Source organism: Hemitrygon akajei, chromosome 10 (assembly GCF_048418815.1).
Source record: "Hemitrygon akajei chromosome 10, sHemAka1.3, whole genome shotgun sequence".
Taxonomy (NCBI): domain Eukaryota; kingdom Metazoa; phylum Chordata; class Chondrichthyes; order Myliobatiformes; family Dasyatidae; genus Hemitrygon; species Hemitrygon akajei.
Window position 1 is genome coordinate 55904070 of NC_133133.1, and position 122542 is coordinate 56026611.

At 40.5% G+C, this 122542-nt stretch overlaps 3 protein-coding genes across 7 annotated transcripts; 1 reads left to right on the plus strand and 2 right to left on the minus strand.

Annotated features, from left to right (window-relative positions):
* Nucleotides 1-11549: 11549 nt before the first annotated feature.
* LOC140734072 (amine oxidase [flavin-containing]-like) lies at nucleotides 11550-76934 on the minus strand. 4 transcript variants are annotated; one of them, XM_073057654.1, is made up of 16 exons: nucleotides 76568-76934; nucleotides 68563-68657; nucleotides 65754-65891; nucleotides 51098-51202; nucleotides 49939-50030; nucleotides 48752-48893; nucleotides 47574-47723; nucleotides 44707-44866; nucleotides 38721-38817; nucleotides 31488-31541; nucleotides 29648-29705; nucleotides 28427-28524; nucleotides 24091-24202; nucleotides 23644-23706; nucleotides 14434-14576; nucleotides 11550-11864 (listed from the first exon to the last, which is right to left on the minus strand). In XM_073057654.1, exons 1-16 carry the CDS (start codon nucleotides 76614-76616, stop codon nucleotides 11861-11863), a joined length of 1560 nt encoding a protein of 519 aa, XP_072913755.1. In that variant the 5' UTR covers nucleotides 76617-76934; the 3' UTR covers nucleotides 11550-11860. The 4 variants fall into 4 exon arrangements, with proteins under 4 accessions (XP_072913755.1, XP_072913754.1, XP_072913756.1 ...); XM_073057653.1 differs by having other exon boundaries at nucleotides 11550-11893; XM_073057655.1 differs by lacking the exon at nucleotides 14434-14576.
* A 7719-nt stretch (nucleotides 76935-84653) lies between these two features.
* brcc3 (BRCA1/BRCA2-containing complex, subunit 3) lies at nucleotides 84654-110305 on the minus strand. The gene is made up of 8 exons (XM_073058330.1): nucleotides 110087-110305; nucleotides 100759-100879; nucleotides 100100-100186; nucleotides 96365-96453; nucleotides 95732-95787; nucleotides 95233-95364; nucleotides 90833-90876; nucleotides 84654-85284 (listed from the first exon to the last, which is right to left on the minus strand). Exons 1-8 carry the CDS (start codon nucleotides 110189-110191, stop codon nucleotides 85133-85135), a joined length of 786 nt encoding a protein of 261 aa, XP_072914431.1. The 5' UTR covers nucleotides 110192-110305; the 3' UTR covers nucleotides 84654-85132.
* On the plus strand, nucleotides 109896-114749 carry cmc4 (C-x(9)-C motif containing 4 homolog (S. cerevisiae)). 2 transcript variants are annotated; one of them, XM_073058333.1, is made up of 3 exons: nucleotides 109896-110170; nucleotides 113592-113656; nucleotides 114418-114749. In XM_073058333.1, the coding sequence occupies exons 2-3, from the start codon at nucleotides 113599-113601 to the stop codon at nucleotides 114537-114539; spliced, it is 180 nt and encodes a 59-aa protein (XP_072914434.1). In that variant the 5' UTR covers nucleotides 109896-110170; nucleotides 113592-113598; the 3' UTR covers nucleotides 114540-114749. The 2 variants fall into 2 exon arrangements, with proteins under 2 accessions (XP_072914434.1, XP_072914433.1); XM_073058332.1 differs by lacking the exon at nucleotides 109896-110170 and adding an exon at nucleotides 110277-110560.
* The last annotated feature ends 7793 nt before the right edge of the window (nucleotides 114750-122542 follow it).

The following is a 122542-nucleotide window of genomic DNA, read 5'->3' on the forward strand; positions in this document are numbered from 1 at the left end:
AATTGTTCGGCACAGCCAAGAAGGGCCAAAAGGCCTGTTTCTGTGCTGTAATGTTATATGGTTCTATGGCTATATAAGAGTTGAACTGGGTCACTTGGCTCATCTAGTCTGCTGCACCATTCCATTTGAACGTGGCTGATTTAATATCCCTCTCATCCCCATTCTCCTGCCTTCTCCCCATAACCTTTGACACTGTTACTAATCAAGAACCTACCAACTTCTGTTTTAAGTGTACCCACTGATTTGGACTCCACAGCCGTCTGTTGCAATGGATTCTACAGATTCACCCCCCTCAAGCTAAAGAAATTCTTCCTCATCTCTGTTTCAAGTGTTGTCCTTCTGTTCCAAGGCTCTCTGCCCTCTGGTCCTTGACACTCCCACAATTGGAAACGTCCTCTCCATATCCACTCTACCTCAATCTTCCAGCATCTGGCAGATTTCAATGAGATTTGCCCTCGTTCTTCTAAAGTCCATTGAGGGGTAGGTAGTGGAAAGAGTGATAATCTTTGAGAACTTGGGTTTCAACACTTCCGAGGATCTCTCTTGGGCCCAACACACTGATGCAGTCACCATGAGAGCACCCCAGCTGCTCAGTGGATCTGGTATGTCACCAAAGCCTTTTTGCAATTTTCTCTACGTATGCTGAAGAGCATTCTGAGTAGTTTCATCACAGCCTGGAATGGAGGCTCCAATGCACAGGACTGCAGAGAGTTGTAGACTCTGCCAGTCCACCACGGGCACAATTTTCTCCGCTATCCCATGAAAACTACCTCATTGTTCCTTTTTTGCAGTATTGATTTATTTTGTAATATTTAATTTTTTATATCTTTGCATTGTACTGCTGCCACACAAAACAACAAATCTGCCATCATGTAAGACAGTGATAATAAACTTGATTTTGATTCTGAATCTAAATTCAAGTAGACATCTTCCCTATTATACTTGGAATCAGTTCTCTGAGAGTTACTTGCAATGTGATTTATGCTGTTATTACAATAGAATTTGCCAATGGCCTACAGTGAAATTTATATGCCAGTTTTCTGAGAGAACCACTTACGTAACTGTTAGCAGATGCATTGATAAAAAACATATCACAACAGTCAGATCTCTGCCACTGATTCTGGCTCTGTGATCAGAAGGGATGGGGGGAGAAGAGGAGAGCTGTGGTGATAGGGGACTCACTGGGGGAACAGAAAGGAGGTTATGTGGGCAAGAATGGGATTTCCTGGGCTGTATGTTGCCTCCTGGGTGCCAGGGTCCAGGATGACTTAGATTGAGGCCTCAGGATTCTTAAATAGGAAGGTGAACAGCCAAAGGTTGTGGTCCATTTAGGTACCAATGACAGGGGTAGGATGAATGATCAGGTTCTACTAAGGGAGCTGATGGAGCAAGGTGCTAAGTTAAAGGACAGGATGTCCAGGGTGCTGATCACTGGATCACTGCCTGTGCCATGTGCTAGTGGGCCAGGAAATGGAAGATCATACAGTTTAACACATGGCTAAGGAATTGGTGTAGGAGGGAGGGCATAAGGTTTTGGACCATTGGGTATGTTGGAGCGATTTTTTGGTTTGGCGCATTTACATTTTCATGATAAAGATGTCTCCAAGTTCACGGAAGGGGTCATGAGCTTCATCCAGAAGTGCATCCAAAAATCCCCCAAAAATCAATCGGGGTCTATGCAAACCAGAAACCCTGGATCAACAGTTCCATTCGAGCTCCACCTACCACGCGAGACAGAGCTTACGTTGCCGGTAATCAGCAGGAGCTCAGGAAATGCAGGGACGATCTGCGCAAAGTCATCAAGGCAGCAAAACGACAGTACGGGGACAAGGTCCAGACACAGCTCTCCACCAACAACACACGCAGCTTATGGCAAAGTCTGCACACCATCGCAGACTTCAAAGCTGAACACAGTGGTGCTGCCAACATCGCTGCCTCTCTCCCAGATGAGCTAAATCTTTTTTACGCTCGGTTCGATGTCGCCAACACTGAGCCCCCGAAGAGAGCCGCTGATGCAACCTGCACCTTAGTCATCTTTGAGGCTGAGGAACGCAGATGTTTCCAATGAGTGAACAGTCACAAGGCTGCTGGCCGGACGGCGTCCCCCAGGTGGGTACTCAGGATGTGCACGACACAACTGGCAAGTATGTTTACAGACATTTTTAATCTCTCCCTCTCCCAGTGTAGAGTGCCCTCCTGCTTCAAAACATCCACCATTATCCCTATACTTAAAAAGACTAAGGTAACATGTCTGAATGACTGGCGTCCTGTCGCACTCACCTCAATAATAAGCAAATGCTTTGAGAGGCTGGTCAAGGATTACATCTGCAGCATGCTACCACACAAACTGGAAAATTCACACACCAACACAACCAATCAACAGATGATGCATTAGCCACAGTTCTACACACTGTTCTTACACATCTGGAGAAGTGGAGTGCTTATGTGAAAATGCTGTTCGTGGACTACAGTTCTGCATTCAACACCATAATTCTCTCCGAGATTGACAAGAAGCTCAGAGATCTCGGCCTTCACCCTGCCTTGTGTAGCTGGATCCTGGACTTTCTGTCAAACTGCCAACAGGTAGTAAGATGGGCTCCCTCTCCTCTGCCCCTCTGACCTGCAACACTGGAGCCCCCAAGGGCTGTTCCTAAGCTCCCTCCTTTACTCTCTGTACACCCGTGCCTATGTTGCCACCCACAGCTCCAATCTGTTAATTAAATTTGCAGATAATACTATGTTGATTGACCTTATCTCAAATAATAACGAGGCAGCCTACAGAGAAGAAGTCATCACTCTGACACAGTGGTGTTAAGAAAACAACCTCTCCCTCAATGTTGCACAAACAAAGGAGCTGGTTGTGAACTACAGGAGCAATGGAGGTGGGCTAACCCCTATTGACATCAATGGATCTGGGGTTGGGAGGGTGAACAGCATTAAGTTCCTCAGTATACACATCACCAAGGACCTCACTTAGTCTATACATGCTGGCTGCGTGGTGAAAAAGGCACAACAGCGCCTCTTTCACCTCAGACAGTTGAGGAAGTTCGGAATGAGTCTCCAAATCCTAAGGACTTTCTACAGGGGCACAATTGAGTGCATCCTGACTGGCTGCATCACTGTCTGGTATGGGAACTGTACCTCCCTCAATTGCAGGACTCTGCAAAGAGTGGTGCAGACAGCCCAGCGCATCTGTAGATGTGAACTTCCCATGATTCAGGACACTTACAGTGACAGGTGCGTAAAAAGGGCCCGAAGGATCATTGGGGACCCAAGTCATCCCAACCACAAACTGTTCCAGCTGCTACCATCCGGGAACCAGTACCGCAGCATTAAAGCCAGGACCAACAGGCTCCAGGACAGCTTCTTCCACCAGGCCATCAGTCTGATTAATTCACGTTGATATAATTGTATTTCTAAGCTATATTGACTGTTTTGTTGTATATCTTACTATTTATTAGAAATTAATATAATTTTCACATTGCACATTCAGATGGAGACGTAACGTAAAGATTTTTACTCCTCGTGTATGTGAAGTATGTAAGAAATAAAGTCAATTCAATTCAATTAAATGACTTTGGCTACCGGTCTTTACACCTGAATACAGTATGTATTGTGTATTAAATTTGGAATGCAGTTCTGAAAGTGCCTAAAAGTATCCCTAAAAGTGTGAATCCCAGACCAGACAATGCTAATTAAAATTAATTTGGATGTCTGGTGTGCATGTGAATTGGGAGGTATTAAATTTGAGTGTAGTTTCAAAGAAAGCATTGACCATACTTTGTAAATATGGAATTGTCCTTTGATATTTAGCACATACAATATCAAGCCCCACACAGGGCCAGCCAGACTTTTTGACCGAAAGCGTCTCAACATGATGCCTGCTGTACCATGTGTTGTCGGATAAAGAAGCTGCTTCATACCTACCAGTACTGTTCTCCGGTGATTTCATTCACACAACAATTGGGCTCCCTTCCAGGGAAGGCAGGACCTGTGCAGAAGAGAGGGTTTGCACCTGAACTGGTGGGGAACTAATATCCTCGCGGGAAGGTTTGCTAGTGCTGCATTGTGGAGGGGTTGGTTTAAACTACAGTTGCAGGGGGTTGAGAACCAGAGTGCCAGAACAGATAGTGGAGAAGCTGTGGAGGCAGATGTTGTGAAGACCTCAGACAAAATCAAAAGGTCGGTGTAATTAGTGTCCTGAGCTGCGTATATTTCCATGCAAGAAGCATCGCAGGGAAGGCAGATGAGCTCAGCGCATGGAACAAAACAGCAATTATGAAATTGTAGCCATTAGTGAGACTACACTGCAAGAGGGGCAGGACTGGCAGGTCCAGGGTTCTGTTGTTTTAGACAGGACAGAGCAGGAGGCATTAAAGGGGGAGGGGTGGTATTACTACTCAGGGAAAATGTCACGGCAGTGCTCAGTCAGGACAGACTGGAGAACTCGTGTAGCAAGGCTTTATGGTTGGAACTAAGAAGTAAGAAAGGAATGACTATGTTAAAAGGGCCACATTATAGACCATTCCAACAGTCCACGGGATTTAGAGGAACAAATTTGTAGAGAGATCACAGACTGTTGCAGGAAACATAAAATTGTTAACAGTCGGTGATTTTAATCTTCCACATGTTGACTCGGTCTCCCGTACGGTAGCAGGACTAGATGGGATAGAGTTTGTCAAATGTATTCAGGAAAGTTCCCTTAGCAGTACAGTACATAAAAGTCCTAATGAGAGAGAGAGTGTGATACTTGATCTGCTATTAGGGAATGAGACAGGGCAGGTGACAAAAGTTTGTGTAAAGGAACACTTTGAAACTAGTGACCATAATGCCATGAGTTTCAAAATAAATATGGAAAAAGATAGGTCTGGTCTGCAGGTTGAGACTTTAAATTGGAGAAAGGCCAGTTTTTATGGTATCAGAAAGGATCTGTCAAGTATGGATTCCTGGCAAAGGTGAACTAGGTAAGTGAGAGGCCTTACCTGGGAACAACAGACTGGTGAGTCTCACGTCAATTGTATGGAAATTGCTGGAGAAAATTATTAGGGATAGGATACAGAGCATTTGGAAATCCATGGCCTAATTAGGGAGAGCCTGTATGGCTTTGTGTGTGGCAGGTCGTATCTTACCAACTCGTTTGAGTTTTTGACAAGTTGACAAGAGTGATTGTTGAAGATAGGGCAGTAGATGTTGTCTACATGGATTTTAGTAGGGCATCATTTGAGTAAGTTCCTCATAGGAAGCTAATACAGAATATTATGATGTATGGGGTCCACGGCAAATTGGCCGTTTGGGTTCAGAACTGACTTGTGCTTAGAAGACAGAAGGTAGTAGTTGAAGGGATTTATTTGAGCTGGAGGTCTATAATTAGTAGTGTTCTGCAGGGATCTGTGCTGCTTGTGATGTATATAAATGACCTGGATGAAAATGTAGATGGGTGGATTAGTAAGTTTGTAGATGATACCAAGACTGGTAGAGTTGTGGATAGTGTAGAAGACTGGCAAAGAATAAACGCAATACAGATCAGTTGCAGATATGGGCAGAGAAATGGCAGATGGAGATAATGTGAGATACCTCAGATAAATGTGAGGTGTTGCACCTTCGTAGGGCTAATGCAAGGAGACAGCATATTGTTAAGGGCAAGATCCTTAACAGTGTTGCTGAGCAGAGAGATCTTGGGATCCAAGTTCATAGCTACTTGAAAATGGCTACGCAGTTCGATAAGGTGATTAAGAAGGTTTATGGAAAAGTTGTGGATAGTTGAGGGATTGAATTCAAAAGTCAGGAAGTTATGTTGCAACTTTATAAAACTCTGGTTAGACAACATCTGAAGTATTACATACAGTCCTGGTCGCCCCTCTGTAGGAAGGATGTTGAGGCTTTGGAGAGGGTGCAGAAGAGTTTTACCAGGATGCTGCCTGGTTTACAGGGCATGTGCTATCAGGAGAGGTTGGATAAACTTGGGCTGTTTTCTCTGGAGCGCTGGAGGCTGAGGAGCGATCTGATAGAGGTCTATAAGATTATGTGAGATACCACCTAACAGTGGTAGTGAGGTTGGGGATGGCATTAAACAGGAAAATAGAAATGTGTGCAATAAAGGAACAGTAGTTATAATGGGTGACTTCAATCTACATATAGATTGGGTGAACCAAATTGGTAAGGGTGCTGAGGTAGAGGATTTCTTGGAATGTATGTGGGATGGTTTTCTGAACCAACATGTTGAGGAACCAACTAGAGAGCAGGCCATTCTAGATTGGGTATTGAGCAATGAGGAAGGGTGAGTTAGCAATCTTGTCGTGCGAGGCCCCTTGGGTAAGAGTGACCATAATATGGTGGAATTCTTCATTAAGATGGAGGGTGACATAGTTAATTCAGAAACAAAGGTTCTGAACTTAAAGAAAGGTAACTTTAAAGGTATGAGACGTGAATAAGCTAAGATAGACTGGCAAATGATACTTAAAGGGTTGACGGTGGATATGCAATGGCAAGCATTTAAAGATCGCATGGATGAACTACAACAATTGTTCATCCCAGTTTGGCAAAAGAATAAACCTGGGAAGGTAGTGCACCCGTGGCTGACGAGGGAAATTAGGGATAGTATCAAGTTCAAAGAAGAAACATATAAATTAGCAAAAAAAAGTGGCACACCTAAGGACTGGGAGAAATTCAGAGACCAACAGAGGAGGACAAAGGGCTTAATTAGGAAAGGGAAAAAAGATTATGAGAGAAAGCTGGCAGGGAACATAAAAGCTGACTGTAAAAGCTTTTATAGATATGTGAAAAGAAAAAGATTGGTCAAGACAAATGTAGGTCCCTTACAGTCAGAAACAGGTGAATTGATCATAGGGAACAAAGACATGGCAGACCAATTGAATAACTACTTTGGTTCTGTCTTCACTAAGGAGGACATAAATAATCTTCTGGAAATAGTAAGGGACCAAGGGTCTAGTGAGATGGTGGAACTGAGGGAAATACATGTTAGTAGGGAAGTGGTGTTAGGTAAATTGAAGGGATTAAAGGCAGATAAATCCCCAGGGCCAGATGGTCTGCATCCCAGAGTGCTTAAGGAAGTAGCCCAAGAAATAATGGATGCATTAGTGATAATTTTTCAAAACTCCATAGATTCTGGATTAGTTCCTGAGGATTGGAGGGTGGTTAATGTAACCCCACTTTTTAAAAAAGGAGGGAGAGAGAAACCGGGGAATTATAGACCGGTTAGTCTGACATCGGTGGTGGGGAAAATGCTAGAGTCGGTTATCATTTGGAAACATTTGGAAAGAGCACATTGCCACATTTGGAAAGAGGTGAAATCATCGGACAAAGTCAGCATGGATTTGTGAAAGGAAAATCATGTCTGACGAATCTTATAGAATTTTTTGAAGATGTAACTAGTGGAGTGGATAGGGGAGAGCCAGTGGATGTGGTATATTTAGATTTTCAAAAGGCTTTTGACAAGGTCCCACACAGGAGATTAGTGTGCAAACTTAAAGCACACGGTATTGGGGGTATGGTATTGATGTGGATAGAGAATTGGTTGGCAGACAGGAAGCAAAGAGTGGGAGTAAACGGGACCTTTTCAGAATGGCAGGCAGTGACTAGTGGGGTACCGCAAGGCTCAGTGCTGGGACCCCAGTTGTTTACAATATATATTAATGATTTAGATGAGGAAATTAAATGCAGCATCTCCAAGTTTGTGGATGACACGAAACTGGGTGGCGGTGTTAGCTGTGAGGAGGATGCTAAGAGGATGCAGGGTGACTTGGTGACTTGGATAGGTTAGGTGAGTGGGCAAATTCATGGCAAATGCAATTTAATGTGGATAAATGTGAGGTTATCCACTTTGGTTGCAAGAACAGGAAAACAGATTATTATCTGAACGGTGGCTGATTAGGAAAAGGGGAGATGCAACGAGACCTGGGTGTCATTGTACACCAGTCATTGAAGGTGGACATGCAGGTACAGCAGGCAGTGAAAAAGGCAAATGTTATGTTGGCATTCATAGCAAAAGGATTTGAGTACAGGAGTAGGGAGGTTCTACTGCAGTTGTGCAAGGCCTTGGTGAGCCCGCACCTAGAATATTGTGTGCAGTTTTGGTCCCCTAATCTGAGGAAAGACATTCTTGCCATAGAGGGAGTACAGAGAAGGTTCACCAGATTGATTCCTGGGATGGCAGGACTTTCATATGAAGAAAGACTGGATCGACTAGGCTTATACTCACTGGAATTTAGAAGATTGAGGGGGGATCTTATTGAAACGTATAAAATTCTAAAGGGATTGGACAGGCTAGATGCAGGAAGATTGTTTCCGATGTTGGGGAAGTCCAGAACGAGGGGTCACAGTTTAAGGATAAAGGGGAAGCCTTTTAGGACCGAGATGAAGAAAAACTTCTTCACACAGAGAGTGGTGAATCTGTGGAATTCTCTGCCACAGGAAACAGTTGAGGCCGGTTCATTGGCTATATTTAAGAGGAAGTTAGATATGGCCCTTGTGGCTAAAGGGATCAGGGGGTATGGAGAGAAAGCAGGTACAGGGTTCTGAGTTGGATGATCAGCCATGATCATACTGAATGGCGGTGCAGGCTTGAAGGGCCAAATGGCCTACTCCTGCACCTATTTTCTATGTTTCTATATACAGTAGATAGAGTAGACGGGAAATATCTATTTCCCAGGGTTGAAATGTCTAATACCAGAGGGCACGCATTGGTGAGTGAGGGGATTTTCAGGGGGGATGTGAGGGGTAAGTTTTTACTCAGAGAGTGGTTGATGCCTGGAATGTGTTGCCTGGTATGGTGGTGGAGGCAAATGCATTAGAGGCTTTTAAGAAACGTTTCAATAGACACATGGATGTAGGGAAGATGGAGAGATATGGACATTGTGTAGGTAGGAGGGATTTGATTTGCTTTTTAGCTGGTTCGGCACAACATTGTGGGCTGAATGGCCTGTTGCTATGCTCTATTCATCTATGTTCTATAAGAAATGCAAGAGTACACTTAAGAAAGAAATCACAAAGGCTAAAAGGCATGATGTTGCCCTAGCAGACAAAGTGAAGGAAAATCCTCAGGGATTCTATGGATGTGTTAAGAACAAAAGGATTGCAAGAGGTAAAATTGATCCTCTGAAAGATCAGAGTGGTAATCTACTTGTGGAGCCAAGACAGATGAAGGAGATTTTAAATGGATTTTTTGCATCTGTATTTCCTCAGGAGATGTGAGGCAAAGCAGCAGTGTGGTCAGAGGCCCTGTACAGATTACAGAGCAGGAGTTGTTTGCTGTTTTGAGGCAAGTAGGGTGGACAATTACCCAGGCCCTGACAAGGTATTCCCTCAGACCCTGTGGGAGGCAAGAGCAGAAATTGCAATGGACCTAGCAGAGATACTTAGTGACAGGTGAGCTACTGGAGGATTGGAGGATAGGTAATGTTGTTCTGCAGTTTAACAAAGGCACTAAAAATAAATGAGGAAATTATAGGCAGGTGAGCCTGACATTAGTAGCAGGAAAGTATTGAAAGGTTTTCTAAGGGACCAATATGTGAGTATTTGGATAGACATGGACTGATTAGGGATAGTCAGCATGGCTTTGTGCATGATTGGTCATGTCTAACCAAATGCATAGAATTTTTTGAAGAAGTTACCAGGAAAGTTGATGAAGACAAGGCAGTGGATGTTGTCTACATGAACTTTAGCAAGGTATTTGACAAGCTCCCGCATGGGAGGTTGGTCAAGAAGGTTCAGTTGCTCGGCATTCAAGATGAGGTAGTAAACTGGATTAGACACTGGCTTTGTGGGAGAAGCCAAAGAGTGATAGTAGATAGTTGCCTCGCTGACTGGAGGCCTGTGACTAATAGAGTGCCGCAGGGATCTTTGCTGGGTCAGTTGTTGTTTGTCTTGGATGATAATGTGGTTAACTGGATCAGCAAATTTGTGGATGACACCAAACTTGTGGTGTAGTGGACAGCAAAGAAGACTATCAGAGATGGCAGTGGGATCTGTTCAGCTGCATAAGTGGGCTGAAAAATGGCAGGTGGAATTTAATGCAGACAAGAGGGAGGTGTTGCACTGTGGAAGGGCCAACCAGGATCGGTCTGACACATAAGTAGTAGGGCACTGAGGAGTACAATAGAACAAAGGGATCTGAGAATACAGGTCCTTAATTCATTGAAAGTGGCAGTGTACGTAGACAGTGTTTGGCACATTGGCCTTCATAAAGTGTCAAGTATAGGAAATGGGATATTATGTTGGAATTGTATAAGATGTTGGTGAGGCCTAATTTGGAGCATCGTGTGTGGTTTTTGTCATTGACCTACTGAAAATATGTAAATAAGATTGAAAGAGTACAGAAAAAAGTTTCAGTGATGTTATTGGGACTGAGCTATAAGGAAAGATTTAATAGGTTAAGACTTTCTTCCATGGAATGTACAAGATTGAGGGAAGATTTGACAGAATAGTACAAAATTATGAGGCATTTAGATAGAATAAATGTATCAGGCTTTTTCCATAACTAGAGGTCATGGGTTAAGGGTAAAAGGTGCATACATGAGGGAAAACGTCTTCACTCAGAGGGCTGTGAGATTGTGGAATGAGCTGCCAGCACAAGTGGTGCATGCAAGCTCGATTTCAATGTTTGAGAAGTTTAGATAGGTACATGGATGATAGGGGTATGGAGGGTTATAGGTTGATGGGGGTAGGCAGTTTACATAGTTCGGCATGGACTAGATGGGCCAAAGGGCCTGTTTCTATGATTTTATGACTATAAATTGGATATAAGCAACTGAACTACCAGCACAGTAGAGTTCATCCATTTAAAAGTGTTTTTCAGCAATGTTCTGAGACACAAACAAAACGAACAGGAACAGATCAGCTCTTCTTTTTGTCCCTGATACAGCTTCATTGTAAGTTTAACAAAATGTTGACTGTGGTTAGACAGAATTATCATCATTCAGTTGCTCTCTGTACTGAGGGTCAGGGAGGGGAGTGTCCAATGGAAGAATTCAGGCAGTTATAAATTAAAATCAGGAAACTGAAGATGCTGGAGATGTGAATTAAAAAATGCAAGAAACACTCAGATGAGGAGCATTGATGGGAGTAGAAACGGAGTTAAATGCTTCAGCTCTTGTACCCTTCCAAAGACCTTAAAATTTAATTCCACTTTTCTTTGCATGGATGCTGCCTGACCTGCAGATTATTTCCAGTATTTTCATTCTATATAGTGGGAAGCCTCTGTCAACTCCACAACAAGCTGGAAGTCAGGAAGAGGAGAACCCCAAGTGTATGTTCCACTAGTTTCAAGACTACCACCCATGGTGACTGGAGGCAAGTGACCTCATACACTCGTGGCGATTCTCTCACTTCAACGATTGCAAACCAGTGCTACAAGATGCCCATTGTATTGTTGAGTGAATTCAAATTTCTTACGGCATAGAGAGGAGATGTATGACAAGTAATAACTGCGGAGTCCCTGGTTCCTAGTATGGAGGTAACATGGTGGAGAGTGAAAACTAACCAGATGCGTTTTGAAAGCTACAGGAAAGAAATATGATCCATTACATCAAAGGCACAGTGGGGCAAAACTTTATTTTTTTAAATCTAATAACGATGCAACACGTTTGATCTACAAAATGTGTATCTCTTTCAGAAAGACACTAGCGATCCAAAATGTATATATGTTTTAAAACACCCAACATCAAAGGAGGTCTGATGTGGAGAGGTAGTGTTGAAAATGGTGGCAGACATCATCAGTATTCACACAGACAAAACTGCACACTATGGATGGATTTGCAGGACAGGTCATCATCTCCATTGGAAGTTTCCACTCAATAGTCAGCTTAGCCGTCCTGCTATTGATGACATGTTGACTCAAATCCAGTTACCTGATTGGAGAATTAAGTTATCAGAAAATCTGAAGGAAAAAGGAGACAACTGAAGCAAAGAATTTTACTTATCAACACTCAGTAGTAGACATATTTAATTCTTCCAGTAAGTTTTCCTTACTAGTTTTGTTAAAACCATCACATGTGATTTTCACATGTGAGTGTAGACAATGAAGGACCTGATGCAGTGCTCACATGAAGTACAGAGAGATGCATCTTCCAACTAGTGTCACTGAGTCCATGGATCTTCTTCCATGTGCTCGAGGGAAGAACGAGACCCAGCCTTTCCAATGTAATGATGAATTGGTGCACAGTCACTGTCAGCTTTAGATGAATGTTTAACTGGGAGAATGGGTCACTGGGGTCAGAGGGGGGTAAAGAGAAACTGTTCTATTGGAAAGGACTGTACCTGGATTTCTCCTGAGAACAAAATTCTAGTGAACTGAATAACTAAGGAAATAAATCAGGCTTTAATCCAAAAATGGGGAGGGGAAAGTCATCACAAGGAAGGTAGATGAGTGGATGGAACTGCAAAAGAGGAATGAGGAAGGAGCGGAGGTAAGTAATTAGGGTAAGAATAACAAGATCGCATCAGTAAGGAAATTTGTTTGCATGATTTTTTCTCTCTGCGCACTGGGTGTTTGATGGTCTTTTTTTAAAAAAAAAAAATAGGTTCTTTTGGGATTTATTTGTTTTGTGGCTTCCTCTAAGGAGCCAAATCCCAAGATTGTGTAATATACAGTATACATACTTCGATAATAAATAAACTTTGAACTCTGAGCAAAAGTGCATTAACAAATAGAGTTCAGGCATAAAACAAGGAAATAAGACAAGTGGATCAATAGTACAAAATAAAATTGTTGCAATCTCCATAAAGGTTAAAAATAAAATCAGAAGATCCTATATCTAAATACATGACGCATTCATTGCAAGGTGTAAAAAATAATGACTCAAATAGGTTTCGACAGATATGATAAGGTTATAGCTAAAGATGATTGAGGATAGAGCAAAATCCCCAAAAATGTTCAACATAAGAAAGGTCATGCAAAATGCAAAAGGAAGTGGGCAGTTAATTTAATGAAGATTGAAGTTGGTGCAGGATTGGCTTATGTAAACTAATATGTTGAGCGGTGCAACTACGAAACAACTATCCTGGACTGGTCGGTGTGCAATGAGGAAGAGATAATTAATTGCATGAATACAAGAAAGAGTCTGTCGATGCTGGAAATCTGAAGCAACACACAAAAAGGTACTGGAGGAATTTGGCAGGTCAGGCAACATATACAGAAGGAAATTAGCAAGTTAATATTTTGGCATGAAACCTTTCATCAGGACTGGAAAGAAAGAGGTCAGAAGCCTAATTAATCAGTTTTTTAGTTTGGGTCCATTAGGAAACATTGGACATAACATGAGAGAAATTTTCATTTAGAAGGAAAGTAAAGTAATTCAATCCAAATCTAGGGTCTTGCATTTGAAGAAAGACATTTGCAAAGGTGTAAGGAGTGAGTTCACTATGATTGGTTGAGGAACTTCCTTGAAAGAATTGGTAGCGATGGCAATAGCTAACATTTAAGGAATGTACACAGGATCTCAAAAGTTATCCATTTTGACTACTGTAAAAATACTTGAGGGTGAGCAACCAAACCATGGCTTATCAGAGAACTTTGGGATAATATTAAATTCAAAGGGAAAATATGACGGATTGCTAGACAAAGTAGCAAACCTGAGGATTGGTGATACTCATCGATAAATAAGCTAAGCTGTGTCAAATCGATTTCTATGTAATCATATGAGAGGCCATCAATTTTAGACCTAAAATGAACAGAACCATGCAGTTTGTAAATACTGAAAGGCTTGAAGTGACATTAAAAAAAACTTGGGGATTCTTGTGCACTGATAATTAAAATAGGCAGGTGCTGAATATGATCAAAAAGTCTAATGGAAAGTTAGTCGTTATATTCAGATTACAAGAAGGTAAAAGTTATGCTTAAGTTATACAAAACTTCAGTTAAAGTACACCCCCAGTATTTGGGGCTGTCAAACCTCCACCTGAGGGAAAGTTGTTAGCGGAAATGCTGCATTGACTTGAGATAGCAATAAACCCTATACAAACGGGGTGTCTATTCCCGAGAGTTTTGAAGAATAAGCGGTGATTTGATTGAATTTTTCAAGATATCATAGGAGAAAGAAGGGGGTAAAGCTGCTAGAGAGTTTTTTGTTTAAACTATTGTCAAACTATTAGAGCCAAATATTCAGAATGAAAGTTGGGAAAAGTTTCCACAAAACAAACACTGGTATAAGATGTCTGCTAGAAATAAAAAAAAGATGCTAAGTCAATTGTCAACTTAAAATTTAACATTCATTTCACCAACTGCATTATAAAGGAGGACTTGGGTTCCAGATCAGCCAAATGTTTGAATAGCCGAACAGGGTCAGGTTTAATGATGTACTTCTGTTCCCATAGTTTCTCTTGAGAAGCTCAAAGCCTGGCATCATTGATACGTTTTATTAGGTAATCCTGGTAACAACAGGTTTCTCTTCATTTGACAATTACAATGTGATTTCTCACCCTCTATGCAAACACATTTTTCTGGCTATGACCGCAATAACTACTGTCAGGCAAGTGGAAAAGCCGAGCAGCTGCAAGAATACTGGCACGGAGGGTAGGTGTCGCATCCAGAGAGTCGTGGTGAATGGTCGACTTGGAACTTCCTGCATGTAAACAGTGAAAAAACTATTATCCTCCCTGATCAGCAACTAGGTCTGATTGTTCTTCTATTACAATAAGTTCCAACTCTCATTGTCATCTCATTGGTATATTTCTTTATATAAAGTATCAAAGCAAACTACTAACACAATAAAATTATATTACCAAAGTCTTAAAATTATTCAAGTACGTTTCACATATGTAAGACTTTTCAAAAAACATTACTTAGTGGATTAATTTCTAAGTGTGGTCACTGTACTCTGTGCCAGATCTATAACCCTAAAGCTCAACTTCTCTGCCATTCACTGTATGCTGCCTTTCTAAGTTTGCTTTAAATCCGAAGGCTTCTTATCGTTCCGATCTACTGTATAAAATATGAACAGATAATTCGTTCCTTGGGATATTGGCTATGAAAAAGAATGTTGCTAAGATCGAAAGAAAGGTCTGCTTGCTCTTTGAGCGTTTTAAAATTCATTTTATGGATTTGGATATTACTGACAATGCCAGCATTTGTTGCCCATCCATAAAAGGCCTTGAGGACTGGTGCTGAGACACGGTCTTAAAAAGACAAGTCTTTCCGGTGAAAATAGTCCTACAGTGCTGCTAGGGAAGGAGTCCAGGGCTTAGGCCAGCACCAATGAATATATTTCCTAACCAGAATGGAGGTAAACCTGCAGGTGGCGGCGTTATCATTGTCCTTCTTAGTGGTTGACGTCAATGGTTTGGGAGATGCTGTGAAGTAGTTCAGATGAATAAGCACAGTGGATTTTATAGATGACACACAATACAGTTACACTGCACTTGTGATAGAGGAGGTGAATGGGTTGCGTGCTCAGTCCACCGCTGTTCACTCTGCTGACCCACGACTGTGCTGCAACACACAGCTCGAACCATATCATCAAGTTCGCCGATGACACGATCGTGGTGGGTCTCATCAGCAAGAACGACGAGTCAGCTTACAGAGAGGAGGTGCAATGGCTAACGGACTGGTGCAGAGCCAACAACCTGTCTCTTAATGTGACCAAAACAAAAGAGATGGTTGTTGACTTCAGGAGGGCACAGAGCCACCACTCCCCGCTGAACATCGACGGCTCCTCGGTAGAGATCGTAAAGAGCACCAAATTTCTTGGTGTTCACCTAACGGAGAATCTCACCTGTTCCCTCAACACCAGCTCCATAGCAAAGAAAGCCCAGCAGCGTCTCTACTTTTTGCGAAGGCTAAGGAAAGTCCATCTCCCTCCCCCCACCCTCATCACATTCTACAGGGGTTGTATTGAGAGCATCCTGAGCAGCTGCATCACTGCCTGGTTCGGAAATCGCACCACCTCGGATTGCAAGACCCTGCAGCGGATAGTGAGGTCAGCTGAGAAGATCATCGGGGTCTCTCTTCCTGCCATCATGGACATTTACACTACATGCTGCATCCGCAAAGGAAACAGCATTATGAAGGACCCCATGCACCCCTCATACAATCTCTTCTCCCTCCTGCCATCTGGGAAAAGGCTCCGAAGCATTCGGGCTCTCACGACCAGACTATGTAACAGTTTCTTCCCCCAAACTATCAGACTCCTCAATACCCAAAACCTGGACTGACACCTTGCCCTACTGTCCTGTTTATTATTTATTGCAATGCCTGCACTGTTTTTGTGCACTTTATGCAGTCCAGTGTAGGTCTGTAGTCCAGTGTAGCTTTCTCTGTGTTTTTTTTTTATTACATAGTTCAGTCTAGTTTTTGTACTGTGTCATGTAACACCATGGTCCTGAAAAACGTTGTCTCATTTTTACTATGCACTGTACCAGCAGTTATGGTCGAAATGACAATAAGAGTTGATTTGACTTGACTGTTTAGGATGAAGGCAATCAAGCATACCTCTTTGACTTCAATATTATTCAAATTACTGAGGATGTACTTCACTCAATTGGAGGGTATTTTATTACACTCCTAAATTTTGTAAATGTTAGGAAGTTTTTTTTTGGTGTTGGGGGAGCCACTCAGCAGAGCATAACCAACCTCTGACCTGCTCTAATTTCACGGGGCCTTTGAATTTACAAGAATATAGCAAGTTTTAATTAATTCTTAATTTCCCAGTTTTGCAATGAATGTCAGTGGGAGTGGAATGCTGGGTCATAAAGGCTTGAATGTGCAACACAGCGAGAGAGAAATGAATACTGTACCTTAAGCTAATTTGGTGTGTGCTTGATTGTAATCATAGATAGAGGTTCAATCTTCTGGTGCTGTGATGTGTTAAGTTAGCAAGATTTCCCCTGTGACAGCATTTGGTTCCTCCAGATGCTTTGGTTTTCTCACTCTTGAGAAATTGATGTGGGTTGGTTTGTTAACCTGCCATTGCAAATTTCCCCTGCTCCAAAGTGGGTGTAGCAATAGTAATAGAATCTGGGCAAGCTGACAGGAATATAAAGGGTATAAAATGGGATGATTGCCCGATGATCAGCATGGACTCAGAGAGTCATGGATCACTACAGCACACAAACAGGCCCTTCAACCCATCTGGTCCATGCCAAATTATTAATCAGTCTAATTTCATCAGTCTGCACTGGAACCATAGCCCACACATCCATGTACCCATCCAAATTTCTCCAAAATGTTGAAATTGAAGCTGCATCTACTATTTCCGCTGGCAGCTCATTCCACACTCTCACCAACCTCTGAGTGAAGAAGTTCCCCCTCATAGACCCCTTAAACATTTCATCTTTCACCCTTAACACATGACTTCTAGTTCTAGTCTCACCGGACCTCAATGGAAAAAGCCTGCTTGTATTTACCCTATCTATAACCCCAATAATTTTGTATACCTCTATCAAATCTCCCTTCAATCTTCTATGTTCTAGGAATAAAGTCCTAATCTATCTAACCTTTCTTTATAATTCAGTTCCTCAAGTCCTGGCAACATTCTTGTAAATTTGCTATGTACTCTTTCAATCTTATTTACCTCTTTCCTGTGGGGAAGAGACAATACTCAAAATGAGGACTTGTCAGTACCTTATACAATGTCAACATAACATCCTGACTCCTGTATTCACTACTTTGATTTATGAAGGCCAATGTGCCAAAAGTTTTCTTTATGACCCAATCTACCTGTGACAGCATTTTCAAGGGAATTATGGACCTGTATTCTGATACCCCTCTGCTCTAACGCACTCCTCAGTGCCTGACCTCCCACCATGTAAGACCTATCCTGCTTTGTCCTCCCAAGGTGCAACACCTAACACTTATCTGCATTAAATTCCACCAGCCATTTTACTAGCTGGTCCAGATCTCGCTGCAAGCTTTGGTAGCCTTCTTCACTGTTCACTATAGCCCCAATCTAGGTGTCATCCGCAATTTGCTGATTCAGTTAACCACACTATCATCCACATCTATACAGGTGAACCCTGTGGCCCAGCACTAGCCACAGTCAGAGAAATAACCATGCAACCGTCTACTACCACTGTCTGGTTTCTCCTGTGAAGCCAATGTCTAATCCAATTTACTACCTCATTCTGAATGCCTAGCAACAAAGTTGCTTGACCAGCCTTCTATGTGTGAACTTGTCAAAGGCCTTGCTAAATCCATATAGACAACATCCACTGCCTTGCCTTCATCAGCTTTCCTGATAACCTCCTCAAAAAACTCCCAGTAGTACAGACACAGTGTGTATTCACATTGATCTCAACAGGCCAGGCAGCATCTAAGGGAAAGAGTACAGTCCATGTTTCTGGCCGAGGCCCTTCATCAGGACTGGAGAAAAAAACGATGAGGAGTCAGAGTAAGGTGGGGGGAGAGGAGGAAGAAATGAAGGTGATGGGTGAAACCAGGAGGGTGAAGGGTGAACTAAAGAGCTGGGAAGTTGATTGGTGAAAGAGATACAGGGCTGGAGATGGGGGGATCTGATAGGAGAGGACAGAAGGAAGAAAAAGGGGGAGGAGCACCAGAGGGAGATGAAGGCCAGGTAAGGAGATAAGTAAGGTGAGAGAAGGAAATGGGAATAGCAAATGGTGAAGGAGTGGGGGGGGGGGGCATTACCAGAAGTTCAAGAAATCGATGTTCATGCCATCAGGTTGGAGGCTACCCAGACAGAATATAAAATGTTGTTCCTCGAACCTGAGTGTTGTCTGATCGCGATAGTAGAGAAGGCCGTGGACTGACATGTTGAAATAGGAATGGGAAGTGGAATTAAAATGGGTGGCCACTGGGAGATCCCGCTTTTTCTGGCGGACGGAATGTAGGTGCTTGGCGAAGCGGTCTCCCAATCTATGTTGGGTTTCACCGCTATACAAGAAGGCACACTGGAGCACCAGATACAGTAGATGATTCCAACAGACTCACAGGTGAAGTATCACCTCACCTGGAAGGACTGTTTGGGGCCTGAATGATAGTGAGGGAGAAGGTGTCGGGCAGGTGTAGCACATGTTCCGCTTGCAAGGATAAGTACCAGGAGGGAGATCAGTGGGGAGGGACAATTGGACAAGGGAGTCAAGTAGGGAATGATCCAGCAGAAGCAGAAAGTGAAGAGAAGGATGGTGGGATCCCAATGGAGATGATGGAGGTTATGGAGAATTATGTGCTGGATGTGGAGGCTGGTGGGGTGATAGGTGAGGACAAGATGAACCCATCACTGGTGGGGTGGTGGGAGGATGGAGTGAGAGCAGATGTGTGTGAAAAACTCTAAGGTTGGTTAGACACGACCTACCATGCACAAAGACATGCTGACTATCCCTAATCTGTCCCTGCCTATCCAAATACCTATATATTTGGTCCTATAGAATGCCTTCCAATAACTCACACACTACTGATATCTGGCTCACTAGTTTATAGTTTCCTGGTTTATTTTTAGAGCCTTTCTTAAACAACAGATTAACATTAGCCATTCCCCAATCCTCTGGAACCCCACCCATAACTAAGGACATTTTAAGTATCTTTGCTGAGGTCCCTGCAACTTCTGCACTTGTCTCCCACAGGGTCCGAGCGAACACCTTGTCAGGCCCTGGGGATTTATCCACCCTAATTTGCTTCAAGTCTGCAAACATCTCATCCTCTGTGCTCGATGACTCTGACTCATTAAAGGGCTCCAAAACAGAACATTTGCTTTTAGATTACTCCACATTCACCGCATCAGTCTATTCATTTACATTGCCATTGAAGCAGCAAGTTCAATGAGACGGCTCTCCTGGAGTGCAAGTGAGAGGATTCAGGGATTGAACCATAACATTATTGCGTAATTTCTGAACACACATCCCCATCAGAAGACAGCTTCATAAGTATAATATATAATTAAAATATAGAGGCAGTGTTAAGACTTAAGCTACCTGCAATTCACACTTATATCAACCCATTTTGAAGCGGGAAGAACAGCAGCAGAAACAACAGCTAGATTTATAAAAGTTCCAAAATGCTTCACTTGGCAGTCATCTAAATTCCACTATGATCTTTGAGTGACAACAAAAAAAACAAACCAAATAAAGAGGTGCATTGTAAGGAGCATATTAAAGAAAATATATAAAAATAGAAAATGATGGAAATACTCAGCAGGTCAGACAGCAACTGTGGAGAGGTAGACCAGCATTGATGTTTCAGGCTGATGGCTTTTCATCAGGTGAAGGTTTCTCATGAAAATCCATCAACCAGGTGTCAAGATGGCACTGGTGAACTATGGCAATGTGTTCCGGGCTAGTTACATAACTTCTAAATATTGTTCTGAATTACTCTTACTGTAATCTTCAGCCTGTAATTTCCCTTTAAAGTAATATACTTTTGAGCCATCTGAATGAACTAGCGATTTCATAAACTTCTGAAAGACTCAGTGGATTTAACTCTCAAGCATGGAGGTATGGCACTTTTATCACCACGTCCAAAGGAGAGGCAGGAGGGGAAGCCTCCAAGCCAGAATGAACCACCGAGGAATGAAACTCCCTGTACCCAGCACCTTGTTAGCAAATGTACAATCGCAGATGAACAAGATTGAGGATCTATGGGTAAGATTGCCACATTGGCAGGATAAAAGGAATTGCTGTGTTCTGTGTTTCATGGAGACACATGAACCCCGGATGTGTTCACCCTGGACACGTCGGATATATTGGTAAGACCCAAGGGCTTCTTGACAGACAGGATAGACCAGACTGCTGATATGGAGAAGTCAAAAAGTGGGGATTTGTATTACATGATAAACTCTTTGCAGTTTATCAGATGCAGCAAACTTGTTATACTCTCGTTCCCTTGATCTGCACCACCTGATGATTAAGTGCCATCCATTCTATTTACCAAGGGAGTTCTTCTCCATGATCCTAACCAAAATATACATACTGTCAAAGGCAGATGTTAAACAAGCACTCGACGCTTTGTATGCTGTGATTAGCAAACAAGAAACAGCCTAACCTAATGCCTTTCAAATCATAGTCAGTGACTATGATCAGGCTTGTTTGAAGAAGCCTCTGCCTAATTATCATCAACATATTACCTGCAGCACCAGGGATCCCAAAATACTCGAGCACTAGTTCAATATGATTAGGAATGCCTACTGTTCTATGCCAAGACTACATTTCAGGATATCTGATCAGATCACTTGGGTGTCCTACTCCTACCTACATACAGGCAGAGGCTAAAGAGCAAGGCTCCAGAGATAAGGACAACCTTGGTTGGTGGTCATGGGAAGTTGAGGAGTGGCTATTGGGATTTCTTTGATTCAGTAGACTGGGCCCATTAGAGGATCTGAATGAATGTTCAAGGACCCATTAGAGGATCTGAATGAATACACCATGATTGTCATGAACTTTATAACAATAAATAATTCAGAGTCTTTTCTAACCAGAAGCCCTGATGAACCAAGAGATCCACAATCTGCCAGATCAGTGGCATTCAGGTCTGGAGACCAAGAGGTCCAGGTACAATCATGGAAAACTATCTCACATGTGAAATAGCAATTCCAGACCAGATGTGAATCACTGAAGGATGCTTGACAGCTGTGGCAGGGCTTGAATGCTATCATCTCCTACAAAGTGAAACCAAGTGACATAGGTGGCAACAAGAATTTGCTCCCCGATGAGTTCAATGTCTTTTATGCTCGCTTTGACCAACAAAGCATGGAGGCATCTTCACAAACTCCCACAGCCCCCTATGACCCTCTGATTTCAGTCACTGAGGCTGACATGAGAGCATCTTTCAGGGGGGAGAACCTACAGAAAGTATCCAGCCCGGATGGTGCACCTGGTCAAGCAATAAACACCTGTGCTGATCAGCTAGCTGGAGTGTTCACCGGTATCTTTAATCTTTCGCTTCAGCAGTTTGAGGTACTCACCTATTTCATTCAGGCTTCAATTATATCAGTGTCTAAGAAGAACATGGTAACCTGCCTCAATAACTTTCAACCAGTAGCATTTACATCCACTGTGATGAAGTACTTTGACAGGTTGGTGATGAAACATATTAACTCCTGCCTGAGAAGCAACTTAGATCTACTCCATTTTGCCTATTGTCCCAACAGATCAACAGCAGATGTCATTTCATCAGCTTTACGCTTAACCCTGGAACACCTGGACAGTGAGGATGCATACATCAGGATGCTCTTCATTGACTACAGCTTTGCATTCAATACTATCATCCCCTTAAAACTATCAACAAGCTTCAAGACCTTGGCCTCAATACCTTCATGTGCAACTGGATCCTTAATTTCCTCACTTGCAGACCCCTCAGTTTGAATTGACAACAATATCTCCTCCACAATCTCCATCAGCACAGATGCATCACAAGGCCGTGTGCTTAGCCCCCTGCTCTACTTGCTACACAAGTAAGACTGTGAGGCTAAGCACAGCTCCAATGCCATATATCTAAGTTTGCCGATCACACCACTGTCATTGGACAAATCAGAAGTGGTGACACATCAGCATATAGGAGGGAGATTGAAAATCTGACTGAGTGGTGCCACAGCAACAACCTCTCGCTCAATGTCAGAAAAACTAAGGAGACGATTATTGACTTTAAGAAGAGAAAACTGGAGGAACGTGAACCAATCTTCATTGGGGGATTAGAGGTGAAGAGGGTTAGCAACTTTAAATTTCTCGGTGTTATCATTTCAGAGATTCTGTCTTGGGTCCAGCTCATAAGTGCCATTACGTAGAAAGCATGGCAGAACTGCTACTTTCTTAGAAGTTTGCGAAGATTTGTCATGTCATCTAAAACTTTGACAAACTTCTACAAATAAATGGTGGAGAATATATTGACTGGTCGTATCACAGCCTGACATGGAAACATCAATGCCCTTCTATGGAAAAGCCTATAAAAAGTAGTGGATGTGGCCCAGTCCATCACACGTAAAGCCCTCCCCACCATTGAGCATATCTACATGGAGCGCTGTCATAGGAAAGCAACATCCATCATAAAGGACCCTCACCACCCAGGCCATGTTCTCTTCTCGCTGCTGCCATCAGGAAGAAGGTACAGGTGCCTCAGGACCCACACCACCAGGTTCAGGAACAGTTATTATCCCTCAACCATAGGCTCTTGAACCAGAGCAGAAACTTCTTTCGATTTCATGTGCCCTATCATTGAGCTGTTCCCACAATCAATGGACTCAATTTAAGGACACCTCATCTCAGGTTCTCATTATTTATTTATTTATCTATCTATCTATTTATTTATTAATTATTATTTTGTTTGCATTTTTCTTTTTATATTTGCATATTGGGTGCTTGTCCTGTTGTGCCCAGTTTTTCATTGATTATATTGTGTTTCTTGTATGTACCGTGACTGGCCGCAAGAAAATGAATCTCAGGGTTGGACATGGTGACATATATGTACTTTGATAATAAATTTACTTTGAACTTGGAACCTGAATCGTTAATTCTATTTCTTTCTGCACAGATACTGCCTGACCTGTTTTTTTGTTTTCACTTTTTTCAGCACTCTGGATCACCGTGTGCATTTGCATTTGGGAAAGTGTTGTTATGTTCACTGCATAAAGTAATGGGGCTCCTACTCTCCTCTCCTGCTTGTACCATCACAGAAATTACCCAATAAATGCCAACTCGTCAGACTGATTTGGAAATGCGCAGTTTTTGTTTAGCCTTTTCAGCACTTACTTGAATTTCAGGTTCAGGAGTCCAGATTGCAGCCTCTGGAATGATTCCCATTGCGCACATCACCTACAATGGAACACAGGCTTAATGAGAACATTACTGAGCAGTAGTTCAACTAGAACCAAACATGAACTCAGACCTGTGTGTCACTTTGGCGAAAGTACAATCCCTCTCCCTCAGTCTTTGTGTATTGGCACACAGAGATGCCACTGACTTCTCTCCTATGTCAGCATAAAGTAAGCCTGTCCCCTACAGTTTGAACATCTAGTACTTCACTTCACCATCATCAGACACCCTTCTTCCTCTCTACTCAGGAAGTTAGTGTGGGCTGGCAATTCCAGAAACTCTAGTCGGTATGAACCACAACAGGGAAATGTACAGAGGTTTGAATGAAGGGAACGAAGAGGAAGGCAATAATCTAAAGTCTCACTCCTGTTTATTCTGGTTTACCTCTCTGGCAGCACGTTCCCCAGCCTGTACGGCTCCATCCATGTAACCACTCCACTTGGTAGCTGTTTCAGTGCCAGCAAAGTAGAGTCTCCCAAAAGGTTCTCGGAGAACTCTGCACATTGAAAGCAGTGTTGTGAGTTAAACCATCAAAGCAAATCACTTTATCTAATGCTTAGTATTCACCTCGTGATTAAGACAGATTCTGAACACAACCTCAATTACTGAATTCTGTGCAACCAGTGCTGATCAAGATGTCAATCTAACAGGCCGCTATGAAGCCCTGGGTCCTCTGATGATACCAACTTCTCTTAGATATGCAGGAATGTCTTCTGATGAGGCAATAATTACCAGAAATGGACCTTCTCCAACTCCACTCCCTTGACCTCTTATTTGTTTCTGAGACCTGAATTACATATAACTGGTACCTCAAGGTCCTGATCAGATACCAGTAACTTGTTTCCATAAAATCCAGGAATTTCATTTTAAGTTTAAGTGAAACCATATTAGTGTTCTCAGTCAGTATGACCCCAACATTGCAGCTGTAGTTGCACTTGATCAGTTACCTTGGACTGACCATATCATTCACAGACTCCAGTCTCTGAGCTCCATCACAGGAAGATTTCACAAAGCAGACAAAGACAAGCATACCTGCCTTTTTGTTGGTTATATAGAACAGTCTATGGTAATGCTCCACAACTCCTCCTGTGCTACGTTGACAACTGCATTGGTGCTTCTTCAGGTACCTATAATAAGCTTGTCAATTTCATCAACTTTGCCTCCAACTTCCACCCTGCCCTTAAATTCACTCGGTCCATTTCTAACACCTCTCTCCCCTTTCTTGATCGCTCTGTTTCCATCTCTGGAGACAAACTGTCTACTGACATCTTTTACAACCTTACCGATACCCACAACTATCTCGACCATATCTCTTTCCACCCTGTCTCCTGTAAAAATGCCATTCCATATTCTCAGTTCCTCCGTCTCTGCCACATCTGTTCCCAGGATGAGGCATTCCTTTTCAGGACATCAGAGATGTCCTCCTTCTTCAAAGAGCAGTTTCCCTTCCTCTGCCATTGATACAGCCTTTGGCTGCATCTCCTCCATTTCCCACACATCGGTGCTCACCTTAACGAGGATGGAGTTCCCCTTGTGCTCAATTACCATCCCATGAGTCTCTGCATCCAACACATAATTCTCCATAACTTCCAGCATCTTCAATGGGATCCCACCAACAAAATTACCTTTACCTCCCCCCACTCACCAAGTTCCATTTTCCACATGGATCACTCTCTCCATGATTCCCTTGACCATTCGTCTCTCCCCACTAATCTCCCTCCTGGCACATATCCCTGCAAGTGGCACAAATGTTACACATGCCCATTCACCTCCTCACTTATCCCTGTTCAGGGCCTCGAGCAGTCCTTCCAGGTGAAGTAACACTTCACCTGCAAATCTGCTCAGTTACTCATTGTATCTGGTGCTCCTGATACAACTTCATCTAAATTGCTGAGACCCAACCTAACTTGGGGGACCGCTTTGATGAGCACCTTTGCTCCATCTGCCCAAAGTGTATTTACCTGGTAACCAACAATTTTAATTCTTATCCCCATTCCCGTTCTGACATTTTAGAAACAGAGAAACACAGAAGACCTGCAGCACAATACCGGCCCTTCGGCCCACGAAGTTGTGCCCAACATGTCCCTAGCTTAGAAATCACTAGACTTACCTACAGCCCTCTATTTTTCTAAGCTCGATGTACCTATGAAAAAGCCTCTTTTTTTTGGTAATTTTTTTTATTGAAGTTCATCATCAAACAAACATCTCCATAAGATGTATTTCAGACATTGTACATATATATCATATAATCATATATATCACAAAATCTCCACAAAGTATTTATCTGAGGTACACACTTATAGAAAAGAGTGGAAAGAAAAAACAAGCAAAAGGAAAGAACTATGTACAAGTAGGGAGTGATCTTTTTTTTTATAACAGATTTATTGATTTGTGAGAATAAAATCAGGCCTATGAGGCATTATGTAGTTAAACCATTTTTCCCAGTATGAATCAAATTGTTCCAAATTGGATAAAATTCTCTTACGTTTGATTGGATTTAATAGCCTATTGACATTAAAAGAAATGAATTTTACCTTGTCCTTAGCCATCTGTATTTATCTGTCAATGTATCATTGTAATTAGAATAAAACTTAATCGATCTACTCCCTGAACAAATAAGAACCAAGAAACACAAATAATAACAAAAATGGCAACGAACGTGTGATTCCAAGGCTGAGGTCTCTAGTAGATGACCCTGCATTGAGCTAGAGGAAATGTCTAGCTGTGGGGGATAACCCCTCCTACTTGTGAGTTGAGGGCCCCCAATGCAGTATTCATAAAAGTCAGTGAACAAATCCATAACACAGAAAATATTTCCCTGTGTACTCCTCCTATATATACATATATATATACACACAAATACTTTGTGGAGATTTTGTGATATATATGATTATATGATATATATGTACAATGTCTGAAATACATCTTATGGAAATGTTTGATGATGAACTTCAATAAAAAAATAAATTACAAAAAAAAGAGGCTTTTTCATAGGTACATCGAGCTTAGAAAAATAGAGGGCTGTAGGTAAGTCTAGTGATTTCTAAGGTGGGGACATGTTCGGCACAACTTCGTGGGCCGAAGGGCCGGTATTGTGCTGCAGGTCTTCTGTGTTTCTCTGTTTCTAAAATGTCAGAACGGGAATGGGGATAAGAATTAAAATTGTTGGTTACCAGGTAAATACACTTTGGGCAGATGGAGCAAAGGTGCTCATCAAAGCGGTCCCCCAAGTTAGGTTGGGTCTCAGCAATTTAGATGAAGTTGTATCAGGAGCACCAGATACAATGAGTAACTGAGCAGATTTGCAGGTGAAGTGTTACTTCACCTGGAAGGACTGCTCGAGGCCCTGAACAGGGATAAGTGAGGAGGTGAATGGGCATGTGTAACATTTGTGCCACTTGCAGGGATATGTGCCAGGAGGGAGATTAGTGGGGAGAGACGAATGGTCAAGGGAGTCATGGAGAGAGTGATCCATGTGGAAAATGGAACTTGGTGAGTGGGGGGAGGTAAAGGTAATTTTGTTGGTGGGATCCCATTGAAGATGCTGGAAGTTATGGAGAATTATGTGTTGGATGCAGAGACTCATGGGATGGTAATTGAGCACAAGGGGAACTCCATCCTCGTTAAGGTGAGCACCGATGTGTGGGAAATGGAGGAGATGCAGCCAAAGGCTGTATCAATGGCAGAGGAAGGGTAACTGCTCTTTGAAGAAGGAGGACATCTCTGATGTCCTGGAAAGGAATGCCTCATCCTGGGAACAGATGTGGCAGAGACGGAGGAACTGAGAATATGGAATGGCATTTTTACAGGAGACAGGGTGGAAAGAGATATGGTCGAGATAGTTGTGGGTATCGGTAAGGTTGTAAAAGATGTCAGTAGACAGTTTGTCTCCAGAGATGGAAACAGAGCGATCAAGAAAGGGGAGAGAGGTGTTAGAAATGGACCGAGTGAATTTAAGGGCAGGGTGGAAGTTGGAGGCAAAGTTGATGAAATTGACAAGCTTATTATAGGTACCTGAAGAAGCACCAATGCAGTTGTCAACGTAGCACAGGAGGAGTTGTGGAGCATTACCATAGACTGTTCTATATAACCAACAAAAAGGCAGGTATGCTTGTCTTTGTCTGCTTTGTGAAATCTTCCTGTGATGGAGCTCAGAGACTGGAGTCTGTGAATGATATGGTCAGTCCAAGGTAACTGATCAAGTGCAACTACAGCTGCAATGTTGGGGTCATACTGACTGAGAACATTAATATGGTTTCACTTAAACTTAAAATGAAATTCCTGGATTTTATGGAAACAAGTTACTGGCATCTGATCAGGACCTTGAGGTACCAGTTATATGTAATTCAGGTCTCAGAAATAAATAAGAGGTCAAGGGAGTGGAGTTGGAGAAGGTCCATTTCTGGTAATTATTGCCTCATCAGAAGACATTCCTGCATATCTAAGAGATGTTGGTATCATCAGATGCGGTATAACAGAGTGAGAAATAGGGAAGGCATGGATATGAAATACAATATCTAACTATAGGGCAGACATAATACCAATTTTGTGAATGGTTCAGTTCACTTTCAACAACTGCCAGGATGAATTACAAGTGATAGGTATTCATCTGTACAAGTCCATTATGATTGTAAGCATACTGTTGACTCCATTATACTGACATGAGGAACAGTCTGTTCTATTGTGCAGCTATTATGAGCAAATATTATAATATGCTTACCTGCCAAATTGAACAAATGTTCCAGGAGGGAAGTATGCAGTATAGCAGCCACCTGAATACTGTTCTGCACACCAATCCTTTTCTTCATAATGAACAGCCTGACAAAAATAAAGAATCATCTAGAAATTGCATGTAATAATAACAAAAGTGTTTTATCAGCAGCTGTATATTAGTATTCAATTTTTTTCTGAGTCTGTAGAACAACCTCCTTTGAAAAATCATCTATTGAAAGCCAAGGACCAATTGATCTAATGTGGCCATTTTGCAAAGAGAGAGCCAACATTGAAACTGTTCAAGTCTTTGTGTCAATGTGTTTCTGGATTTCCCCTAAGTTGTATGTAATGTGAGGCACCAACCAGGCTTCTGGTATGCTGATTGCATCTTATTTAATTTTCAGAGTGCATTGGGTATGAAGTAATTTTGATGATAAGTGATTCCACATTGACATTTTGTGGGCAGCGGACTTGCAGTATACTTTGTAAGAGGAAGATGTGTCTCAGAAATTCTGCACAGAAAACTTACACAGACTACTGAACTGAACTGCAGTGCCGAGTGTGGGAAACATGCTCTTCATCAAGTAGTGATGTGGGTCTTCCATAGTTAATGATTGATATCTGAGTGAAGCTTAGCCATCATAGCACGATCTGATCATGAGTCTTTACTAACTGTCTGGGCTCATTCAGGAAGATTGACAGCATGACACAATACATTCAGTAAAACAGAGAATCAACTGCAGAAAATTCAACAAATCCTTCTCCTTATAAGTGCACCTTCTACTCACAATTTGAAGAATTCCTAACACCCTTCCAGTGAGAAACCCAATGTCTATTTCAGGGCCACTCAATCAGACTACGTTGACCTGAGCAAAGCAGGACTCAATTTCACTCTAATGTTTCTGCTAGAAAATTCGCTCCCACTTAGCAAGTAAAAAAACGTTTAAAAATATTCATCATGGAGCAAGAGGGAACATAAGTTCAAGTCCAAGTTACAGTACCCCTGAAATCTAGTGCCAGTAGAGGGTTGCCCCCTGCCCCAAATCACTCCTCTCACCCCTTTATTGGCACTTACTCAAGAATCGCCAACCTGACAAGTAGATTTGTGTTTGAGGAGGCATGAGTGCCATTTGCAGTTTGCTCCATATTGCCCTTCCCCATTGAATGAAGGCTTCATTACTAACATATGAAAAGCTATTACAATGGACTCTCAGGGCAAAGGTCTTACGTGTAGGGCTTCATCTGTCCCCAGTACTCGTGCATAAATCTGGCAAATTTTTTTCTTCCTGAAAAAAAAGACTTCTTTAAAAATCTCATCAGAAATGTAGTTAGGTTGAAACTGAGGAACAATATACCACAGACACTGGAAATCTGGAATAAAACAAAAAAAAAATGGGAATACTCAGGTCAGACAGCTTCTGTGGAGAGAGAAACAGTGTTAATGTTTGATGTCAACGACTTTTCTTCAGAAAAATTAGAAATTAAATCACACCTCCAACAGGTCAGTTCTGATTAACAAGCTTTCTCCTAACATCAACTGGATAGTGCTGGTCTGAATCCAATTCCCACCACCCTTCTCTCTTCTCTGCAATGTAAAACACACATACTGTATTTCTCACTTTTCCAATTCTTATGAAATGTCATTGACCTTAAATATTGTCTCTGCTTTCCTCTCTACAGATGCCGCCTGACTTGCTGAATATCTTGGGGATTTTATACTTCTATCATACAGAGCCATAGTTCAAAGTTCAAACTTCAAAAATTCGAAGTAAAATTTATTATCAGAGTACATGCATGTCACCACATACAACCCTGAGATTCTTTTTCTATGGGCATACTTATCAAACCTATAGAAAGGTAACTGTAAAAAGGATTTTTAAACTGTAAACATCAGGAACTGTAAACAGTAAACAAACTGTGCAAATATAGATTATAAGTAAATAGCAATAAATAACAACCATGAAATAACAAGATAAAAGAGACCTTAAGTGAGTGTAGTTACACTCTTCTGTTCAAGAGCCTGATGGTTGAGGGATAGTAACTGCTCTTGAACCTGGTGGTGTGAGTCCTGTGGCTCCTGTACCTTCTACCTGATGGCAGCAGTGAGAAGAGAGCATGATCTGGGTGCTGACGACCTTTGATGATGGATGCAGCTTTTCTACTCCAACATTTCATGTAGATATGCTCAATGGTTCGGAGGGTTTTGCTTCCCAATACATAGCGAAGTATTTGCAAGTTAAGTTTGTTTACAGTTCACTTCAACCATTCCTTCTGTACACTGAGTTGGGGATACAGGAAACATTACTACCTATACTGGTTGAAGTAATTAGTGGAGTATCATGGGGAAGAAAAAGATCTGAAAGGGCAGGGTAGGAAGAAGTAATTAAATTTGGAGAAAATTTATGTGGAAAATTAAACTTTTAAGGTTATAGATCTAGGTAATCCATTAAATGTTTTGTAGTTTATTTTAATTGGGTAATAGTCTTTTAAACTCTGCTTAATATTTCTATTTTTGCCATTAGTCATTCCTTGCAAAAGAGTGACAATTTTGTGGCAATTTTCACTGGGCAGATAAGCAAGGGGAGCCAGTCCCAACTTCAGAGGACCATTTAGAAGCTTTCATACCTCAGTGCATTCCAATTTCAAACTACAAATGGGCAGACCCTGACCTTGAACAATAGTCTGATAGACTTAAGATAAAACAGCTTGTTACACCAGTCATAAATGTTTCAATTACAAGCCCAGAGAATGATATGCTACTTGCAATGTTATTTGAAGAGCCAATCAATTAAATTCTCTATAATTTACAGAACCATTGTGGAATAAAGCAATTTTAAAATGGTAGCTATTTTAATAAAAGAAGAGCACATTGGTATGGTTATATGCTCTCATTTGTGGCTCTAAGCAGAGTTCTACATGGGAATTGTGCTAAATGTACTGAAACTTGTTGGGACTCCATAAAGCAATAATAGAGGGAATCTGTAATGCCACTTTTTACACATCAGCTGGTTTCTGACTTCTTTATATATAAATTCACATAATATTATATCAAAAATTACAACACCTACCTCTCTGCTTTGGTGAGATTCAGCAAGAGTTGAGCCTTTCGTGCCAGTATAAATCTAGAAATAAATTGCAGCACTCAATTATAACTAATAATCCAGTCCCTGGTCGATGCCTTCTGGGATTCACATGAGAAGCTGCAGGTGCTGGAATCTGAAACTTATTCTTTGCAAACTGAGATTGTTAAATTTCAGGAATGGTTTGTGCTTTTCCATGGAGTTAACAGTTTAAGAGAACAAAAATTTGAGAAGGATTGACATGATAGACCTTGTTTCTTTGAGCCAGAACATCTAGGCTCAGGTTAAGGGAAGTCATTTAGAGTTTTAAAGACGGACATGACTATTATGCAAATACATTAAATGTTTGGTTGCAGATGCTCAGTGAATGAGTCCATTCAAACTGAGAAAATCAGATTTATGGGTATCAAACGAATCAGGTGATATGAGGTTAGGGCAGGAAAGTGAACAGAATTACCCATTATTCTTACTAAATGATTGAGAAATCTTAATATTATCATCTACTCTTATTCTGATTTTTTATGTTTTTAAAGGATTTAGAGTAAAATTTATATGAATGGCTTGTATAAAGCAATCAGCATTCAACAAATTTAAGACTAAAGGTGGTTCAAATGTTTAGGTGCAGGATTTGGAATTGCTTCATCAAAAGTTGGAATAATAAACCTTTCATTATCTCTTATCAATGGCTTATTATATTTGCATGTCCCCAGTTCCAGAAGGAAAGGCAGTGACTTCTTCCTGGATTCGTGAACCCAAGGTAGTAAGCAACAGAAACAAGAGTACACTCTAAAGGTTCTTACAAGAAGAAGGTTGCAAACTATAATAAAGTTTTAGGTTTTCACTGGCTTTACTCAAGTATAGCAAAGCAACCCAACTATTTTGGGAGGCACAGTGATGAAATTTACCAGAATTTTGTGCAAAAAATATTATACAGTAAAATTAAGAAACTCCAACTCAACCTTTTTTTCATCTATTTGTTCCTTTACTATTTATTATCTTGCATATCTTGGCTTAATTTATGATCTATTTACTTGGTTTATGTTTGAAATAACAAAAGAAAACATACTTGGTAATGTTTTTATTTTACACAAAGAGATGCTTGAATCAGTGTTGGGATGGAAGAGACCCAGATATACAGTACATGCCAAAACAGCTCTCAACAAGATAGGTTCAATTCAATGCACCTTCACACAACTTGCTTCACACCAATCTGAAAAGGGCTCCAACCTTTAAAAGCACCTTCACTGTAACAGACACCAGCCTTGGTGGAGAAAGAGAGCGAGAGAGGCTGCAACTGAGAAAGAGCAAACTCCCGGCTTTGGTGAAAGGGACTTGTTGATGATCGAAGTGTCAGGAGGGACGTCCTGTTTGCCAGCACACCTGCAGTGTCTGCTTAAGAAGATGCTGGTAGAAGCTGGCTCCACCTCTGTTCCCTAGGTGTAAGAATACCCACTCAATCCTGTGGTGAACTACATATACCTGGCTGGACTGCTCCTGTGGCTCCTCCCACAGACCCCTGTATAAAGGCGATTGAGGCCTGAGCCCGGCCTCATTCTCCAGGATGTAGTGTTGTTCATTCTTCCAGTCAATAAAAGCCGATATCTCGCTTCTTACGTCTCAGAGTGAGTTATTGATGGTGCATCAAATCCCTTGCTGGGAGATGAATCTGTGGATGGTGAGCAGGGAGATTCACAGACTCCTTTATCTTTCTTCTGCTCTGCTTGCTTAGACTGTTTACGCTCTGCACTATAGCCTCAGGCTCCAAGCCTCCTTGCTGTTCTTCCACCCGTACTGGCTACTGTTGTTTGCAGGATGCAGAACCTCACCATGAAGTCATTAAATCATAAAGCACAGAAGCAGACTCTTAAGCTCACTATGTCAATGCTGACCATCAAATCCTACATAACCGTATTTATCAGCACTTGGTCTGTAGCCTAGTCTGCCTTGGAACACCACGCTGGATGGACAATGCAGTATGTCTGTGAACTGATGCAAGCAACATCATCTCAGTTTTGGAAGATTTTCCTCAGTCATCCTGGTCCTTACATGGGTTACATCGTACTAACACTAAGCAGCTCAAAATTATTGCCAGGAGCCAGGCAGAAAGAGGGAACCACTTGTTCTGCCAAGATCCATTGCTCTGGGAAATAACTAGCAGAGCAGATTCTCTCAGGAAGAAAATATTGTGTTCTTCCTGCAGACGTGGCACTAACATGTGGAAATTCTTCTAATGATTGATAATCAGCTGTGTATTGAGACAGGAAACGGTTTCTGGTGCTGAAAATAAATCAGATTTTTCATGAGAGCTTTTGCGTACACTTGAGTGCAGTCATTGGTTGTCTGTACTTGTAGGAAGTTGCAGTGCTTGAATTGCCAGCCATTCCTCACTGAAATTAAAACAAATGAAGCTATTTCTAGAAAAGTACGCCCTCCGATGGACTTCCCTGACGCAGCAGTGAGGACAGACCAGGAGGCATGAAGAGGCCTGCTGCAGATCTGGTGGAAATAAAGATTCAGAGATGAGTTGATTTTGATCTCTACAGAGAGAGCTGTCCAAGCACGAGTTCATGGCACCTCCCTCAGTGAGACTTGGAAAAGCTGAGCTTTGAACGCAATGTTCTTTGGAAAAGCTAGGTAGGATGTGGAGCAGTGGGAATATGTTCTTCAGCAACAGTGATGTCACAGTCTACTGGCTCAAGGCCCCTGACCAATCCTGAGTGGCAGCTTATTAGTTGTCGTGGCTACAACGGATGATTGGCAATAGTGTCACCATTGACTAGCATCATTGCATGAGCATTGCTACAGCCAAATGCTGGACAAGACGCCACATTACTCACAGCCCCATCCACGTAACCCCAGCACATGTATCTCAATCTATGTCTTCCGACACGAATCAGCCAGGACTCCTGCTGGTACCATTGCTTGAAAAATAATAAAGTGGTACAATCTTCTGCTGGTGTACATTACTCACAAATATCGCAGAGGTTAAGAAATAGTGTTTTCCGCTGATGAGTGGCTGAGACCAGGAAACTGCCAGGCACAGTAGTATGTACAGCGCAGGGAAATGTCCAGTCCTGCTTCACTCAGGAATGATTGACTGTGATCTACTCCAGGTAAATTTATGGGTAATTTTTGGGCAGAATGGGAACTAAATGGTGCCGTTTCTTGACTAACCTTCTTTATTGCCAGCACAACTGATCACCTAACACCAGGCATGTAGTAAAACAGGTAGGAAATACTCAGCTGCAAAAGGTAGTGTGACATCCTAGCTGTAATCTGATTGGTTGTTCGCACTGCTATAGGATATAAGAAATAAGCTTGATTACATTTTCTTGGCACTCCAAACCGAAGTAGATTGTTTGAAATTTCTATACGACTGCAGTCCAAGTCACGAAGTGCCAGCTGAGCCTCTGAGAATGATCCAAATCAAAGGTCAGAATCTATTTCAGGATTAACTGACTTTCAGCCTCAAGCTTCCATTTTCTCCTAATTAAAACTTTCTTCCAGGAACACAGCTGATTGGAAGAACGTTGAAATGAAAAGAAATTAAGCAAAGTCGCTTCCCCCTGCTATTTCTACCCATCTGCCAAGTATATAGTTACACAACTCACCGATCTTAAATGATGCTGGTGCACAGTTTTGACCCAGTACATTAACAATTCCTCTTCTCCCACTGGGTTCCTCCAGTAGTTTACTTGTTGCTCCAGATCAGCGACTGCCATCTCTTGCGTCTGATCTAATGGTAGCCCATTCTAATAACAGACCAAGGCTCTGCTTTTTTCTTAAGTTTAACTCCCATCATTTCCATTTACCCTCTTAGAGTATTTTTTTCCCAGTTACCTCAGCCATATCTACACTTGTTCATCCACCTGTGAATTACTCCATAATTTAGTCTTCTTCCTCTTTATGTACCCTACTATCAGTTTACTTGATAAAATTTCTTTTTAAGTCCTTGATTCTTAAAGACATTGTAAAAATGCAAATAATAGCTTATTTATATTTTATCCCAATCACTATTTTAAGCAGATATTTCCAATAATATTTACTGCTACATGGAATTGCTCTCACTATGAGTGAATATTTGTGAATTGGAGATAGGTTCATTGATGTGTGTGAGCAGCAACAAAATTTTATAACAATAAGATTTCTCTAAACTTTATGTTTTAAGAAACAGTTAATGTTCTCTCTAACATGTGGAACTTTGGCACAAAACTTTCTTACATAACTTTTCACATTTTAGGACTGCTCATGCTGTGCTGGCCCTGCACCCTCTGAGATGTAGATATGTTTTTTTAATTGGCTATTAAAATTTAAAATACAGATCACTATTTGCATGCAGCAAAAATTCAGGACACCCCCAGTGGTAATAAACTCCACAACTTCAGTTAAATGTTGCACTTTTTCATTTACTACTTAATGACCTCTACATTAGCTTGAAATTGGCAAGTCTGATGTAACTACATTGTTCCCAAGTACCACTTGAAGTTTCATAGAAACATAGAAAACCTGCAGCACAATACAGGTCCTTCAGCTCACAAAGCTGTGTGAACATATCCTTACCTTAGAAATTACTAGGCTTACCCATAGCCCTCTATTTTTCTGAGCTCCATATACCTGTCCAGGAGTCTCCTAAAAGACCCTATCATATCCACCTCCATTACCATCGCCAGCAGCCCATTCCACGCACTTACTACTCTCTGTGTAAAAAACTTACCCCTGACATCTCCTCTGTACCTATTTCCAAGCACCTTAAAATTGTGTCCTCTCGTGCTAGCCATTTCAGCCCTGGGGAAAAAGGCTCTGACTATCCACATGATCAATACCTCTCATAATCTTATACACCTCTATCAGGTCACCTCTCATCCTCCGTCGCTCCAAGGAAAAAAGGCCGAGTTCACTCAACCTATTCTCATAGGGTATGCTCCCCAATCCAGGCAACATACTTGTAAATCTTCTCTGCACCCTTTCTATGGTTTCCACATCCTTCCTATAGTGAGGCGACCAGAGCTGAGCACAGTACTCCAAGTGGGGTCTGACCAGGGTCCTATATAGCTGCAACATTACCTCTCGGCTCTTAAACTCAATCCCATGATTGATGAAGGCCAATGCACCGTATGCTTTCTTAACCAGAGTCAACCTGAGCAGCAACTTTGAGTGTCCTATGGACTTGGACCCCAAGATCTCTCTGATTCTCCACACTGCCAAGAGTCTTACCATTAATACTATATTCTGTCATCATATTTGACCTACCAAAATGAACTACTTCACACTTATCTGGGTTGAACTCCATCTGCCACTTCTCAGCCCAGTTTTGCATCCTATCAATGTCCCACTGTAACCTCTGACAGCCCTCCACACTATCCACAACACCTCCAAACTTTGTGTCATCAGCATATTTACTAACCCATCGCTCCACTTCTTCATCCAGGTCATTCATAAAAATCACGAAGAGAAGGGGTCCCAGAACAGATCCCTGAGGCACACCACTAGTGACCGACCTCCATGCAGAATATGACCCATCTACAACCACTCTTTGCCTTCTGTAGGCAAGCCAGTTTTGCTTTTCACAAAGCTATGCTGACTATTCCTAATCATATTATGCCTCTCCAAATGTTCATAAGTCCTCTGAAAGTCATCCCTACAATTGCCAAGATCCTTTTCCGTAGTTAATACTGAAGCAAAGTACTCATTAAGTACCTCTGCTATCTCCTCCGTTTCCATACACTCTTTTCCACTTGATTGGTCCTATTCTCTCATGTCTTATCCTCTTGCTCTTCATGTACTTGTAGAATGCCTTGTGGTTTTCCTTAATCCTGTCCGCTAAGGTCTTCTCATGGCCCCTTCTGGCTCTGCTAATTTCTTTCTGAAGCTCCTTCCTGCTAGCCTTATAATCTTCAAGATCTCTATCATTACCTAGTTTTTTTGAACCTTTTGTAAGCTCTTCCTTTCTTCTTGACTAGATTTACAACAGCCTTTATACACCACAGTTCCTGTATCCTACCATCCTTTCCCTGTCTCATTGGAATGTACCTATGCAGAACACCATGCAAATATCCCCTGAACATTTGCCACATTCTTCCGCACATTTTCTTGAGAACACCTGTTCCAAATTTATGCTTCCAAGTTCCTGCCTGATAGCTTCATATTTCCCCTTACTCCAATTAAACACTTTTCTAACTTGTCTGTTCCTATCCCTCTCCAATGCTATGGTAAAGGAGATAGAATTATGATCACTATCTCCAATATGCTCTCCCACTGAGAGATCTGATGCCTGACCAGGCTCATTTCCCAATACCAGATCAAGTGCAGCCTCTCCTCTCATAAGCTTATCTACATATTGTGTCAAGAAACCTTCCTGAAGACACCTAACAAACTCCACCAATTCCACCCCATCTAAACCCCTCGCTCTAGGGACATGCCAATCGATATTTGGGAAATTAAAATCTTCCACCATGACAACCCTTTTATTATTACACCTTTCCAGAATCTGTCTCCCTTTCTGCTCCTCAATGTCCCTGTTACTGGTCTATAAAAAACACCCAGTAGAGTTATTGACCCCTTCCTGTCCTTAACTTCCACCAACAGAGACTCAGTAGACAATCCCTCCATGTCTTCCTCCTTTCCTGCAGCCGTGACACTATCTCTGATCAACTGTGCCACGCCCCCACCTCTTTTGCCTCCCTCCCTGTCCTTTCTGAAACATCTAAAGCCTGGCACTCTAAGTAACCATTCCTGCCACTGAGCCATCCAAGTCTCTGTAATGGCCGCAACATCATGGCTCCAAGTACTGATCCACGCTCTAAGCCATCTACTTTTTTCATAATACTCCTTGCATTAAAATAGACACATCTCAAACCATCAGTCTGAGGGTGTCCCTTCTCTATCACCTGCTTATCCTCCCTGTCACACTGTCTTCAAGCTTTCTCTATTTTTGAGCCAACCGCCTCTTCCTCCGTCTCTTCAGTTTGGTTCCCAACACCCAGCAATCCTCATTTAAACTCTCCCCAATAGCCTTAGCAAACCTCCCTGCCAGGATTTTGGTCCCCCTGTGATTCAAGTGCAACCCGTCCTTTTTGTACAGGTCTCTCCTGCCCCAAAAGAGGTCCCAATGATCCAGAAATCTGAATCCTTGCCCCTTGCTCCAATCCCTCAGCCACTGTGTTAAATTTGGTCAGGTTAACATAAGACAACAAGACATTTCCTCAGCTCATTGAACTATACCCCATAATTGCAGGGTGTGAACCATCAGGCTTGGTGTCATCCAGTGTCAAGGAAATAGGTGACTCCTCATCTTCAATCATCATGGTTCCACAGAAACCTGTCAGAAAAGCAAGAGTTTATTGTAGAACACCAGGAAATACTTTGTTTACAGGGTGTATATGATAGGATCCAGCCCCCGAGGAACATTCAGCCTAAACATCGCCTTAGAATTATAGAATCACAGAAGAGTACAACACATTAAAGAGCTAATAAAACAGCATTAAATGATGTTATTACTGAATTTTGCAGCGATGGTCAAAGCAATACTGAATTCAGTGACATCTAAAGGGATTAATAAGGAAGTTCTCCAAAGCCTCAAAAGCAACAAGCAATAAACTGCAGAGTCTGAAAATCTGGAAGGGAAACAGAATGCTGGAAACAATTGGCAAATCAGAAAGCATCTGTGAAGACAGAACAAAGTTATTGCTTTAGCCAATGACCTTTTATTGTCAATAAGTGTAGAGGAGGTTTGACCCAAAAGCGGAACAGCAGAGATGATTTAGCGGTAAGCGATATTTTTTACTAACAAACTACAAGGGCCCACAAAACAAGAGAGACCTGGTATTTAACACAACAAGGTAACTGAAGGCTAGGGACAACTGGTTGAGGCTGGCTGGTTCAACAAGGACTGTGGATAAGAGCTGGGTTTAAATAAGCTTCAGGTGATGAGTCGGAAACAAGTGGCAGGTGAACCCTGTTAGCTGGTGGAGACTGGGAGGTGCCAGACAGGACACCCCCTCCTAGAGGCAGTACCTGATGGCCCAGGATGAGCCAGTGGAACTCTTTGATGAGCAGTGGATACAAGATGAAACTTGATAGCACCTATGACCTCTTCTCTGGGCTGTACCTTCCCCATTTCACCAGGTACTACACTCCCTGTCCACGATGATGTGAATCCATCAACCGGAGAACTGTGTAGACTGGACCACCTTCCATCATCCTTGGTTCTGGAGGGGTTCTGATGGTGGAGAATGGGCATGGTGGTCAAGCATCTCCAGGATTCTTTGAAAGTGTGTCCCACGGCAGCAGACCAGGTTACCCGTGAAGTAGGTGATTTGGGGTGGGAAGTGAGAGGAGCGGCATTTTGGCTGTTGCTCCTGATGAAATGGAAGTGAGAGGAGCGGAACATTGGCTGTAGCTCCTGATGAAATGGAAGTGAGAGGAGTGGCATTTTGGCTATTGCTCCTGATGAAATGGAAGTGAGAGGAGCGGCATTTTGCCTGTAGCTCCTGATGAAATGGAAGTGAGAGGAGCGGCATTTTGCCTGTAGCTCCTGATGAAATGGAAGTGAGAGGAGCGGCATTTTGGCTGTTGCTCCTGATGAAATGGAAGTGAGAGGAGCGGCATTTTGGCTGTTGCTCCTGATGAAATGGAAGTGAGAGGAGCGGAACTTTGGCTGTTGCTCCTGATGAAATGGAAGTGAGAGGAGCGGAACATTGGCTGTAGCTCCTGATGAAATGGAAGTGAGAGGAGTGGCATTTTGGCTATTGCTCCTGATGAAATGGAAGTGAGAGGAGTGGCATTTTGGTTGTTGCTCCTGATGAAATGGAAGTGAGAGGAGCGGCATTTTGGCTGTTGCTCCTGATGAAATGGAAGTGAGAGGAGCGGAACTTTGGCTGTTGCTCCTGATGAAATGGAAGTGAGAGGAGCGGCATTTTGGCTATTGCTCCTGATGAAATAGAAGTGAGAGGAGCGGCATTTTGGTTGTTGCTCCTGATGAAATGGAAGTGAGAGGAGCGGCATTTTGGCTGTTGCTCCTGATGAAATGGAAGTGAGAGGAGCGGAACTTTGGCTGTTGCTCCTGATGAAATGGAAGTGAGAGGAGCGGAACTTTGGCTGTTGCTCCTGATGAAATGGAAGTGAGAGGAGTGGCATTTTGGCTGTAGCTCCTGATGAAATGGAAGTGAGAGGAGCGGCATTTTGGCTGTTGCTCCTGATGAAATGGAAGTGAGAGGAGCGGCATTTTGGCTGTAGCTCCTGATGAAATGGAAGTGAGAGGAGCGGCATTTTGGCTGTAGCTCCTGATGAAATGGAAGTGAGAGGAGTGGAACTTTGGCCGTAGTTCCTGATGGAATGGAAGTGAGCGGAGAGGCATTTTGGCTGTTGCTCCTGATGAAATGGAAGTGAGAGGAGAGGCATTTTGGCTGTAGCTCCTGATGAAATGGAAGTGAGAGGAGCGGAACTTTGGCTGTTGCTCCTGATGAAATGGAAGTGAGAGGAGTGGAACTTTGGCCGTAGTTCCTGATGAAATGGAAGTGAGAGGAGAGGCATTTTGGCTGTAGCTCCTGATGAAATGGAAGTGAGAGGAGTGGCATTTTGGCTGTAGCTCCTGATGAAATGGAAGTGAGAGGAGCGGCATTTTGGCAGTAGCTCCTGATGAAATGGAAGTGAGAGGAGCGGCATTTTGGCTGTAGCTCCTGATGAAATGGAAGTGAGAGGAGCGGCATTTTGGCTGTATCTCCTGATGAAATGGAAGTGAGAGGAGCGGCATTTTGGCTGTAGCTCCTGATGAAATGGAAGTGAGAGGAGTGGAACTTTGGCCGTAGTTCCTGATGGAATGGAAGTGAGCGGAGAGGCATTTTGGTGTTGCTCCTGATGAAATGGAAGTGAGAGGAGAGGCATTTTGGCTGTTGCTCCTGATGAAATGGAAGTGAGAGGAGCGGCATTTTGGCTGTAGTTCCTGATGAAATGGCAGTAGAAGCTGGAAAAGCCCAAGCAACACTGCAGCTGTTTGAGGGAGCGCAGTTGGGGGCCATTGAACAACACATGCACTTTCTCTGCATCCGTGGTTATACCTTGCGCTGAAAGAACATAACCCAGGAAGGAAGTGTCTGGGGTGTGGAAATGCCTTTTCTCTAACTTGCAGTACAGCTGGCTTTCCACAAGATGCTGAACGACTGTACAGACCTGACATAGGTGGCCTTGGGGGCCCTTGGAGAATGCAAATGTGTTGGCAAGTTAGGGGAACACATACCTGTGTAGTGTGTCTCTGAGCGTCTCATTAATGAAGGCTTGGAAAATGGATGGACTGCTGGAAAGTCCAAAAGGCATCACCAGATATTCATTATGGGCAGTGAGTGTTATGAACACCCTCTTTCTATCCATCCCCCGGTGGATGCAGACCAGGTGCTACACGTTCTGTAGATCCAGTTTGGTAAGGATCTGAGCCCTGCAGGATGTTTTGGACCCACTATCGATCAAGGGGAGAGGGTAGCAGTATTTAATGGTGATTTTGTTGAATCAACGGTAGTCAATGCAGGAATGAAGTCTGGCTGTGGACTGTGATGGTCAAATGAAGCAGTGCGGCAGCACTTCGGCGATGTAGTCATTCATGGCTTCGGTCTCAGGAGGGGAGAGGGAGCACAGACAACCTCGGGAAGGGGTGTTGGCTGGGAGGAGATCAATCATGCTGTCGTGTAGCCTGTGAGGTGGCAGTGTGCTGGCTTCCCTTTTACTGAAAGTGATGGTAAGGTTGTGGTATTCAGGTGGGTGTTTAGTGAGGCTGAGAGTTTCCTCCATCTCCATGGATTTATGGTGTGAAGTCGGCTGCGGTTACAGGCAGAAGGGTTGCCAAATCAGCAGTGCATCGGATGACCGGGCGAAGTGAGGGCTCTGAGTGGAGAGCCAGATGAGAGGAGTGTTGGGTGAGTTAATAAGGCACCACAATCCACCAGAGCCTGCTGTGCATGTAGAGACATTGGGGTGTGGAAGAAGACAGTGAGAATGAGTCAGGCTATGGTGCTGGAAGGACAGGCAGGGTGGGGCTTGCCAGGCAGAAAGCCTCTCATTTCTACCTGGTAGTGCCATTTTCCCAGATGCAGTGGACATTTGATGTGTGAATGATAGGTGGCTCTGCAAGTAAGCACACAAGTTATTTCTCCTCTGATACTCATGCTCTTGGGGGTGCGGGGTGAGTTAAGGGAACTCCCTGTCCCTGAATGGTGCTGTAAACACTGATGATGAGGGTCTTTCATTCTGCAATAGCTCTGAGAACAGAACTGGGGTTCTACTGATGATCTGGAGGATCATTCCATAAGACAACTGTCAATTCAGAGGGCCAGAGTGATGAGGCTTCCAAAGTCTGTAGGCATCTCCTGGGTGGACAGCTCATTCTTCGGGTTCTTCGAGAGGTTGCGATGCCAATGGGCCAGCAGTGCTTCCGCATTCCAGCCGCACTCCACGAGTAGAGTCGTGAATTCCATGGTGTAGTCCATCAGTGTACGTAAGCCTTGACACAGGCGAAGTATCTGATCCATTGCCCCCTTTCACTTCCCGGATAATCTAAAACCTGGCGCATCTCAGTGGTGAATTCTTCAAATTTATTGCAAATGGTGATTTTATTGAGCCAGTTAGCCACGGCCCAGGTCAGAGCTCACTCAGTCAGCAGAGGGATGGCAAAGGCAATCTTGGCTCTGTCTGCAGAAGGCAGAGATGACTGGTACTCAATGCATAGATACATTGGGACCAGAAGAGGCTGCACTGTGTTGGGAATCTGGCGAAGCATTCAGGCACTGGAGTCTGGGGCACCGAGTGCAGGAGATTGGCTGGCATGGGGTTGCTGTGTCAAGAGCGAGAGTTAGTTGAGAGTGGAGAGCAGGAGGCATATGGTCTCCTGCTGCTTCGGGATCATGTGCTCCTGTCAACAGCAGACTTCCTGGAGGTGAGCACACTTTGCTGGGTGAATCTTTGGTTCACCCATCCTGTCAGAACAGAGCTAATGCTTTAGGCCACTGACCTTTGATTGTCAAATGTAGAGGAGGCTTGACCAAAAAGCAAAGCAGTGGAAATGATTTAGCAGTAAACAATATTTTACCAATAAACTGAAAAATAACAAGCCACGTGGGGCCACAGAACAAGAGAGAGCAGATATATTACACAACAAAGCAACAAGGAAACTGAAGACTAGAACAACTGATTGAGGCTGGCTGGTCCTTTAGGTGAACAAAGGACTATGGATGACGGCTTGGTTTAAATAGGCTGCAGGCTATGAGTTGGAAATGAGTGGCAGGATAGTCCTATTAGCTGCATGGATACTAGGACGTGCCTGCCTGTGCAGACCTGACATTTATTAGAACAGTGAGAATTTTTAAAAGTTTAAGTTGGAGAGAAGCGGGAGGGGTGGAATGAACAAAATGGATCTCTGCAACTCAGTGACTCAGAACCTCAATTACAGTACAGGAAAAATCAGAGATAACTTTTTGTAAGTTTACCTATTTTCTGTCCAGCATGCCTTTTTTTTTACTAGGATCACACCTGAGCAGTGATGGTTGGGGACATCGTAATAACCAGATACATTTGCTATTCATATTATACTGCAAACATAAACTGATGCAGTAGGAAAAAATTAAAGTCAATAAATTCTTTAGTATGCTTGACTTATTCATCAAAATCATGCAGACAAGTGTAAAGGAACCAGAAAGGAAGTTATGAAGGGAGCTTCTGTTTACTGAACGTGACCACCCAGTCACACCACTGTTACTGTCTGCTGCATTCTAATGATGCTCTACATGTCAGGTATTAAAGTGGCAGAGCATTGCATTTATTTTTGTAATCAAAATATAGCAATATTTTAATGTTTTGCAGTATAAATGGTAAAAAACAGTATATGTGCAAATGTGCAACAATTAACACTGTACATTTTAAGGTTACATACCTTTTGTATATTAGATTAAAACCATTTTTACCTTCAATGTTGAATGTAAAGGATCCATGGCATTAATTAATTTAGTAAGATTTCCCTTGTCAAGCCTCACCTTACAGTTCCAAACCTGATTGTCTCCAAATGTCCACAAATTAGCTATACTAATTTATTATATATTAATATTTGAGATGTCCCATGGACTTAAAATAAATCTAAATAAGTACGATTTTTATTTTAATCAGCATGCATTTTGGTTTTGTTCTGTGCCCATTTCTAATCAGTATATGTCTCTTAACTTATACAGACCTTTCTCCCTCCAGAAAGGCCGGCTGTAGTAAACCATACATTTAATGGTAGAGCCCATTGGCACACGCTGGATCAATTGGTTTCGCAGCGGAGGCACTGGAGGACTGTAGTGGATTTGCTGGGTGAGAGCTGGTGGAATGGCACTGATGACATAATCTGCCTAGAAAGACAAGAAAGGGAATTAATCAGGGAGTAATTGGGGAAATATTGTACAACAGAATAAAAATTTCAGATGACAGAAGCATTGAAGGACTAAAAGTTATAAAAGTGAAGTCAGAAGTGGAGCGTGTGTGAATGTGTGTGAGTGATTTGACTCAGAAGAGATTGCAAACATCAGTTCTTCCAGGTCAAATTGATTTTCAATTGCATGGATCCAATTTCTATGCAAAATTAGCATCCTCCAATAACATTTCACTAGTCCTGAACATATATATTCAAGCCACGATGTAAAAAAGTGGTTCAGTTACAGAATTTGCTGTACTGTTACCACTGTCATTGCAAAATAGGAATTTCCTTAAGTACATTGATGGCATACGGCTCGACCAGCACTTTACAAATACCAGCAGCCTATGTTTATTATAATGAATTCTCAAAGTGCATCACAGGTAAGTATATGGCAAATCGAGTCTGGAAAGTCAGTTCATTAGGAGATTCACCCAAATATCCCTAAAACTGACAAATAAGGACATTGAAGATCCAATTGCACAAGGAGGTATTGAAGCCCAGGTCTTGGAGCTTATTGATTAGCTTTGAGGGGATGATGGTATTGACTGCTGAGTTATAGTCCATAAAGAGCATCTTGATATATGCATTTTTGCTGTCCAGATGTTCCAGGGTTGATTGTAAAGCCAATGAGATGGCATCTGCTGTGGACTTTTTGCCCTGGTAGGCAAACTGAAGCTGATCCAAGTCACCTCTCAGGCAAGAGCTGATATGTTTCATCAGCAACCTCTCAAAACACCTCATCACTGTGGATGTAAGTTCAGCTGGGCGATAGACAGTGAGGCAGGTCACCATGCTCTTCTTGAGCACCGGTCCAATTAAAGCAGGTGAGGACCAGACACTGCCAAAGTGAGAGGTTAGAGATCTCAGTGAACGTGCCATCCAGTTGGACAGCACAGGTCTTTAGTACGTGACCAGGGACCCGGTCCAGTCCAGATGCTTTCTGTGGATTCAGCCTCCTGAAGGCAGTCCACGTGTCAGCAGATATAACATCTAAAGTAGAACTAGGATACTGAGGTGCAACAATCTGTCAGATTGACCAGGAAAAGAAAAGGACTCAGGTACATAAGAACATTTAGTGGTAGGTAGTCTCCCACATGAATCCTAGGGAGGGTTGAATTCCAATCTCAGACTAAAGGAGACTTTGGCTCCTTTCATTTCCCCTATTGTTCACTTTCAATCCATCCCTTATTTTCATTGTCATTCTTAAGAAAACAATAATCATGACCTTGAATATCCTGTTTTGTCTGATTTTTTTAAACTACAGCAGCCTGAAAGTTTTGTAGAATAGCACACAATAGCTTTTCACCTCAAGATTTTGGGTTTTCAATAAACAGTTAAACCTTTTCTCTACCTACAGGCTGTGAAAGAAGCTTGGGGAACGTCAAGTTTATTTCTAATGCGTGTACACAGTATAAAACTCGCAATCATTTGGCAATGGTGTTATCTCTTTGAATGAGGTTGCAGGATAGTTTATTATGATGTTTAGTGAAGTGGAAACTGCTGTTGTGTAGAACGTAATGCTGATAATGGTTCCCCAGATTAAGGAAAGATGTCATTACCATCCTTGAGATACAAGAAATAAAATAAGCTATATATTCATCTAAGGTTCATTAGCTTACTTGAAAAAAGCGCCTCAAATAATTGTTCATGTAAAATGGATGACAACTATTAAATTGGTGCTTTATAGGAAAAAAACAGCAGCCACTAATTTACTACATGGTATGATCCCACAAAGTAGTCTCAGGATGTCCTGTCAACATCTATTTGATAATGTATGTCAAGGGAAGAGATCCAGTCATAAACAAGAGTAAGTCTATAGATGCTGGAAATCCGAACAATACACATAAAATGCTGGAGGAACTCAGCAGGCCAGGCAGCATCAATGGAAAAAAGCACCGTCGATATTTTGGGCCAAAACCCTTCGGCAGGACTGGAGAAAAAAAGATGAGGAGTAAATCTAAAAGGTGGTGGGAGGGGAGAGAGAAACACCAGGTGATAGGAGAAATCTGGAGAGGGAAGGGATGAAATAAAGGGCTGTGAAGTTGGTGAAAGGACAGAAAGCCATGGAAGAAAGAAAAGGGGGAGGAGCACCAGAGGGAGGTGATGGGCAGGCAAGGAGATAAGGTGAGAGAAGGAAAAGGATAAATGGCAGGAGGGACATCAGTGGGGAGGGCGAATGGACAAGGGAGTCGCGTAGGGAGCGATCCCTGTAGAATGCGGAAAGTGGAGGTGGAGGAGGGGAAGGAAAGGTGTACTTGGTGGTGTGATCCCGTTGGAGATGGTGGAGGTTTCGGAGAATTATGCACTGGAGGTGGAGGCTTTAAGGGAAGAGAGATGGCCAGGAGACTGAGAGGTATTCCAGCTTATTTTATGACAAGGATTCTGGAGCATATACCTGATCCATGGAGAACAGCAATAGCTTGAGTGATTGAGGGATGTAATGTTGAAAGAGATTTTAAAGAATATTGATATATATATATATATATATATATATATATATATATATATATATATATATATATATAAATTCTTACTTTACTGCAGTAACTTTCATTTGTAAGTTAAGCATGGAAATAGTATTATTTTACAGGATGCCTGGCTTGATACATACAATCACTGTGTTTGACTACGTGCTCACACACCTTGTACCTCTCTCCATTCAGGGTCTGCACCTGAACAGATCCGGCGGCTTGATCCACTCCCACCACTGGCCTGCACAATTTCACACTATCCTTCATTCTTTCAGCTAAAAGGTCACTTATTTGTCCTGAACCACCAATAAATTTCCTTTCCTGAGGAACAGAAGATTAATATCAATTTGTTGCATCTTGCAACAAAAAACACAGTGAAAGGAACACCATAAAAATTCAGTTAAAAAAAGATTCTGGAAGAGAGACCCAGAGGTATTTTTGGATACAAGAGAATTTTGAGGCTAGGGAATGTGCTATTAGAATTAATGATTGAAGGTGTGACCAGATTAACATTTAATAATAATTTAGATTAATGGGTAAAGGAATCGAGAAGAATGGATGGCATTAGGATTATTTATTTTGCTCAGAATGCATTGAATTGGCCAAAAGACTGATACTGTATTTTAATTTTTCATAAAATGTGACCTGGATACTTCGATACTCAGTAGCATCTGAAGATGGATGTCTGCAGAACTAACTGGTAGAATCTGCTCATGTAAAATGAGTAATGATTATTGAACAGTTCAGCATACATTCTTCTGATCTTTATTTCCATCAACTTCAAAGTCCAGATCCACATCTCTATGCATCAAAGATGTTCAAATTGTTAAGAACTTAAATTTTATTTCCTAATCTGCATTGTAACAAAGATTTCAACTTAGATGGTCTTATAATGTAATATAAATGTTATTACTCCTTAATTGCCAATGACTTAGAAATTACTGTTGATAATACAACTGACAGAGGCTTAATGTTTTCACATGACATTCTTATGACACTACTCTTAATCAGGAATTAACTCATTTATGTAGGAATATTCTGCAAGATAGTACCGCTGCCAGTTAATACTGGAACATAGAGTACAAATAAAATTGCTTTGGCGTTAAAACTACCTTCACTAATAATAAAAGTGAGCTATCAAGTTTTATTGTATTCTGTCTTGGGAAAATGACTTACAGCTCATAGCTTTGAAATTTTCACAAGTTCAATTGCAGAATCTATTACTGAGTTCCTTTTTTGGACTGAAGTTTTAAGTTAATTAAATTAATCTTAAATAATTTTGGGTCATATTAGTTATCTTAATTGTCATTCAAAATTGTAAGACATAAGTGAGTATCGGGCTGTCAAACCTGGCCTCCATTGGTGGTGGAAAATATTCGCCTTGTCCCTCCACATTGTTTCACATACCACAAGAACCAAAGGGCAGAGACTTCATGAGGCTCTGAAGTAACATTCACATTTACGAAGAGTGTTGCAAATTCTCTCGCCACACTGCAATTAAACATAGAGTCAGTCTGCCGGTCAATGTAACTTCCATTCTATGATCACCTTAAAACAGACAGTTTTAAAAAAGGGAGTCAAAAGACTCCCTCCTGTGAGAAGATTATTATCCTAACTTGACACGACAGCCATTTAGGGTCCTGGCATTTCCTTTCAAATGGAGAACTCACATCTAGTTTGTTGTAGGAACAGAGCTATTGCTGGAAATCACTGTTTTTTAAAAAATAATACTTTATAATAGATTTGTACTTTTTAACAAAGCAATGTATTTTTCATAGTATGTGGTGGTTCATCCCCACTCACTGGCAGAAAGTGGTATAGCAGCTAAATTAACGATTTCTCACCCTTCTCATTTTTCATTTGCTAAGCATTAACACACTACATAAGCTTTGTAATTGTTTTAATTATGTAGCCTGCTAACTAAGGAATTTCCATGATCTTATCTATAAAAGTGATGGATTTCTCAGAGGTGACATCTTTATTCCTTTGTCTTTGCATTCATTCACCTCTCAGCATCGTTTCCCAGCTCTTTATTTAGTTTGCTAAGTACTTGTATGTTTATTCATACTCTAAAATAAACTGAAATCTTCGAATTAAGACTGCTTGTCATTCCTGACTCCCAGAACCTTAAGGATCAGAACATAAACAGAATCCAACACCATTCAAAAGGAATTTAGACCAATGTCGTTCTCCTTTCTAGAGAGTGACTGGAGTCCTAACCTAGGAATATTTAATATTGAAATTGTTTTGAGCAAAGTCTAATATGTATGAAATATATGCCTTTCTATTCTGATCTGAAAGCTGATATCTGTGATCTTAATGGGTACAAAGTTCATCAAATATATTCAATAAGATACATTCATTTCGGGTTTTGAAGCAGAATGGTATATTAAGTCTATTTTTAAAAAGAGCTCACATTTGAAAATAGCAGAACACTGCTGTCTTGACAGAAGTTTTCCTGGGGTACAGCCATATTTTGTTTCCTTCTTTTGAGATTAGCATCACAAATTAGGTCTAGGGGTCAGTAGCTACCTACCTGGTCCAGCAAAGTTTATCAATTAACTCTTTCATCGTCATGTTATCCCACTCCACAGCACGTTGACAACTCCATGGTGCATCTGCAGGAATCTAAAAATAAGTTGATCATTATAAATGATCATTAGAAAAAAAGGCTGGCAACATGGGACTGAGTTAGAATACTGTCCACTCTTTTCCAACTTTTGTTTAGAAATCCTGCCTACCTAGCATTGAACAAACTCTTCTCACCCTGGTATGTTATTCAAAAAATAAGATGTTCCAGCTTCAGGGTTAAGATTCCTGACATGACAAAACATTCATGTCCAAAATTCCTGGATTGATGCCAAGGATAGTGAGAAATGACACTTCTGTGAGGCCTGTAATTTGAGGTGAGGCAGAGCTCTGCAAGAGGACCAGCACGGGTAGAAACTCAATTCAGCTGAATACATGACCTTACAGCGGTGCCTGAATGCTAGGATCACTACAAATCATGTTTCTTTGAAAATGTAGCAACAGTTTAAAAGAAACTGGTGGCCTGGATCCATTCATCAAGGCTTCGCACAAGGGATAATACTTGATTGTTGGTGACCATATCTTGGGAACCACAGTAGTTCTGCTCAATACATTGTATCCATAAACCCTTTATTATTCTTGGAATTCAACTATTTCAACACAATTACCAAACTAGAATCTTAAGGCTACACAATGGGCTTCCCAAGGGACTGAAGGAAGAGATAACATCAGATAAATGACCTAAATCCTGTTCTTCCAGCTAGATCCACATGTTATGCTTTGCTTTCTAAGATGCTGACACAGCCCTCCACAACACACTTGCCAGCGAATTGCTGTCTATAAAATTTCAGTGCCCCCACAGAGCTGTAGGTGGGAATCAGACAATGTTTCTGAATTATTAAAAGTTGTTGGATTTGTTGATTGCTTCCTTGTATCTCTGGGTTCCCCAAATATATGGCCTTAGATATATATCAATGAGAAAGATCTCGATCAGCCAGCAGATCTCCTTTAAAATAAGCTAGGTTATTTTTTAATGATTAGCACAGGTTAGAAGACTCACTGACTTTGTATCATATCCTTGATAATGATGAGAAAAAAAATGAGTCAAGAGACAGTAAAATAAATGTCAGAACTCTTCAAACACTGGAAAGAAGTATGCCTATCACCTCATTTCCCATTTCATCCAGAGTTCTCCAGAAGTTGTTGTAGTCCATGTAAGCAATTGGGTTCCACATAGGGGGAAATGCTCCATTAAACGCATAAGATTTTCCCTGCAAAACAAGACCATATTTACCATTCATGATGAAAAATTCAATATTCACTTGTGCACTTCGTACCAACAAATATGTGTTAAAGCATATACATCTATCTCTCTGGGATAAATGATAAAATGTTAGCTTTATACCTATGGCTCAGATGACTTTATCACTTGCTCTAACATATCAACTTCACACACCCACCCCCCTACCATGCTCCATCCCAACATTGTACCGAGAACCAGTTTCGATGTCGTCATCAGACCTGTTTACAAAGCTGGAACTGTTGTGGTCTGATAAACTAAGTTCCTAATCATTAAGGTTAAACATCTGTACTCAGACACACCATGATACCTCCCTTTTGACTTGATCCAATATTCAAATACTTGATTATTATCTTCTGTAGATCTCAGCTTCTGTTCCACCAACCTCTACATTCAATGAATCACTCTTTACAATTTCCATCAGGTCTACAACATAGAACAGAGTTCACAATGTTGAGGTGACCTTTATAAAACAACTCCATGGTCAATCTAACCCTTTCCTCCTACACAGCTCATAACCCTCTATTTATCATAAATTCATGTGCCAATCCAAGAGTCTTTTAAATGTCCTAATTGTACCAGCCTTTACCACCGCCCCTGGCAGTGCACCCACTACTCCCCATGTGAAAACCTATCTCGACATCTCCCCTAAACATTCCTCTACTTACCATAAACAGATGTCCTCTGATATTGCTCATTGCTGTCCCAGGAAAAAGATGCTGATTGTCCCCTATACTGTGCTTCTCATAATGTTATACACATCTATCATGTCACCTCTCATACTCTGTCACCACAAAGAAAAAAGCCCTAGTTCCTTCCTTGTGAGATGTATTTTCTAGTCCTGATAAATCTCTATTGCACTCTCTCTAAAGCTTCCGTATCCTTCCTATAACTAGAAATGAACACTAGATTCCTAGTGTGCTCTAACCATGGTTTTATAGAGCTGCAACATTACCTCGCAGGTCTTGAACTCAAACCCCTGTCTAATGAAGGCGGACACATCATATGCCTTCTTAACTACACTATCAACTTGCATGGCAAATTTGAGGGATCTATGTGCCTGGTGATGGAGTCTCTGTCTAGAGAGAGAGTGCAAACTGCATACAGTCAAAGTTCAGGATTGAACCTGTGTTTCAGGCACTACAGGATACCAGCTTTGCTAACTCTGTCACTTTGCTGTCCAAGTAAATGTCACGTCAGGCAGGTCTGGAGTTCCCTTGTATTGCCAAAAGGAACACTTCTGCTCCCGACTGATAAAGAAACAGAGTTCCCTCTGACATAATCTAAATCTTTCTGTACCTCTTCTAGCCCAGGATTCCTCTAGAAGATTTGGCCTGGTTTCTTCTGAATCAGCGTTCAAAAATCCCCTCAATAACATTCTAAATGTAGAAAAAATAAATAATTCTGCTCTTAAATTATTCAACAAATAAAAAAGGTAAGGAAACACGAGTGACAGTTATTGTTCGCCTGTCATAAGAATACTTGATACTCTTGAAACACTTGTCAAATGGGCCTTCTTATATATACTCGCTCAGAGAGAAATTACAGTCAATTCCAAAGGCAACAGGATATGGATCCAAATCAATCAAACAATTCAACAATGCTATTATCAGAGGTGTCACCGCTTTTGGCACGGCTTTATATGCACCGTCTTATCGGTGGATACAGTTAGCAGGAAGTCTCCGACTGCTTTCCTAGCACTCTTTGATCAGCGTGCTTGCCTGGAAACAAGACACTCTAAGCAGGCACCAATGAATGAGCAGCTCAGAAGGGAGAGAGCTCCTATGTTTGCTGCTGTGACACAACCTTGCATCTAAATTTAGTTGCTGTCCATGGTTTGCATCATCATTCAGCTTGGAGAGTCTTTTAAGTAACTTGCACTAACTTGACCTTTGCAATCAAAAACACTGAAATGTACAAACAATTTTTAACTGACGCCACGTTATCGTGGTTGCCAGTTATCTGCAGGGATATAGAATTATTCCAGTATAGGTATAGTTGATCATGTTGTACAGTTCAATGTCACACCATAGGGCAGTCAGTAAGCTACACAAAGACAAGACTTCACCAGACTGTGAGATAGACAGATTATTACATTGAGCTGCAGCTTTCATGGGGTTCAGATAGCCAATTGCAGAACATCGGGGGCTGGCGTTAATCTATCAGCCACAGCAAAGTAACATGAAAATTGAATATACAGTTTACAAGTCAAAATGTATTTATTTGTGAAATACAATTAGTTATAATGCTATTTCTAACCATACTTAGAATTTGAATTTATTTATCTTTTTTTTTGTTTGTTTATTTTTTATGTATTAGCAACACAGCACAGAGAGGGCCCTTATGGCCTTTCAAACCATGCCACCCCAACTACCCCGATTAACCTTAACCTAATCATTGAGGCAATTTACAATGACCAATTAACCCACCCGGTATATCTTTGGACTGTGGGAGAAAACTGGAGTACCCAGGAAATCCCACACATTCCACGGGGAGGATATACAGAGACTCCTTACAGAATGGTACCAGAACACCCTGAGCTGGAATAGCGTTATGCCAACTGCTATGCTACTGTGGTGCCCGAAGGTTTGGTGCCAGTAAGTTCCCAAACCACAAAAATAATAATTTCATCACCAATCCCACTTTGTGAATGTTAGAGAGTTATATGAATTTAGCAGATATTAAAATTCAAACCAGGCTTCAGTTTCGTCAATATAAATGAGTTCAGGAAGCTTGTAATTAGCCTTCAATTTCTTTTTGCAAATTGCAAGCAATAAATTGAAGTTAAAAACATAGGCTGCTCCACAGACTAAGAGATTGCATATGCAAGAGCCAGACATTCCGACAATGGGATTTGTATTAATTGGATTGCATCAAACCAGGCAACATAGCTAAATCACTTGCAGCATTGTGACTGAGTTGAAACTGGCAGACCAGATGGATGTTGTCACTTAGCATATCAAACAGGTATAGGCAATCAATAGTCTTTGTGTATTTATCATATTTGTGTACTCAGAGACATCTCTGACAATATTAATTTTGTGTGCCTGGCTCTCTGTTGTCAAAATGTTTTAGAATATTTGTGTTCATTAGTTACTCCCAAAGGTGTCTAGACCTTCAGGGATGTCTCATCGATTACAATGTGCTTCTACTATGTATTTCAAAGGAACCATTTATCAATTCAAAGTATTGGATTCAACACTGCTATTCTAACTCTTGAAACTGTATTGGATCACTTGCTGTTGCCTTTGATCTTACAGGTATAAAGATGTGATGTACTTTTGGGTCTGTTAGCCTCTACAGAGAGTGTCTCCACAATGATGCCAAATGTGATTGTGTGAAAGTGTGGCTGTGACAAATAAAGACTTCTATATCACCATTTTCAACATCTCAGCGGTGACTGTAAAGTCACAACAGTGAAATTATGTAAATGACACAGGGTCCGTAACTCAGGCAGGGAGTAAACGATAAGACAACAGTGTCTCTTTGGTTGCTGCTTAAAAAGAATCAGAATCAGGTTTATTATCACCGGCATGTGATGTGAAATTTGTTAACGAAGCAGCAGCAGTTCAATGTAATACATGATAATATAGAAAGAAAAACATTAAATTAATTATAGTAAGTATATATATGTATATTGAACAGATTTAAAATAGTGCAAAAACAGAAATAGTATATATTTAAAAAGTGAGGTTGTGTTCATGGATTCAATGTCCATTTAGCAAATAACTGAACAATAAATATCTGAAGGCAGTCAACTCCTAATGAACAACAGTGACTGGTACAATGATGAATTGAACATCATACAACATAATACATTAATTTCTTAAAGGCCCCACTGACATGTACTAATTCTCAAAAGGCTCAACAAGGTACACATGGAGAGGATATTTCTCCCAACCAAGGAGTCTAGAACTGGGGGACACAGTCTCAAGAATCTGGTCACGTAGGACTGAAATGAAGAGAAATTTCTCTATTCAAATGATGGAAAATCTTTTAAATGAAAAACTGAGATTGACAGATTTCTGGATATGAAAGGGATCAAGAAATAGGTGAATAGGGCAGAAAAATGCTGTTATTCCTGACATATAGATGAACAGGCAGACAAAGAAGATTCAAGGATGTGCTTGTTGCCCCGTTGAAGAAATGCAAGAACCCAGCAAGAGCTGGGGATCTCTCGCCCATGCCCACTCAAAGTGGAGAAACAGTATTTGGGGCTACATTGAGAACCCTTAGGCCATATGTTAGGAGCACACTGAGGCCCTAAATATACAGCGAAACGAATGCACCAACATATAAACTCCCCACCTACCTCTCCATCAGTCACCTCCTGCCATTCTGTGGAAGAGTTTGCGATTACATTGAACTAGTTAGCTATTTCCTCAATGAGATGAAAGGCCTTGGCATAGCTCAAATACCATCTATAAATTTGCTGATGATACAACCATTGTTGGTAGAATCTCAGGTGGTGACTAGAGGGCATACAGGAGTGAGATATGCCAGCTAGTGGAATGGTGCCGCAGCAACAACCTGGCACTCAATGTCAGTAAGATGAAAGAGCTGATTGTGGACTTCAGGAAGGGTAAGACGAAGGAACACATATCAATCCTCATAGAGGGATCAGAAGTGGAGAGAGTGAGCAGTTTCAAGTTCCTGAGTGTCAAGATCTCTGAGGACCTAACCTGGTCCCAACATATCAATGCAGTTCTAAAGAAGGCAAGCCAGTGGCTATACCTCATCAGGAGTTTGAAGTGATTTGGCAAGTCAACAAATACACTCAAAAACTTCTATAGATGTACTGTGGAGAGCATTCTGACAGGCTGCATCACTGTCTGGTATGGGTGGAGAGGGGTTACTGCAGAGGACAGAAAGAAGCTGCAGAGAGTTTTAAATCTGGTCAGCTCCACCCTGGGCACTAGCCTACAAAGTACCCAGGACATCTTCAGGGAGCGGTGTCTCAGAAAGGCAGCTTCCATTATTAAGGACCTCCAGCACCCAGATCATGCCCTTTTCTCACTGTTACCATCAGGTAGGAGGTACAGAAGCCTGAAAGCACACACTCAGTGATTCAGAACGTCTTCTTCCTCTCTGCTATCTGATTCCTAAATAGACATTGAACCCTTGGACACTACCTCACTTTTTTAATACACAGTATTTCAATTTTTTGCACATTCTTAAAATCTATTCAATATATGTGATTGATTGATTGATTTATTATTATTTTTATTTTATTTATTATTTTTTCCCTCTTCTATATTATGGGGTGGCTGGGTCCTGACTAAATATCAGGAAATGCCAATAGCGATTATATAGCTTCTCCCACCCAAGACAACTCGGCCTTCACATAGAACTTAGGTCTGGGTGCACCCTGTCTCACTGAAGGAACTCCGTCTATGGCGAGTGTTTGGTGCCAGAAAAATAACCAGACCAGTGGTGGTGGTGTCACCTAAAATCACTGAAGTCTTCGGCAGAAGGGAGATGGATTCCAATGATGGAGGATTGTCTTTGTACAACAGCAAAGGTTGGGGGATGTCCAGTGTATGATTCCCAACTGGGACACCAGTAGAGGTCAAATGCTCTGGTTAGATGAGCACTGTGGCAACAGAAGGCAACGGCAAACCACTGTTGAAATCTCTGCCTAGTCAATCATGGAAAGAAACAAAAGAAGGAAAGCAGACAACAGCGTGAATGGGGTTGATTCTAATCGACAGTACAACACCTCGCTCGGGAGGGGTAGTCATGGGCTGCAGGTGACACCAGACCATCATCCAGAGACCGTAAGCAATAGGGAAAAGCTAAGGGTAGCAACATGGAACATCTGTACACTTCACCAGAAAGGAAAGTTGGACAACACATTAAATTAAATGAAAAGGTTGGGATTTGATATCTTAGGCCCGTCAGAAATTGGATGGACTGACAGCGTCAAATTCATTAAAAATAGTTCTCTGATAATGTATTCTGGAGGTCAACAGCATATGTATGGAGTTGGAATTATTTTAAACAAACAAGTATCAAAATGTCTTATGGGGTATCGGGCAATATCTGACCGGCTGCTTTTAGTTAAATTAAGGGGTAACCCTTTTAACATTAGCATAATCCAAGCCTATGCGCCAACAAATGACGCGGATGAAGTGGATATCAACAAGTTTTATGAAGATCTCGATAGTGCTTATGAGCAATGTAAATCTCAGGATATAAAACTAGTCATGGGAGATTTTAACTCCAAAGTTGGACAGGAAAGGGTTGATAACATCATAGGACCTTTTGGATTAGGGGAGAAAAATGAAAATGGAGAAAGGTTTACTGATTGGGGTGTCAGAAACAACCAAGTGATCACCAATACCTGGTATAAAAACCATCCACATAGATTGTGTACTTGGATTAGCCCTGGAGATAGAACAAGGAATTAAAATAGATTTCATTACTATCAATGAACGCTTTAGAAATAATATCACAAATTCTAAAGCCTACCCAGGAGCAGACTGTGGTTCAGATCACCATCCAGTAAAAACTACCATCAAAACAAAATTAAAGAAACTGAAATGTGGGAAAAAGAGAAAGAAGCTTATGTTGGGAGAACTTAAAAATGATAGCACACTTAAGCAACAGTTCAAAACAGCTGTAGAGGAACACCTCAACAAAAATGAAACAACAGCTATTTAGGAGAGATTTAAATATGCTATACAGCAATCAGCAGAGGAGATAATCCCAGTTAAAGAAATCCAACACACCAACAAGGGGTGGATAACCCAAGAAATTCTAGATCTGATGGAACAAAGAAGGTTAGTGAAGAACAATGAAATGCAATTAGAGAGATGGACAGACAGACCAGACAATTGTGCAATATTACAAAGGAAGAACGGCTGAATCAAAAATGCAACGAAGTAGAAGGCCATATTAACAACAGCAAAGAAATGCACAAGAAAATTAAGGATATTACTGGAATTAAGAAAACCTCTACAGCATGATCAGCAGACGGATCCATACTAACAGACCCAGATAAAGTATGTGAGAGGTGGATTCAGTATATAGAGCAGCTTTTTGAAGATAATAGAGGGGAACCCCCAGATATTAAACACCTTCATTCTGACCCACCTACTACCACAGAAGAAATAACTAAAGCAATGAAAAGCATGAAACGTGGTAAAGCCACTGGACTTGATGAAATTTCAGTGGAAATGATACAAGCCCTAGAAGATCTGGGCTTAGATATTCTTTTTGAACTGTTTAATGGCATATATGATTCTGGTGTATTGCCTGACGATCTCTTGAAATCAGTATTTATAACTCTGCCAAAAATTACTGGAACTATTGACCACGAAAATCATAGAACTATCAGCCTTATGAGTCACATAATAAAGATTTTGTTGAGAATTGTTCTGAGTTGAATTAAAAACAAATTAAGGCCAGAAACTTCTAAACTGCAATATGGGTTTATTGAGGATAGAGGAACTACAAACGCAATTTTCATACTACGAATGCTTTCAGAAAGAGCAATTGAATATCAAAATGATGTCTTTTTATGTTTTATTGATTTCACTAAAGCATTCGACAAAGTGCAACATGAAAAATTATTTCAAATTCTTGCTAAACTAAACATTGACGGAAGGGAACAAAACTACTTCAAAATTTATAATGGAATCAAACAGCAGTGGTAAAAATTAATGATAATATAAGCAGTTGGACTAAAATTCAAAGAGGAATTAGACAGGGATGCGTTGCCTCACCGGAATTATTTAATATCTATAGTGAAATGATTCTCAGAGAAATAGAAGACCTAAGGATAAAAATTGGAGGTGTTAACATCAACAATATAAGATATGTAGACGATACCGCCCTAATAGCAAGTGCTGCAGAAGACCTACAAATCCTCCTAGACAAAGTAGTACAAACAAGTTCAGGTTTTGGTCTAACCATCAACTGTAAAAAAACTAAATGTATGGTAATATCAAAACAGCAGGTTACTCCCAACAGCATCAGTGACCAAGGGATTGACCAAAAGACCAGCTTTAATTACCTTGGTAGCTTTATATCACAAGATGCTAGAAGTAAAGTAGAAATAAAAAGAAGAATTGCCATTGCCAAAACCAACTTCCAAAAATGAAACCCATTTTTACCAACAGACACATTTCTATGACAACAAGGCTGAGGCTACTAAAATGTTATATCTGGTCAATCTTGCTGTATGCTTCTGAAACCCGGACTGTAACACCAGAACTCCAAAGAAACTTAGAAGCAACAGAAATGTGGTTTCTTAGAAGAATGCTGAAAATATCCTATAGAGATAGGGTAACTAATGAGACATAACTCCAACATGCCCATATAAAAAGATCTTTAATGCGAACATTAAATGAGAGGAAACTTAAATTCCTGGGCCATGTCATCAGAAAGGGAGAAATAGAATGCCTTACATTACAAGGCCGTATGCCTGGGAAACGCGGAAGAGGAAGGTAAAGAAGAAACTATATGGACACTGTGAAAGAACTAACAGATCTAAATGTGCGAGATGTCATTGATGCTGTGACGGATCGTTTGGTGTGGAGAGCCATGATCGCCCAAGCGTGTAATGCGCAAGGCACATGAAGGGAGAGAGATATTATGTATTGCATTGAACTGTTCTGCTAAGTTAACAAATGTCACGTCACATGCCGATGATAATAAACCTGATTCTGATTCTGAGATCTAGGAAAGGTGCTTTTATTGTCTATTGAGTAACTCATTTCAGCTGCATACATTAAGAGAGGTTAATACATTAAGATATTGTGTGATACAATGTGGAGAAGGATCAAGAATTCTGAAAATCCTGTGAAAAGTATCAATGCAGATGTTAACTCTTCCAGTCAGTTATGAGCCAATTGGACACTCCCCCATCTCTTATTCAGGAGAATATGGAGTTCCACCAGGCATCAGAATCCAAGAAATGGGGCAAATCACTGTAGCCAAGCTGAGGGAATGCTACACTATAAAAACTGCTATCTTCTAGATGCTATACAAGACCAAGAGCCTGTCTGCTCTCTCTCACATGAAAGCAGAAGACTCACTGCTACTTTGAAGATACGATAAGCTGGAAAGTCATTCCTGTTGGACTGACCAGATTTTATTTCTCAATCAATATCAGTTAAACAAGTTATCTGGTCTTCATCACACTGCTGTTTCTTGAGCGTTGGCTGCCACTTTTCTCATGTTACAACTAAATCTAAAATTACTTCCCTGGATGTTTCCTTCATTCAGAGAAGGAAGGACAGTTGTATATTATTCCCATGCACCTGTTGGCCTGATCATTCTGGATAACAGAGATTGTTGGCTTGGGAGGTGGAGAAGGAATGTAAGGGGAAAGCACTATGGGTAGTAGGAGGTGGAACCATGAGGGAGGTGATAGGCAGCTGGAGGAGGAGGCAGAGGGATGAATGGTGAATTCTCCAACTTCTGGTAATTTCCTCCCCCTTCCTTTCCCCCATCCCAATTTCAATTTGCCTCCTCTTCCAGCTGCAAATCACCTCTCTCATGATTCTGCCTTCTTTTACTACCCATAGTCTTACATTCTTTCTTCACCTTTCCTGCCTATCCCCTCCCTGCTTCCCCTCACCCACCCCTTGATCTTTCCCCTTACTGGTTTTTCACCTGGCACCTTCCAGCCTTCTCCTTCCCACCTTCCCCCCCACCTTCTTTATAGGGCCCCTGCCCCCTCCCTCTTCAGTCCTGATGAAGGGTCTCGGCCCGAAACGTTGACTGGTCATTTCCACTGATGCTGCCTGACCTGCTGAGTTCCTCCAGTGTGTTGTGAGCATCTATGGAAAGGAGTAAATAGTCAACATTTAGGCCCAAAAAATCAACTTTTCCAAAGCTGCTGCCTGGCCTGATGAGTTCCTCCAGCATTTTGTGTGTGTTAGTTGGATTTCCAGCATCTGCAGATTTTCTCTTGTTTTGACAGAATTTTAGTGATGGTGGGTGGCTGGGATTCAGGGCTTGTAACTTTATGTGATATTGCAATAGAAAGAGAATTCCAGTTACACCAAAAGACTAGACAGGATGGTTAGATTGGTCTCTTGTTGGAGACAGTCTTTTGCAGGCATTTGAATGTTGTTTTCAGCTTTCTAGTCTTAGTGGTAAAGTTGGCCAGGGATTGGTCATTTAATTTGCTGAAAGGCTGTAAATTATTTTGTGTAATCGTCGGTGTACATCTCCTCCTCTTACATCAGGATGGAAGACATGTTAGTGATAAACTAATTTGGCAAATCCACTGATATGTAAGGCACCATAGAAATTCAGGTTTTCCTATCTTTTTTTTTTCTGGCAGGCTCTCTTTCCTTCATGATTAGAGTTACAAATCAGTAAATTCTAATAGATATATTAAAGATGACAGCCTAACTGCAGGGCCTTTCATTTTATTCTGTATCCATGGAAACAGAAGCAAAACATAAGCACAAAAGGGCAATCTGTCTCTGGGAAGCACTGATAGAAGCATACTTCCAGATTTACCGAGTGAAAGATATTACACTTCTTATCTCTAGTAATAATATATGTGCATTATACAATGCAAAAAAATTCATGTGGGGCTTGTGATAATCACTTTCACTTCAACAATCACTAATACTATTTACTTCTTTTTATGCATATAATTAAAAGCATCTTTCACTAATATAAATGTAATGTTATTTTATTTCCTGCAAACTTTCAGTATTAAAACAAGATTCACTAAATCTTGCACTGCCAAAGAGATGGCAGGTTTGGTTTGAATGTCAATTCCTTTTTCCTTGAGAATGCTTCAAAAACTGTTAAGAATTATTGGTTTAACATCACAAGACAAAGATCTACTCACAAAAATATACTCTCTTCAAAACTAAATGTTTGCTGTTAGATTTGTAGTTTTAAAAATTCCTGCCCTGTACAGTTGAGGAACAAAATTGACATAGATACAGTACTTTAACCTAGAAAACAGGATTACTAAATGTACCAAAGGCAATCTCAAAGTCTTCATTAACTCCAATTTTCTCAGATGGTGAAATTTGGATTCATATGCTGGTGAAGAAAAGAAGTATTCAAGGGTGTAAATATTGATTTTTTAAAAGTCTGTTTAAAATTGCTCAAACCAAATTTAATTTCCAAAATTTCATTCCCAAGAGTGCCTCAGTACAAATATCTTCAAATAAGGAACTAACTAACATGAGCTGCAGCTGGGTAACTGGAGCTGCAGCTCAATGATCTTTGGCTCATATGGAAAAATGAGGAGGTGACAGATAGGAACTACAGGGAAGTAGCTGCCCCCAAGTTGCAGGAGGCAGATAGCAGATTGAGGGAAAGGGAACAGGTCGACAGTGCAGAGTATTTCTGTGCCCATTCCCCTCAATAATGAATATACCATTTTGGAGACTGTTGAGAGGAGCATGCCATTCAGGGAAAGACTCAGTGACTGGGTCTCTGGCACTGAGTCTGGCTCTGTGGCTCAAAAGAAAAGTGGGGTGGAGAAGAGTTGTGCAATAGTGATAGGGGATTCCAAGGTTCAAGAGCGGACAGAGACACCTAAATGATATGTTGCCTCCCAGGTCCAAGGGTCAGGGATGTCTTGGATCAGATCCACAGAACTCTCAAAGGGGAGGAAAAGCAGCCAGTGGTCGTGGTACCTTTTGGCACCAACAACATAGGCAGGAAAAGGGATGAAGTCCTGAAAGCTGAAAAGTAGGACCTCAAGGGTAGTAATCTCTGGATTGCTGTCCATGCCAAACACTAGTGAGGGTAAGATTAGAATGATTTGACAAATTAACGTGTGATGCACGGGCAAGGTTTCAGATTTATGGATCATTCGAATCTTTTCTGGAAAAGATATAAATGGAATGAAAAAGACAGATTACACCTAAACCCAAGGGGGACCAATATTCTTGTGGGCAGGTTCACTAGAGACGTTGGGGACAGTTTAAACTAATTTTTCAGAGGGATAGGAGTTGGAGTGACAGGGCTGTGGAACAGTAGTTGATATACAAGTAGATGCAGTGTGTAACGAGACTGGGAGGAAGGATTGGCAGTTGATAGGGCAAAATTTCAGTCAGTGGGATGAGTTGAAGTATAACATGCGGACAAAATCAAAAAGGGTGATGAATTCAGGACTGAAGGTGTTATATTTAAATGCAAACAGGTGGATGATCTTGTAGTGCATTTAGATGCTTCCACGGTTACACTTTCCAACTCTTACTCTGCTACATTGAAAACTGCACTGGTACTGCTTCATGTACCCACGCTGAGCTCGGCAATTTCATCAACTTTGCCTCTAACTTCCATCTTGCCCTTAACTTCACTTGGTCCATCTCTGAAACCTTCCTCCCCTTTCTCAGTCTCTCTGTCTCCATCTTCAGAGCCAAACTCTCAACCAACATCTTTTATAAAACTACTGATTCCCACGGTTATCTTGACTATACCTCTTCCCACTCTGTCTCCTGTAAAGATGCTATTCACTTTTCTCAGGTTCTTCGCCTCCATCACATCTTTCCATTCCAGGACATCAGAGATGTCGGGCTCTACTATTGCTGCTGCCTTCATCTGCATCTCCTCCATTTCCCATGCATCCATGCTCATCCCATCTTCCCACCACCATAATAGTGATAGTCCCTCTTGTCCTTACCTATTACCACATCAGTCTCCACATCCAACATGTTATCCTCCACAACTTCTGCCATCTCCAAAAGGATCCTACTACTAAATATATCTTTATGTTCCTCCCTCCACTTTCCACAGGGATTGCTCCTTCCACAGTTCTCTTGTCCATTCGTCCATCCCCACTAATCTGCTTCCAGGCACTTATCCCTGCAAGTGTCCTAAGTGCCCCACCTACCCATACACCCCCTCCCTCTCCTCCATTCAGGGGCCCAAACAATCCTTCCAGGGGAGGCAACCCTTCACCAGTGAATTTGCTGGGGTCGTCTATTGCATCCAGTGCTCTTGATATAGCCTCCTCTACATTGGTGAGACCCGTCGTAAATTGGGGTCCACTTCATCGAGCACCTCTGCACCATCCACCAAAAGTGGGACTTCCCAGTGGCCAAACATTTTAATTCCAATCCCATTCTTGTTCCAACGTGTCATCTATGGCCCCCTCTTGTGCCAAGATAAGGCTACCCTCTGGCACCTCATATTCTGTATGGGCACCCTCCAACCTGATGGCACGAATATCAATTTATCCTTGCAGTGAACAAATATCCCCACACACCACCTCCTCTATTCCCCACTCTGACCTTTTATTTCTCACCTCCTGTTACTTCCCCCGGGTCCCCTTCTCCTTCCCTTTCTCCTGTGGTCCACTCTCCTCTCTTATCAGATTCATTTTTCTCCAGCCCTTGACCTTTCCCACCCACCTGGCTTCACCCACCACCTTCTAGCTAGCCTCTTTCCCCTTCTCCCACTTTTTTAACCAGACATCTTCTCCCTTCCTTCACAGTCCTGAAGAAGGGTCTCCACCCAAAATTGGAGTTTTATACAGGCCTCTGCACAATTGGGGTACAAATCACATTGAGAAGCAGAAAAGGCATGTAAAAAGGGCAACATTATGATAGTAATGGGGATTTCAATATGCAGGTAGATTGAGAAAATCAAATTGATACTGGACCCCAAGATAAGGAATTTCTAGAATGCCCATGGAATAGCTTTTCCATGCAGCTTATCACTGAGCCCACTAGAGAAAAGGCAATTCTGGAATGGGTACTGTGAACAAGATTGATTAGGGAGCTTAAGGTTAAGAGGAGACAGTGATCATAATATGATAGGATTCACCCTGCAGTTTGAGAAGGAGAAGCTAAAGTCAGATGTATCAATATTATAGTGGAGTAAAGGAAATTACAGAGGCATGAGAGAGGAGCAGGCCAAAATTGATTGGAAGGGTACACTGGCAGGGATGATGGCAGAGCAGCAGTGGCTGGAGCTCCTGGGAGCAATTTGGAAGCCGCAGGATAGATACATACCAAAGAAGATGATGTATTCTAAAGTAGGGACGAGGCAACCATGGCTGATAAGTGATGCCAAAGACAATATAAAAACAAAAGAATGGGCATATAATATAACCAAAATTAATGGCAAGTTTTAGGATTGGGAAGCATTTGAAAACCAACAGAAGGCAACTAAAAGGGCAATAAAGAGCAAAAAGATTAAATATTCAAGCCTAATTTTATAGAAAGTGAAAGGTTCAAAAGGGTGGCAGTCATAAAGTAATTTCATTCAGAGGCCTCTGTCTATTTTCAACATCTCTTAAATGTAGATTTGAACCTTCTATGAAGGTCTAGAGACTATTGTAATGTGATAGACAGCTAAAATGTAATTTTATTTCATAAGAAGTATTCATTTGAGACAGCTTGGTGTTCCATTTTGAAGATAACACAAGGATAGCCTGGCCATGCCCATTATCTGCTATACCTAGTACCTCCAAACTGGTATACCAATGACAATATCGGCAATAATGATAACAAAAGAGTGCTTCATTCCCTGGAACTTCACTCTTTTAACAACAACATTCAAATAAAAAAAGAAATGGAGTCATTTACCTGAACAAAGTGAATAAGTTTCTCTTTCTCGTTTACTTTGTACGTCTTTATACCCAGCTCCTTGGCTAGTCGCAAAATCCGATTTTGAGTGGGTCCAACATATGCTCCCCCCAAGTCAACGTACTGGAACTCTGGACCCTATGTCAAATAATTGTGTCAATAAATAACCAATTTTCTTTGCAATCTATTGTCTATTCCTTTGACAGCAATGACTTCTGTAGGTTTGGGTGCTGATATCCTTTCTGTTAAATTACATTGCTATTTTCATGTACACATCCTGGCAATTATTGTGACACACTATTCAACCAAGTACTGTACTGTATATACTTACAGGCAGGGCAAAACCTTGCATGATATTCATGCATGCACATTTTCCAGCATGACTCACTTGATAATGATTGACAGCAGGAATTTTTTTTAGTTCAATGGTACAGTGGCCAATTCTGACAACTATATTTTGATAGAAAACTGCCAATGTAAAGATCCTTTCTTGATATACTCCTAATAGACAAAAGAAACAAAACACTTTTCATTAGCAGAAAATTTGTAATTGACCTTAATGCCTAAGAGAAAAGATAAATAAAGGATCCGGATAAATCGAACAGGGGAGGATTACTGTTGAGCTGAGCTGAATGTTGGTAAAATTTTGGAAGAGTTGCATGAGGGTAGGAGTAAAGGTGCAACATTAGCCCCAGTGCTGTGGATTGTGAACAGGGCAATTTTCAACAATTGAATGTTCCATTCATTTTGAGAAAGAGAAAGTCCACATTATTCACCAGCCTGCTAGTGACAAGCTTTCTAGAGTGAGGTAAGCATGGTATCCTTAATGGATGGACTGGACCACAACCAAATTACCCAGTGGTCCCTCTGTGCAGTATTTGTTTGCATTAGTGGCTTCTGCTGCTTTGAGGGGGAACCAGATGGCTCTTGGTACAATTGTGACCTTTTTAAACATTGGCTTGTGGACAGCATTTATTATAGAACATAAACATATCAGATGCTGAAGTAATTCCTTGGGTGATATAAAAGATCAGATGGATAAAGCACTTCTGTTCTTCAGAAATCAGTCATAGTTGGTGTTTAAGGAAATTTTGACTTTCAAGCGTGGCTAAAAACTAAATTTCAGTGACTTGCATATTTGCTCATGGCCTGGTGAACAAACACCACCATCTTCAAAGGTGTGAATGATTATATTTACAGGAGTTAGAACATTCAGTTTCCTCTGTTACCAGCTTTGTATAATAATGGATCAGAATCAGGTTTAATATCATTGGCATAGCCATGAAATTTGTCATTTTGCGGCAGCAGTATGTTACAATACAGAATAATAAAAACTATAAATTAAAAACAGTATATATAAAAAGAAAATTAAATTAAATAAGTAGTGCAAAAATTGAGGGGAAAACATTGAGGTAGTGTTCATAGGCTCACTGTCCATTCAGAAATCTATGGCGGAGGGGAAGAAGCTTTTCCTGAAACATTGAGTGTGTTTTGAGGCTCCTATAATCCTCCTTGGTGGTAGTAAAGAGAAAACGGTATGTCCTAGGCGAGGGGGTCCTTAATGATGGATACTACCTTTTTGAGGCATCGCCTTTTGAAGGAGTTCTAGATGCTGGTGAGGCTAGTGCACGATTACAATTTTCTGCAGCCTTTTCTGACTCTGTGGAATGATCTTTCCATACCAGATGGTGATGCAACCAGCTAGAATCCTCTCCATGGTACATATGTAGAAATTTGCGACTGTCTTTGGTGACATACCAATTCTCCTCAAACTCCTAATGAAGTATAGCCACTGTCATGCCTTCTTTATAATTACTTCAGTATGTTGGGCTTCAGAGATGTTGACACTCAGGAACTTGAAATTACTCATCCTTTTCACATCTGATCCTTTAATGAGGACTGATGTGTGTTTACTCAACTTTCCCTTCCTGAAGTCCACAATCAATTCCTTGGTCTTACTAACAATGGACACAAGGGCACTGCTGCAACAAGCTAATCTGTCTCACTCCTGTACACCTCCTCATCACCATCTGAAATTCTGCCAACAATAGTTGTGTCATCAGCAAATCTATAGATGGCACTTAAGCTGTGTCAAGCCACAGAATTGTGGGTATAGATGGAGTAGAGCAGTGAGCTAAGCACGCAGCCTTGAGGTGCACCAGCGTTGATTGTCAGTGAGGTGGAGATATTTTTTCAGATTTGCACAGATGACAAGCATTCAGTTGCACAATGAGGTACAGAGGCCTTACAGAGGGAGAATGTTTTCAGACATCTTTGTGGACTACAAATCACAAATACTCCTCATGGATTTCAAGTGCTGATCTAAAATCCTCTATGTGCTATGATACACTCAGTGGCTACTTTATTAGGTATATCTGTGCACTTGCTTGTTAATGCAAATATCTAATCACCCAATCATATGGAAGCATCACAATGCATAAAAGCATACAGACATTATCAAGAGGTTTAGTTGTTGTATATACCAAACATCGGAATGGAGAAGAAATGTAACCTAAGTGAACTTGACCGTGGAATGATTGTTGGTGCCAGATGGAGTGGTTTGAATATCTCCTGGGATTTTCATATACAACAGTCTCCAGAGTTTACAGAAAATGGGCTACAGCAGCCAGAAACCACACCGGGTTCCGCTCCTGTATGTAATAAACTGGCCACTGCAGCTCCACAGAAACAGACTCAGACTTTACAGAGTCTGATCTATATCTTATTAATAACCCAACTCCCAAGCTGTCATCTCGGAAACTATTCATCCCAAAGAACATTAGAGATTATGGTCATTTTAATTACTTACTCGAACAGTGTATGTTCTTCCTCCAACGCGATCTCTTGCTTCTAAGACCAGTACTTTCATACCTTCCTCTATCAGCAGCTTGGCAGCTGATAGACCTAGACAACACAAACAATAGTGTTAGATAGCCTCTATGTATCAAGAGAAATCCTAGACCAAGCCCCCAAAATAAACTTGCAGATTAAAAAATAGTTTTTGCAATAAGATTAACTAATAAGAATCAACCAGTCTTCTATCAGATGTTGATCCAATCACAATAAATCAAATTTTAACCAAAGTTGACATATTTAAATCAGTCTCAGCATATTTGTGTTTGTAGAAAATTCTGGTTACTTTGAGTATATTTAATATTTCAGTAATATTTGAGTAACATTGCAAATATATTTTTGATTATGCATTCTTTGTTGTTTATATAATGCATTGTGGGTTAATTGTAAATCACCTTGATAATTGCATACATCATCACATCACCATGTCATAGGCACACACCTCAAAGTAAAAATAAAAATAATGTAGACACTCGTTATCCCTGGTCCCTTTCAATTGAGTTTATGCTTTGGACTTACAAAACACAACAGTGGTGTTACATAAGTTTAAATGAACTCAAAATGACTACCTATCTTTTGAAGCACTGCGAGACATTTGAGATTTTAAAAAACAGAAATGGTTGAGTAAAAAAACTGTGCAGCACATGCTTCTTCAGGAAGGGACAGAGACAATTGAGTTAAAAAGGCAGAAATCAGACTAAATTCGCATATTCATAAATAGTGAGTACCAAGTGATAATAATCATAAATTTTAAAAAAGCAGAAAGGATGGCTACATTGGAAAGGTAGACATGTTCAATTGCATAAAAGGTACTGTAACTGGAATATGTATACTGAGCAAATTGAGCAGTATTTTGAAGCAAATGAAGTAGACAATGAAACATTAGTGTCAGTTTTGCTGAGTGCATTGGGATTAAAGGCATACAATTTGCTTAGAAGTTTGACTGCTCTAACCAAACTAACCAAAATGAGCTTTACTGATATCAAGAAACTAATGCAGGAATATTTAGAACCCAAACCGCTGTTGATTGCAGAATGCTTTGTGTTTCATAAGTAGAATCAATGGATCCTAATAATGCACTGAAAGATAAATTAGTTTGTGAACTTTTACAAGATAGCATTCAAAAATGGCTCTTAACTGAAGCACAACCTACATTTAAAAGTGAAGTTGAAATAGCTGTATCAATGGAAACAGCAGAGAGAAAGACAATTAAGTTGCAGTCAGGAATGAAAGTGAGTGTGAACAAAATTGCAATGTCTAAACAGAAATCTGCTTTTACTGTTGTGGCAGGTACACACATACACCAGACCAATGCACACTTATGGATGAAACTTGTAGAGAATATAACAAAGTAGGACACATGCAAAGAGCATGTCAGGCAAATAAAAATAAATGGACTGCACAGGGAAGAGAAAACAATAAAATATCCAGTTGCAGTTTTAAAAAGAGCACTAATCTACATGCCATTGATGAAAAACCTGATAATGATGCGAGTGACACAAGACTGAATAGCCTCAAGAATTACAATGAGAAAATTAACAATTGCCAAGCAATTTGGTTTACACCAGAAGTGAATGACAAATTAATTAAAATGGAATTGGGCACTGGCTTGGCTGTTTCAAAATGAGTTTGAATGATATTTCAAAGATACTGAACTGAAGTCTGCAGATATCCATCTAGAACTTACACTGGAGAAAGGATAACTCCTGTGGAAATGACATTCATAACAGTGAAATACAACAACCAAAGAGTCACATGTGGTATAAACAGGAGGGCCAGCACTGTGGGTCATGATTGGCTGAGGCAACTACAACTTGATTGGAGATCCATCCGTCACTTGCATGCCACATCCCATGCAACAGGGTCAACTGAAAGCAAATTAAGAAAGGTACTGGATGATGTCACAATAGTGTTCAGGGATTACACTGTAAAACTCAAACAGATCAAGGGTAAAATAGTGTTAAATGAAAATGCCACAGCCAATCTTTGCAAAGCCTGTCCGTTTCCATGATAAAGTATCCAGTGAGCTAGATCACATGGAAGCTGAAGGAATTCTTTCCAAGGTTGAGTGGAGCCCACAGGAAATGCCAGTGGTTCCAGTAGCTAAGAAGAGTGGGTCTATTAGGATCTATGATGTTTTAAGGTCACCAGTAACCCAATACTGAAAGTAGCTCAATGTCTTCTAGCCAGGGAAGAGGATACCTTTGCAAATCCTTCTGGAGGAAAACACTTCAGTAAGGTGGACTTAGCTGATGCATACCTACAGATGGAGATGGAAGAGTCCAAAGTATTTCTCCCCAGAAACAGTCACAATGGGCTTTATTACGATAATAGGCATATTTTTGGAGTAGCATCTTCACCTGCACTCCGGCAGTAAGCCGCAGAGTAGGTGCAGCAAAGTTGTCCAGTCGCTCAGTGTTACCTGGAAGACATCGTTGTTACCAGTGAGGATGTCAAGGAACATCTCCAAAATCTCAAGACTCTGTTAAAAAAATTGGACGTTTATGCGCTCAGAGTACAAGGCAACAAGTGTGAATTCTTTAAATCTTGCATCACTTATTGTGGTCACACAATTGATGCACAAAGATTACACAAGTGTGCTAAGAATGTTCAAGCAGTGGTGGATGCCGCAAGGCTAAAGGGTGTGTCATAGTTGTAGTTCTTTTTAGGATTTGTCAATTACTATAACGGGTCCCAGCTACTACGTTCTATCCCTTGAACTCATTATTACAAATCAGGAAGAAATCACAATGGACAAAGTTGTGTGAGGTGGCTTTCCAAAAGGTAAGGAAATGGTGATGTCAGACACTATACTCACACATTATGATCCACATTGTACAGTGAAGCTTGCCTGTGAAATCTCGCAGGTGCAGTCATGTCACATGTTATGAGTGATGGAAGTAAATGCCCCATAGCTTTTGCATCACGTTCCTTTACTGCTGCAGAGAAAAATTACACATAGATTGACAGAGAGGCCTTGAGTCTGGTTTAGGGTTTAAAGTGCCTTAACCAGTGCTTGTACGGGAGAGAGTTTACCCTCATTACTGATCATCAACTACTGGTACCCATCTTCAATCCACAGAAGGGTGTTCCACTGACAGCGGCAACAAAAATGCAGAAATGGGCTCTGATTCTTTCAGGTCACAATTACAAGATTAGATCAGATTAGATTGTTAGATTAGATTGTGAGGACACTCAGTCTGCATTTATTGTCATTTAGTAATGCATGCATTAAGAAATGATACAATGTTCCTCCAGTATGATATCACAAAAACACAAGACAGACCAAGACTAACTTACAAAAACCACATAATTATAACATATAGTTACAACAGTGCAAAGCAATGCCGTAATTTGATAAGGGCAGACCATGGACATGGTAAAAGAGAGTCTCAAAGTCCTCGATAGCCCATCATCTCACGTAGATGGTAGAAGGAAGATAAACTCTTTCTGCCATGAACCTCCAGCGCTGCAGCGCTTCCTGATGCAGCCTCTGGAAGCATCCGACCACAGCCAACTCTGAGTCCGTCCGAAAAACTTCGAGCCTCCAATCAGCCCTCCAACACCGAGCACCATCTCTGCCGAGCGCTTTGACCTCGGCCCCAGCCGCCAAGCAACAGGCAAAGCCGAGTATTCGGGGCCTTCCTCTCTGGAGATTTCTCGATCGCACAGTAGCAGCCGCAGTGAAACAGACATGTCAGAAGTTTCACCAGATGTTCCTCCGTGCTTCTCACATCCGTCCTCATCAAATCAGAATTGTGCATGGCCCCTACTTACAGATAACAGATATTCATTCCTGGAGTGGCCGCGTGCACTGCCGTCACGCCGCCATTTTCTATAACTGTTGTAACAATTATTATAGATTGAATTCAGGAAGATGACTAATCATGGAAATGCTGATGGATTGCCCCATCTACCTTTGGAAAAGGAAATACATGAATAATTTACAAATGAGGACATTCCTCTTTGCACATTCTCCCTAAAGCAAGTTAAAAGTCTCCCTGTTATGCCGGGGAAACCAGAAATATCCCACACTGCCTCAGGTCTACAAAATGGCTGGAATGTGCAGCAGAAATCCCAATTCCCCAATTTTCACTAGCATCAGTATGAACTTGTCCTGGACAGATGTTGCCTTATGTGGGGATTGAGAGCTACTGTACCATCCAAACTGAGAGCTAAAGTGTTGGAGGAGCAACATGCCGGTCATCTAGGCGTAGTCAAAATGAAGGCATTGGCTGAAGCTTTGTCTGGTGGCCAGGATAGAGCAGCTTGCCACACACTACTTGGGATGCCAACACACCCAAAAGAAAGGTGTCTAGAGCTATCAGAACCACTTCCTGCAACCCCAGAGTCAACCCCTACAGACACCACAGAGGAGGCTCCAGAATCTGAGGCTGTTTCACAGCTTCAAGACTCTCCTATCAAGCAGAGTGTCCTTATATGCATACAAGCTGAGATATATTCTATATTGAGTTGGAGTTTATAGCTAAGCAGTGAGAATTGATGTGTATTTAATATTTTAGTAATATTTGAATAATATTGTAAATATATTATTTAATTAAGCATTCTTTGTTTACATAATGCATTATGGTTATATGTAAAAGTACATGAATGGCATTGATTATCACACCGTCACATCACATGTGCGTGCCTTGCTTAAACTAAAATCAAAACTAATGTAAATATGCGTTATCCCTGGTCTTCCTGTTTTTAAAGATTTCATTTACTTTTATGTTTTGGAGTTACAAAACATAACAAAAACCTTTGAAAAATAACTTAAAAAATTTTTGGTGCAATTTGTATGTATATTTTGCTGAAGAGAAGAATGTGCATCTCTTCTCGTCTTCAGCCACTGGTCCTGTTAATAACACTTGCCGCCTTTTTAAAAGATACATGAGAATATGGTTTTACTTTAAAATTCAGTTCCAGAAATGATAAAATGAATCCGTCTGTGCTGCAGAAATCTTCCATTTCCATTACCAGATTTCTGTCCATGAATGGTATCACATTATTCCTTTATTTTTTCTGCAATTTTGTAATTTATTTTGTCATATTGGACAGTGATAATAAAACTGATCTTGATTCTGATGGGATGTTTTTACAGATATTAATCAATTTAAAGCCATCTGTCTACATTCAGAATAAAACTGCCTCCCTCTCATTTCTGATACACTGTCAGTATAATAAATGTTCGTGTGATGATTTCTTCAGACAATCAAGCTGCAAATCAATAGATGTCAAGGTACAGCATCAAAGCAGGAAATTACACATCTCAGCATGAATGCTATAAACAACCAGAAGTGAATGATTTTGGAGCAGCAGCTGTTGTTACTCAGCTCATATATTATAAAACTTCATTTTAAGGATGCAATATCCTGTTAATGAAACTCGGTTATAAATTAAAACTGTCAAGAAGTAAGACTTATGATTTACTTCTGTATAAAGCTGGAGCTGTTATCTGGTGATGTGAGGAGAAGTTAACAATATTGTAAAATATTCTGCGCACAGATACTTCTGTCCATTTTTAAAGGGATTACTGCTGTGTTATAGATTTCTAAACTCTTCTCAGACATTAGAGGGTAGTCCTTTGTATGTTCATACTGTCACCTTTACAGCAAAATTAATCAATCGAGCAAAATTTCCATACCTACTGAATGTTGACCTTGAGTTTACCATTGCCTTCTGGTAATTCTGTTTTAACCAGCTGATGAACCAATAATTCCAAACAAATCTCCATTGTATAACCATCGTCAGCATTAACTGGTACTTATATAGCACTTAGTGAAATCTATAGATGTAAACCATTTGCTAAAGAGAAAGATTTTTGATCAGTTTCTTTAAAAAAGATTTGGAGGCCATAATTTTCAGGGGAAATTGGTCTTCAAAAAATTGGCATTATTTTTATGATAATCATTTATTGGTGTGAGGACTAAAGAATTTCATATTTAATTCAAAACTATTAACTCTACACCTCACCTTCACCTGTGAACCTGTTGGGGTCATCCACTGTTTCTGGTGCTCCTGTACAGTACATGGGTGAGACCCAGCATAGATTGGGGGATTGCTTTGTCAGGCATCTCTGCCAAAAGCGGGATTTCCTGGTGGCCAACCATTTTCCTTCCACACCTCCATTCCCATTCTGACATGTCAGTCCATGGTCCCCTCTGCAACCACTTTCAGGTTGGAGGAGCAACACCGCATATTGGAAGCCTCTAACCAGATGGCATGAACATCGACTTCTCTAAGTTATGGTAAATTTCCCCCTCTTCTTTTCCCCTTCTTCAATTTCTCCACTGTCTTATCTCTTCTTCTCACTTGCTTATCACCTCTTCCTTGTAACCCTCCTCCTTTCCTTTCTCCTCTCCTATCAGATTCCTCCCTTTCCAGACCTTTACCTTTTTCTCTGATTACCTCCTAGCTTATTTGTTTATCCCGCCTTCCCCACCCACCTGGCTTCATCTTCTAGCGTGTACTTCTTCCCTCTCCCTATCCAGTCTCGGTCTGAAACATCATCTATTTATTCCCATTGATGCTGTCTGACCAGCTGGGTTCCTCCAGCATTTTGTGTGTGTTGCTCTGGACTTCCAGCATCTGCATAATCACTTGTATTTATCATTAACTCCATCCTCCTCTTTAAGATAATATTGCAGATAATTTTAAACTGTCTTGGTGAAAGAAATGATGACTATAGGTACTGATGCTCAAGGGAAGCACAAACATGTCTTGTAATCTTAACTGTAAATAACAGAATACTTTGAAAAACTTAATCAATTCAACCTTCTTGAAAACACGATTTATTCATGATTCACAGCACTAATATGTGGTTAAATCTGAGAGATAGGCCAACAGTGCGAGTCCCTCAAATTTAGCTGGCTGATCTAAACTGGCTTGCCATCTGCTTCACAGAAATGTCATCTTGCCGTGAATCTCCCTGATATATGCTGGATTTTCACATTAATTTTCTCTAAACCAAATCAGTTTTTAGTCAGCTTAGATTTAATTGATTTGTTACGGTTTAAAAGTGTGCTATTAGTCCAATGTTAATGCCTCTCTCTCTGATCTAGAACGGTAACAATTTAAGCACTGTATTCTTTCTACAATTAAAGAGCTCAACTATATTTTAGAATTTATATTTTATTATTTCTTACTTCTTATTTACCTTCTTTTTTATCACTCCATTTAATGTTAATTAAATTACCAATTTCTAGCATGTACTAGTTAAGGGAAATGTTGATTGTTTCCACTACATTTTAAATCCTCAGAGGCTCTGTAAACCTCTCATACTAATAGTCACTCACGCTTTCAATAAATTACATGATTAAATAATTCTTTCAAGCTGGAGTCGGAAGTCTATTATAACATACCTTGCTGTGGCAAGATTTGGCTTATTACATTTTATATACCCAGACAAAAATACTTTAAAAGGGAAAACTGATTAACCTGTGGGGAGATGAAATTAGCCTGAAGGACTGCACACTCATCGATAATACACCTTGTTCATAGTTTCAAGACTAACAAGGTAAATATAATTAAAAGAGGTAAAATTATTATAACATGCTCAGATATCATTATATTTTTACAAGTGGATAGCAGTTAAATGCATCATCAAACCCCCACTGATAGAGAGCCTTCATCCTAAAAAAGAACCAAATTTAAGTTCATAGAAAACAGTTTTGTTTGCTTTAACTTATTTTTGGATTATTTCAAATAGAAAATCACTTTAATAATAAATTCTATCTTATGCATGATGATTTCATTCCAATTACATACAAGTAAAAGGTGACACAATTTGGACTATTTCATCCTGATTTATTTTTCTACAGCATAATTGCTGATTCAAAATAACCATTCATTAATACACACTGCCCAAAAGCAGGCTTCATTCAAATAGCTCAAACACTTATGAAAAACATGAAGGAAAAATATTAATCGGTAAAAGAGAAAAGAGTAAAGTAACTCACCAGACAAGCCCGCACCAATGATAATCACATCTTGTTTTCCACAGGACATTTTTGCAAATAATGTTTATACCTCACAACCTAAATGTTGCTGTAGATATAAGGCTTGGTTCTTTTTTGCGGTTTTTGAACAATTTCTTCTTAGTTACAGTTTGTCTGCAGTAAGATCATTTGTGTTCTTTTGTGTTATCTGAACGGCACCTGTTCATCCCCTGAATTGCCTGCCAGGAATCATGCCTCTTTTGTTTGCGTGTGTGATTGCTAGATAAATAATATCCTTTTCAGGAGCACAAACACTGATAATAGGCTATGTATTTAACATTTCAAGTGAAGAATTAAAGCTGGGAATCTAATGCAATTATAGACAGATAATAACATTACTTACAAAAAGGCTAACAGCGGATACTAAGCACGAATATTAAATTAGTTCCTTCAGCGATGTTAATTAGATTGTATGATAGGTTTCTTTAAAGGAATATATTCAGATCACAGTTGAGAAAATTATTGCATGTCACACCTCCCTAAATCACTGGTGTGGAAAGCATATTGCCAATTCATTTTGCACAATCAACGCCAACTGAAAGCCATTTCCACCCCTCAGACTTATTTTTTATAAGCGGTGCACTTGAAATCAATTAGAGATAAATTGATTATATTTGGATTAACTAGAGGTAAACAGAATGTACACTGGGTGGGGGATTTCAATATCTATCACCAAGAGTGACTTGGCAGCACCACACTCTGAGGTAGCCAACACCTGAAAAAATTGCAGCCCAACCAGATCAGCAGAAGGTAGTAGGTGAGCCAGAATGGGGGGGAAATCTATATGACCCTGTCCTCAGGAAGCTACCTGTCAATTATAGCATTGGCTGAAGTGATTACATCACAATCCTTGTGGAGACAAAGTTCTATTTTCACAGTGCAGACACACACCACTGAGTTGTGTGGTACAACAAATCTGCTGAATGGGTAATCTTAGATCACACCTGGCAGTGCAAAACTGGGCACCTATGAGGTGTTGTTGACAATTATCAGCACCAGAAACGTAAGGCATCGTAATCTGTAGTGTACTCTTCAGTATACCATTATTATCAAGCCACAGGTTGGGGAACGAGGCACAGAAGTGCTTTCCAGGAGCAACACCAGACACACCTAAAATGGTGAGGTGCTAGCATAGTGAAATTGCAATAGAGGAGCAAATGTGAGCTAATCAACAGTAACAGCATACTGCAGCCAGAGCCAAGCTACTTCATGGCCAATAGGTCATATCAAAGCTCTGCAGCCCTGTCACATCTAGTCATGAATTATGATGGGTAATTAAACAGCTAATAGGGGGAGGAAGCTCTAAGAGCATCTTCATCTTCCATAGTGGAGTGGGTGGGGTCTGCATCTATGCTAAAGAAAAGGCCAAAGCATTTGCAACCATGCTTTCCTCCTAAGAGCTACATCACCCCAGAAATCTGTGTCCAGACAATTCAATTCTCTCCATGTGATATCATGTAATGGCTGACAGTAGTGGATACAGCTCACTGAGAGGTTTGGACTTTGGGATACCAGTAGAATACCGTACTTACTTTGTGTCAATACTTCGGTCAGGGAGATGGACCAGAAGAGGGTGAAGGAAAATCAAGAGGCAACTCCAGTAGAGGTAGCTACCATTAAATTCACAGGATACAAAACCACACACACATACCACAAACGTAAATCTAAGTAAGGATCTGGAAAAAACAATGGTTCTGGAAGTGCTGATGTTTCTAAAGTAAGATGCATTTTCCAAGACTGTAAAATGAAGAGGTCATATAATCCAGGTCTTAGATTAGAATATGAGAAATCTCACAAGATTTTGGAATTTTGATTGATGTGGGAATATTAAGACTGTTTCCATGCACATGACCAATAACTTCCAGCATTCTTTTAAAGTTTAAAATATCTTTAAGATAGCTTTGATTATAATTTAAGATATTTTGGCAAATGCCCGATCTTTTGGGGTAGTCTTTATTCTAAACTGTGAATTGTTTGTGAGTTTTAAAATAATGCATGAGGTGTAAGTTAATTTTGATTTGCCAAATCAGAGAGAAAAGATGCATGAGATAAGTGAGTGAGAGCATATGTAATTGTTAAATTTGCTTTGGGATGATGTTTGAATTAATCCTTTTCTCCAAGGGAAGAGGGTGCGACCAACTGTAAGTTTCTGTTACTTAGTGTGAAATAAAGTTGTAGGACCTCTTAAATTTAAGAACCAGTGCCTCTTATGTGATTGTGTGGAGGCCCTATCTCTTCATTTTCTTTATTCTTTTGAACATCTGCTTAAGTTTTTAACTGTGGAAATTAGCTGTTTATTCCAACATTTTTTCAGCTATTTGTAAAATTGCATGGATTTTTGTTATGTCTTGTCTGTGTTTGTTTTCCTTATTTATTTTGGAATTAATATTGGTATGAGAGAAAGGCCTATATTCCAGGTTGAGGTCACGTCAAGTCACTTTTTATTGTCATTTTGACCATAACTGCTGGTACAGCACATAGTAAAAATGAGACGTTTTTCAAGACCATGGTGTTACATGACACAGTACAAAAACTACACTGAAATACATAAAAAACAACACAGAAAAAAACTACACTAGACTACAGACCTATCCAAGACTGTGTAAAGTGCAGGCATTACCATAAATAATAAACAAGACAATAGGGCAGTAAGGTTCTGGGCTCTGGGTATTGAGGAGTCTGATAGCTTGGGGGAAAAAAACTGTTACATAGTCTGGTTGTGAGAGCCCCAATGCTTCGGTGCCTTTTCCCAGACAGAAGGAGGGAGAAGAGTTTGTATGAGGGGTGCGTGGGGTCTTTCATAATGCTGTTTGCTTTGTGGATGCAGCGTGTAGTGTAATGGAAGAGAGACCCCCGATGATCTTGTCAGCTGGCCTCACTATCCGCTGCAGGGTCTTGTGATCCAAGGTGGTGCAATTTCCGAAACACCAGGGTTTCTATTCTCACATTCCAAAGAGCAACTGGGAAAATGGTGATTAGTGCATATTCAAATTGGGAATTGAAATTGGTATTTTGGGAGATAGTTTGGAACAATTGAGGAACATCTTAAACATTGCTTTTCTTAGCCAAAATATTTTTCCCAGAATAGTTAAATAATATTGCATATTGACAAAGCCCTTACATTGACCTTTAAATTTCTCTTGGAAAGCTTTATGTAATTTTAACTCCACACTTCTCTTCCTCACCTGACTTCATCAACCAATCAAACCCTTCTCACTTGTGTTCACCTATTGCTTGTCATTTCTTCCAAGACCCTCCCCTTTTATACTGGTTGTCTGCCCTTTTATTTTTCAGTTCAGTTGAAGTGTCGACCTGAAATGTTAACAGATAATTTCTCTCTACAGATGCTGCCTGATCTGTCAAGTTCCTCCAACAGCTCGTTTTTTGCTTCACCTCATTCCTGTCTCCAAGAATGCACATTTATACCCTGCTTGAAGTTCAGTCAGTGTATGGTAAAATGCAAATAAGGATTTAGTTTTGATCAGAGAAGGGACCAAAGAGCAGCAATCAAGAGACACAAGTGGCTTCCAGTCTTTATGCAAGGTGTCAACCTGAAACATTGACCATTCCTTTATCTTACAAAAGCTACCTGACCCAGTGAGCATCCATTAGTTTTTCTTTTGCTTAAAATGAGTCAGTCCACTAACAATGTTATTATAGAAATCTTGAATGATTTTCTACCAGAATTCTGCTAGGTGATCAGTACAACCTTGATGGAAATTGAAAAGTGCCTGTTTAAACACATTCAGCAGAGAACAATAAACTACTGATAAATTCAGTTGAAAATATTGACCTCTATTAAATTCCGTAGACCAGAGGTACAGTATTTCCTGGCATACATTGCTGTTGGAGCTTGTAAAGGGAATTTGGTAAGCTTGGGTCAGGTTACTTAAAGAGGGAAGAGAGGTTCATTGGTTTAGGAGAAGAAGTTGGTTGAGTAAGGTGGTTGATTGAGTATTTGGGAAATGTGAATTTAGAATCAGAAAGGAATAGTTAAGAAGGTCAGAGGTTTATTCAGAATCCATAGAAGGGCCAGAAAGTTGATAGATTGGTCAGGGTAAAGGTTGGCTCCTGAAATTGTGCTGGCAATGTGAGGACAATATGCAGATTGATGACTGTGGTTGATGGTGTGGATCATACAATGCACACATGTTCAAGGGGAGATGGAGTTTGGGGAAAAGCTGTATTAAGTTCTTGTAGGGATTCAGGTTTATAGAGGTAAAGTTCAGGCAATATTGCAGCAAGCATTTCAAGAACTATGAAGACCTTCTTCTGTATAAATGGTCCATACAGCACATGTACTTGCAAAAGCTTTGGGTTACATATAGACAGAAACTCCAGTAATACTACTTAGCTAGGCATTGCACAGCATTGGATGCAGCTGTGTATATCGATATAACAGCACATCAACACCAGCGAACCCAAAAGGAAAATTGAAAATTTCATGTGATATATAAAGAATAGTACTCTAGAATTCAATCACAGAGCAATTGTTTAATGACAGTAAGTACTCTCATCTTAAGTCAGTAGGTTCAGGATTCTTGACCAAGTTGTGTAATCTAGGCTGACTCATCTTAGTGCACAAATCACTGCTATGCATGAATTGACTTTGTTTTCGTACCTTTACTAATATGGTTCTTAACTTCAAAGGCACTTCATTGAATGACTTGAGATGATTATTTCCAAAACTAGAAAATAGCAAAAAAGACAACTGTCTGGCTGCACACTCAGAATTAATTCTTCGGTAGAAAACAATGTACTATCCAATTTACCTTCCTCCCTCAACTAATAGTACCAAGAGAATTGTTTTGATCATACATTTACAGTTTCTGCAATGCCACTATGTCCTAATATGCTGGCAGATTTAACTGTATTGTATTTGTACTTTAAAATCAATTGACTGTGAAATAATCTGGAAAATAGTAAATAATAATCTTCCTCTTTTTCTCTAATTACACACAAGCTTTGTAACAATGAATTAATTAAATACATGCAAAGAGCACAAAACCATTGTACAATGTCAAGTTCATTAATTATTTTTCTACAACATGAAGTTACTTTTTCTTGTCTTGATAGATTTTTGATTTTTATTTTTCAAATCTTTATTCACTTTATACCATTATAATTGATAGGTCAAAGTAGAACAGATGAAGAAAGATCATCTTGATATATCCTGATACACAAGTCATTATTATCAGTTATAGTATCATTCCTGTAGCATCATGACTCTTATATTCCAAAATATTAATATAGAAGATAAAATATATTCAAGAGACACATTGCACAGAATAATTGCACAATAGTGAAACATTCCTTGAATACTGTCCAGAGAGCATATACAAAGAATAACACTAATGCCTTTTTTTAAGCTTGCTCAGTAATTCAAATTTAGGGAACACAGATGAAATCAAAGACCAGTTTTATCAAACATGAAAAAGTTGGAAAATATTTAAATATCTCAAAAATATATCTTCTGCTTCTTGTCATTATGATTAAAATTAAGGTGCAATTGAGGCACAAAAATATAAATAGATGAAAGATTTCTGAATTAATAGCACACCATTTACTTAAGTGTTTGTTGTGTTTACAACTATAATAATTTACTACTTAAACATTTTACAATTGATCTGCTAACATTTCCACTACAGATGTAAAATCTAATTGATGTTCAGTTTTAAAATAAAATGGCTATCAAGGCTGGAAATCAAGCCAGGCTTAATGCTGTGGAAAAGTCAATTAAAAAAACATTTTGGCTTTGCTATTTTCTAGTCTTGGATTTTCTATTCACCACAAATCATTAATTTAGTATATGAGATACAATATATTTGGTGAAATGAACGAGAAGTGTATGCTCAAGTTTTTTAAAATTCAAATTCAGTGCTATTGCTCACAGAATGAGTTATGGACAATTTTTAAAAAGTAATAATTAAGGCAAGTAATTATCATCAAATTATATTTTGATATACCTTAAATGTATGTATTTTCAAGATTATAAACATAATAGATTGTGTAGAAGGGGACAGTTAGGTTAATTAGGTAAGTTTAGGGTTCCATGGCAGCGTAGCCGTTAGCACAAAGCTATACAGCTCAAGAGCTACAGGGTTCGGAGTTCAATTCAGACATCATTTGTAAGGAGTTCATATGTCCTTCTCGTCCTCCTACATTCCGAAGAAATGGTTCGTATAATAGAATATTGTAAATTGTCCTGTGATTAGGGAGGGTTAAATAGGTGGATTGCTGGGTGAAGTGGTTCACTGGGCCAGAAAGACCTGTTTCGCACTGCATCTCTAAATAGAAATAAATATATTTTTATATAAACATTTGGGGTGAAGGGCCTGTACTATGCTGCATTATTCTATATACAAAATATTTAAGGGATAGAAAGTGGGCTTATTCTTAATATTGTTTAGTTTTAAAAACAATTGATATTTTAAATTTAAATATCAATAACTTAATATCTATTCTAATAAAAATATGGATTTAAAGCTACAAGACTCTTTTGGTATATCTGAAGAAATTGGTATGTTCTAAGTCACAGATGTGCAGTTAGCAACCTTCAAATCAAATGGATGCAATATGAAAGCATTGTGTGAGTCGCAACTAACTTGAAAACTGCAATTAGGCATGCAGTGCTCCACAAGTCATGGTTAGGAAATGCTTGAACTATACGGAGAAATTGTTACTTAACTCTATATGGACTACATTACATTTTTAACTAGTTTGTGGATTGCACAGTTTCAAACAGTTCATTAGATGCATATCAAAAACTAATACATTGAGAACAATAAACAAAGTTGACTGAAAATGGTAATTCAACTAACCTGTAAATGAAGAAACTGAAAGGTACACTCAAGGTTAAGCACTAGAACAGATAACATAGAGTATGAACTATGATTGTCAGCTACATTCTATTGAACCACTCATTTAGCTTTATTGCAATTAAATAGGTCTACTAGTTTGCTTTAAATATCACTAGTATGAATTTCCTATCACTTCCCTACAGGTTCTATAGTTCCTTTCGAATTTAATTGACTTTATTACTTATATCCTTCATATACATGAGTAAAAATCTTTACATCTCTGTTCAAATGTGCAATGTGCAATTATAGTAATTTCTAATAAATATAATGAACAACAAGATAGTCAATATAACACAGAAATACAGTTGTGTCAGCATGAATTAAGCAGTCTGATAGCCTGGTGGAAAAAGCTATCCTGGAGCTTGTTGGTCCCGGTTTTTATGCTGCAGTACCATTTCCCGGAAGGTAGCAGTTGGAACGGTTTGTGGTTGGGGTGGCTTAGGTCCCGTGATTCTTTAGGCCCTTTTACACACCTTTCTTTGTAATTGTCCTGAATAGTGGGGAGTTCACACCTACAGATGTGCTGGGCTGCCCGCACCACTCTCTGCAAAGTCTTGCGATTGAGGAAAGTACAGTTCCCATACCAGGCAGTGCTGCAGCCAGTCCGGATGCTCTAAATCATGCCCCTATAGAAAGTTCTTAGAATTTGGGGGGCCATACCAAACTTCTTCAACTGTCTGAGGTGAAAGAGGCGCTAATGTGCCTTTTTCACCACACAGCCGGTATGTACAGACCACGTGAGATCCTCAGTAATATTTATGCTGAGGAACTTAAAGCTGTTCATCCTCTCAACCCCAGATCCATTGATATCTATAAGGGTTAGCCTGTCTCCATTTCTCCCGTAGTCCACAATATCCTATTTGGCTGTTAATAATTGAGTATTACAAAAATGTTCCAAAGTAGTGAAATGAATCAATATAATGCACCTAAGTGATATGCCAACGCTCTATTGTAAATGGCAAGTATTACTGATGTTGGGAACAAAATTGTTCACACAGACTTTTGTCCTGATTATTTACCAAATTCATTCACAGGATGAAAAATAAACAGACTCACGTATTAAGATACTACTGATGTCTTATGACCTTCTGTATCTTTGGAAGATGTGCTCCACAGTCTTCATATAGTTTTGAATTTTCTAATCTGTTAATTTATATACTGATATAAATCATTGCATCTAGTGGATGCCTCAAATTTCAATTTTTATTATGCAACTGCAAATAAAAACACAAGTACGCATTTCTTTTGTTGACAATTTATCAAGTACTCAACAAATTCCCTGGTCTTGAAAAGTAACATTAATTAAACAACTTCTGTTATCACATTGTTTAATTGAACAAATAATTACTTAATATTGTCAGTAAACTAATCCAAGCAATAACTTGATATAAATAGAGCTATTAATTCCAGCGCTGGTCTCCTGAAGTGTCAATGCTTAGATCCAGCAATAACTGGAACAAATCCGCTTTTGGTGGAAAAGCCAACCAAAGCCAATATGTGCTTCCTTCCATTTGATGGACAGGCTTAATTTAAGATAATAAATTGAGTGGGACCTTAAACATGACATAAAATCTCTGCTACACAGTTTTATTGCAATCAAAGGGCATTCTTTCTCATCAGAAATTGATGAATCTGCTTTCACTTTCCTGAGCTCTGACAATGTCTTTCATTTTAGGGCTGCTAATTCCTGGAGGAGCTGTTCTTTTTCCCGCTGAAGTTCCAGGATGTGCTGTTTGTTCTGATCTAAACGATCCTCCAGCCACTGTAGCAGAGGACCACTAATGGATGACATCTGGCTGCACAGATTCTTTGTGAAAACTGAGGAAAATAAAACCACAATCAGCATATTTGAAAATAGGGAACTTAAATAAAAAAAACACAAATCAAAGAACTGTTACTCCAATGAAGTGTACAATTTGGTATCTAAAGCATGAAAGTTGAATCCTACATGTATTACTCATTCAGAACAACTTGATACCGCATGTGAAAGTCTGGAATAAAGTACACCAAATACATAATCTAGCCTGAGCCAATTAAAAACAGAATTACAACAGCTCAGTAATTAATTTCATATCCAGGGAAATCTACATCAGAGCCCAAATGTTTATTCAAAATGATGCCTCATAATCATTCATTTTTAATCACGTTTAATCTAATATCTCTATAAGATCATTGCAGAATATAAATTGTTTCTGAGTATTAGATTTTCTTCATGTACTTTATTGATTCAAGAATTTACTAATAACCTGTCTGTTTCTGGGCGTTTAAGTTCCTGTCTCTGAAGTCTCACAGCCTTTATGACAGTTGAGAGTAGCAAAGCCGAGTAACTTGCCCAACCCCCTTAGAGGATTTGACTACAATTTTTATATTTTACACTAACATAACCCATGTAAAATTAACACTTGAAAATAAATTATCTATTGCATCAATTGCTTGTGTTTAGAAATCATATTTCATATATAGCAGGCTAGCTGCAAATTCAGACTTTACACCTCATCACATTCCAATTTAATCCTTCACAACAGCATCTACTTCAGTCAGTATACGGAACATCATTTACTTCTGTTTCTATCTCATCCATCTCTTTGCTTCTCTTGGCTCAACTTCTTAAACACTTCACAGCCTTCAAATATGCCAGGATAGAGATCATACATAATCCTTCCAAATAATGATTCCATCCCTTCTGCAGCTATTAACATATGCATGTTTAGAGGGTTGGTATCCACATGGATGACATTGTTTGAATTTTTGAATCTACCTAAACAAGGGATTTCCCTTTCTTCCCCTCAAAACTCACGATTGATGCCTTCCTTCAAAAATAAAGTATTTCTCTTTACGTTGAAGGGCAGACACTTCATCATTCCATAATCCACTCCTTTTAAAATTAGTAACCATTTCAGGTTACATCACTAGCTGCACTGAGATAATAAGTTAACCAATAGAAAAGAAAGTATACTCTATAACATGAACAAATATGGACTCAATATGTAATGTTGAACTGGAATTTGAAATAACAGAAATTCTAGAGATTCAGCTGATCAAACAGCACTGCTGAAGAGAGAAACTGAGGTAATGCTTCAAGTTAATGACTTATTTCATTAATGTTTGAAATATTAATTCTATTTCTCTCTGCATATGCTATCGCATCTGCTAAGTACTTAAAGTATTTCCTTGCTTTAGTTAGCAAAGAACATTAGCAATTTTCACAGAATTTGCAATTTGAAATTGCCAGCATACTTCAACTATTGTCATACTAGTCCCATCATCTGTAACATGGTTCACAATACCTATGGATTGTGATGTAACTGCATAGATAGTCACATTCCATTACAGGCAAAACATAAATTTCACGAGAAATCAGACAACTTTGTCAAAGCTTCCTCCATTTAATTTTGACGTAACTCATTTATGACTGTAATATCCCAAGCTGCACCTGGACATGGTTTTGCACACTTTGCAGATACAATTCAGTAACTCAATTTACTGAAGGAGTCCACAATGCACTACCACCACTACGTTACACACTTAACAACTACATCCTCTGTCATGTGTCTGTATTTTGTCTATTTGTCTTTTTGATAAGAGATTCATACACTTGATTAATCACCTTCCCCACAATACCTCTCTGATCTAAGAGAAAGGGGAAAAATGTTCCTCTATGAAACTCTTGAGAAAAGTTCAAAGTAAATGTTATTATCAAAGTACACATATGTCACCACATACAACCCTGAGATTCATTTTCCTACAGGCATATTCAGCAAATCTATAGAATAGTAACTATAAGAGGATCAATGAAAGATCAGCTTGAGTGCAGAAGACAACAAATTGAGCAAATGCAATTACAAATAAATAACGAGAACATGAGATAACATGATAAGTGTCCTTAAAGTGAGATCATTGGTTGTGGCAACATCTCAATGGATGGACAAATGAGTGGAGTTATGCCCTTTTGTTCAAGAGCCTGATGGCTCAAGGGTAGAAACTGTTCTTGAACCTGGCAGTGCGAGTCTTGAGGCTCTTGTACCTTCTACCTGATGGCAGCATGAAAAGAGCATGACCTGGGTGGTGAAGAACTCTGATGAGATGCTGGCTTCCTACAACAGCATGTCATGTAGATGTGTTCAATGGTTGGGAGGGTTTTACTAGTGATGTACTGGGCCTAATCCACTACCTTCTGTAGGATTTTCCATTCAAAGGCATTGGTGTTTCTATACCAGGCAGTGATGCAGCCAGTCAATACACTTTCCACTACACATCTATAGAAGTTCATCAAAGTTTTAGATGTCATGCCGAATCACTACAGACTCCTAAGTAGAGGCGCTGCTGTGCTTTCTTCACAATTGCACTTATGAGTTGTGTCCAGGACAGGTGTTCTGAAATAGTAACACCCAGGAATTAACCCTCTCCACCTCTGATTCTCCAATGACGACTGGCTCATGGACCTCTGGTTTCCCTCTCCTGAAGTCTACAATCAGTTCCTTGGTGACATTGAGTGAGAGGTTGTTCTAATGATACCACTCAGCCAGATTTTCAATCTCCCTCCTGTATGCTGATTCAGCACCATCTTTGATTCAGCCCACAAGTGGTGTCATCAGCAAACTTAAATATGGTAAGGAGCTGTGCTTAGCTACACAGTCATAAGTGTGAAGTAAGTAGAGCAGGGGGCTGAGCACACAGCCCTGTGGTGTACCTGTACTGATGGAGATCGTGGAGGAGATGTTGTTGCCAATACGAACAGACTGGGGCCTACAAGTGTGGAAATCCAGGATCCAATTGCACAAGACATTATTGAGGCCAATATCTTGGAGCTTATTGATTAGTTTTGAGGGGATGATGGTATGAAATGCAGAGCTGTAATTGATAAAAGCATTCTGAAGTATGCATCTTTGCTGTACAGATATTCCAGGGTTGAGTAAAGAGCCAATGAGATGGTATCTGCAATGGACATGTTTCTCCGGTAGGCAAATTGGAATGGATCCAAGTCACCTCTCAGGCAGTAGCCAATATGTTTCATCACCAAGCAGTATGCACACTTTGAAAATAAATTCACTTTGACATTGCTCTCCCACTCTCTCTCTATGTACACACTTTAAATGTATAAAACTTTAGTTCTGGTCACCACACCACAGGAAAGGTGTGAAGGCTTTGGAGAGGATAGAGAAGTTTGAAATACGATAATGCCTGGATTGTAGTATATTAGCTATAAGGAAAGTTTCGACTAACTTCAGTGGTTTTCTGAAGAGTACCAGAGGCAACCTGATAAAGTTTACCAAATTAAGAAAGGCAGAGTTAAGTACTTTTCCGAGGGTGGAAATATCAAATACCAGAGGGTACGTTTAAAGTGAGAGGGGGGACATTTAAAGTAGAAAACAAGGTCAGATTATTTTACATAGAGAATGCTAGGTGCCTAGAATGAGCTACCAGGAGAGTCAGTAGAAACAAATATAATAGCAACATTTAAGAGGCATTTATGCAGACTAATGAATAGGCAGGATATACAGTGGCATGCAAAAGTTTGGGAACTCCTGGTCAAAATTTCTGTTGCTGTGAATAGCTAAACGAGTAAAAGATGACCTGATTTCCAAAAGGCATAAAGTTAAAGATGACAGATTTCTTTAATATTTTAAGCAAGATTACTTTTTTATCTCCATCTTTTACAGTTTCAAAATAACAAAAAAGGAAAAGAGCCTGAAGCAAAAGTTTAGGCACCCTGCATGGTCAGTACTTAGTACCGTAACACCCCCTTTGGCAAGTATCACAGCTTGTAAACACTTTCTGTAGCCAGCTAAGAGTCTTTCAATTCTTGTTTGGGGGATTTTCACCCACTCTTCCTTGCAAAAGGCTTCTAGTTCTGTGAGATTCTTGGGCTGTCTTGCATGCACTGCTCTTTTGAGGTCTGTCCATGGATTTTCAATGATGTTGAGGTCAGGGGACTGTGAGGGCCATGGCAAAACCTTTAGCTTGCGCTTCTTGAGGTAGTCCATTGTGGATTTTGAGGTGTGTTTAGGATCATTATTCTGTTGTAGAAGCCATCCTCTTTTCATCTTCAGCTTTTTTACAGATGGTATGATGTTTGCTTTTGGAATTTGCTGATATTTAATTGAATTAATTCTTCCCTCTACCAGTGAAATAAATGTTCCCCGTGCCACTGGCTGAAACACAAGCCCAAAGCATGATCGATCCACCCCTGTGCTTAACAGTTGGAGAGGTGTTCTTTTCATGAAATCCTACACCCTTTTATCTCCAAACATACTTTTGCTCATTGCGGCCAAAAGGTTCTATTTTAACTTCATCAGTCCACAGGACTTGTTTCCAAAATTCATCAGGAACTTGTTTAGATGTTCCTTTGCAAACTTCTGACGCTGAATTTTGTGGTGAGGATATAGGAAAGATTTTCTTCTGATGACTCTTCCATGAAGGTCATATTTGTGCAGGTGTCGCTGCACAGTAGAACAGTGCACCGCCACTCCAGAGTCTGTTAAATCTTCCTGAAGGTCTTTTGCAAACTGGGCTTTTGATTTGCCTTTCTAGCAATCCTACGAGCAGTTCTCTCGGAAAGTTTTCTTGATCTTCCAGACCTCAACTTGACCTCCACCATTCCTGTTAACTGCCATTTCTTAATTACGTTACGAACTAAGGAAATGGCTACCTGAAAATGCTTTGCTATCTTCTTATAGCCTTCTCCTGCTTTGTGGGCATCATTTATTTTAATTTTCAGAGTGCTAGTCGGCTGCTTAGAGGAGCCCATAGCTGCTGATTGTTGGGACAAGGTTTGAGAGGTCAGGGTATTTATAAAGCTTTGAAATTTGCATCACCTGCCCTTTCCTAACGATGACTGTGAACAAGCCATAGCCCTAACAAGCTAATTAAGATCTGAGAATTTGGTAAAAGTTATCTGAGAGCTCAAATCTCTTGGGGTGCCCAAACTTTTGCATTGTGCTCCTTTCCTTGTTTTCACTCTAAAATTGTACAAAACAAAAATAATACATTAATATTGCTTAAAATGTTGAAAAGAATGTTTCATCTTTAACTTTATGACTTTTGGAGATCAGTTCATCTTCTACTCACTTAACTATTCACAGTAACAGAAATTTTCACCAGGGGTGCCCAAACTTTTGCATGCCACTGTAGGAAGATATGGACTATTTGAGGGCAGATGGTATTACATTGGTGTTATGCTTGATACAAACAATGTGGGCTGAAGGGTTTGATACTGTGCTGCACTGTTCCACTGTCTATATACTCAGCAATCACCACAATTAATGACACAATCACCAGAGTACTCTTCCATTTTACTGCTCAATGTGAAATTCTCACCCCCAACAACCCCCCTCCACCCCTGCATACACATCAAGTCATTACCTACCTGATCCATTGTGAATCTTGGTAATTGGGTCCAGATGTGTCAAACTGAAAAAAATTAATAAAATTACAGCTCTATAGAGAACTTTGTATTAAATATACTGACCACAAAACAGTGGCTTAAATTAACAAACATACAACAAAAGGCGAAGTCCTCATACCAAAACACCCAAATTATGATTAATATCAATAAACTGAATGTAAACTTTGTGGCATTTGCAGCCATTTTTCTGGACAATCCTTCTCTTTTCAGCTTGGAACCATGATTTTGTTAAGCATAAACCTGAAAACTTAATGTGATCTTAGAATCAGGTTTATTATCACTGGTAAACACAAAGTACACTGCAGATGCTGCAGTCAAATCAACACGTACAAAAGCTGGATGAACTCAGCAGGTCGGGCAGCATCCGTTGATATGAGCAGTCAACGTTTCGGGCCAAGACCCTTCGTCAGGACTGAAAGCAGTCAACGTTTCGGGCCGAGACCCTTTGTCAGGACGGAACCGCTTCGTCGAGCACCTCTGCTCCATCCACCAAAACAGACAGGATCTCCCATTTGCTACCCACCAACTCTGCTTCACATTCCCATTCGGATATGTCCATACATGGCCTCCTCTACTGCCATGATGAGCCCAAACTCAGGTTGGAGGAGCAACACCTCATATACCATCTGGGTAGTCTCCAGCCCCTTGGTATGAACATCGAATTCTCCAACTTCCAGTAATTCCCTCCCTCTCCCTTCCCCTATCACACTTTCACTCTGTCTCCTCTTCTAGCTGCCTATCACCTCTCTCATGACTCTGCCTTCTTCTACTACCCATAGTACCCTTACATTCCTTCTTCACCTCTCCTGCCTATCCCCTCCTTGCTTCCCCTCCCCCACCCCTTGATCTTTCCTCTGATTGATTTTTCACTTCTACCTTCCCCCTCCCCCCACCTTCTTTATAGGGCCCCTGCCCCCTCCTTCTTCAGTCCTGATGAAGGGTCTCGGCCTGAAACATTCAACTGATGCTGCCCGACCTGCTGAGTTCATCCAGCTTTTGTACGTGTTTATTATCACTGGCATGTGCTGTGAAATTTGTTAACTTAGCAGCAGCAGTTCATTGCAAAATGATAATATAGAAGGGAATGAATGAACAAATAAATAAATAAAGCAATTACGGTAAACAGAATATATAAAAAAAGAAAGTAAGGTAGTCTTCATGGGTTCAATGTCCATTTAGGAATTGTATGGCAGAGGGAAAGAGGCTGTTCCTGAATCGCTGACTGTGCACCTTCAGGCTTCTGTACTTCCTTCCTGACAGTAATAATGAGAAGAGACCCACCCCATCCACTGACCGTACCAGACAGTGATGCATCCTGTCAGAATACTCCCCACGGTACATCTATTAGAAGTTTTCAAAATGTTTTAGTTGACAAGCCAAATCTCTTCAAACTCCTTATGAAATATAGTCACTATCTTGCCTTCTTAATAGCTGCATTGAAATGTTGGAAACAGGTTAAATCCTCACAGATCCTGACACCCAGGAACTTGTAATTGTTCACTCTTCCCACTTCTCATCCGTTTATGAGGATTGGTTCATCTTTCCTTGTCTTACTCTTCCTGAAGTTCACAATCAGCTCTATCTTGCTCCTTTTGGCCCTCTCATCTCCATCTGAGATTCTACCAACAATGGTTGTATCATCAGCAAATTTATAGATGGTATTTGAGCTATGTCTAGCCACATAGTCATGGGTGTCGACAGTAGAGCATTGGGCTAAGGTGTGGCAATGTTGATTGCCAGTGAGGAGGAGATATCACCAATCTGCACAGATTGTGTTCTTCTGGTTAGGAGGTCAAGGATCCAATTCAGAGGGGGGTACAGAGCTCCAGGTTCTGTAACTTATCAATCACGATTGTGGGAATGATGGTATTAAATGCTGAGCTATAGTCAACGAACAGCATCCTGACATAGGATGATCTCAGGCCATGTGAAGAGGCATTGAGATTACATCTGTAAACATATTGAGGTGATAGGCAAATTACAGTGGGTCCAGGTCCTTGCTGAGACAGTAGTTGAGTCTAGCTATGACCAACCCCTCAAAGCAATTCATCACTGTAGACGTGAGTGCTACTGGGTGATAGTCATTAAGGCAGCTCACATTATTCTTCTTAGGCACTGGTATAATTGTTGCCTTTTTGAAATAGGTGGGAACTTCTAACCATAGTAAGTGAGAGGTTGAAAACGTTCTTGAATACTCCGGGCCTTGCTTGGCCCAAGTGTTCAGAGACTTACCAGGTACTCCATTGGGGCCTGCCGCCTTGCGAGGGTTCACTTTCCTTAAAGACAGCCTAATACCAGTCCCTGAGACAGAGATCACAGGGTCACCGAGTGCAGCAGGGATCTTCATAGCTGTAGTTATATTATCCCTTTCAAAGCAGGCATAAAAGGCATTGAACTCATCTGGTAGTAAATCATCGCTGCCATTTGTGCTATTGGGTTTCGCTTTGTAGGAAGTAATGTCTTGCAAACCCTGCCAGAGTTGATGTGCATCCAATGTCACCTCCAACTTCGCTCAGAATTGTCTCTTTGCCCTTGAAATAACCCTCCACAAGTCATATCTGGTTTTCTTGTACAGCCCTGGATCACAGACTTAAATGCCACAGATATTGGTTCATCCACGGCTTTTGGCTTGAGAATGTACAACAAGTTTTTACAGGTACATACTCATCCACAGAGGTTTTAATGAAGTCAGATTCGAAGATGAATCCTTGAATATAGTTCAGTCCACTGATTCAAAGCAGTCTTGTAAGCAATCCTGTGTTTCCTTGCCAATACCTTCTTTGTCCTCACTACTGGTGCAGCAGTCTTCAGTCTCTGTCTATACTCAGGGAGTAGAAGTACAGCTAGGTGATCAGACTTTCCAAAGTGAGGGTATGTACCAGCAGGGTAGGCATTCTTGATGGTTGGTCCAGTATGTTGTTTCCTCTGGTACTACAAGTGACTTGCTGATAGTAATTATTTAGTAATTTTTTTTCAGGCTGGTCTAGTTAAAATCCCCCAAATTCACCATGAAGGTATCAGGGTGTGCTATTTTATGCACGTTGATATCATTACCCAGATCATCTAATTTCCTATGTGGAATCTGGTGAGAAGTACTGCCACAATTAGCAGTATAGATTGTTGCCGTCGTTTTTAAGCAGTGATAGTTTATTCAATTGCATTAAGATACTTTTACTAACTGTACAGACCTTGGAAGCAGTTGTGATTCTCAGCTGTATCAGGCTAAAACTGGAATATTTCTCACAAAATGGTATGTTTATTGTGCATGTGTGTGTTTTAAGTGACTGGCAGAAGCAGCAGGTAAAGTACTCCTGACATGTAATAGTTTTAAATTGGAGCCCTTCCAGCTGTATAGGACTAACTTCAATATTTTTTCCATATTAATAACATACATAGTAAAAAAGATAAATCTAGAACTCCAGAAATGAAAGTAGATTGAAAACACAGGTTAAATAATTACAAATATATTTAATTAATGTGGTCAAAAACCTCCAATGTATTTCAAAACATGGATATAAAAATTGTTGCAGTGTCATAAAAATAAGACAAATGATCAAAATCTTTCCCAAATGGATGGGTTCTGATTAACATCTTAACAGAGAAAAGAGGAGAAATGAAATGATATTTCAAATTAGAAGTTCAGAATTTAAAGTCTGGGCAATTGAAGGTCTGCTCATCTGGTGGAACAACTACATTAGGAGACGCCCAACAGTTTAATGAAGATATTTCAGAATTCTGCAGGATAGATGGGGATTACACAAAGACAGATATGAGCAAAACCATAAAAGGACTAGAAAATAATGGTGAAAATGTTAAAACCTTGGTGTACTGAAGAGCAACTCCACCATGAACGGTTCCAAACCTAGCTATGAAAGGAGGAGGGTTGGGCATAGGGCTAGCAACACCATCCCATAAAATCCAAATGCTATAGAAACACCAACAGAAACTCCAAAGACCTCATTCCTGGGCAAGGACAGGTCTAGAAGATGGGCTACACCTGACGACAACTTGAAAGACAAGCCCAAGATAGAGGACTCTGGCAAGCTGCTGTCAGTGTCCTAAGCCCCAGCAGGGGTGATGGGTTTAAGAAGAAATACTGAAGAGAGTTAGCAAGTACCATGGTACTGAATCAATGACAGTTTGTACTTTTCGATATGGGCAGCAGTGTTTTGCATGAACTCAATTATTTTGAGCAGAGAATGAAGGAGGTAGGTCAGAAATGTTTCAGAATGGACAGGACAAGAATCAACAAAAGGAAGTGGGTGGTGGTTTCAGCAGCATGCATAGCAGAATACATCAAAATTACAGAGAGGGAAATATGTAATGTTAAGCTAGATGTCGTATTTCATTTATAAACTTGCCTGTGAATTCTTCTATAAGCATCCTGCTCTTCCTGACAAAGAATTTTTGGAAGTTCCACAGCAGACTCCAGGCACACTTTGCCAATAGTTTCATGTGGTACAACATGAATAGGGATTTCAATTCGTTCATACCTGAAATAAAATTATTTTTAAAATTAATAGAGTTCTCGTGTTTTTCTGGCCCATCAAATTAATTTAAGAGACTTATAATGCTTGTGTAGTCCCCAAGATTAAAGCAGAGCCCTAACAAATTTATATATTTTGAGAACAAGTCTTCCTCTACCTTCTGCTTATTTCATACCAGAATTCAATACCTGGCAGAGAAAGCAAGTCATTAGATCCAGACCGAATTACTGTGATATGAAAGCAAGAACATAACAAATGTTTCCATTCCTTCACCTGGCATTCCCTCATATTAATAATCTTCATCAGCTCACTTTAAGAAACAAATCCTTTAGTAAATATTATTCCTCTGAACATCACGTTTGATTGTACTTACTCAGAACCTTTCTGCGCTTGAATCGACTGGAAACATGTGTAGAGAACTCGACCAGTCTGAAACAAATGACAAATTCAAACTGTATTATTTAAACATGGTACCTTCATTCTCTATGTAACCAACAAACTATTAGTTACGTTTTATTGTAACTGCATATTAAAATATGGGTGTAACTTAAACATTAACTGATCAAACATACACGCTATTTACGGGGGCAATACTGATCATAAAGGAAAGCAACAACTCTGCAGCTTGGATTGGAGTATAGCACAGCGGCAATCAAAAAAGCCTCTTTTGTTCTTGCTTCCATATTCAAATCCATAGAGACTAAAGTAATGGAAGCACCTCTCCTTCTGACAGCTGGAAGAATTTGGAATATTATCAGCCCAGTTCTATATATATCAGATAATCATCAAGATCAGTGTTTGTTTTAAGATCATAAACATCTAACTTATTAACTGCAGATATATTTTTGTGATATGTTTTTAAATTAGGCTATCATTAGCAAAGATTGCATAATGTCTTTCTATAATCCAGTTAGGAGCCAACAATAAATGCAGTGGCTTTCTCTCCATCTTTTTAAGAAAGCACCATACAGGAATAGTACACAAAAGAATATAAACTGATATAAACCTTGGTATTCTTGTCTTCAATGAAACAGGAAAAGATAAGGCCCACAAAACCCTGGTCCATCATCTGGTACATGGCCTGGGTTCGGACATCTTATAGAGAAGAGAGTAAGAAATTAATTCCGTTTCCTGAGCAGATTATTCAATATGTACACTACCCTGGTAAATAAACTAAAAAGACCTCAAATTACTGCAGGCAAAATTCTTCAATATAGTTTAGATCTGAGGTGGTGTTGTAGGAATAAAACTAAAAATTTACCAACAAGACACATATTTAATCAAGACTAAAGTGAAACAGTTTATTTGTAAAGATAACTAGGAGCTACCCACTCCCAGGCAATCACTATATAAAAAACATGAAATGAAAGTAAAAGGGTGGTGGACTGGAAAGAAGTGTTTCGCTTCATCTTTCAAACAGAAACTAGCAAAATACTGAAGCTCTAATAATTTTAGAAAATCTTTCACAAATAAAACACGATGAGGAAGATCACTGATGACGTTTTGAGTAAACGCAAAACCATCAAAGATGACAATTTCCTATTGATTCATCTGATTCATTCTATGAATTTCATCAAGCATCTAAGTGTCAGTTAAATAACTTGAGTCAATTAGACAACAAAGCAGCAGATTTTGTGACGAGTTAGTTTGCCAGTGTTCTGTGCGCAGTGTCAGATGTGGGAAGTCCGAGAGACTCCCAGCCTCCCTGACGGCCACATCTGTGCCAGGCACGTCGAGCAGAAGCACCTTAGGGACCAGGTTAGGGAACTAAAGATGCAGCTTGATGACCTTCGTCTGGTCAGGGAGAGTGAGGAGGTGATAGATAGGAGCAATAGGCAGATAGTCACACCAGAGCCTTGGGAGACAGATAAGTGGGTAACAGTCAGGAGAGGGAAGGGCAGGAGTCAGAGGCTAGAGAGCACCCCAGTGGCTGTACCCCTTAATAATAAGTACTCTGGCTTGAGTACTGTTGGGGGTGACGTCTTACCTGGGGAAGCTACAGTGACCATGCCTCAGGCATAGTGTCTGGCCCTATGGCTCAGAAGGGTAGGGAAGGGAAGAAGAAGGCAGTAGTGATAAGGGACTCTATAGTTAGGGCGTCAGACAGGTGATTCTGTGGACACAGGAAAAAAGTACGGATGGTAGTTTGCCTCCCAAGTACCAGGGTCCATGATGTTTCTGATCGTGTCCAATGATATCCTGAAGTGGGAAGGAGAACAGCCAGAGGTTGTGGTACATATTGGTACCAGTGACATAGGCAGGAAAAGGGAGGAGGTCCTGAAAGCAGACCACAGGGAGTTAGGAAGGAAGTTGAGAAGCAGGACCGCAAAAGTAGTCATCTTGGGGTGACTACCTGTGCCATGTGACAGTGATCATAGGAATAGAATGAGGTGGAGCATAAATGCATGGCTGAGAGATTGGAGCAAGTGCAGGGATTCAGATTTCTGGATCATTGGGACCTTTTTTGGGGCAGGAGTGACCTGTACAAAAAGGACTAGTTTGTACTTGAATCCCAGGGGGACCAATATCCTGGCGGGGAGGTTTGCTAAGGCCATTGGGGAGAGTTTAAACTACGACTACTGGGGGGTGGGAACCAAATGAAGAGGCGAATGGCTCACAAGTAGAGAAAGCCTGAAGACAGTGCGACAGGGAGGATAGGAAGGTGATAGAGAAGGGATGCACTCAGACGGATGGTTTGAGATCAATGTTCCCTCTAATTTTTAGTAGTCAGTGTGCACAAAAATCTTGTGCTGTGCAAATTTTTTTCCTGTGACAAAAGTATGTGCACACTGAATACACACATAGCTCAGTTTATGCAGGTTTACAAAATATTTGACATAAAACTGCACAGAATAACGACAAAATAACATACATTTTTAAGTCACTCAGTTATTTTTTCTCTCCCCTGTCTTTAGCATTTACCCATTCTTTGTAAACTCTATCTAGACTAATAGAACTTCCATCTGATTGATAGCTTTTGATTCTCATTAACATATCCAAATGACATTCACCTAAACGGTTTCTCAGCTTGTTTTTGAGTTGATTCATTAGGCTAAAACCTTGCTCACAGTCCGCACTAGACGTAAGAAAGGTTCCCCCAAGGTCCATCAACTGTGCAAGGTCGCAAAACTGTTCATTTTGAAGTCAATTTACTTGCCAAATGACGCTTCAAAAAGTCAAGTTTCCAAATATCATCCCACTTCTTTCCACTAGCAAATTCTCCAGCAACTTTCACATCACGACAACACAAATAGATAACTCCAGTATCCGAATCATACATAAATATTTCTCATAGCTGAACGTTCATGACCTCATGAGCTTTCGGTGTAGCAGTTTCTACTATTTTGTTAAGCCATTCAACTTTAAAACAAATTTGCAGTTCTTTTGCGCTTCAATTCGACATAGTGAATCGATATTTTTTTCAATAAAAACTTAGTAAGCTATATACAGGATTTGAAACAGATCTTTGTAAACTGTACGATATGAACACTGACCGCCAAAGATGGCTGCCGCCGTGATGCAGCTGTACAAACTGGAACAGGAAAGGTGAGGTGACGTAAATTAGTGACGTGCATCGTGGTATTTGAAAAACCGACTAACTAGTTAACAGAAACATTTAGCTAAAACATTATTTTCAATAACTACAATTATTAATTACTACATTATTTTAGGTAATGGTGGTGGAGGCAGATACAATAGGGTCTTTTAAGAGACTCCTGGACAGGTACATGAAGCTCAAAAAAATAGAGGGTTATGGGTAACCCTAGGTAATTTTTAAGATAAGGACATGCTCGGCACAGTTTTGTGGGCCGAAGGGCCTGTATTGTGCTGTAGGTTTTCTATGTTTCTCTATCTAGGAAATCAACAAAAATGCTCCAAAGGGGCTCAGTGAAAAGTGAAGAGAGAACACTAACAGTTTCTGCTGTATTAAATTGGTAGCCAACAGGAAGTTTAGAATCATTCTGTAGACTAAACATAGGGTGCTTTATTTCAATTTCTCTCTGCATCTTCATCTTTATTGTCAATCTCACTGTCATGACCAATGTGATTCTGATCTGTTACACTATTATAACAATGCCTTGATGAACAGTATCTCATCTTCCATCTAGGCAAATTTTTAGACTCAATAACAAATGTTACAACTTTAAAAAACTTGCTTTCTATCGGTATTAGAACTGGCTAATCTACCTATGATATTGGATCAGTTTTTACTTCCTATCAGGCATGTCCTACAGCTCTATATTTTGAAACTTTTATATTCCTCTGTTTAAGTTCTCACTCTCTAATAGTGCTCATTTTATAATATGTATTTACCTTTGCTCAAATCCTCTTTCTCTAATTGCCAACATAAACCCATGCACCTGATGAGTTAGCTTATATCTTATTGTCCACAGTGAACCTGGCCTCACTTACCAGAGATATTATTCCCTTTGTTCTTCTTTACCTTGTCCCCACCCTCCCTGCAATTTAAAGATAACTTGTTTACTCCTTTCCGGACTTAACCGGAAAGGTCAACTCTGTTTCTCTTTCCAAAGGTGCTTCCTGACCCATTGAATGTTTCCAGGATATACAATGAAAGATAAATCAGTAAGTTAAAATCCATTCCAGTGAGCTGTCAACATCTACAGAATTGAATGTCAGTGAGGTGCAAAAGACACTGCAAACAAGGAATACTTTAAATTGCTTGCACAAGGCAAATCAAACCATGGTTACTCATTGTGCAATTCAGTCATTCACTTACCTACATGTGAAGGCCATACAGTAATATGTGGATGAGAATGATACCATCCCACCACTCTCATTGGGTGACCAGTCATATCAGCTAATCTGTGCAAAATCTAAGTTAAAGATAATAAAATAATGTCATCTAACTTTATTACAGACATTCTTCCAGAATCCTAGAACACTATTATTTTCCAAGTCTGCAACTCTCCTTACAGCTTTCCTATAGTAACACCTTAATGTACATAAAATGTAAATTTCACTGATTTACATAGAAAATGTAAGAATGGATGTTTTTGAATAAATTTGACATTAATTTCTAGTGTTTTCCAGAAAACTTTAAAAATTGTCTGCATCATATTTTGATTTTATTGTTTAATACGAGTTTATCTGCATCCTAGAAGTTTTATTCAGCAAATAACAAACTTGTTTATACCTAAAATCTCTCCCCTTACTGCCCATCAAATGTGTACTGTATCGCAACTGGGGCTGTCTGATGAGGTTCAAAAGTTCCTCATTCCCTAATATTTAGCCACCTTGTGAAAATACTGGAGAAAAAATCTTACAATATTTGTAGCAGATAATTTGGCACATTCTGGAAATAAATAACAAGAACATGTTGTGAAACAGTGAACTTTTCACAATAGCAATCTCCACCATGCAAAAACTGAAAGGATATCTCGGCTTCAGTAGAGGCTGCAGAAAGTTGCTCTGGAGAAATTTCCACCCGATCTTTGCGCTTATCTGAGCGACGGAGGATGATAACAGAATGTATGTGAACAATCCTGCTTGTGTCAACCTAAGAAAATGTGAAGAAACTCATTAATTATCTTTTATTTACTTCTTAGTCTGTCACAGGTGTCACACTGCACTCCGTTGTGTAAAGTAGACTCACAAATAGCCAGAGAAACAAAAATTAATTTACGAGTTAATAGATAATCTGCCACACAATGATTCTTGTACAAAATAAGAACTTTAGGATCAGGAAGAAAATATTTTCATGGATAGAATGGTTGATGGGCATGACAAAAATAAAGCAGGGATAATCATTTTTAGCTGGAAAGCATTTACTCGTGGGCAATGAAAAGGACCAATACTGGGAAATCAGTTATCATTAATGTCTAGAGAAATGGATTTACTCTACTCATGTTTGCTGATGGTAGGTGAAAAACATAAGCATTGCGGAAGATGTAATGTATCTACAGAGCTAAACAGAGTATGAGAAGAGACAAAAGGTAGCAGATGGAGTATAATGTCAGTTTATTAATTTGGTTAAGAGTAGTAGCAGAATAGAGGAATACAGATGGTTCTAAGTGTACAGGTACATAAAATGCAGAAAGTTAACATGCAAGTAATCAGAAAGGCAAATGGTACGTTGGCCTTCCTTCAAAGGAGATTGAACTGTAAAAGAAAACAAGTTTTGTAGCAATTGCACATGTTTTAGGTAAAACCCTGCAAATGGCCACCACTGGAAGTTGATACATGACCACCCCCAATAACCATTAAGTACAAACATGTGCACACAAGTGTATATGAAATGTGATCAAATTTAAATTCCTGTGGCTTTTGCACTTTCAATCTCCATAAAAAGATGCAATATAAAAGTGCAGTATAAATTTACTGGACTGATTCCTGGGATGAGTGCATTATTGCGCAAGGAGAGATTCCATTAGATAAAGCTATGATCAATGAAGTTCAGAAGAATGAAAGGTGATTCTCTTCATACAACACTCAGTGTTCATTTAACAAGAAGGTTTGATTCCTGTAAACCAACTATTTCATTTTCTTACTATAATGAGATAACCAGAATTGATCACAATATTCCAGACAAGGTAGGAAGAGGGTTTTATAAACGTTCACCATGACTTCCTTGCTTTTATATTGTATGGCCTCTATTAATAAAGCCCAGAATTGAGTATGCCCTGGAATTTGCAATTATTTGTACATACATAACTCCAAGTTTTTCTGCTCCTGCAACCCACATCCTTACCACCCAGGCCATGCTCTTTTCTCGCTGCTGCCATCAGGTAGAAGGTACAAGAGCCTCAAAACTCGTACCACAAGGTTCAAGAACAGTTACTAGCCCTCAACCATCAGGCTCTTGAACAAAAGGAGACAGCTACACTCCTTTAAGGACTCTGTTATATTGTCAATTCATGCTTGCTATTTATTGCTATTTGTAATTGCTCAGTTTGCAGTTTACAGTTCCTGATGTTTACAGTTATTGTTCTATAGATTTGCTAAGTACACCCATAGTAAAGGAATCTCAGGGTTGTAATGTGGTGACATGCAAGTACTCTGATAATACATCTTACTTTGAACCATTTTAGATAACTCTATATCACAGGTCCTCATTCTTCCTCCAAAACTGCATCTCCTTACATTAAACTTCATCTGCCCCATGTCTGCCCATTCTCCTAATCTGCAGCTATCCCAATTCAATCTATTACAATCCACTCACACGATTCACATGCTACAAAGTTTTGTGTCTGCCACAAATTTAGAAACAGTTAGTTGCATTCCATGTCAAGGTCATTAATACAAATTAAATATGATCTTAAAATTAATCCTGGGAGTTGTACTGTGCCCTATCAGTGAGCAGGATTCATTAGAAAAGATGAATAAAAATAAGGCAGGGGCAAGCAGAGCTGCCATTGTGTGAGTGGGCCAGTGTTGAAGTGGCTTTGGATCATCTGACTTAGTAAGTTCCTTCTTCTTAATTCTTCACTCCTCATCTGTTAGGGCACAATTAGCTCAGTGAGAATGATCTCACATCAGGGGCTGTGTTTTGTTTGGTGTATGAGATGTGGGAACTCTGGGAGCCCTCCAGTCTCCAGGATAACTACATCTGCACAAGGTGTACCATCTCAGAGAACGTATTAAGGAACTGAAGCTGCGGCTTGATGACGATTGGCTCATATGGGAGACTGAAGAAGTGATAGAAACTACAGGGAGATAGTCACCCCTAGGTTACAGAAGGTAGGTGACTGTCAGGAGAAGTAAATGAAATGACCAGCCAGTGCAAAGTACCTGTGGCTGTTCACCTCAGTAATAAGTATACCACTTTGGATACTGTTGAGGAGAACAACCTACCAGGGGAGCTGCAACAGCTGGGATACTGGCACTGATTTTAGGGCTGTGGCTCAAAAGAGAGGTGAAAAGGATTGCAGTAGTGGCAGGAGATTCCATAGCTAGAGGTATGGAGATGCGATTCTGTGGACATGATGGAGACATCCAGATGGTATGTTGCCTCTTAGCTGCCAGGGTCAAGGATGTCTCAGATCAGGTCCACTGCATTCTAAAAGGGGAGGGTGCGCAGCCAGAAGTCCTGCTACATATTGGTACCAATGACATATAGTGGTGCTAGGGTCTGTGAACCCTGTACAATTCTATTTCTGCATAACATGACCTAAAATGTGATCAGATCTTTATGCAAGTCCTAAAACTAGATAAAGGGAGCCTGATTAAATAAATAATACAAAAATTATTATACTTGTTCATTTATTTATTGAAGAAAATGATTCAATATTACATATATTTGTTGAAAAATGTGAACCTTTGCTTTCAGTAACTGGTGTGACCCCGTTGTATAGCAGTAACTTCAACCAACCATTTCCAGTAACTATTGATCAATCCTGCACATCAGCCTGAAAGAATTTTAGGCCATTCTTCCTTACAAAACTGCTTCAAATCGGGGATGTTGGTGGGCTTCCTTGCTTGTTTCAGATCCTTCCACACAATTTCTATAGGATTAAAGTCAGGATGCTAACTCAGCCATTCCAACTCACTAATTTTCCTCTTTATTCTGTTGTTGATTTACTCTTGTCTTTTGGATCATTGTCTTGTTAAACCATTATCCAACTTCAGGCGATGGACTGCTACTCTGACATTCTCGTGTAAAGTATCTTGATAAGATTTTGAATTCATTGTTCCCTCAACGACAGCAAGCTCTCCAGACCTTGAGGCAGCCCCAAACCATGATGCTTCCTCCACTATGCTTCACAGCTTGGATGAGGTTTTGGCGTTGGTGTACAGTGCCCTTTTTCCTCCAAACATAGCAACGTGCACTACTGCCAAAAAGTTTTGCCTTATCTGTCCACAGAACATTGTTCCAGAAGCATTGTAGAACATCCAGGTGGTCTTTTGCAAACTTGAGATGTGCAGCAATGTGTTTCTGGAGAGCAGTGGTATCCTTTCATGAACACGCTTCTTGTTCAGTGTCTTTCCTATTGTGGACACATGAACAGAAACTTTAGCAAGTTCTAGAGATTTCTGCAGGTCTCTTGCTGTTACCCTTCAGTTCTTTTTCACCTCCTTCAGCATTGCACATTGTGCTCTTGGTGTGATCTTAGCGGGATGCCCACTCCCAGGGAGAGTAGCAACAGTACTGAATTTCCTCCATTTGTAGACAATTTTCTCACTATGGACTGATGAACACTTAAGTCTTTAGAAATGTTTTTGTAGACTTTTCCAACTTCGTATATCTCTACAATTCTTCTTCCAAGGTCCTCTGAAAATTATATTGATTGAAGCATGGTACACAAACAGATCTTTCTTGACAAGTGCAGACTCTGTCAGTAACCTGACTTTGTGTGTCTTTTTTATAAGACAGGGCACCTCTACAACCCACACCTCTAATCTCATCTCATTGATTGGAACATCTGACTCCAAATAGGATTTTTTTTAGAAAAGACGTTCACATAGTTTTTTCAACAGATACATGTAATATTGGATAATTTTTCTCAATAAATAAATGAACAAGTATAACATTTGTTGTGTAACTTATTTCATTGGGTTCTCTTTATCTAGTTTTAGGACTTACGTGAAGATCTAATCACATTTTAGGTCATATTTATGCAGAAAGAGAAAATTCTACAGTGTTCATAAACTTTCAAGCATCACTGCAGGTAGGAAAGGTGAGGAGGTCCTGAAGAGAGAATTTAGGGAGCTAGGTAGAAAGCTGAAAAGGAGGTCCCCTAGGGTAGTAATCTCTGGATTGCTGACTGTGCCATACACCAGTGAGAGTAAGAATAGGATGATTAGGCAGATGAATGCATGGTGGGGGTAGGGGGTGGGGGGTAGGAGTTCAGATTTCTGGATCATTCAGAGCTCTTCTGGGGAAGGAACAACCTGTACAAAAGAGATGGGTTACACCTGAACCTGAGTGGCACCATTATTTTTGTGGGAAGGTTTGTTAGAGCTGTTCAGGAGGGTTTGGCAGGGGGATGGAAACCGGAGTGATAGACAATAGGTGCAGGAGTAGGCCATTCAGCCCTTCGAGCCAGCACCACCATTCAATGTGATCATGGCTGATCATCCACAACTGTTCCTGCCTTCTCCCCATATCCGTTGACTCTGCTATCTTTAAGAGCTCTATCTAACTCTTTCTTGAAAGCATCCAAAGAATTGACCTCCACTGCCTTCTGAAGCAGAGCATTTCATAGATCCACAACTCTCTGGGTGAAAAAGTTTTTCCTGAACTCTGTTCTAAATGGCCTACCTCTTATTCTTAAACTGTGGCCTCTAGTTCTGAACTCCCCCAACATCGGGAACATGTTTCCTGCCTCTAGCGTGTCCAATCCCTTAATAATCTTATATGTTTCAATCAGATCCCCTCTCATCCTTCTAAATTCCAGTGTATACAAGCCCAGTCACTCCAATCTTTCAATATATTACAGTCCCGCCATCCCGGGAATTAACCTTGTGAACCTACGCTGCACTCCCTCAATAGCAAGAATGTCCTTCCTCAAATTTGGAGACCAAAAGTGCACACAATACTCCAGGTGTGGTCTCACCAGAGCCCTCTAGAATGCCTATGAGTGGCTTTTTAGAGCAGCTTGTGGTTGAGCCTACTAGGGGATCAACTATTCTGGATTGGGTATTGTGCAATGAACCAGAATTGATTAGAGAACGTAAGGCAAAAGAACACTTAGGGACAAGTGATCATAATATGATTGAACTCACCCTGCAATTTGAGAAGTAGAAGCTAAAGTCAGATATATCAGTATTACAGTGGAGTGAAAGGAATTACAGAGACATGAGAGAGGAGCTGGCCAAAACTGATTGGAATGGATGACGGCAGAGCATCAATAGCTGGAGTTTCTAGGAGCAATTGGAAGGCGCAGGATAAATACATACCAAAGAAGAAAAGGTGTTCTAAAAGCAGGATAACACAACCGTGGCTGACAAGAGAAGTCAAAGTCAAAATAAAAGCCAAAAGGGGGTATATAATAGAGCAAAAGTTAGTGGAAAGTTAAGAGGATTAGGAAGCTTTTAAAAAAACAAAATGCAACTAAAAAAGTCATAAAGGAGGAAAAGATGGAATACAAAGATTAGCAAGCTAATAATATTAAAGAAGATACCAAAAGTTTCTTCAGATATATAAAGTGTAAAAGAGGTGAGAGTAGATTTCAGACTGCTGAAAAATTATGCTGGAGAGGTAGTAATTGGGGACAAAGAAATGGCGGACAAACAATAAGTATTTTGTGTCAACTTTCACTGTGGAAGACACTAACAGCATGCTGGAAGTTTGAGAGTGGCAGGAGTATGTGAAACTGCCATTAATAGGGAGAAGGCGCTTGGGAAACTGAAAGATCTAAAGGTAGATAAGTCACCTGGACTAATGCTACACACCAGAATTTTGAAGGAGGTGACTGAAAAGACTGTGGAGGCATTAGTAATGATCTTTCAAGAATCAATGAATTCTGGAGGATTGGGAAATTGTAAATGTCACTCCAAGATAGGAAAGAGGCAAAAGAAAGGAAATTGCAGGAAATTATTATTCTGACCTCAGTGGTTGGGAAGATGCTGGGGTTGATTGTTAAGAATGTGGTTTCGGGGTACTTGGAGGCACATGATAAAATAGGTCGAATTCAACATAGTTTCCTTAAGGAAAAACATTGCCTGACAAATCTGTTGGAATTCTTGAAAGAAATAACAAGCAGAATATACAAAGGAGAATTGGTGAATGTTGTGTACTTGGATTTTCAGAAGGCTGCTTAACAAACTACGAGCTCTGGTATTACAGGAAAGATACTAAGCACGGATGAAGCATTGGCTGATTGGCAGGAGGCAAGAGGCAATGAGTGGGAATAAAGGTAATCTTTTCTGGTTCACTGCTGGTGACTAGTGGTACTCCACAAGGTTCTGTGTTGGGACTGCTTCTTTTTACTTATATGTCAATGATTTGGATGGCAGGATTGAAGACTTTATGGCCACGTTTGCAGAAGATACAAAGATAGGTGGAGTGTAAGGTAACGTTGAGGAAGCAGAGAGGCTACAAAAAGACATAGATTAGGAGAATGGGCAAAGAAATGGCAGATGAAATATAGTGGCTGGAAGTGTATGGTTATGCACTTTGGAAGAAGAAATAAAAGCCTAGATGGAGAGAAAATTCAAAACTCTGAGGTGCAAAGGAACTTGGGAATCTTTGTGCAGGATTCCCTAAAGGTTAATTTGCAGTTTGAGTTGGTGATGAGGAAGGCAAATGCAATGCTAGCATTCATTTTGAGAGGACTAGGATTTAAAAGCAAGGATTTATCTAAGAAAGGATGTGCTGATGTTGGAGAAAGTTCAAAGGTTGACAAAAATGATCCTGGGATTGGAAGGTTTATCATATGAGGAGCATTTGATAACTCTGGGTCTGTACTCACTGGAATTAAGAAGAATGGGGAGGGGCGGAATCTCATTGAAAAATATTGAATGTTGAAAGGCCTTGATGGAGTGGATGTGGAGAAGATGTTTCCTATGGTGGGGAGTCTAAGACCAGATGACACAGCCTCAGAATAGAGTTACATCCATTTAGAATGGCGATTAGGAGGAATTTCTTTAGCCAAAGAGTAGCAAATCTGTGAAAATAATTACCACAAGCTGCTGTGAAGGCCAAGTCATTGGGTATATTTAAGGCAGAGGTTAATAGATTCTTGATTAGTGAAGGGATAGGAGGAAAAGGCAGGAGATTGGGGTTGAGAGGAAAATGGATCAGTCATGATGAACTGGCAGAACTGACTCGATGGGCTAAATGCCTAGCTCAGTCCTATATCTTATGGGCTTGCTCACCATCTCATTTCGAAGCAACTATTCACCACAACCTTCTACTAACTGTTACTTAGCCAATTACCAAATGTCCTTTCTGTGCCATGTGTTTCACCTCTGCTATTAAGTCTATTATATGGTATCTGCAAATCTATGCATACCACATCAATGGCATGACCACAACAACTCTATCCATTATCTCATCAAAAAGTGCCAAGTTTGTTAAAAATATATATATTTGCCTTAAATATTCAGGCTGCTTTATCTTAATCAACCCATTTTTCTCCAGGTGACCCATTAACCCTGTTTCAGATTAACACTTCTCAAAGCTTTCCCACATCAAGATCAAACAACATCTCTGTTGTTACGCTGCTTAGCCCTGCCTTGTTTTTTGAACAGGGGATAATATTTATTGCTCTCTTGCTCTCTCAAACCAACCTCTAATTGAAAGAGCACTGGAAGAATATGGTGAGTGCCCCTGCATGGAAAAATTGATGTTTCTTAAATAATATAACACAAGCAATGATGGTGCAGGTGACAAGGTGCGGTAATGAGACAAGTAAAAAGACAAAAACAAGTCCATATGAGGATTACAGAATTATTATTAAAAATTGTTGCAAATATTGAACCTAAGCTGTAACTCATTGAAAAATTACATCATATATTATTGGAACAGTGCAGTAGCCCAGGATCAGAAGGTCAGGCTAGCATGACAGAGAATTAAAGAGACAGGTTATCAGAAGCTCAAAGTCACACACATGAATTGAATTACATTGTCATCTGTTCTGCAATGGTTTCCACAATGTAAAAATCCATGAGCATTGAATATAGTACAGGACTTTTAAAATGCACAAATAAATTTGTATTTCACAAAAAAACAAAATGTTTATGGTCTCTGGACACTGTTAGAAGATCAAAAGGACAGTTGTCCCAAGAGGAGGAGAAAGGAGATGGTAGTTCACCAGAGATGCAAGAAATGGTAAGAAATGATCTGATGAATGTAGAGACTAGAAGGCAAAAAATAGAAGAATACGATCATCATTTTCTTAGGAAAGAGGGAAGATCAGATGTGTGAGAAATTGGCTGGCTACTCTTCTGAATCCTATACAGTGGAAGAGGAAAGACATATCAGCAGTGCCAGCATGGAAGATTGCTTTGTCAAAACTGATGTGATAGAGACAGTTATTCTAAAGAAAAAGAAAAGGATCCTTAAAGGTACCAAGATGAAATCAATGCAGCTGCAATCACTAACCTGCCCCAAGAAATAGGGATCGAGAGTTGAGAAAAAGGGAAAGAAATTAACTACCGTATGTGAATCTGAGGGAAGAGCAGAAATGTATAAAAAAAGCTTATCAGATTGATTTATAATGAAGATCTAAATCTTCTATTATTCTGGAAGATGATGGAGCAAAATGTGAGTTTTGATGATTAGTGTAATCATTCTCTACTCAAATGCTGGAAATCTTTTGAAAGTCTTTAGCTCATAGTCACCTGCTTCTCACAAGTTCCAAACTGCCACTTTCTACACGATATCAACATAATTGAATAATTAACAACTGTTTGTACAATTTCACTGGGGGGGGGGGTCTAAAATGCATTGGCAACTCTCTCCTTGGTTTTCGCTTTCTAGAAGGCTTGTTTGCTTTCTCGTTAATTGAATGGGACTTTTACCTGACGCCAGCATAGGATAGGGCAAATAATCACCCCCTCTGCTCATCATGAACAGCCCACTGAAGGACCGTCGGTCCAGTGGGAACCGAACAGCGGTTGCTGCCTTGGCGTCGGTACAGTGGCCTGGTTGCGAGGCCACGTACTCTGTCCCTAAGGCGACGGTTTTCATTGCTGTGCCGCGGGATGAGAAGCTGCGAGAAAGAAGCCAGCCCCGTTACTAAGGGGAGGGTTAGGGTTGGTCGGAGGGGCGCGCGGTTGCTAGGGTGACGGTCGCCCGGCCTGGCTGCTAAGGGATTTGTACCTCTCCAATACAGAGGCCCATCACTTCCTCTTTTTCTGTGGACAGAGCGTGATTCAAACATACGAGGAAGGCATCAGAGTCCAGGTGAACCCCACACACCGCCATGTCTGCCCGATAACCGCTGCAAATCGAGTCTAAAATCGATTTATCGAAACCGGATATTCTATCTTCCCGGCAGCAAGGGAAACAGTTGGCGTCGGTTGGAAAACACAGGCTGCGACGCAGTTCCGGGGCATTTTCCAACTGAAGCTGCGACTCTGACACAAACAACAAGTTATAATGTGGAGTTTTTCCATTTCTACGGACGGGCGGGGGTGGGGTTGAGAGAATTTTGTATGTTACGTTGGACGTTTGACAAGATTTTAATTATTCTCATCCGTTCCTTCTGGGACGAGCACGAACCTAGTTTTAGGTGACACCGTATCTCCGGTCCTGTTGTTACGGAAACAGTTGCAGCTGAAATGACAAGTTGAGGTAACTGCGAAGTTGATCTATCACACTTTGAAAAACAAAGGGCAAAAGCCGCTCATGAAAACGCCGCATTCATGTGTGCATCTTGAGACCCCAAGATGTGATTTGCAGTTTAACTCTCCGTCCAATGTCACATTAATAAGTATAGGGAGGGTAGATTGTAGCTCAAAACTGGGCTTTAGTATTTTTCTTGTAGCAATCTTTGTAACACAAAGTGCGAGGGGTGGCTCCATAGGATTTTGTGAATCATTGAAATTTCTACTATTTATAAATGGCTCTTTAAATTTTTTGTTTTTCCCCAAAATTGTCTGCTGCGTAATTCTATGTTTACAATCTGGAACTTCAGTTCTTTTCTCCCTTACCACTGCCAAAGATTTTCAATTTCGTACGGACAACTTAAAAATGCTTTCCATGGTTTGACAGCAAGTCACAATGCATGCGGTGTGGCATTCCCTGCACTGAGACAGATAACAAAGTTTTCCAAAGCTGTACCACGACCTCCATTTTGTTGTATTCTATGCTCCGGTTCATAAAGGCAAGGATCCCACATAATTTGTTCATTTTATCCACTAGATCTATCATTTTGTATATAAAGTGACCTATATTCCTATACACAAAGATCCTTCTGTTTCTGAATATTCTCTGGGGCCCTGACGTTCGTATTGAAGTCAATTCAGGTCCAAAGTCTGACTTTAGCAAAATGCAAAAGTAATTGAAAAGTTCAGATAAATGGACTTAGTGTTTTTTTTTCGGTGAGGGTAACATGGAAATCAATAAAACCAATAGCTTGCTAATCGTTCTCACCATTCTAATGTAAATGTGTAAATTTTACTTGGGCATTGCCAACTTCCAGCAGCAGCGGTGGTAATTAGATTCAACGAAAGCTACACAGCTTCTAAACATCTGTGGGGCAATAAATTGCCCTCACAGTATGTGGAACACTTGTATTTGATGTGCGTCCACCACAACTTAGATCGAGAATGGTAGGATTTTGACTAGTATTTTGGAGGACTGGCAATGTATTGCTTAAGGCTGGAAGAGAACTTATTTATTGTGGAGTTCTCCATACCTGCTCCATCTGGCAAAATGCCTTATCGCCAGACCTCACCAACAGGCACCAAGACCTCGCCTGGCTGGCGGTGAGAGGAGCCCTCTCAATCAGATCCCTCCTGTACGCCCAGAACGTCGTCTCCACATCCTGCTGCCCACGGGAGGACTGCAGTGAGGGGGAGTCGGTGACCCACCTCTTTGCACACTGTGGGCTCGCGGAGAAGGTGTGGAGGAGGATGGAAGGGACAGTGTAGAGGTTCATCCCCAGCAGCTGCGTAACAGAGGACTCTCTGATCTACGGGCTGTTCCCGGGGACAGACACGGAGACCAGCATCCGGTGCTGCTGGCAGATCATCAACTCGGTCAAAGACGCTCTTTGGTCGGCCCGAAACTCGATGGTCTACCAGCACATGGAGATGTCCGTGGGAGAATGCTGCTGACTGGCACATTCTCGGCTGCAGGAGTACGTGCTGAGGGACGCACTGAAACTTCATGCAGCCACCGCAAGGGCCCGATGGGGAAGGACCACAGTCTAGGGTTCTTCTCCTGCAGGAGTTGAGGGTAGGGGGTGGGGTGTATACCCCTCAACAAGGGAATGTTAATATGGAATTACAGAGTGCCACGCGGGTGGCGAAAAGTGTGAAACTGTAAAGACCGTAAAGGAAACATTTGTAAAGGATTGAGAGTCATTGAATGGTTTATTGTATATAATTTTATTTTTGAATAAGGTATATTTTGTTTAAAAAATTTGTGATGTTGGGGGTCTCAGGTTTTGGGAATGTAGCATTGCAGTAACAGTATACCTCTGATTAAGGAAGTGCTGGAGTTTATGTAATGGTAGGGTGAGAAATGTGCCAAGATGTGAGGTTAACAATTTTTTTGATGAATACAATTCACCTGCTGCAGGTGTCCCTTTAATGTCTCATTTTGGGCTATTTATCTCACACTCCTTATTAAGAGGACTTGATAAAGGCTGTCAGCCTGAAACATCAGTTGTTTATTCCCCTCCATTGATGCTGCCTGACTAGCTGAGTTCCTCCAGCATTTGTGTATGTTCCTAAAACAATGAATCTGTATCTTCAGGCTCCTGTACCTCCTACCTGATGGAAGTAACACAAGCAGGTACCACCCCTTAGAGATGTCCTCGATGGCAGGGAGGGTTGTGCCCATGATGGAACTGGCTGAGCCTGCAACTCTCTGCAACTTCTTGCAATCCTGGACATTTGATGGCTTCACACCATGCTGTGATGCAACCAATTAGAATGCTCTCCATCATAAATCTAGAAATTTGCAAGAGATGTTGGTGACAAACCAAATCTCCTCGATCTCCTTTTAGAGTAGAGCCACTGGGATGCCTTCTTTGCGAACAGATCAATGTATTCTTGCTACTTTCAGTGCTTCATCCACGTGTTGTACAACATGGCTAAGTACATATTGGCGGTAGTAAGACTGGCTAAGACAGATTGAATATTTGTTTTGGTTTCCATGCCCACAATTAACTTGATGACATGAGACTTCATACTGTTTGGAATTAATGTTGATGACCACCTCCACATACTATATTACTGTGTCTTTGCCTCTGTCCATTCTTTATGACAGGATATGCCCAACAATTGTAATGGAGATACATGGACACCAGCTGCAAAATATAATTCTATATGATTATATCATACAATTGCTAACTTATAGCTCCCAATTGAATCAGTTGCCCTTAAATTTTGTGACAAGAACTTTGCATGGTCTTCCAAGCTGTAATTGACTTTGTAGTGTCAGGATCTGGTGCCCAGGTGGTCTATCCAGTTTTACCTTCACTGTTTCAGCACTTTATTTTTTGATGTCTTTACATGTGCATAAGGTGTTTAATATTCTTGGATGGCAGATATTTTCCAAGAGGATCAGCCTTTCAGAAGGGTCAAAGGAAATGAGATAATTGTATTAAAAATAGAAAATATTATGAATGACTGCTCTTTTTTTTTCCTCTCAGGTCCATAATGTCTACCAAAGATCCCTGCCAAAAGCAAGCCTGTGAAATACAGAAGTGTCTCCAAGGTGAAATTCAATGTTCCCTTTTCTTTTGAAATGCTTTACTCACATCAGCCTGTCATTCATTTTATTCTCTTTTATCTATCATACATGACTTTATTATGCAGCTTTTTTAATCTCATTAAGATCAATGGTAATGCATTATGCTTTTATTAAACAGCCACACGTGGGTATTGAAAAAAATTTCATCTCTAATACAACTTGTAAATGACAGAAAATAATTTCGGTAATGCAATGTTCCTTGGTCAGATGTGGCTTACCTTCCAGCATTGGTTAAAAACTTCTGTAGCATTATTCATGACCTTACAGAAATGTTTGCCAGAACAACTTATTAGTGAAGTGGAGAGTTCAACACACCCATATTCTGAATAGGATTTTAGGTTACATTTAAAAAGTAAAAACTGGATCTTCTAGGCCTAACTGTATCCTCACTAATTTCAACAATCACTTTTTTCAGATTCAATCCTTTTCTAGACACAATTCAATGTATTAAAAAAGAACAAACTGTCACATAGTATTTATAAGAAAGCTGATTACTTGAGACTGCCAGAGCCATCATGACAAAAAGGTAATCTTAGGGCTGCAGTTTCAGCATCATCCATTCACTTTTGCGGGGATTACACTCGTAATCAATAGTAACTTAATAAAACATGATTTGCCAATAACTTTCTTTTCCTCAGTTGGCATCCATGGGGATCTCCTGCAAGGAAAAGAAACTGGATGAACATGTAGGATCACAGAAATTTTATTTTATGCTTCTTTTACAGCTCATCATTATCAAGAAAGCAAATGCCAACGTGTGATCCAAGATATGCGTGAGTGCTGTAAGATACATGCAAAGACATCAGTTTGCTGTTCAGGTTTTTTAAACGAAGAAAAGAAAAGCTGAAATCTAATCATTGCCTGCAAGTGCTACATTCCGATCTCATCTTTTCAGATAGTCAGTACAGCAGGAAAAAAGTCACAATAACTTGATCATCCAGGAATGGCAAGAGAGTGCAGAGATATCCTGAAATTTACTCCAAGACAAATATCAATTACTAACTTCTTGCCACCTTGTATGTTTATTTAATTATGTATTAAAATTTTACGTCAGCCATCAGGCTACCAACTATGCATTAATTCTTGGTAAGCCATCATTAATGGTATTGCATGAGCAGCTCATTGGAGCAGCAACTAATGCCCTGGCTTCCTTCCACAGTCAGGGTTTCTTTAATTGGATATCCTAAATAGCCAGTGACGGGAAGGGGTAGATCTAGCTGAAGAGGGGTGACAGACAAATAGTGAGGAGGTTGGGAAGTCATTGGAGGAAAAAAAGGGGTCCAGATGATAGAATCTGCTAGGAAAGGAAGGAGAGCATGGAACCAAATAAGGGTAATGGACTGGGCAGGGGAGGGAATCTAGTGGTAGGGGAGCAGGAGGAACTGGATAGACAGGAGCAAGTTATTTCAGTTGATGAATTAGAGTCATGGAATACTACAGCACAGAAACAGGCCCTTTAGCCCATCTAGTCTGTGCTGAACTATTAATCTGCCTACTCCCATCGACCTGCTCCATACCCCTCCCAAACCTGTACCTATCCAAATTTCTCTTAAATGTTGAAATTGAACCCATATCCACCATTTTGCTGGCAGCTCATTTCATATTCTCACCACATTCCGAGTGAAGAGGATCACCTTCATATTCCCCTTAAACATTTCAACCTTTCTCACTTAAACAATGACTTCCAGTTCTAATCTCACCCAACCTCAGTGGCAAAAGCTTACTTGCATTTAACAAATTTATACCCCTCATGATTTTGGATACCTCTATCAAATCTCCCCTGATTCTCCTGTGCTCCAGGGAATAAAGTCCAAACTTATTTAACTTTTCCCTTTAACTCAGTTCAAGTCCTGGCAAAATCCTTGCAAATTTTCTCTGCACTATTTCAATCTCATTGACATATTTCTTGTAGGTAAGTGGCCAAAACTGCACACAGTACTCCAAGTTAGACCTCTCCAACGTCTTGTACAACTGCAACATAATATTCCGACTCATATACTCAACATTTTATGAAGGCCAGTATGCCAACAGCTTTCTTTATGACCTTATCTACCTGTGATGCTACTTTCAAGGAATTAGGGATCTATATTCCCAGATCCCTTTGTTGTACCATACTCCTCTGCCCTACTATTCATCATGTAAGTACTACCCTGGTTTGTCCTCCCAAGGTGCAACACCTCACACTTGTCTGCACTAAATTACATCTGGTATTTTTCAGCCCATTTTACCAGTTAGTTCAGATCCTGCTGCAAATCTCCCTTGCTGTCTACTACATCCCCAATGATGATGTCAAAATTTGCTTTTGCAGTGAACACATTATTGTACAGATCATCGATATAGATGACAACAACAGACCCAGCACCGATTGCTGCAGCACACTGTTAGTCTCAAAGCTCAAGTCAGAGAGGCAACCATTACTACCACTCTCTGGCTTCTCCCACGAAGCCAATGTCTAATCCATTTTACTACCGCATCCTGGAAGTCAAATGACTTAATTTCCATGCAAACTCCCATGCGGGACCTTATCAAAGACCTTGCTAAAGTGCATGTGGACAACATCCACTGCTTCTTCCCCTCTGCCATCTGATTTCTGAATGGACATTGAACCCATGAACACTACTTCACTACTTTTTAATTTCTAGTTTTTGCACTTATTTAATATAATTATTACATATATATTCTTACTGTAATTCACAGTTTCTTTTCTCGCTATTATGTATTGCATTGTGCTGCTAATGCAAAGTTAACTAACTTCACGACATATGCCAGTGATATTAAACCTGATTCTGATTATTGTCCTTCATCAACTTTCCTGGTAACCTCCTCGGAAAACTCGATAAGATTGGTTAAACGCAAACCTCCCATGCACTAAGCCACGTTGACAATTCATAATCAGTCCCCGTCTATCCAAACACTTATATATCCAGTCCCTTAGCATATCTTCCAATAACTTACCTACTACTGATGTCAGGCTCACTGGCATTTAATTTCCTGGTTTATTCTTAGACCCTTTAGTTAAAAAAAAGGGAACAACATTAGCTGTCCTCCAATCCTTCAGCAGCTCATCTGTGGTTAAAGATGTTTAAAAAGAGCCCCTGCAATTTCTGCACTAGTCTCCCATGGGGTCTGAGGTAACACCTCTGGGAATTTATCAACACTAATTTTCCTCAAAACAGTAAACACCTCAAGACAACAAATACTTGATCTCCTATTAGTGAATGAGACGGGACAGTTGACAGAAGTTTGTGTAGGGGAACACTTTGCATCTAGTGATCATATTGCCATTAGGTTTAGGGTAATTATAGTAAAGGATGGGTCTGGTCCTCTGGTTGGAGAAAGGCTAATTTTGATGGTATCACGAAAGATCTGGCAAGTGTGAATTGAGACAGGCTGTTTTCTGGGAAAGGTGTACTTGATAAGAATGAGGCCCTCTATTAAGACGAGAGGCGTCCCTCTTCTTAATGCTTCCTCCCCAACACGCCACCACAAAGAAGAGGGCGCTCTCCACAACTGACCTATAGAACATCTTCAGCATCTCACTACAGATATTGAATGACGCCAACCTTCTAAGGAAGTACAGTCGACTCTGTGCCTTCCTGCACAAGGCATCTGTGTTGGCAGTCCAGTCTAGCTTCTCGTCTAACTGTACTCCCAGATACTTGTAGGTCTTAACCTGCTCCACACATTCTCCATTAATGATCACTGGCTCCATATGAGGCCTAGATCTCCTAAAGTCCACCACCATCTCCTTGGTCTTGGTGATATTGAGACGCAGGTAGTTTGAGTTGCACCATATCACAAAGTCCTGTATCAGTTTCCTATACTCCTCCTCCTGTCCATTCCTGACACACCCCACTATGGCGTGGCTCTGTCGTGGGCAAAGTACTGGAGAGTTTAACATCGGTAGCTGAGCGAAGGGCGCTGAGTAGGCTACAGTCAATTATGGAAAACTCTGAACATCCTCTACATAGCACCATCCAGAGACAGAGAAGCAGTTTCAGCGACAGGTTACTATCGATGCAATGCTCCTCAGACAGGATGAAGAGGTCAATACTCCCCAATGCCATTAGGCTTTACAATTCAACCGCCAGGACTTAAGAACTTTTTAAAAGCTATTATTAATGCTTTTTGAGATAGTGATTTAGATGCATATCATATTTTTTACTGAGTTTGTATGTATTGTATGTAATTAGTTTTGCTATAACAAGTGTATGGGACATTGGAAAAAAAAAGTTGAATTTCCCCATGGGGATTAATAAAGTATCTATCTATCTATCTATCTATCTAGGTTTAGGGAACCTTGGTTTTTGAGAGATATTGAAGCTCTAGTTAAAGAAAAAGAAAGGAGTTACATAGCAGATATAGGCAGGTGGGAACAAATGTACTTGAGGTGTATAAGAAATGCAAGAGAACACTTAAGAAAGAAGTCAGGAAAGCTAAAAGTAGGCATGAGGTTGCTTTACCAGACAAGGTGAAGGAGAATCCTAAGGGCTTGAGGGCCAAAGGATTTCGAGGGACAAAATTTGTCCTCTGGATTATCAGAATGATAATCTATGCATGGATCCAAAAGAAATGGGGGAGATCTTAAATAGATTTTTTTGCCTTGGTATTTACTCAGAAGACAAACTTAGAGTCTATAGAAGTGAAGCAAAGCAGCAGGGAGGTCATGGATGCCATAGATTACAGAGGAGGAGGTGTTTGCTGTCTTGAGGCAAATTAGGGTGGACGGGTGAAGGTGTACCCTTTGACTCCGTGGGAGGCAAGAGCAGAAATTGCAGGGGCCCTAGCTGGGATATTTAAATCATCCTTAGCAACAGGTGAGGTTCTGGACAAATGTTGTTCCACTGTTTAAGAAAGGCTCTAAGAATAAAGTAGGAAGTTATAAGCCTGACACCAGTAGTGGGAAAGTTATGTGAAGATATTCTAAGAGACTGGATATATGAGTATTTGGATAGTCAGGGATTGAGTCAGCATGGCTTTGTGTATGGTAGGTCATGTTTAACCAATCTTGTAAAATTTTTGAGGAAGTTACCAGGAAAGTTGATGAAGGCAAGGCGGTGGATCTTATCTACATGGACTTCAGCAAGGCATTTGATTAGGTCTGGCATGGGAGGTTAGTCAAGAAGGTTCAGTTGATTGGCATTCAAGATGAAGTAGTAAATTGGATAAACTAGAGGTCATGGATTAAGGGTGAAAGGTGAAACATTTAAGGGGAACATGAGGGGAAACTACTCACTCAGAGACTGTGGAACGAGCTGCCTGTGCAAGTGGTGGATGTGATTTTGATTTCAATGTTTAAAGGAAGTTTGGATAGGTACATGGATGGGAGTGGTGTGGAGTGCTATAGTCGAGGTGCAGATCAATGGGACTAGCAGTGTAAGTCATTTAGCACAGACTAGGTGGGCTGAAGGGCCTGTTTCTGCGCTGTGGTTTTCTATAACTATTACTTCCTCCTCTGTATATCATTCATGACTTTGTGGCTGCTCTGCCTCACTTCTATAGACTGTCCATCTCTCAAATAAATACAGATGCACACTTATATATATATATAATTATCTTCCCCCGTCTCTTTCGGCTTGACACTCAAGTTACCACTCTGATCTTCCAGTTTTGTCCCTCACCATCCTTTTTCTTTTAATGTATCTGTTGAAACCCTTGGGACTCTCCTTCACCATGTTTGCTAGAGCAACCTTGTGCTTTCTTTTAGCCCTGATTTCTCCTCCTGAAGTGCTTATTTGCATTTCTTATACTCCTCGAGCTCCTCATTTGCTCCTCCCTGTTTTTCTTAACCAGGGCCTTAATGTGTCTTGAAAACCAAAGTTCTCTGAACCTGCTTTGATTGCCTGACAGGAACATACAGACTCTGTACTCTCAAAATTTCACATTTGAAGGCCTCCCACTTATCAAACATACCTTTGTCAGAAAACAACCTGTCCCAATCCACACTTGCCAGATCCCTTCTGATATCATCAAAATTGGCCTTTCTCCTATTTAAAATCTCAACCCACCAATCAGACCTGTCTTTCTTCATAATTATCTTGAGACAAATGTCATTATGATCACTAGATGCAAAGTATTCCCCAATACAAACTTCTGTCACATGCCCTCTCTCATTCCCTAATAGATCTAGTAATGCACCTTCTCTAGTTGGAACCTTTATGTACTGATTAAGAAACTTTCCTGAACACATTTAACAAACTCTATTCCATCCAGCCCTTTTACAGTATGGGAGTCTCAGTCAATATGTAGAAAGATAAAATCACTTACTATTGCAACCTTCTGTTTCTTGAAACAGCCTGCAATCTCTAAAAATTTGCTCACTAAATGGCCTTGCCTGTTAGGTGGTCTGTAAAATAATCCCACTGACATGGTCATCCTTTTATTCCTCAGCTCTACCCATATAGCCTCAGTAAATGAGTTTTCCAGTCTGTCCTGTCTAAGCACTGCCATGACATTTTCCCTTAGAAGTAATGCCATTCCTCCCCCCTTTAATCACTCATGCTCTATCACATCTAAAACAATGGAACCATAGGACACTGAGCTGCCAGTCCTGCCCCTTCTGCAACCAAGTCTCACTAATGGCTACAATGTCATAATTCCATGCGCTGGATCCATGCCCTAAGCTCAGCTGCCTTTCTTGCAATACAATGTGTATATTTCAATGCAAAGAGATGCAAGAAAGACAGATGAGCTTAATCCCACCCTGCTCAACCTTTCGATTCCTGACTTTGTATGTAGACTTAACATATTTTCCCACAACCACCCCACTATCTGTTCTGGCACACTGGTTCCCAACCCCCTTCAACTCAAGTTTAAACCCCCCCCGCCCACCGTGCAGCACTAGCAAACTTTCACACCTGAATATTGGTGGCCCTCCAGTTCAGGTGCAAACCATCCCTTCTGAATAGGTCCCACCTTCCTTGGAAGAGAGTTCAATGATTCAAACATCTGAAGCCCTCCCTCACGCACCAATTCCTTAGTCATGTATAAGTCTGTATACTCTTCCTATTTCTGACCTCACTAGCATGTGGCATAGGTAGCAATCATGAGATCACAATCCTGGAGGTCCTGTCCTTTAACTTAGCACCTAAGTCCCTAAACTCACTTTGCAGGACCCCATTACCATTCCTACCAATGTCACTGGTGTCAACTTGGACCATAGCCTCTGGCTGCTTACCCTCCCACTCAAGATGACACTGACCCTGACATCTGGGAGGCAACATACCATACAGGAATCTCATTCTTGTCCACAGCATCTCCTGTCTGTTCCCTAACCGATGAATCCCCTATCACTCCAGCTCACCTCTTCTCACACTTCCCTTCTGACCACAGAGACAGACACAGTGCAGGAGACCTGACAACTGTGGCTTTCCTCTGCTAGATCATCCCTTGCGGCAGTATTCAAAGTGGTCCCTCTGTTGTTGAGGGGAATAGCCACAGGGATACTCATTGCTCATGCTGTCAAGTTATAGACTGTCTAAGCAGAACTCCAGTGATTAATGTCTGTTGTCTATTTTTATAAATGGGTTATGGAACTTTGAATGACTTTATTTATATTACACTAATTTAGTGATGTCAGAAAATCATTTTAAATGTTACTAGTTCTATCAAAGGAAGCGAAGACATGTGCAGCACGATAACTTCCAAAGATATATGCATGTACCTGTTAGTAAGTTAATTGGTCATTGTAAATTGTCCTGATTAGGCCAGGGTTAAATAGGTGGGTTGCTGGGTGGTGCAGCTCATTGGCTGAAAGGGCCTGTTCTAAACTAAATAAATATTGCTTTAGAACAAGGATGTTGCAGGCCTTGAGGACCCGAGTTATAAGGAGAGGCTGAATATGTTAGGACTTTTTTTTCCCCTGGAGCAAAGAAGAATAAAGGAAGATTTGCTAGAGGTATACAACATTTTAAGGGGTATAGATAGGGTAGATGCACACAAGCTTTTTCCCACTGAGTTTGGGTGAAGCTAGAACTAGAGGTCATAGATTAAGGTTGAAAGGATAAATATTTAAGGAGAACCTAAGGGTGGTGTGAATGTGGAATGAGCTACCAGTGGATGCAGGTTTAATTGCAACATTTAAGAGAAGTTTGGATAAGTATATGGATGGGTCCAGGCACAGGTCAATGGGCCCATGTAGATTAACAGTACAACACAGACTAGATGGGTTCAATGACCTGTTACTTTAGTGCTTTATGACACTATGTGTTTCCGCCAGAAGCACAATATAAACATTGTATGAACATCTTTATGTATGTAGTGTTAAACTGGGCTTTGTGGTGATGAGAGATTGGATTGACAAGTATTGTAGTTACTGGAGGTTAATTAATTACATTGAAATGTACATACATCTGCCAGAGAGAGATATTTCACCTGGCTACAAGGGCAATCAGACTCCAGGTATAGAGTAAAACACAAAAAATCTCTTCACAATATTGTCTGCCACAGAATGCATTGGAGACCAAGTTGCTTAATTTACTTCGAGGAAATATGTAGATTTGTGAACACAAAATGCATCAGTGGAAATGGGCAGATAGCAGGAACATGGATGGTATAGAGATGGCCTATTCCTCCCATTTTCCAGTTTATTTGCAAGTAAAAAATAAAGATAGTAATAAATATGGAAGCTCTGTGTCTGCAATATTCTGGCTGAAGGAAATAAAAAAATTTTCCGTCTTGTAAAAATGGCTGGAGTTCAGTGTGTACTTATTCCAACTTTTTCATTTTTCTATATTGCTCTTAAGATACGAGACAGACTCTGTAGCCCATCTTTCCTTCCTTCCCAGCTTGCAACTGTTTGAATAGTTTAAATAAATCATCTTTTTATTACCATATTCACAAGTTCACTAC

Bases quoted from the DNA above. Each gene is read 5' to 3' on its own strand.
- brcc3 (XM_073058330.1), bottom strand. From the start codon at position 110,191: ATGGCGGTGTGTGGGGTTCACCTGGACTCTGATGCCTTCCTCGTATGT. The intron at 100,187-100,758 runs TATCCTTTCAGT...AGATTTTGCACA, and splicing joins AGCCTCTACTGAAGCCGAGA to GATTAGCTGATATGACTGGT. The intron at 90,877-95,232 runs GCAAGTTTATAA...AATTTTTTTCAG, and splicing joins GCTTATAGAAGAATTCACAG to TTTGACACATCTGGACCCAA.
- cmc4 (XM_073058333.1), top strand. From the start codon at position 113,599: ATGTCTACCAAAGATCCCTGCCAAAAGCAAGCCTGTGAAATACAGAAG. The intron at 113,657-114,417 runs GTGAAATTCAAT...CTTCTTTTACAG, and splicing joins AATACAGAAGTGTCTCCAAG to CTCATCATTATCAAGAAAGC.
- LOC140734072 (XM_073057653.1), bottom strand. From the start codon at position 76,616: ATGTCCTGTGGAAAACAAGATGTGATTATCATTGGTGCGGGCTTGTCT. The intron at 68,658-76,567 runs GTGAGTTACTTT...TGTGTTGTCTAG, and splicing joins CATTGGTGCGGGCTTGTCTG to GTCTATCAGCTGCCAAGCTG. The intron at 48,894-49,938 runs GTAGGTAGCTAC...GTTTAATTGCAG, and splicing joins GATAAACTTTGCTGGACCAG to TGTGGCGAGAGAATTTGCAA.